Here is a 144179-nt window from a genome sequence, read left to right as displayed (position 1 = left end):
AGATTAAGGGTTGGGGTTCAGCCTTTATTTGTGATGATTGAGGTTAAATTAAGGATATAAAGTATGTGTTATGTCGATTAGAGTGTGGATGAAGGTCATAATTTAATGACCTTTATGAAAATGTATTTAATATACTCCATCACCTAGTCAGCAGTCATCATTAATAATATCATGAGTAGAAGACAATTTGATAGCTCTACTACTAAAGATTTTCTAAAGCTGCATGTGACTGATATTTTAAGGCGAGGCACAGCTTTGATATTTTCTTAACATGTCTCATCCACAGGAAAGGGATTCCTTGTCTCATTCTTTGCAGCTCCTTATGTCCTATAATATGGCTCAACTATGCTGTTTCCTTCACCAAACATTCTTGTGTAAATGTTTTATTTTCAGCAAGAGTATTATTGTTTTCTGACAACAAGTATTACTGGAATAAATGTGTGAATCATCCAGCACAGTATGTTAGCTGTCTCAAAGTAAAATGTGTTGCAACTGTGAATGTAAGAAAAAGAAAATACAGGGAAAGAGGAACAAAAAGAATAAATAGTACTCAGGTTGCTGTCTTGACATTGTACAGATCAATATTATCTCTTGGAGGACGTGCATATTTGCACATTGCCTATTAAATAAGCGTACCACACAAATGCACTTAGCAGATTTACATCTTTGTCTTCACAAACTGATAAATTCCCAATTATGAAGGCAACTACTGAGAAATCTAGCTCAACATCTCACCTCATCATTCCACACCTCCACCTACCAGAGTTGTGAAACACCACTTGTCTTCAGCCTGTTGATATTTCTGATGACAGCAGCCATCTCTACAAATAGCCTCGAATGCGGCGAGAACATTCACAGCCCTGTCCTACACGGCTTCGCTCTCAGCATCAAGCACGCCTGGTGTGAGAGTCCAGGACGCGGCTGCATTGATACTGATATGTTACAGTTTAATATTTGACAACAGATAAAGAAGAATACAAGAATACAAAAACGTCTATGCTAAACCATAATGTTGGAGCACCTTGTCTGTAACATAATAGGAACTATTATCAGCACGTTAAAATGCACGTAGAAGAATGTTTGGTTATTCAAATATGTTAATTGTCTGTGCCGTGCGCTGTCTAAATTGAAATGTGCCACACCGGCACAGCGTGGTGTGAGTTAGTTCATAAGGCACATAATGATGGCTGCTTTGACAGATGACATCACAGAGCCCAGAGGTGCCTGGACATATTACTGCTCTGCCTAATATCACCGAGGTTGGTGGAGGGGGAGTGACACGAATGAGAGGAGACACAACGAGAGGCGAGCGAAAGGGAGGAACGAGAGAGGCAGAGAGAGGATGAGTGATGTGCTCATTAAATTTCTGCTTTCCCACAGCTGATCACAAGCAAATCTGAGATCATCGTTATTAGCCATGACTTCACCAGCTCTCGAATTATTAACTACTGTTGCCCTCTAACACCTTTCTGCAGGGGACAACCAGCTTAGTTGAAATGAAGAGGTTAAGCTGCTCTCATTAACTTCAAGGGTTTTACTAAATTGAATAAGTTCCTCTTGTTTTTTTAGATATTTGGGTTTCAGTTACACTTAAATCTTTGTACATCTGCATGAGTCAGCAGAACCTCGTAAGCAGCTTTTTGCAATCAAATGCTGATGTTTTAACTTATCTGAGATCATCATGTGAGATTGTCAGTTTGCAGACAAGTCTGTATATACAAATACTGTATTAGGCCATCCAGGCTTCTCCCAGGAAGCAACTTAAATCACACTGACTCAAAGGGCTCCAGAGTAGCCAACTCCTCAACTCAATATTACCCTTAAATCTATAAACTACTCTGCTATTTATCAACAGGTGCTAACTAATGATTATATAAAGGTTTATGTATGCAGTAAGAGAGAAGTTCAGAATTGAAGGGAGAGCAGAGGAGATATGAAAGGAGGGGGAGGATAGGTGGAGAGGAGGTGTGGGGAGGTGAAAGCAGAGCAGGAAAGGAAGGACGACAGGTGAGGAGACAAAGGTTTCTATGGGATTATCAACGCTGACCAAAATTAAAGTCAGCATGAGTTTAAGTAAAGAGGTTAACGTTGCACTTGTGGGCAGTTAAACCTCAACTGTTGAACTATTTTCAACAATCACACATCACTATTGGATACTAACCTTTGCTATTTTAATTTCATTTTGCACCCTCAGCACTCCCTGATTCCCTATCATGAGCAGTTGTCGATACACACAGGCACACACACGGTGTTAATTTGACTTGCCAAGAAGGAAATAGTGTGATTCGCTTGAGTAGGTCCCTGGACATGAATCTCAAGACAGTAGGGAGCATGCAGAGCAATCAAGTGATAAAGCTTATTATCTGAGAGGAGCTATATTCTAAGACTTATTATCTACCAGGAGTTAAATGACTTTCTGGTCCTCAAAGGCCTGATGGCCTGGTTTGACTTGGCAGGAGAGAGAAAGAAGAGGTGGTTGGAGGGAAAGGGGTGGAGGAGAGCATGCAGAGAAAAGGAACAGAGATGGGAGGAAGATTCAAGGAGGTGATCAAGACAGAATGAAGGAGAACAGAGAGAGAACAGGGATCAAAAGGAGCGTGAAAGAAGATGTGAAGAAAATGTAAAAGAAAAAAGAGGAGAAGAAAAGTTGGAAGGGAGGAGGGAGAGCAAGGTGATTCACGGGTGTGGGCAGTCAGTTTTCTGTCTTTTTGCTACTGCGTTGAAACCAATTTTCTGGAAAAGGGTTGAGAGATATACCGTACTTCATAAAGCTGCAGACTGCTGCATTGTGTCTTTGTTGAGGCAGTTCAGATTGTTTACTACTATAGATACTGTAGATAGTTTATTACCTTGGATACCGCAAGTGTTGGCATAGCAACAATAGATTTGGACTCTCTGTGCTTTCTGGGACCCAACATCAAGCGTGGACTGTAACTTCACAAGACAATAGGCTGCACACCACATAATAACAGACTACCACACACACTCTTAAATTCTAATACTCTTAACAGGAATGACCTTAGTTAATTTTATCCTGATCATAAATAAAGAAAAAATATTTCAGAAACATTAGTTAACAGTTGAATACTTACACAGAAACCTATATAACCCTGTGGCCCATAAAGCTTCTGCAGTGAGGCTCAACAAATGGGCGTTCGCACGAGCGGTTGTGACATCCAGCTGAAATGAAGCCTAATCGGGTCACCTTTAATTCAAAGTCACTGCAAAATAAAGGTTAGTTGGTCAGTTTTCCCTGTTTTTCCACACGATGCCCACAGGACCACAGCCCAGCAGAGCACCTGTAGCACAGCAATGTGACCCTCATCATCAGAACATCATCAGGCTCGGGCTTGTTGTCATTGAGGTAGAAAAATAAATAATGAATTTCCTCCACAAGTCCAGTAATGAATAAATGACTATTCACTGTTCTTTTCTTTTTCTGTTAGCCAGTTATTGGTCACTTTGTTTACTGTGGTTATTATATACCACAGTATATATATATATACAGTGTATATATATATATGTATTTTTTATTAGCTTCTACCTGTTGTGGAAGAACTGACTGTTATTTTTTATAAAGGTCCCTAAAGACCAAAAAAGACCAAACAGTTTTCTGTTGAATTTGAATCAAAATCCAATTACAGTGACTTTCCATATGTTACTTAAGTTTTGATTAAATTAATAAATAATGCCTAAAATATTTTTTTTTTCGTATCTGACCTTTGGTTGTTTCTTGATTATGACAATACTTGAGATTTAAAACAAAGTTTTGGGGGGCATTAAGGCACTTAAGCACTGCTAAATTTCCAAAAGTGGAAAAAATAAATAGCTGTATTTAGTCATTCATGTTGGCCATTACTGAGAGCTTCCTGCCTGAAGAGTTCTAATGAGCACACTGTGCATCCGTGTTAACCTCGCCCCTCTTTAAACATGCAATATTGACAAAGCTAATACAAAGTATGTGCTGTCGAGCCCATAGTGAGTGTAATTCTATGTAAATGAAACCTTTTAACTTAAATATGAACTTACTTTATTAGCATGAATTGTGTTAAAAGCCACTTAGGCAGAACAGAAATGATATGGACAAAGGCTTTAACAGGAGTCAAACACATTATTCACCAGTCAAGTGCAGCTTAACAGTCGCTGCAGTCTGTGTGTGTTCAGCGTGATCGACAGAAGACGAGACACAAAATTACAACAAAATGCCTTGATTAAGATTATTCTTTATTATTAAGTGCCACAAAATGCTTTGTGTTCATTGTGCTTACATTGTCTGAATACTGGCTCAAAAAAAACCCAGGAGACCGTCTCTCTGCAATAGAGATCCAAATCTCCTGAGATAAGGTGTGTCAGATATACAGCATTAAAAATGTCTCAATCCAAAGGATTCTTTACAAACCCTCTTGCAATAAATGATTATTTAGGTATTCGTCATTCTTTAACTTGGAAATACAAAAAAAGAAGAGAGGTCAAGCTAGTACAAGGTTTTTAATTCTTCTCTACCTGAATTCTAGTTAGTTTCATTGTGCTACTTTCTTTAAGGTGGAGATGACTATAATGGAAGTGCTTAGAGAAAACAGACCGGCTGGAGCTGACCCCGAGACAGACGCACAGACACGCAAACTGTTGCACATTAAAATGCAAATAAATACACGTGTTTAGATGTTTATCTTGCTGTGCAAAGAACAATAATACAGACTACATGTTTTGATACCTACTGAACTGGAGAAGTCACCACCAGAAGCTCTCAGTGGTTTGTTTGTCACATTGTGATCAGGACAGTAGTTTTTTACTTTTTTTTCATAATTCAAATAATATAGTTTCAGGTTTGAGTTGGTGGTTAAAGTTGTAGTTTACAATATGTCTCTACCAGAGACAGATGCGTTACAAATATGAAGGCAATGCTCTCTATGGTATCTCTGTCGTACTTGTGCTTATAATATTCAGTTGTTTTGGAGTAGCACTTGTGTCTTGGGACATAATTCAATGTTTTGTCTTCTTTCTATGTATAGTTGTTGTCACCATTATGGCCAAGGCTTAAAAAGACAGATACAAGGCCAAAACAAAAAATGTAAGCGCTAACATGCTGATGCTCTAAGACCAATTGTGTGATATGATTAAATTAATTGCAGCTCAAATGCAGTGCACGCATCAGGGGGAGCGACAAGACCTGCAATTTGTTGCCTCCCTACTGATTGTTGTAGTCACAACAAGGTCTGCTTCAGCGCTACATTTCCCAAAAAAGTTTCCACTTCTCCATAAAGGAGCATCTTGTGACACACAATGAGGAGTTTTTTGACTTCTGAAAAATGCCTTTGGTGTCATGCAAAGGCCTGTAACTTTATCTCTGAGATGTAAATTACATTAGGTAATGGGTCAGTGTAACAGAGCAGACTCTCCTTTTGTCCATGTAACTCTAAATGATGTTAGATATGAGGCAACCCCGTTTCTAATTGAGTAATCTCATGCCCGAAAAATCGCTGAGATGATTCAACGTCTTTGTCTGAGATTCACATCTGAAAATTAAAGCCATTAATTTTCAGCTGTTGAGAGCTCGGCTACAGATACAGATTGTGTCACTACCAACAGCTCATTAGCAGGCACTCATGTTCTCACACGTTCCCACACCCATGTACTTGTGCACATACGTTAATGTGTATCAAAGCGAGGTTATAATGTGGGTATACTGAATGTCAAATGAACATAAACAAGTGCGTTCTTTGTCCAGATCAGAGTGTCCGCGGTCTGTCTCATGAGAAGCTCCAGAAATCTGTAGAAAAGGTTCTGAGCTGCAGAGAACTGGGTTCAGCGACACTGGTTCTGGCCAGCTAGATCAAAGGTTAAAACATCTACAGGGTCTGGGTTGGATAGATTAGAGTTAGCCTGTCTGTAGTTAAATCACTCATAGAGTTAGCCAATCGTTGGCCCAGTAGGGATGAATGCGGCCTACTGCAGAATAATCAGGACTCAGACTTGTGTATCTACAGCTTGAGACTCTACGATCGTCAAACCATTTTGCTAAAGTGCATGCTTTTGTATGCACACTTTATGGTTTGGAAGTGCAGTGTAAGGGTAGATGAATAATGCATTACATTTAAAGTTGACCTTGGCCCAACTTCAGCAATGCACAAACTTTGACATGGACTCATTCAGCAAGAGCGTTGCTAAACACTGTGTATGCTGCTTACGATTTGGTTTAGTGCCCATCTCGTTTTAGAATTCTCCAATCTAATGGCTTCATTAACCTAATTTTAGTGTCTGTATCGAGAGAACGATAAGATACTGTATGTGTCTTGCCATCATCAGAAGGGTGTTAAAGACCTGTTGTGACACACAAAAGATGTTTGAACACTTTTAAATGCTGCTTTAACATCCTGAAACTTTAAAGAAAAAACACTGAACTCTCATGAATGGTTAATGATCCAATCGGAGTAAAATGTTGATCGGCCTAATTCAAATTTAGGCATCCCTTGGTTATTGTTAGCAGGCTTATTTCATGCTAGAGTTCGCCTTGTGCAGGTCTGTCAGGGTTATAGTTATCCTACAATAGGCCTCACACCCAGCAGGCAGCTGATTCCAGCCTCTCTAGCCTACATCCTACATTTGTTCTACTCACTAAGAGGCAGGCAGTGCATAACAAGAGAGGAAAGACAGGACTTTTCTTTTTGTTACTCTAACACTACATTGGCATGTTCCCTGATGTCTGTAATATTAGTATTTTTCTGTTTATGACTATAGGTGAAGTAAAACATACCTGATTTTAAACTGCTATACAGTAGTAGGTAATACTTCATAACTTCATCATAAAATACCATGCATTAGGAGATTATTGCTTTTTAAAGAGTCCTACGGAGGCTCCAAGAGAAAAATATTGCCCTCAGGTTCTATCTATAGGATTTTGGCAAAAATCATAAGCTTTTTATGATGTTGGCATAGATTTCATTATTTTTTTGCATGCAATAATGTTAATAAGAAAAAGATCAACATAATATAAAAAGAAAGTACTCAAAAAGTGACATATGCTTTGGCCTGTAGTGATAAAAAGAGGTTGGCAAATATTCTACACACATATACATAAATTAAAGTGCAACAAATAAATAACATGTTCACTTCATTGTTATCAAATCAAGAGGACTTACAACAAATAAAAAAAGGAAAATGGTAAAATAAATAAATATGTAAATAAATAAATAGTATTTTACCTCAGTAGTGGAGAGAATATGGTCACTTGGTGCAGCAGAACATTATTATCATTATTATTACTATTATTATTACTATTATTCCCCCAAAAAACAAACTCAGAAGGAAAAAATCTTTCACTGCGTTTCAGTGCAGGGAGGAACCCAGTAGCTATTGGCTTACACTTGTCTCTGTCGTCATCTTCATCATCATCAGTGTCCCAAAATATATGGTGTCGTAGTGTATTTAAATGCCAGAAGGAAGCCAAGTTAGTATTATTGTCTCTATCCAGAACAGACAGAGGAAGAGGAGGTGAAAAGTTTTTAGGAAGTGCATGCGTCAATCAGTTAAATCCTTAAGTGGGCAAATCTCAAGGAGAAAAAATTGTGCTATCTTCATCATATTCATCGTCATGAATAGGCTCCAAGGGAAAACGCGGGGCAGGAGAGCAAGGTCAAATTCTGACCAAAAATAGATTAGTTTATGTCTGCAGTTCAGTCTGTAAGGTTAATGATAATTTATGTCTGCAGTTTTGTGTGTTGTCTTATCTACGCAGGGGGTCATGCATCTAGAGGGCTGAGAGGAGAAAAGGGACCTTTGAAGCAGGCGGACTCATAGTGCTTGTTCAGGTAACTCTTGAGTGCGAAGGTCTTGTTGCAGCGTTTACACTTGAAGTGCTTGAAGGCCGAGTGGGTCTGCATGTGAGCTCGCAGGTTGGAGCGGTCTGCGAAGGCCTTCCCGCAGTGGGCACACCCAAACGGCTTCTCGCCTGTGTGCGAGCGCATGTGGCCCTGTAAAAGCCAAGGTCGACTGAACGCCTTCCCACACACATCACACTTGTGCTTGAGGTCGTGCGTGAGCAGGTGCATGGCCATGGCTGGCATGGACACGTACACCTTCCCACAGGTCGGACATTTCTTTGCCAGCTTGCTGTCCAGCGAGCGGTGTGTCTGTTTGTGCCGGCTCAGGTTGGAAGACGTGGCGTAGGTTTTGCCGCACTCATTGCAGGTGTGCCTCTGAATGCTTCGGGGACTGCCGAGGGTTTTTCTCCTCGAACGGCCATCAGTGATGAAGAAGGCGTCGACTGTGTAACCCTCACTCACTGCAGTATCTCCATTGATGTAGCCGTCAGTGATTTCTGAGCTGGGACTGTCGGGAGACTCAGAGTCAGGGGCCCCGTAGTCACTGTGGATGCCATCATAGAGAGGGTCAGGGGAGGGCACCTTGATCCCGCTGTCACTCTCACCGTCATACACGACAGGGCTGATGTAGTCACTGATGTAACCAGCTGATATAGAAAAAAGAAGAAAGTGTTGGGTTATAGAAAACTGACTTTGACGTCAGAATGGCAATTGAGCTGAATCCTAGCATCAAAAGTACAAGTACAATATTCCAAATCAAACTCCGACATGCAGCTTCATAATATTATTAAGACTCACGGAGGTGCAGACCACTGGTTCATGAACTGATGACAAATGTAACAGACAACAGAAGAACGTCATATCTACCAACAGCACTATTTTGCTGTAAACATCCCTCTCGCTCTCTTTATCAAGTGAATCTCACCTCACAGAGACAGTAATAGAAGAGATTATGTGCACTAACCAATGTTTCTCAGTCTGACTCTGTGGAATTAAATGCATGCTTACTCATAACCATATTAGTGATATGCAGCTGGTCTATTGTAGCTGTGTGCTTGAGTGCTTTTCTTACAACAGAACAGAGATGATGGGTTGACGTACATTTTCCACACAGATGCTTGTTGGACCATTAACTGGTCTCTGAACATGTTCCTGCATGTCGTATGTAGCAACACCATTAAGCTGTTCACTTATTGCTATGGATGGATACCGGTAATGACATGACAAGCAGTGCTGGACTGTATATGCATTTCTTTTTTATTATTTATACTGAACGTGCAGAACATCAAATATGTCAACACAGGAGGGGAAACAGAAGGATCCAGCAAGATCTGATCCTAGGTCAGCAATTACATCTTTAGTTATGTGCACTGTTTATAGTTTTATTAAAGGCAATTTAAGAGAGTGACATGGTCCTCCTCTCACCTGTCACATGTCAAGTGTAAGAGTACACAGGACAGTTGCAGACCTCCAGATTGCATCGACCCTATTGTAATACTGCAGAAGCTGTGGGCAAAGCCAAGTCACATTTCCTTACTCTGCATAAATAGTAAGGAACGATTCTCAACTCACAAACAGTATTAAAACAGCAACAACTTTTACCAAATGTGAAATAGTCAATTATCATGTTGTAGGACAGAACGTCTGTGTCTCCCCTGCGCACCTGTGGTCAGTAAAAAAAAAAAAAAAGCCTGCAGTATCCAGTGATAATTCAGCAATATAATTCCTCTCAGCCCTCAAAGGTTGCAGTTAAAACAGTTCCTCGGTGGAAGATAAATGTGCACAGGCTGACCCTGAACTTGAGAAAGCTGATTTAGCGTGTGAAAAGGAGCATCAGCACCACGGACAGATCCAGTGCAGTGCAGGTTGATGGCACAGTGACAGCAGAGCTGCTGTACGGGCTCAGGTTTTTTACAGCTCAGGGGGTTGGAGACTTGCACTCATGGGCAAAACACAGAACTCATTCTATATGTAAAACAGTGTAGAGACACAGATATACAGGCAGCAGTTGGATTATGCTGCCATTATCTGCGTTCATCCAAGAAAACATGCTATTTCTTAAAAGTATTTTTCATAGGAATCGTCTATATGTAAACAACTAGTTAAATACTATTCATTGAGTGCATAAATAAATACTATATGTACAAATAGACACATTAGGTTCACTGACAATGCGTCTTTTTGTTTCTTTTTTTACTGTAGATTTCTTCATTTCTACTGTTTTATTTGTTTCCACAGGGACAGAGAGACATTTGGTGTCTTACTGTGATTTAATATATTTATATTTTATACCTATTCATATATTCACAGTGTGACAGTATAGGTTTGGTTTTGTGCGTAATAATCAGAGATAAAATACCAAAGTTACCTTTTTCTGAAAATCCTCACAGCCACCTCGCTATGCTGTAGACATCTGCATATAAAAACCCCAACTGTGCCAGATGCCTCCCCATCACACAACACATCTACATTGAGTCAACCAAAAACCGACATCCTGACCACAGACAGGTAAAATAAGATAACCTGTCTGAAAAGGCTACAGATACAGATCAATCTGACCCATTCTTTCGACTATTTACTGTCACATTGACACGTTAAGATGGAAACTTGTTGCGATCCACTGGTTGAAGTTTGATGTGGTTCATTCAATCATATAACTGGAAGCTTGACGCAGTATTTTATAAATTCTTATTATTATTCATCCAGTTTCGCTGAGGAATTTTTTGATTCAGATGCAGAAGCAACAAGCTGCATGTGACACCACAAACCTGTCTACATATGATAACAGCTACTTCATCATCTGCTCCAGCGTCCCGAGTGAACGCGCGGTCCCGTCACGCACAGCGCACGGAGCCCGGATGGGACATGAATTATTCCAAAAGCTCGTTCGTTCAGGCAGAAAGTTGTTTCCAACGTGTAGTGTCTGCACTTTAATGTATGTAGCAGCCGCAATCATGTTGTTGTTAGTATAAAATGTCTTGGATGGAGACAGAGGTGGTCGGACAGACAGTGTTGCGCGGGGCGGCAGACGGAGCCTCAGGCCGAGCAGCGCTTCTTACACTGGACATTAGAAAATAGCTTTTTGCGCAGATGTGCAACAAAGTGTCTGTGACATCGGGGTTGAAGCCATAAAGTGGATTGATTTAGAGTTTTGTTTTGTTTTGGTGTAAAATGTGACGCACACAGTTGCAGGGTGTGAGGACGTTCACAGCACAGAACAATGAATCCCAAAGTTGAGAACTGCAGCGGGGTCTGACAACTGAACAGGAAATCTAAAACTATCATCCATGTCCAACAGCTACACTTAGACAGTCCAAAACAATCAAGCCCCTTAGAAATATCAGTGAGGATCATCCATCTATTCTCCACTGAAGGGAGCCTGTCCCAGCTGTCATCGGGCAGGAGGTCGCCAGTCTATCACGGGGCTGATATAATAGAGACAAACAGCCATACACGTTCACATTCACACCTATGGGCAATTTAGAGTGGCCAATTAACCCGAACACGCACGTCTCTGGACGGGGGGAGAAGGTCCCTCTTGCTGTGAGGAGACAGTGCCAACCACTGCACCACCGCGCCGCCCTAGTGAGAATCCGAATCTGTTCATTTACTGTACATTCAACAGTTCATCTCTTACAAACCCGAGGTAACAATCACCAGAGAGATGTCAGTCCTGATCTTTGTTTGTCTTAATTCAGTGATGTGACAAGTCAGGGTTGATGGCTGCTATTGTAGTTTCACACAGAACTCAGCATTTATTAAAACATCTCCAGTCTGGGCGAAACATCATCGTGCAGAAATCTGCCAGCACTGCAAAAAAAAAAACGGCACACCTGGAGTTGGAGCACAGAGGAGAAGACAGCATGCAAAAGGGCGAATATACGCCTGAGCTATAATTTAACATGTCTTCAAGGACAACAAATCAGAAAGAAAAGACTTTTATGATCATATTTTAAGCACATAAGAGTTCAACCAAACGCTGCTCAGTGTGCAGCAGCAAGCACGGGGCTTATTGCGCACCTCTGTCAGATCCACACTGATTCCACCATCACAGTTTTAATAAGTGTTGCTGTGTTTTGTCACAGGCAAGTAGTTTGTTGACACTGGCGAACATCTAGTCTGAGCCTCGTCTCCTGTGAGCCCTCTAAACCACAGTGAAAGTGGACCAGATATTAATAACCAGTCCAGTCTTTATCTCTTTTGACCTTACTTAGCCCGCGTGGGGGGGGGGGGAGTCCCCGCTGAGTAGGAGCCAGAATCAATGAAACATGGGACGAGCTGGATTTAGCTGATTTCTCAAGTGACCTTTCCGCTTTAATGGCAACTCCACTCCTACAAGCGAGCAAAGCGTGTCAAACCCCAGCCTGGTGCGGCTTCATGTCCTCCCACTGACTCAGTGTTCGGTTGTGTTGTGTGGAAACACTCACTGGTTGATCCTGGCAGCTCCTCAGTCTTCTATCGTGTCCCACTCGTGCGCACACGGCGCTTGTTCTCTGCACTAATAAACCCTTTGGAGTCATCTGGATGGGCTCATTTTTGCGATGCGCCGCGGCGCTTTGAAGCTTTGATTGGCCATGAGAAAGGTTAGAAGCGCGGGGAGGACTCCACGCTGTCTGCTCCTGCTCTGTAATCAATGATCGTACAGGCTGCTTATCTCCCACACCGCCCCACAGGTAGTCAACAACCCTGTTGCAGAAAAGCTACAGATGCACCAGATCCAATAGAAAAAACACTGAGCACTGAAAGCAGCAGTAAAACGGGCTAAGTTGATCATAAATAGTGGGTACGAGTTACTCAGCTTCAGTCCCTGTGTTCATTTTACACTTCTGTCCTGTTATGACTCGCAGGTCTGCACCGATGGGATCAATTTTAAAGTGACACAACAGGTAAATCTAGTCGTGCACACGCGTTACAGCCGCTCTATTTTTGGAAACGAGGCTCCCTGCCTGTCCTCGTCCTCCGGCTCTTGGAGACTTGTTCTGGAGACACCTGTTAGTGCTTCTCTTGCAGGCAGCCTGACCTACCTTTGTCATGGAGCCGCAGGCTGAGGTCTGTCCTGTGCCGGTAGGCGTTCTCCAAATCCGCCCCAGAGGAGAAATCATCCAGTTTCACCTTTTTCACCAGGAAGGACCTTGGCATGGTGGTGCGACGCCGACACACGCTCTCACAAACACAGCGACACACACTCACAAACACAGCCGATCGCCGACGGCCTGGCCAGCGTGGTGGTTGGCGCGTTACCCCCCCCCCCTCCCGGAGGAAGATAGTCTGCAGATTTTTAGGAGCTGTGAAAGGATCCGGTAAAGACTTTCCCTCCAAACACCGCGGATCTGCTCTGACTGCGTCTCAGTGTCTGTTTCAGTGTCCGCTCCGGTCCCTGTGCGGAGAAGGAGAGAAACGCAACTTCAGCACCGGACAGCTCCCTCCGGAGGGGGGGAGGAGGGGGCACCTCGAGCTCCCTGTGCTCGCGGGCAGGCGACAGACTGGGATACAGGGGCTCGAGAGCAGTCAAAAATAAGAAATAAATAAATAAATGACTCCAATCAAACAGCCGGTGGTGGTGGTGCTGTTTGAAGAAGAGGAGATGGAGGAGGAAGAGGAGGAGGAGGAGGAGGGATGCGAAGAAAATAAGAGGGGGGGGGGGGGGGGGGATGGAAGGATGGTTTTGGAAGCTTTTCAAAGAAAAAATGTCGGACACCTTGTCCTCCCCTCTCTGCCGCAGAAATAGTCCTTGATTCCCGTTAAGCTCGGTACAAAAAACACAAGCAGAGTCGCAGCGGCCGGAAGGATCAACAGCATCCCCTCTTCCTCTGTGTGGATCCCTCTCTCTCTCTCTCTCTCTCTCTCTCTCTCTCTCGGTTTCTCTCTTTCTGCAGCTTCTGCGAGGTGTTCCCGTGAGTGTGCCGTCTCGCGATCAGCTGTTGGCATTTATACAGCGCAGAGAGAGAGAGAGAGAGAGAGAGAGAGAGAGAGAGAGAGAGAGAGATGGGGGGGGGGTGGAGGGATGGATAGACACACGGCTAGAGAGAGTGCTTAATTTAATCCATCCCACATCCCCGGGGAGCGGCGACTGGCCCGGATGATTTATTGAAGCTGTTATCACCCCCCCCTCTCTCTTTCTCTTTCTTTCTCTGTCTTTCATTCTTCTTCTTCCTCATTCCTCTCTTTCTCTCCATTTGTGTGTGTGCGTGCGTGCGTGCGTCAGGCGCGGCGCCATGTTTTGGGGAGATAAGCATGGGAATTATTGTTATATTTTGAAGCACTCATCGATTTGATTCAGCTATCGCAGAGTGGAACATGAATTTTAAATATTGGCCCATTGTGCTTGATTTTTTTGAGAGTGTGTAGCCTTTTCTTTCTTGGTTGTTCCTCTTTTCTTTGCAGCTTGTCACCAGACGCATGTTCTATCTTTACTTTTTCTCGCGGTGAAATGGATTTTATTGGGGAATATCAACCAGCACGCTGAGAGCGTCCTAATTATCATTAAGGTGGCCCCGAAGGCAAATGATGGGAGACCAAATGGAGTGTTTTACAGGGACTGTCGGATTAGCATAGGAGTAGAGTAATATGTGCTCCGGGGTCACCCTGGGTTCACTGACAGCTTTTACTGCAAGATCGAGGATTGTCTCTGCTCCGTGTCAATATTATGTAACAGTGAAGATAATTGGAGATATTAATGAATCATCTGAGTCTCACTTTGTAAATGTTTTGTCTCCCTCAGTCTCCATCCCCAACTAGGTTTAATAAAATCATTTTAATATCATTTGTAAAGGAAAACATGAGCTTTTTTGGTGATTTAATTTGTCCTGGACCATCTTCATACCCACAGACTGGGACCTGAAATGCACACTGGCAGCTTTTAAGCTGTTCCCAATCTGAGGGATCACACTTTATAGGTTTCAAACCCAAACTGTGTGCGTAGAAATATGTTTTAATTAGTCCCAGGGTGTGGACATACACATTTCACATACAGTGCTTGTGTTTGTACCAAATGTAAAACAGTGTGGCTGTGTTTTAATGAGACAGGTGCAGCGGAGAACACACTGACTCAGGTTTGTGAGGTGTTGGAAAGCAGCTGAACATCTGTTAAAGGTTAGAGGAAGCGTGGTGGATGACTCAGATCCACAAAAGAAACCACTTAAAGATCAAATATTCGCAGTAACGGGAGAGTTTGTCTTCTCGGCTCTGACAGTGGCGTTTATTGGAGTGAGCAGGCGGCTCTGTTGAACGTTGAACTGCCGTGAATGTTGAAAACTTAAGCTCGGCAATGAAATTAAACGAAATGGGAAAATCAGACTTTTACTGATGCTCATTGGGAGGGAAGGGTAGCCCGTCTGGTCTGATCCCACAGAGGAGCCGTGACGTCGACAGGTGTCAGAGCGCACAGTGCAGCACAGTTTGCTTTTCAAGTTGTGCCTCATCAGTTTAAATGTACATGTACATGCAGCATGTCCATATCATACATTAAGCTGAGAACAGGGGAACATTTATTCAGTTCAGTCTTTCTTTCTTCTACTTTTCTATAAAAACGTGTGCATTCACAGCATTAAATAAAGGTTACCTGCTTCAAAGACGTTTTACTCAAAGCTTAAAGAGCTCAGTGTGTATTTGTGTGTACCTGTGCGTAACTGTCGCTCAGGGAAATTACCCTCAAATGAAATATTAAGTTCTGAGAATATTTATAAACCTACTGTCATTGTCAAATATGAGTCATTTTGCAAGAGGAAGAACAATTTCTATGCTAGTCACATTGTTAGTTTCCCGTCTCGTCTTTTTTTACTGCGATTTTTTTTTTTTTTCTGTAGCCTCACTGCTTAAACGAACTCATAATCTCTGTCAGTCAAACAGATGGAGAAGGACAGTTGAGAAGTTAAAGAGGCAGCGTGAGGATGATTTGTAGAAGGAGGAGGGCGATACTGGCTTCTCTTGCATAGCTGACGGTGATGATGAGAAAGGTGATAATGATGAAGACTGGACTAACTAAGGCATCTGGGTCATTTGAGCTCGATGCATGGATATATACAGCAGGGGCCAGAAGAGTCATGTGTACAAGAATGAGCGTGTCGAAGTTCAAGGTTTAATATGAGTCCCGCTGCAGTATATGTCCCCACTCTGTGTGTAATTTAGTATTGATTACAGGCCACATTACTTGTACAGCATGTGTGTCAATGTGTTTGATGATGAATCATGATTGTGGAAGGTGTGTGTGTGTGTGTGTGTGTGTGTGTGTGTGTGTGTGTGTGTGTGTGTGTTGTGGTACCAGTCCATCTGTTGTCCTTAATCAGGGGAAGAGCAGATGAGTTCCGTCACCTGGAGACTGGCTCAGGGAGGTCCAATTAAACACACACACACACACACACACACACACACACATACATGCACTCACGCACAACTGGCTTAACACATGCACACAATACACAACCACCTCTACAGCAACTGTCAGTCGACTGAAATAACCTACAACATTAACAACATATTTCATCATTATTAGAGGCCATGTAGACACACACACACACACTTGGCCAAGCAGCTAGACACCGACAGGAATAAACATGCACACAACAAACAGATCTGACATGCACAAACAAGCAGTGCAGACCACACATGTCCTTTATTGCCCGTGTTCACTCACAATATTTAACAAACTGATCTACAGCGACGTTAAATCTCTTCTTGTCAGTAACATCTGGCATTTTTTAAAAACCAGATCTCATCAGCAAAAAAAAAAACCGAGTGCCGAAGTGAGAGCGAGTCACTCATTGTGTCTGTGTCGGATTGAGGATGTGAGAATAGCTTCTAAAGATGGGCCAGTATTTCACTGCACCGCACAGGAGTGTGAACTGCAGCCAAACGTGGAAAGCTCTGGGTGTTCTCTGGCTGGCGTCATCCTCGCACTTCACTAACAGCGCCTCACTTTATTTCTGGGAGAAACAGGAGATATTTTATTTTGACAGTAGGCCTTGTGAGCAAACGGAAAATGATTTGAATTAGTAGGGTTGCAACACTCATTTAAGGTTTTTAAATGTAATGGGCAAAATATAACATTTCTTTTTTATGTCAGCAGTAGATTTTTAACAATTAATAACTAATCATATATTTTTAATTTGGATTTTCAGTATTAATGATTGTAGATTTGAAGCACAAGCCAATCATCATCAAAATGGCCTCTTAAAGCTTCACTTTGTGATGTTAATGAAAAGCACTTTCAGCATTTGGGATACAGCTTATATATAAAGAGACCCATTGTTGTTGCTCTTTATGTTTCTTCCATTTTTTTCTTTCAGTATTTCTTTAGAGAATTGCTGCACAGACAAATTTGTAAATGTGAAAGTGTCTTTATGCGCTCATTGTGTGCATGCACGTGTGTGTGTGTGTGTCAGATGCTGCTCTGAGGTTAGCTGTGATAGATGTCCTGTTTGGTTTAATTGATGCAGTGCCACGTTGAAGGCCAGCACCAAACATGGAGCCGGTGCCCAGCTGCTCTGTTCGTGTGTCTGTAGGTGGATGTGGGTTTGTATATGTTGCATGTGACAGCCAGGCAGCTGCTGCAGGACATTGTGTCTTACACCCTAATATGAAGACATGCACATGGTAAAGTCTAATGATTACATATATTGACTGAAAGTGCTCATTAACTCATGTGTGCAGTGTTACAGCATTATCAGTGTGACATAAGAGTAAAATGTCCGTGATGCAAAAAGGGAGACTTATGAAATTATAAGTGTTACCATTTGTTTTAGATTTGTTATTTCTGTGCAATTCAAGGTCACATTAATGTTTAGTTAGGTTTTTGTCAGAAATGCAGGTGCTTACAGTGTTTAAGTGATGACTTTTTTGCTCTTACCTCAAACTGTGTCATCAAGGAGCACCAAAAGTTGAAATAGATTTCTGTCTCTCTCCCTCTCTCTTTGCCTCGCGTTTCGTCTTTTCTGAAGGTGAGCCTTGTTCTGTTCTGTCCTAAAGCTGTTCTGTCGCAGTAACGCTAAATATTGCTGAGCAGCTCTTCTCATCATGCTCACACACACACACACACACACACACACACACAGACTACACATACACACATTTACACACACACTTGCAGACACACGCAGAAGTGCTGGGCTAGGGGAGAAATGTGGCCTGTTTCTTTGCAGTTTTTGATGACTCCCGCTGTACTGGTGAAACAGAATGCAGTGTACATTAGCACAAGATAGAGTGTCCCAAAACAGGGGAGAGGAGAGGAGAGGAGAGGAGAGGAGAGGAGAGGAGAGGAGAGGAGAGGAGAGGAGAATATTGCTCGTGTAACAAGTTTTTGTGTTTCAAAATAATTCAAAATCATAAACTCAGTTAGAAATTACACTTGTACCATATGTAAAGTGCTGCTGTAGCTGTTAAACGTGTGATATATTACAACAACTCAACCTTGTGTATTTATTCAAAGCACATCAGTTAAATTTGCTCTCTACAGTTAGGAGACGATCAGTTTTCATACAAATGACCATTTTCTACATGTTACATATCGTAATTACTGACACCGGTTGACCGAGAGAACACGCTGCATTACTCACAGCGAGACACGGCGTTTGTCTTCTACGGGCTGATCCGGGAAAAACCAGCAGAATGCTTCATTCATTAAATGAAATACAGGATTAATGAGCTCTTTAGGAAGTCATGAGCTCCTGTTTAAAATGTATAATGCCATTATATAATGCTCATAATGAATACATAACAGAAGATTTTACAGTCTGCAAAGTAGAGGGCAGATTAATGCCTCTGACATTTGCTTCTGTTGTAGGAGGTTAACACCACACATATTTACACCGTTCAAACAAACAACACACAGAAGCATACAGTACTGTGTATTTCCCTAAACTCTGTCTGACCCACAATGCTACTGCAAGAGATATTTCTGTTCCTCTCTCTATCTTGGGGTAATTGTGTGAATCAGGAAAGATTGCATTTACCCAGACAGCTGAGTGGCGAGCTGGCAGGGTAATAAATGGCCTGATAACCAGCACTTCTCCGATCCCTCTCAACACAGAAATAAGAACAAAAAAATCATTACCTGCCTCAGACAGGCCCATCCTGCGATGTCACATGCGATAAAGAGAGACATATTTCGGAGGGGAAGGAGTGGGAAGCGAGGGAGGGAAAAAAAAGAAAAGAAAGAAGCGACGAGAGATGGAGCGATGAGTTAAGACAAAGAGTTATGAAAATGGTCCAGGTAACATTTTGATTTGTTTTATAGTTTGAGACGTTTATTCTGTGATTTGGGAGAATAGACCAGAGCAATAAATAATAAATTGAAATACTCTCAGTGGGGTGGTGAGGTGTTATGTCTTTATCCTCAACGTTCAACAACCATGATTAAGCAGGACAAATGGGAGTTTCAGCAGGGCATTAAAGGATTTAAACTTCAATTGATACTCTTTTTGTTTGTTTGTTTGTTTGTTTTGTGTCCATTCTGACTGTGTATACCTCTTCAATGGCAAGATCAAGCGTATCAAGCAAATAATTCAATACACAGTCTCAGCAGTGTTATCACATGCAAGCTTTGGCTTTGGAACTGACATTACTTATTTAGCTGGCGTTCATGCAGAAGTACAAAGGCACTCGCTGCATCATCAGGTTGATGTTTTTAGGTTTCGTTTGTTCTAGGATTGGATCACACCATCGCAAAGCACAAGTGGGTCTGTGCTACAGCCAGAAATCCATGTCAATTCAGAGCAGATCTGTGGGTCAAGATTAATCAGGAGTATAAATATGCTTCAGGTGACGTGTGTTCTGAACTTGATGCTACTGCAATTACTGTGTTTTACATTATAATGGGTCACTGTGCTACTGGTATGTGGAAAAGACACCCTTTCAGCTCATTGTTATGTTATCTCTACTGCTCAGCTCCTGCAGTTTGGTAAAATAGTATTCAACTATGATTTTAGTTCACTTAAATGTTTCTCTAAAGAAAAAATTATGAAGATGAAGCCACTGAGAACTCTTCACTGGACGCATGGACTCAGTGGTCTTCCTCCTCTCCCTCCTCCTCTTCATCTCTGAGTGTTTCCAGTGATACCAGACATTTCATTCTTTTATTCCATCCAGACAACTATTGCTTCTTAGATTTCGTTCAGCTCACACACAAGCTATTTGTCTTTCAGACACACACTGTCACACACATAAACTTGCTCACATGATTACGTATACACACATAACCTCCCTGCAGGACATGCATGCAACACAGACACACACACACACACACACACACAGGGTGTTTATGTCCCCAAGGCTGTGCTGAAACATTAGTAGATGCCCGATGTTCCATCAGCAGGACAACACATTATTATTCGAACACACTACTGTTCAAATGTTCTAATGTTTTGTCAATACTGCTAAATCAACTTTATTTGCCCCCAGAGGCCAAACAGTTTACAATCACACTTCTGTCATGAAGAAATGAAATGAACTTTGAATGAACCCATTACTTGGTTATGTTTTTATTCCCATATAATGTGTTTTTTTAAGGGCTTTGCCCATTTTCTGAGATTTCCTTATGTTGTCTTTGCTTTCCAAACAGACTGGATCGTTTGTGTATGTGTCCTGTGAGGCGCCTTCATGCGCTGTGTTGTCATATTTGTCAACTGTGGATTAGATTTCAAAGTTTCAGAACACAAATATGTGACATATAGTCATGTAAAGCTTTCTGTGGACAACCTCGGGAATGAGAGAACTGACAGAGATGAAATAGGAGCACGCATTTACATGAGTGAGGCGGGGAAAAGCTACGGAGAAGGTGAAGTGTAGAGGTGAGTTGAGTGAGGACGTGGCTGTTTCTAAGTTTGGGACACAGGCAGCGAGCTTTTTCTCCAGGGTTTCCCTCCAGCGTTTGGAGAGTGTTATGTGAAAATGTCGCTGCTGTAGAAAGCTTTGTGTGGCAGTGACCTTTTATGGATCACAAAGAGGCAGAAGCTCCACTGTGCCAAAGGAACAAAACGCTGTTGGAAGCAAATTATGTTTAGGTTTATGCAATGAAAATACAAAATGATCCTGTATAGGTTGTTTCCCTGGGAAAGTCAAGGTGTGCTGTCTTTCAGATACTGGGCTAGTAAACTAACTTCTTCAGTACTGGTTCACCAGTCGCACCATCCTACCTGTTGTTAGTTTGTTGTTTGAAGATGATTACTATCATTTCCTACAACCGCATCAAAGATCAACCCTGTTTTTTCTGCATCCTTCCTCTCGTTTATGAAACACTTGTTCACACTGGCAAATGTTTGTTCACAAAACGCCTGGATTTGTAATAAAAAGATAAACTATATTCCAAACAGTAGGAATCATCATTTGATCCAATTGCAAAATGTGTACCTCTTAATGATATAAAATGTCTTAATTACATTTTATTGCTGCCTACACACAAAAACAGCTCTTAGTCGCAGTGGTGTCTAGATTGTTTTTTCACTTTACACATTAACTTCACAGTAGTTGGTAATAGCATATGCACAATGAATTTGCTATATGGGCAAGAATCCGCTTGTATACTACAGGAAATTAAATCTCTGAAGTGATTTAGTGGAAACAGTCCGTGATCTACGAGATCAGTCACACAGAAAGTTAACTGGAGGGTTGAACTACTCCTAATATGACAAATGAACCCATTAAGAAGATGTGTGAAGACTTTCTGAATGAGAATGACTGAATATCACCATCAGATCCAGGACAGAAGGGAGTTTTTTTCCCTCAACTCTCTCTTTGAATTGTTTGTTAATTTAATCAAATCTGTCCCTTTTTAAAAGTTATTTATGAATCAACCACCACTTTCCCTTCTCCTGTTTTATGCAAGTCTGTGTTCTATTTTAAAATAGTGCTAATTATGAAATGACCATATGATCATCCATATGGCTACTTCTAATTGCATCTCCTCTCGTCTGTCATTACACACTGATAATAAGCCACAGCTTTCTCTGTGTTTATACCTGTTCTCTTTTAGTCCACTCTCTCTGTTTCTGTTTAAACCTCGCAGTAATGGAAGAATGTGAGAAACAAATAAAAATACCGCCTGGACTTGCTCCATCGTCCTCTCCCTATCTCATTCCTTATCATCTATTTGCCAGCTTCTCTTCTATTACCTTTCTTTTTATGCTCATTTGTTTGTTTACTTCTTTCTTTTTTTCAGATCCTTCTCTCTGAAGATGCAGCAGGTCGATTGCCAAGACATCCGTGTCCTCCATAACATGCCAGAAACCTGCAGAGATTAAATAAGGTTTATTATTTGCTCGTTACTGTGAGTATGGAGGCAAATATTACACTGAAACTACTCTACTGAACATATACACCTGTTCACTGTCGGTTCAATCCTCATTAGAATATCTGAGCTAGTGCCTTGAGATGATTATGCAGAATACCAACAGGAAGGAAAGAGAAATAACTAGACTATTTGAAACAAATGTGTCCAAATTTCACTAAGCAAGCGTTGCGTCTTGTTTCTTTAATCTGAACACAAACAGAAATAAAAAAAAGATCCTAAGGCCAACCAGGCAAGAGATGCTACACACGAGTGGGGGTTTAATAAATGTCGTTCAACAGGAAATTGTTGCATCATTTAACTCCTTCGTAAGTTAACAGAATTTATTTCCAGCTAAGTTTAATGTCCATTTAGTTTTCATCATCTTAAACGTAAAAGTCTTGCATGGTCTAATTATCCTATAATAATATGATGTACTCACAATGTGCTAATAACACTTCATGGGCGCCACTTCAAGTGCAGCTGTTGTAACAACAGCAGCAATGAATTCCAGATTTTTATACTGTAAAATATTAGTATTAGTGGTAAAATAACAGCTTGGCGATAAAGCCACTGCGTCTACCTAGCTGCATCAACCAGTGGAAAAGCTCTTTTGTATGTGTGTGTGTGCAGACAGTGTGTATTATTGTAAATAACCACAATAGACAGAAGGACAGCCAATGCAAAGCAGAGCAATAATAATTCCCCGCCACATACAGTACTCTCCCTCTCTGCACACGCTAACTCTGTCCCCCGCTCTCCGTGTGTGTCTCTTTTGTTGTCCTTCCCCTCTCACTCTCTCTGTACCTCTCTCACTCCCCATCTGTCGCTCCCTCTCTTCTCCCTCCTCTCTCGACGCTCAGTCGGTGAAGATGGATCACTCTGTGTCTGTCAGCAGTAGTATCACAGAATGAGAATGTATTGTCTGCTGTCTCAGATAATAAATGCTGCTATCTACGCTACTGTTCCCGGTCATAATAGATGGCCCATATCTACACAGCTTCTGTTTATGAGATTATCACAGCCCTCTGCCGTCCCCCAAACCCCCCGACAGGAGAGATGGAGAAATTACTTTATCGCCAGGGAGCCCGAAAGTTATCATTCGTGAGGAATTCGTCGAGTGGGAGCTTTGTGAATTGGCAGTTACTGCCACTTCTACTGTGGCGTCACACAAACTCCGAGTGTGAGCACAGAAGCACAAGGTTAAATTGTTTTGTGATTGCTCTTTTATGCTACTTGAATCTGTGATGTGTTATTGAGAGAGGCCACCTGAAGGAGGGAGAAGAAGATTAGGATCAAACCAAACTCTCTGCTCTCGTCTTTACTTACATCCCCATTAATCTTTTTCTCTTTTTTTTGTCTTGTTTTGATTTGCTAGCATGCAAGTAATCACATATAGATCTCCTTCTGTGGGGTTTATAAGCTTACAGACCCTCTTGTTGTGCACATTATAAAGATGTTTGGAGCTGTTTCCACATTTTCTAGCTGCTCATTCAAATCAGTGCCACTCATGTGATAAATGAAGGTCTGGGCAGCAGAGGGAATCAGTCACAGTCACTGGTCGCTGTTGGAGAGAGATGCCAGTCAGAGTCTGTGTGTGTGTGAGACATTTATTACTGCTGGTCACTGAGGGAGTCTGTTGACATTTGACCCCAGTCTTGACCACCTGACCCCAGACTGACCTCTCTGTCTGGCTCCAACTGCAGAGCAGAGGGTCTCATTGGCTCAAGCTGCTGACTGATGGTCCTGCCCTCTTCTCTTGGCTAAATGCCTCAACCTAAGACTGTTCACAACAGGACTAGACAGAATGAGCCAACAGGGGCAGAACAACATGGCCATCATGTGCAGATACTATGAGGAGGCCTGTGAGATGCAGATCAGTTCCAATCATTTTTCCTGTCTATGAGTGTTCAAATTAAATGTCCATATTCAGTTACTGGTGTGTAAAATGTCTTAGGATGTGATTATCACATTCACTGACATGAATACTAAGCAGACTAACCACACTAAGTGCTCTAATCAATACTGAAGTTTTGGCTAAAAAGGCTAAGCTGACGATATTTCATTCTTGCCCATTGCCCCGACCAGTGGCTGTAATTGGCCCAAGACCTGAGCAAGGGCGTTAATTGGCTGTTGGCCTTGTTCGTATGAGCAGAAGGGACAGCTGGCTTTAAGCCGTGCCGCCTGCTCTGCTGCACATGGCTATTAATCTGAACTACTGTTGAGTTTTGCTTGAAATTTGTCTCCACACTAAGGACATGTCCAATTTACTACTTGAAAAAGTGTTCGTATTACTTGTACAATCTTGGTGCAATACATAATAATGTGATCAAATTTTCTCCAAAACCAATAAACAGTGGAGCAGAGGTTCTGGCTAATCATGTAATGATGGGAAAAATGTTTTCAGATGTGCCAGTACAATCTGTGCCAGTCGATGTATACGAGAGGTGATTCTTTGTGGACACGTTTATATTGTTGCCTTCATGCACATCCGTTTAAAATTATATGAAAGTGTAACTTTAAAAGACATCTGTGCTTCATTTGGACTCCTAACATGCAAATGAGCAAAGAAAAGCATCTTATCTACAGAAGATAACACAAACAGCAAGGTTATGTTTTACTGTTTATTTTATGAATCTCACAAATTAATAAAAATATCGAAATTAAAAAAACTCTTTGTGTAGAATATTTATCTTTATCTCTGTGACAAAAATCAACAAGCAATTTGACAAATCTGAGAAAAGTTTCAAGCACATTAATGTATCACAAATCATTTGGCAGCTATTTTGTGATGTTTAAGGTTGCACCTGTTTAATTTATTCCTGTCACAATGTTACACTGTCGAGGCAGCAAAAGGAACAAAAATAATGATGAGAAAATATCCATTCTTTGCATTATGTCTTTAGAAATTATACTGTATGTAATGATAGAAAAACAGCATATACTAATATGGACAGAGCTCAGAAATAACTTCAGAAAAACCCAAGAAACAAAATATTAATAATAAATAAATAAAATAAATAATTAGATTTTTTGATTCAGCAGAAAATGGATGGTACATTTAACCTATATTTTGTTGCACAACCTTTAGAAGTCATCACTGCAAACAAGCAGTTTCTGTAGCGCTCAGTGAGATTCTGCAGCTGCCAACAGATAGTTTGGGCCTTCCTTTGTTAACAAACCGCTCCAGTCTGCATGCTACAGCACTTACCGGAGATGTTTGATAGGATTCAGGGTGGCCCAGAAAGCCACCTCAGATGTGTACCCTCCGCTAATGCATAGCATCCAGTGCCAGCCTTGGTAAAGCAGCCCCAAAGTTTGTTGTCCATGACATGTTCATTTGTTGTATTATTTTAAATATTCAGTTGAATTACAAATCAAACACAAAGTCTGATTGCACTTTTATTTTTTATCAGTTTCAAGTTATTTCATAGAAAACTGTGGTTTCATGGAAGGGTGCCGATAGATGTATTTAAGGCTGTTACATTACCATATTCACTATGTAAGATAATTCTTCAGTGTGACGATATGCACCAGTGTAGTAGAGGTTACACATGCTTCGAAACACTCAAAGTGATTTTTTTAAATCCTGTTGTATAAACCCTGTCAAGTTGCAGATGCAGTTAGCAACCACAGAATGACTGGAGAGCTACAGTACATAACTAGCTGTCTCCTGTATCACAGTCTCCAGATGGAGACACCATATGCACAGGAAGAAATACATCTTTGCCTGGAGAAGCTCCTTTTGTAATTATGATCTGTTGTCCAGGCAAAATTTAGTTTCAAGGAGCAGTTCATCATGTGCTCACTTACAAACCAACTCAGAAAAGGTTGTCGACTTTAGACAAAGTGCTTGTTTTCACTTACTGTCAACATCTAAGTTCAGCCATAGATTTTTGTAGCTAATTGGCCAACTGTTCCCATCAATCGGAGGACAGATTGAAAATCCCAAATAACTTTTAAAAAGTCCAAAGCACATACTTCGGCCAAAACAAGAGTTTGAAAGATTGAGCAGTGCCTGTGAAGCAAAATATTATTTCTAAAAATATTTTTCTCTTAAACTGATCTTTGTTTTTCATTGCCCTAACAGTCCAGAAAGGTCTAAGTCTTGCATTCTGAGGTTGATTTGGGATTTTCCTAAAGCTTTTAAGCTCATGGCCTGGTGAGAGGAACGGTGTGTGCTGATATGGACCAAACAATATAGTTCCCTAGTGGCTTCCTCCTGCTTTCTATATGTGCCTCTCCCCTAGAGCTTAATGATTAGTAGACCTTGACAAATGTCGGACAAGACTACTTTCAAAGCAGACAGCACTACACTGTCAACAGTACAACAATGAATCTGCACCACGTCTTGACACATGGTCATCCAGCTCTGCTCTGTCGTCATATGTTTTGACTGAATGTGTAGTAATCAGCTGGTGTTTGAGGGGAGCATCCATCTAACTGTCACACTAGAGTCCACTGGGAGAGACAACCTAATGTGGGGACTACACACACACCTTATCTCTGTCTGGCAGACCATTGGTTACTCATTAGATTCAGAGGGTAAAGAGACAGACTGCAGACAAAGCGCAGCTATGCTAATGTTCTTTGATTTTTGTCTCTTCTTTCTCAGCAGTTGTAAAATCTATTCTTCTCCTTTATCTGTATCGCTTTCATTTTTACACTCCCCTCGAGTCCCTCTTCATCTTTCAGTAAAACCCCGAAGATTGAATAATATGGATTATTTGACATTTGACAATCCGAGTGTGAGTACCTTCATAATGTTCTTTTTACTTTGAGTTTTTCATGCAAGTTAAAACATAGAAAATATTAGTAAAGAAAAGAGAATTTAGAAAATGTCTTTCAGAAATGGTCTACATCTTGATCATTCTAATTTGGCAATTGGAGTAGGCAACACAGTGCATATGCATCTAGAATATGATGGTAGTGCTGTCTAATATACAGTAATTGGATGACCTTTTCTGTTCTCCTGTCTCCAATAAATCTCTAATTAATATCCCAGTTAGTATCAGGCAGCCTACAATTAATAGGCCTATGAAACCCAAAGATTTAGCTCATTGTATTTGTTAGATTGAGCTATTTATTTATTTTTACTACCTTCCAACAGAAAACTACACTCACTAGTATTTCTATAAAATCAACAATTGGCTTATAGTGACATTAAGTATCTGTAAGCACTGAACAAACTTAAATTTAATGATGTTTTTACACCTATTATCAAAGTTTTAAAAGAAAATTCACTCTATCTGCTTTATCTGTGCACATCAGTGGTACGTTCAAGAAAAACAGGTGATATAGCAAATAAATTACAGTTAAAGGGCCACTAAACTGTAATCCAGGGTATAAATACCTTTGTGGTTTGACTGATCTTTTTTCAGTTTGGATTTCAAAGTTTGGTTTAGTCAAATCCTCTGGGTACACCCTTATTGTGACAACTTACACTTGACTCTGGGGTCAAGTTTATGTTGTGACGATTACATATGTGGGGACGCCCGTGGGATAAATAGCATATTATTGGTAGTAAATTGTTTTTAGAATGACCATTTGTAATCAATTTCTCTATATTTAATTTATCTACATTATGTTTTTATATCTGTAAGAACCAATAACATTCCTGGCATCTCCTATCCTGTCAATATGTCCCTTACCCCCGCCCCAGGTATGCACCCCTGGTGCCCATCTGATCATGAGATTTCGTTAGCAGCTGGCACAGACTGTGATTTGTCATCTAATCTGAAACAGGTGAAAAAGCATGTGACGCTTCCTTTATGTTATCTTTACATATCAGTGTTGTAAGACTCACCGTCCAAACTGAAAACATTACCGTTCTTCAGATGTGCTGCACTCACAAATGAAGCTAAACAACTTTCTGCATTGATAAATCCTATCACACTCTGCTACTATGCTTTCCATCTAAGTATAGTTTTGTTTTTCTTGGGCCCAGATGTCTACTCCTTGTCACTTGCTGCAGTGCACCCGTCTGCCTGCCTCATAAATCCTGCAACATGTCACCACATTCTGTCTCCAGGTTACAGCCTCAGCTAGCCTTGGAACAGATGGGCTAACGTGACGTAGCGGACAGCCGGGCTGCCCTATTAAATGTTTTGTTCAGAAACAAGATTTCAACTCAAACTCAGCAGCTTTGTTATAAAATATGCTTGAAAAGGAAACAACGGGCATAACCAGAGAGAGTTGGTCAAAGTTAGTTCACTGAATTGATTTTATAAATGCTGATCAGCTGACTGGCTGCAGAAGAAGCAAACAACATTGAATAGAAGTCATAATATGACCATGATGATTAAAAAATACATACATAAAAAAATTAGAATAAGCTTTATTCATTTTGCTGTGTACTACTTCTGAAAGATGAATGACTGCATGATTTATTCTTTCTTTAATTTCACTTCCATTGTATTTAAATCAGTTGATTCCCCTCAGTAGAGTTACTGATATAATTGACACACCACAGGGGGTCAAACACAAAGGCAGGACATGCATAGACCGTCTGCTCTGAATCACACATACACGCTCACCCCATGTGGAGCTATATGGAGGTTTAGTGAATGGAATTGGTGGTACTACTGTGTCAACAATAGCGTGGAAAATTACACATGAACATATGTACACGTACACACACACACACACACATTCAGTGGCAGAGGCAGACCAGTGTGTGTGTATGTGTGTGTGTGGGTGTGTGTATGAATGGCCATGTGTTTGAATAAATGGGCATTTGTAGAGGGGACAAAGTGATGCCCTTCTCATTTTCATGTAGATGATGAAAGATCAGCCCCCGACTCCCCCAACACACACGCACTTGCAGCCCATTAATGCAAAGCTGAGACTGTGTGGCAAATGCAAGTCAAGTTCAGCGTGTATAAGAACTGATTACTATTAATATTTGTTCATTATTACTTCAAACTAGTAAAACTCGATCCAGAGTGATTTAAAATCTGTGACTTTATTTAATAACACTATTAATTTTTCATGTCTATACCCAGTGTGATAATATTCAAAGTGGATCTCTAATTGCCTTCTGCATGTGTCAGGCTCTCACCACATCTCACCAGTCATCATTTTGAAGCACATGTGTAGTAGAGGCATATGTTTCACTTCCCAGTATAACTCAGCTGTGCAGTCTTGTGAGGTTATTTTCTGCACTGCATTGGTTTGATGAGGAAATGCCACAGCTGCAGCTCTTTCATTTAAAGCAGCTCCTGAAACAAGTCTCTGGATTATGTGTGTATTCTTAGAGAAAACTGTATGAGGGAACCCCTGCCTCCAGGCTGCGACTTGGTGCATCCCCCCGTGTTTCTCTGTGCATCCTGAAAAATGTTCTTTCAAACATAAATCACACTTTGAACCGGTGATGAATTCTGAAGAGCTCTCATGATCAAGGTTATTGTCCTCGAGTGTGTATGCTGCCTCACACTGCATCCATCTACAAGCTAAGCCCTCTCTTGCCTTGGGACTTCACTAAATTAAAGGCATGCTGGCATCTCTTTCAAGACCTCAGATCTCTGTGAGGACTGCTGAGCAAACTTTCAGTGTCTGTACAGCTCCTGTGAATTTTAATTGTTTTCATGCGCCTGCACACACCGGCAGACACTCCCTAACTTTTTGTTTGACAATACTGTTGTGAACAGTGTGAGCAAAACAATAAAGTGTCTGATTTAATAGATCTGACGAGGGTGGAAGGACATTGTGTGTTGAACAGAAAATAACCCTCTGATCCAAAATAAGGATTTACATCAGAGATAGATGAATCAAGTAGACTTGACTTTACTGAGGCTGATTCTGTTGCTTTATCTCTCCGTGTTTAAATGGATATTGCTGTGCACAACATGTATGACTTTGACATCTGGTATTGATCCCATCTCCTATCAGCAGGCATCAGTGGTTTCTTTCAGCCATATGCAGAGGGTTTTGCAGTTGCTGTTAAGGTCTACAGCAGAATCAGCCCACTGGCAGCACCTCTAAGTTTCTGGCAAGGGAGGTCAAGGCCTCACACCACACCTCCCATATTCACCATCAACAGTGCAAAACTCGCAATTGTACCATCCTTCAAATGAAAGTCACCATAACATCTACAAAGACTATAGAATATGGTATCAAATGAGCATCACTGTTTGTTTATCCACCATTTTCAATGGCTGTAAAAAACTAGTTAACATATAGATGACTCATCAAGACCCTGGAGAACTTTTGCAATTTGGGCTCATTTGGACTTGTTGAGGTAACAGATAAAAAGTCGCAAATAGAGAAACAATGATCTCCTGAATACAGAAAAAGGCTGTTAACAGCTATATAAAGTAAAAAGAATGCTATTTACATTTTAGTTGGACTTTGGCAAAAAAGTCACAAATATCTGTAAACAAAAAACTGTAAAACTGTTGGGTTTTTTTTTCTCCAGTACAATCCAGGTCTTACAACTATCTAATAGAGATAGGAGCAAAAATGTAGGAAGATAATCCTCTTTGTCACCTTGAGTGTTGCAGAAACAACAGAATGAAAGCATTCGTGGTACTGCATTTTTCTCTCTCCTTACATGTGAGCACAGACACTTGCACATGGACACGCTGGTCTAAGGATGTAACAGAGACGGGAAGACAGGTGTGAGATGTGGACTGTGATTAAGGTTAGTAATGAACACCTAAATGCGTGTGTGTGTGTGTGTGTGTGATACGCAGCCTGAGGGGGAAGGTGTCTGTGTGTCTTCAGAAGATCCCCTCTGTGCTGCAACATGCTTGTGCACACTCTCCTATACTCCAGGTGGTGTTGGTGACTCACACAGACAGACAGATACACACACTGACATGTACACATTCAAACTGCCAGACTGACGTAGAGTAGGCAGCGGAGATGTAAATGATTACAGATTGGTGACAGGATTTGATTAATTACTCCTAATCGAGAGTGTATCTGCATTGATGTTGAGCAAAATGCATAATGAACCACATTAGAAGCAGAGTCACACATACTTCTGCTCATATGCAAATCTTAAGCACACTAACCTACTCTCTAAAAGCCACAGTGAGGATTTAGTCTTGAGAGAGTGAAATGGAAAGATGGTGATATGGGAGGAAGATGAGAAATAAGATTGAGGGAATACAATATTTTTTATTCATAAACATCTACTTGATTGGCAGGAATTGGATGTTTCACCTTGTATTGATGAATGCATGGGCATATTTCTCTGTTTATTAGTACCAGCAAACATTTGGTGATAAACTAGCAGTTTAAAGTGAAAACCTTTAAACCTAAATGTGTCTTGTGAGTTAAAACAGCCAACTTAGATTGAAAATGTCAAGACTTGCCTTTAATAAGGCAGATGTGATCAAATTGTACACTTCCTGTTCAACAGACCACACAACTGGGATTTCTGAGGATTACATGAAAGGTCTGCTGTGCAAAACAGGACCTTCAATCATGTCACTCCAAAAACTTCTACTCTGCTACAACGCTCCGCAATGCATTTCCCAGAAAGTCCAACACATGTCACACAAAGAAAGAATTTCTGTGCCCTCTATTTGTTGGAGTGAGTGAATAAATGGGTCCCATAAGGCAGAGCTATGTGGCCACTGAGACAATAGGGTATTCCCTCCAGCCATTGAGGCGGCTATTTCTAAAGCAGTGGCAGCCACTTTAGCCAGGGTCCCACATGGTGCTGTGGGCGGATATGGATAGACAGGGCAATTACAGTGGATTTTTCATCTACACACACACACTTAAACACACATATATATACACACATATGTGCTTCTAATAGCGCTCAATCTGAGTACACACACGGCTGCCCTTTGTCTCAGCTGTAAACCTTCTCATGTCATCTAGCATCGTAATCTATGGCATCATTAACAGAAGTAATTAACATATGTTCCCCATGAACATCTGATACCAAAAATTACCCAATCAGTCAGTCTCTGGTGCTTTGTCTTTTCTCCTCTCGCTGCCTGTTTGTCATTTAATCGTTTAAGAATATAAGACGGCAGCATCAAACCCACCACTTAAGCAGTTCAACACCTCCGCAAAATATTCATTTTAATCTGCGAGTTCACAAATCCTGATTCTACCTCCCTGGGTCATAGGAAGAAAATCTGAGATTGAATGATACGCCACTTAAAAAATTGTGGCTAAAGATAGCATTGTAGCTGGCAGGACCTTTCTCAGTTTGTATCTGTGGGTGGTTTAGAAGCTCCTCTGAACCCCTGCTGTTATTCTGTAAAGAACCGAACAGCCTGCAGCCCGATAATGACTCCGCTGAATAGCTCCATGATTATACCTCTTTCTGTGAGATGTTTGTCTTTTACCCCCTTCTGCATTTTTGTCTGCATTTCACCTCTTTGTCTGTTTCCTTTTCCAGCTTTTATACTTAATATTTTCTCATTTTCTCTGTTGCTTCTCCCTCTTTTTTATTGTCTGCACTCTAGCCCTTCCTCTTCCCTATTGACAGAGTTCATTACCCACATGATGATTTGAAAGGGTTCTTGAAGGCACTGACAAATGATGTCATTGTGTCAATAATTGTTTCAGATCAAAAAATACTTCCATGCTCAATTCACTTAAGAGTAACTGGTAATCTGCTAATGAAATATTCTCAGTTTCGTAGATCTATTTTGTTTTATTTTGACCTTCTTGTGACATGAGAAAATGACACATCCTTTGTGAAATGACCTTGTGTTTGTGCACGTGTGATTGCTGCATCACTGCCTGCTGTAACTAATGCATGCCGCTCCACACTTCTTTAAACCCCTCACCGGGTGCAGCCTCCATCTTTCCTCTTTTCGTGTCTTGCAGGTACATTTTCTATCACCTGCCAAAGCATGCTCCTACACACACCACCGGCTCATGTATCAACACACAGGTACGCTCGCGCTGGCTGCACACATGCAGAACAGCCACAGGCCTTACACACACTTATGTACACTGCACTCACATATACACACCCAGTCCTCACACAATCACAATGCATTCAATGGCATTATTATAACTTAATGCTAATCTTACAGCATGGCATTATTAGCTGTTAATGTATTCTGGGACACTATTAGCTGCTAACACTAATGCTAGGCCACTATTAATGCTTAATGCTAATGCACTAACAGTGAGAGTCCTGAGCCAGCCCGCCCATCCAAGATTATGTGGAGCTTTATAATCCCTTGTTAGCTACCAGCGGAGGCATATATCACACCTCCACACTAATCTGAGCACTGTGTGACAGCTATACACCTCGCTTTGTCCTCATCTACTCCCATAATCTACCCTTCTGGGATAGTTGCTCTATCATCCACTGTGATGATCATATGTACACACCCCAGTTATTGTCAGGACCATCTCCCTTCAATCTAAAGCAAACAACAGAATTATAGTATAAACAGTGAAGTATATGTGTTGATGTAAGCCATTGTCTGTTTGCCAAAAGAGGTGAAATGTGGCACAACACCCACTTAGACTTATGTTATGCTGCCTTCAGAGTTTCTGTAGGGTTAAAATGCCACTTGAAAATAGAAGTTCAGACAAGTCTGTCGATGTGTAACTCACTCGATGGACAGCTATTGCCTCTGTTCACTCTCAGTGCTGTTTTTGTAAAAGTCTCATTTTATAGTTGAGTTGTGCTACATGATAATATAGAAAAGCAGATTTTTTTTCAGGCCAGGGCCTTTATTTCCTATGGAAAGATCACTTTTACTCTCTCAGGTTACACAAACACATGCTTTTAGCTGATTTTCCACCAGGTTTTGCAGCAAAGTTCAGTTAACGTAACCAAAGTTTAACTTAATTGAACCTCTAAACTACACAGGTTGGTGTCAGTGGAATTCTGACACTGACAACGTTTATATGCATTTAAGTAAGTACGTTACTTAGATAAATCACAGGTAATCAGGGGAATAAATTACATGCAAGTAAGTAAGCTGGCAGTAAATTCTGTAAGATCCACTTCATGTGCACTGTCACTGGTGGTGAAATACGACGCAATTACTACTTCCCAATTACATCAGTACAGCCAGTGCAGGGGCAGCCCACAGGCACGCCCATTGAGCTTTGAAACCCTTCATGAGTCAGTCCAACTGAGCCTGAACAGGAGGAAGGGTACACTCTGAACAGGCCACCAGTCTATAAGCAGTCTATTATGTGGACATATGTCTGGCAAATGGAGATTAAGACAAGACAGAAATGTCTTGCTCCAGTTAAATTAAGATTAATTTACTTCTCTGGATGCCTGCTTAGCTCTGTATTCAACAACACCGTGTTCACGCTGTTTTTCTGATGTCTTCCAATCTTACTCACTGAGTTGACCTTGCTGCATCGACTGCTGTATTAAAGTTGTTGTTTAACTCTTAAGAGTGGCAAACAAACAGTTAGACAAATGTATCTTGATAGGCAGACATTCGGGTAGGCAAAATACATACTTAGTCATGCCCTTTTCTCTTCTGGTTATCACACCGTGATAAGAAAACAGCGGGTGGAAAGCTCAGTAGCGTGATAGAAGCTAAGGAAGGATGGGAGGAGGGGGTAGAGGACAGCAGAGAGGAGGGAGAGGGGGACAAAGAGTGGCAGCAGAGGGGAGAAAAGGGAGTTCAGAGGGGGCGATAGGGATGAGCACAAGAACAGGAGGCAAAAAAGGGGAGAGGGGGACAGGAGAGGAGTGGGGAGATAATGTACTGTAGGCTGATTAATGTCAAAGGCGCTGAGTCCTGAATACTTATGAAGCAGATGTCAATGGAGCTTTACCCTGCAAGGTTACACAAAGGGAAGGGTGGGAAGGGGGGGGCAAGAATCAGAAGCAGTAGAATGGGATGAGAAAATGAAGGTGAGACTACAACAGGAGAAACAGGTGAATGGGAAGACGAAGACAAACAACCAGAGCAGGAAGGTGATGAAGCCATGTCCACTCCAGAGTTTTCCATCCCCGTAATGCTTCGTTCATTTTCTACGACACCAGCAGCAATCATGAGGCATGTGCAAGACGCTTGAACTGTGCCTCATTACAACTACATTAAAGCTTTGCTTGTGAAGAGCAGCCTGTAACAGAGAGCCAGTTTTGGATGTGTGGCTAGACCGTAGTCACATGACAGATCAGACATGTCAGATCAAACAACACTCTTCATCAGCATTTTTGAAAAACTCTCCATGAAAAGGCAGAAACTGGCTTCCTCAGATGTATTGACCCACAGCACAGACAACAACATTAGCATTCAATGGATGGGAAGCCAAAAAGGAAAAAAGGTGTATTCATTGAGGACATGAGATAGTGAAAGCAAGTGATCCAGACAGTGAAGATGTGTATTTACCCTGGTATGTATAGTGTATGTGTGTATTTCTGTGAGCTGGTAAAACACAAGAACACAAGAGACCATGTGGACTGAATCAGCGAAGCCTGTATGCAAGGCGACCACAACTGACTGAACTGCACAAGGTGAACATTCATCTTAAGCTGGCGCATTCAACACCAAAAGGGCAACACATAGAGCAGCTGTAGTACATAATCTATTCAGAGATTTTTTTTTGAATTGTCACACTCAAACAAACAAAAGCTGAGTTTCACTCCGGATCCTACTGATGTACCCCACGGGATCAGACCCCTTCATCGCTGTCTGTCACTTCTTGTATACAACAATAGATCTTACACCCTGTTTGTTATTGATGACAGAGCAGCCACCTTTCACCTCTGACTTCTAGGAGCAGCCTTGACCTCGGGTTTGACCTCTTGGGACTGTTGTAGTCATACCGGGATACATCTAATGACCTCTGGGCAGGAGAAAGGTCATTGATGAAAGGTCAAGAGCAGATGCCTCACAGCCATGGTGACCTCAGGAAAGAACTGGATCCACTGATTAACAGAGTGGACACTCAATTCAGGGGAAGAGAAATAACATTGGGAGGAAATGCTGAAGGTCTGTTATCAAAGATTACAGGTTAGAGCTGCTCTGAGATCTCCCCCGTTTAAAAAATGAGTCAGGAATTAGAGGACAGTAACCTTGGTAGGATCTCATCCATGGGACACACTGTATCAGCTTTATTTTTTATCACGTTTGCCTTTGACAGCGAAGGGTAAGATGGAGCAGGATCAAATGTAGTGATAACATCAATATTACAGTACAGTCAATACTATCTTTTACTGTGCATTCGTTGGCTACCTTACCTTGATTGGCTAAAATGTAGCTTACTGATGAGGAACTAGATATAACTATGAATAAGCTTTTCAGGAAGGATTTTAGGGAGAGTTTGCTGCAAAACATGGAGCAAACACAAAAATAAACTACTCTGAGATGATTGCCAGCTCTGTGCTTTGGACCTGCGTGCAGGGCTGTGAACAAGTGCTGTGACAGAAACATGGTCACACTTCTAAAAGTTCCAGTAAGTTTAACTTTGCTGCTGAAGGTGTAACATGGCAGGGAGGTTCCTCCTATCTCTGACCAAATGCAGAGGTAAAATGTGGCTCTGCTGACATTACTATTCCTCTCTCACCTCTTTCTTCCTGCTCTTCTCTTTCATATCTCTCCTCTACTGTCCTCTCCTCAAGTCCTCTAATCTCTCTCTCTATTAGTAGTCTATTTACAGCGTATTTGGTCTGGAGTCTGCCAACACTTACTGCTCTCCAGAGCTTTATCAAGCCAATGATTAAGTCCACACACACAAATTTACATACAGACACACATTCATGCACATGATTGTACACGAGTGATTTTACGCGTGAGTGTCTGCAGGCATGCATCAACTGGACAGTCATGTTTGTGTGTAAGCGTCTATGTAAGTGTATACACATATGACATGCATAGACGTAGTTTCTATGTTTTATGGTATAGATATGAGAACGTGTGTATACATGTGTTTTAATGCAACCATTTTTTACGTGTGTCCGTGCACATGTGTGTACTGTATGTTATCAGCAGAGTCCCAGTGTGCTCGCCGAGGGCCAGTCTATTTAGTGTTCATAACAAAGCCTTTTTCTGAGGCTCCAATCAGGTAGCAACAGTGGAGAGGAAAAACTCCCTTTAGAGGAAGAAACCTCCAGCAGAACCAGGCTCATAGTGGGCGGCCATCTGCCTCGACCGGTTGGGGTGAGTGTAAAGAGAAGAGAGAAAAGAACAGCAGGCAATAAAGACAACAACAAGCATCAAGAACATTGGGCAGATGAACTGGATTCTGGAGATGTACAGCTCCAGGCCGAGGATACCTGCAGAAAAGTACAGAGAGAGGGAGACAGAGAGGAGGAAACACAACTAAAAGAGAGAGAAGACACAAAGTTAATGACATGCAATGGTGGCATTTGCATTGATACAGGAGAAAGGAGAGAGGAGAGGAGCTCAGTTTATCAGTAGAGGTCCCCCAGCAGAATAACCTATATCAGCATAACTAAGAGATGGTTCAGAGTCACCTGATCCATCTCTAACTATAAGCTTTATAAAAAAGGAAAGTTTTAAGTCTAGTCTTAAATGTAGAGACGGTGTCTGCCTCCCGAACCTGAACTGGGAGCTGGTTCCACAGGAGAGGGGCTTGGTAGCTAAAGGCTCTGCCTCCCATTCTACATTTGGAAACTCTAGGAACCACAAGTAAACCTGCAGTCTGAGAACGGAGAGTTCTGCTTGGAAGATAAGGAACTATGAGGTCTTTAAGATAAGATGGAGCCTGATTATTAAGGGATTTATAAGTTAGGAGAAGAATTTTAAATTCAATTCTGGATTTAACAGGGAGCCAATGGAGAGAAGCTAACGTTGGAGAAATATGATCTCTCTTGCTAATTCCAGTCAGAACTCTGGCTGCAGCATTTGGATTAACTGGAGGCTCTTTAATGAGTTATTGGGACATCCTATTAATAATGAATTACAATAGTCCAGCCTGGAAGTAACAAATGCATGGACTAGTTTTTCAGCATCACTTTGGGACAGGATGCTCCTAATTTTAGCAATGTTTCTTAGGTGAAAAAAGGCAGTTCTAGAGATTTCTTTTATGTATGAAGTGAAGGAGATATCCTGATCAAAGATAACTCCGAGGTTTCTTACAGTATTACTTGAGGCCAGAACTAAGTCATCAATGGTGAGAATGTGTTTAGACATAGTGTCTCTGAGATTTTTAGGCCCAAACAGTATAACCTCTGTCTTGTCCGGATTTAGGAGAAGGAAATTGGAGGTCATCCAGGCCTTTATGTCTTTTAAGCATTCCTGAAGTTTGACTAATTGATTAGTTTCTCCTGGTTTCATAGATAAATATAGCTGGGTATCATCTGCATAACAATGGAAATTTATAGAGTGTTTCCTAATAATATTGCCTAAAGGGGACATATATAACGTGAAAAGAATCGGTCCAAGCACAGATCCCTGTGGAACTCCATAGCTGACTTTGCTGTGCATGGAAGACTCATCATTAACGTGTACAAACTGAAATCTATCCGATAGATACGATTTAAACCACTCTAGTGCTGTTCCTTTGATTCCAATGACATGTTCCAGTCTGTGTAATAAAATGTTGTGATCTATAGTGTCGAATGCAGCACTAAGATCTAACAAGACGAGTATAGAGAGTAGACCATTGTCTGATGCTAATAGAAGATCATTAGTGACCTTTACCAGTGCTGTTTCTGTACTATGATGTACTCTAAATCCTGACTGGAAATCTTCATACAAGTTATTGCTACGTAGGTGGTCGTACAATTGCTTAGAAACTATCTTTTCAAGGATTTTAGAGATAAAGGGCAGATTGGATATTGGTCTATAATTCGCTAAGACCCCTGAGTCCAGAGTAGGCTTTTTGAGTAGGGGCTTGACTACAGCAACCTTAAAAGCCTGTGGTACGTAGCCTATTTGTAAAGACAGATTGATCTGATCTAATATGGACGTGCTGATCAAAGGTAAGACATCCTTGAGGAGTCTAGTTGGGATGGGATCTAAGACACATGTTGATGGTTTAGAGGAATTAATTACTGAAATTAATTCAGAATGATCTACAGGGAGGAAGCAGTCTAAGTACGAGCGTGGATCTAGAGTTGTTGTACAATCCATGCTATATGTAGGGATGATCTGATCAATTTTTTCTCTAATAGTTATGATTTTATTTGTAAAGAAATTCATGAAGTCATTGCTGCTGAGAGTTGAGGGAATACTAGGGTCAACCGAGCTATGACTCTTTGTCAGCCTGGCTACAGTGCTGAAAAGAAACCTAGGGTTGTTCTTATTTGCCTCTATTAATGAGGAGTAATATGAAGTTCTAGCTTTACGCAGGGCTTTTTTATATATTATTAAACTATCTTTCCAGGCTAGGCAATATTCATCTAAATTGGTGGAACGCCACCTCCTTTCCAACTTACGTGATTTCTGCTTTAAGCTACGGATTTGTGAATTGATTAAACCCTTATCAGCACACACAGACCACAGGACACAGCCAGCAAGTACGCGTGTGTGAGTGTATGTGCGTGAGAGAGAGACAGAGGGGTGGGAGGCAAAGGGGATTATTTGCACGTGTATATATATTGTATATTGTGTGTGTGTGTGTGTGTGTGTGTGTGTGTGTGTGTTTATGTACATGCATGTGAATATAATCTGAGCATTCAAGCTCATGAGCGGCTACGTTTGTGTGTATCTGATTGTGATTTTGTGTAATTGTGTGTTGTAGTAAACCACGTAGATTCAAAGCTGGAAACACCCCCGTGGGTTTGATAATTATCATCACTGTGTGTGTGTGTGTGTGTGTGTGTGTGTGTGTGTAATTGAACCTATAACAACATGCAGTGGAGAGAGACAAAGACAGGGGGATGAAGAGAGGTGTCACAGACAGTGTGAGAGTGTTGGAAATGGTACAAAAGGAAAGAACGACGAGAATTTGAACAAAGTTGCAGACAGTCCTGCTGACGGGAGAGAAGGAAACGTAAGGACAGGAAGACGGGAGAAATCAGAAATGAAAGCAAATGTTATGAATTTCTGACCTTTAAACAAGTTTGACTCACGTTTTACTACACATAAAGCTGCCCATGTTGCACCATTGTTGCTGTAATACACTATAGTCACATTTATGCCCATAATGATGAGCTCAGCTCAAAGACCACTTCGTGTCCTGCGACCCAAACAAAGTTTTAAAGGTCTGCCTTTCGTCGCCTGCGGCTGCAGATCCAAAGTAGGATCTTGGCAATACAGTCATCTTTGTTCTTTTCTAGGTCAAAGCTCAAAGATCTGAGTTGAGGTCTAGGATTCTTCTAGAGATACAGTATACTGTAGGCCTTTATCATTATGATAACACTGCATCTAATTATGTAAATGTACCCCATTAATATTCATGAGTCACGATGCCGCCAGGGAGGAGCCTGCAACAGACACAACAATGAGCCGGCAAAATTAGAGTAAACTGAATCTATGAATAAAAATGGGAGGCATCAGAGGATTATTTACACTCTGCTGTCTGCTTACTGTGCCTACTGTACAATGAAGGTACGTGACCCACTATTAAAAAAACTGGAACGTGCTAAATTGCTATTACTCTTTCAGCAAATATTGTGGATATTGAATTTTCATTTAAAAGGAATTGAAAAACTAGTAAAGATGTTGGACCTATAGTTGCCTCCCTGATTTTTACTGTAAACGACATATATTTAATCTTATATTTAAAAATGTCTTCACTTTGCTTTTTATACATTTACAAAGGGGTCACAACAGGAACTGTTAAAAAAAATAATGTGTAAAAATTATAATTCCACTGAGTATAATTTAATACTGTCTGTCTCGTCAGAATCTCCTGCCAACAATGTGTTAACCTCTAGTTAATTAAAACAAAAAAAAAAAAAAAACTTTTGAGAGAATCCCTGAAGAAGACAATCACTCAATAAAAAAATGAGAAAAACATTCCCCAGGGCTTTAAATGAGAAATTGTTTTTGTGAACTTGCTTGATTAAATAAGCATTAAAATTCAGAAACAGCTAGAAAAGAAAAACACAGGAAAGTGTATATGTCTGTTTGTTCTCAGTTTTCAAAAACGAGGAGATTAGCGAGTTGCCTATAAGTCACCCCAATAATTATGCATAGATCCTTTTAGTTTTATAATGCTCTGATGTTGAATCAGTCCTAAAAACTTTAATGTACTGTATATAAAACAGAACACTAAAAAGTTGTGACACATTATTCTGGAGATCAGGAAATATATCAGTATCTCAGTGTCAAAATCACCACGCTTTCTGTGTTTTTCTGCACAAATGTTTAAATACAATAGAGGTGGATGCCTCCATTGTAAAGTGATGATGAAGATTTAATGTGGCACCTTCTGTCTGCGTACTGTGCCAGATATACAGTAAAGGTACATCAAAACAGAATAGAAAATTGGTTGGGCCATCACGGTGCATTTGGATATAGAAACAGAATTAGGCTGAAGTGAATCCATGAATAAATATCTAAGTCCTCAGAGGATCATTAACACCTGTCTGCCTGCTCATAACTACTGCTGTATGCTAATGTGTTGTACATTTATGACCTGCTGGTAGCTTTTAAATGCAGAATAATGAATGTCTGGTGTATTGTGACGATGCACAGACTGGATCAAAAGTCTGAAGAATATTTCTGTTACATTCAGTCAAAAGATGATGGCCAAAAATCACTATCACATTAAACATTGATGAAGTGAATCTATGAATAATTAGGGCGCCCGCGTCATAGTTTGTATTATTTTTGTGAAATGAAACAAAAAAAAAAACATCTGCCATATGTGCTTTTAGCATGTCTTCAATGAAGACGGGAGAAGTTGAACTTTTATTATTCATATGACATTTATAAAAAGAAAACCATAAATATTTCTCAGAACATATTTAAGCCACAATTAAATTGACTGTCTAAAGCAGCTGTTTCAATTCACAATCGGTGAAATGTGTTAATCAAAAATATGAAAGTCTGAATTAATGAGGCAGCAAACAAACAACGCATCAGATTATAGTCATTCTTCTGGGAGCCGTGGTTGTGAGGTAACTGCGCTGCCAGTCTGATTATTGGTGGTAAATTTACAGTAATGACAAACAAAAAACATCCTCAGAAGAAATATCAAACACATCAAAACAGCTGAGACATGTTCTTCACAGATTGTCCATGTCACTTTGGCATTTTATTATTTTCTGGCTCCAGCAGGAAGTAGAGATCCTTAATGAATCACAATTTTAAAATAAAATAGTTTAAAATGAGTGATTCTCTGAACAGTTTCTCAAAGAGAGAAATGAGTGCCGAACTATTCAAGTGAGGAGAAACTATGGAGTGGATGTGTATGTGTTTAGGAGTGTTGTGTGCGTGTGTGCATCTGTGTGTGCTTGTTTGCTTGTTTGTTATAATGAGCATCTGTCAGTACAGACCCGATAACCACCATAACACCCAGGGTGATTTTCTGCCCCTGCTCACAGCAGCTTTGAGGCTCCCCAGCGAGGTCAACATCTGGGCTTAAAGAACAACTCTCTCACCCTGCTACGCTTTTATCACTGCTGTCATTAAAATTTTTAAACTGAGCTGTAACACTAGTAACACTGACCAACTCTGCCTCATATGTGTTACCTTCATTTCCTGCTTCAAAAGAACAGTATTTGCTAGATGGATTATGTTCCCTGGTAATATTATCTCTGTTCAGGAAGTGTACAGTAGTAGGAAAGAAGGGAATGTAAAGGGAAAGGTGAACTATAGGGTATATACATGTTATTGTGGTTGTGCAGTAATAATATTACACTAATGCTTCAAAGTTTCAAAAGCACATTTTATTCTTTAGAGCAGCAGCATACAGTGGCATTAATTCTATTAATTTTAGTGTTAATTTTAACACACCCCCAAAGAACAATATTAAGTGTTCTATTCTAACAATAACATCTTGTTTAACTTGTTACAAATAAAGTTGATCTAAAAAGTCGCCCAACAAAGGGATGCTACACCTACTATCTGTTGATGTTGTTCTTTTTTTTTTTTTTTTTGGTTGCTGTACAAAAGAAATTCCAACTCGCAAGTTGTCTTCAGATTCTCAGAAAACAGACGACATGACCCGTGTCGTCAACAGTAACTGATCCTGTGACTCCAAATATAACTTGATCATTACTATCAGCTCTTGACAGGGCATTCAGTTAGTGCTCAAATGACGAACATGTAAGAGATTTCCACTGTCCCACAATAATTCAGCAGCTTGTTAGCTTTGCCTCATGGCACCTTAGTTTGTTAGGATGCATCAGTAAACGCGCAGACTTAATACATCTTACATACTAACTTACATAGACCCATGCATTTAAGTAGATTTGCATTAGACAGACCCATCTCCTAATCTTTCTTCATTAAGTATAGGTATCATCTAACGCCTTTCTTTTTCCGTGCAGAACCTTGTTTCATACTGCAAGTGTAGCTGTGCGTTGCCTGCAACCTTCTGCTCTCTCCTTCCTGCCATTGGTGGTTTAGCTGTTGTTTCTCATTATAAAAACCATCTTATTGTGTTTCTTATTATCCAAAGCTGCTCCAAGCAACCAGTGTACTCTATGCATCATCTGTGTGTGTGTGTGTGTGTGTGTGTGTGTGTGTGTGTGTGTGTGTGTGTGTGTGTGTGTGTGTGTGTGTGTGTGTGTGCGTGTGCGTGTGTGTGTGTGTGTGTGTGTGTGTGTGTGTGTGTGTGTGTACAGTAGCTGCCAAATAGAGTCTTTATTTGCCTCCAACCTTCTTTCCCTCATTCTCCTCTCAGGTGTTTGTCTCTTCTGTCCCCTCATTATAAAAGCTTCCTCACCCCCATCTCACCCCTCTCTGCTCCATCTCCTTTTTTCTCTCTCTTCCCCCCCCCCCACCCTCTTTTTCCCCTCATTCACACCCTCCTTTTCTTCTCTACCCCTGCCCACCCCTCTTTCTCTTTACCTTTCTCTCACTCATTATCCAACAGCTTGAAGCAACCAGTCAGCCATATGTGAGTGAAAACCGTCACCTTGTATTTTATCGAGTCTGCTCTTTGCCTTAAACTTTGCCCTAAACCTTTGGCTATTTCTGTTCTTTAACAGTCAGACTAATTAACTAAGCAGCTGGAATCCCACCATATGTGAATCCATCTCATAATTCTAACTGGTTTTGAACTTGTGTTTGCCTTAAAATGTTTTTGTGTTTTCCTCACTAATTAGTGAAGGAACTCACCACGAACCATGTGTGAAGCTTGTTTGGTTGCCTGGTTTGTACTGAAGCTGTGATCGTCACTCCACTGTCCTTTATTAAGGCATACCACTTTTAAATTATGCACCCTTAAATATAATCATTAAAGTTGTTAGAATCAATATTTATTTGTTAGAAATAGTTAAAAATTACTACTTCTTGTGAAAGAGTTCACCTAGTGACAAACCTACAAACCTTTTTAAACAGAACTCCCATCATATTGGTGAGAAGCTGTCCCACTATTTAAGGTGGTTTTGCCTGTTTACACTGCACTTTAAAATGTCGGCTTAAAGACACTTCAGTGTTGTTTTACACAGCTACTGGCACCCTGGCTCTAGCGGCATGATGTTTAACATAATGTACAACAACAAGCACATACATCATCTTCAAAACATTTCTAGAATATAAACAGATTCAGTTTCCAGCAGCAACATGTGGGTTGATGAAAAGTTAAATACACTCTTCTCAGATTATTGGATTTATTAATATTCCATCATAAATGTGGTTTCTCAGCATTGGCTCTCTGTTTCTCCAGTGTACATGGGAGATTCTTCCTGGAGAAACAAATCATAAAGTCACTGTAGACCAGCTGTCGAACACCAACCAGCAGACAGACAAAGCCAGCAGCCAGCAACTAACAAGTGACGGCAATTAAAGCACCAAATTAGAAATGGAGATAAATTTAGACACAGAATTCTTCAAACGATGTGTCTGCTTGATCTGTAAACGAGAGACTGCATGTTAACACGATCACTATAACACTATAACACAGTGTATTAATGTTGTGTTTACAGCCTGTGCTGCCACAGGTGCTTACAGATCAATGAATGTAAATTACACATCAAAAATGGCACATTTTGGTCCACTGCGTCGTTTCAGACATCGAGTGGCACAACATTTTATTTCCACCAATGTGACAAATCTCAATCAATTGTTTAGCCAGCGTGGATGATAACAGACTTCTTTTATTGATTATTCTTCTGTTCACATTTGACAGTTTGCCATGTGATTTATTTCACTTCAACATGGGTTAACAAGAGGATTCTATTTCTTAAACATGCAAGTCAGCAGTCTTTGGAAAAGTCCTCTCCACAATGATGACAAGGCTATTTTTCACTTCCTGTGTTCCACAGGGTCATGCGTGACTCGATCCAATCAGAAACCATGCCAATTAGACGCCTCAACTGGCACTTAATTACCACTCTGAAGAGGCTGATGGGCCATTAATTAGCAGGACATTAACGGGACTGATTGTTCATTAACAGCAGAGCATATTACAGCAGATAAGACCTGAATGTAATGGACTCGGGTGGAGGAGAGAAAGGCTGAGGCTGTCACCAATAGAATTAGGTGACCTGCTATGACAGTCAAGAGTGGGATAATAATGTTATTAATGGCCAATAAAGGGGTATACCACTTACTTTTAATGTTGGAAAATGTCACTCATATGGCTAAGGTCTGAATTAGGATACTTCTCATAAATACATATCATCTGAAAAAGAACTCACATGGTGCTGAAGGTAGCTAATTAGCTAAGCCAGCAAAGTGGTAAACACAACAGACTTTGAATGCAATATATACTGTATACTAAAATAATGGGCATGCCCTGGGAAGGTAGGGGGAATTGAGTATGGAGGTTGAAAGAAGGACAAGAGGGCTACTTTAATTATTGAAAAAAAAATACTTGTTGCACTTAAGACTCTTAATATATGGCTACAGCAGCAGTTTCAGTGTTGTATCTGCGTCTACACAGGAGGCGTTCAGTAGCCTTCAAAGTGTAGGACACCTGCATTTTGAAAGCACTCTGAGGCCAGTCAGTGTGGTTATGCATGTAAATGCAGCTGAATAACATCTTTTGGGTAGAAATGGTATTATGTGAATCACCCACTGAAAAAAATAAATCTTCTCAAGACATGTCTGATTAAAAACTTTCTTTTTTTCTTCAGGATCACTCCAGTATTGAAAACTTTGTAAAGCACATATCTGATTTGGCACAGGTTTTAAGGTTTTACAGTGCTCTTCCTCGCTCAACCCCCCATCCATTTATCTGGGCTTGGGAGCACTGGCTTGTGCAGCATCCATTGCTTGAGTTTAAAGCTTTCTTTACATAAAAGCAGTTCAATCAAAGCGAACATGTTTCAGTTGAAAATGCACTTGTCTCTGTATTTTTTTTTGGGGGGGGGGGTTAGTTTATTAGTTTCTTTACAAAACTGTGACTGTAGTTCAACAGTGGACATTTATTGTGTGTAACTGCCCTTTTGTTTTTCTCTCTTTACTCCTACAGTCATTATAATATAAGCATAACGTGCCCCCAAATAGCTATTACAGTAGCTGGTAGAATATATCTGAAAATGACTTGTTTGGTCAGCTTTCTGGAGCTCGGTTGCAGACCTCTGAATCACATCCTTTTTTTTTTTTTTTTTTTTTTTTTCAGTGATACAAATAGGTTGTGTTCATTGGATGTTTGCCCTATTGGAAAAAGAACTGAGACAATCAGATCCGTTCGTGACATTGAGAATGGGGATTTAATCTTCTGTGCCAGAACCAGATAAATGGCAACAGAAAAACTACCACAAAAAATAGAGATAAATGTGTAACGTGATCAGGTAGCTGCTGTAGCACATAGTATCTACATGTTCGAGTCAAAATAGGAAAAAAACTCTTAAACACAGTTAAATGAAGAATGTTACTGCAGCTTCATGTTGAAAAATGAGTTTGGTAAAAGACAAATGAGTAAAAAATAGTAATAAATAAAATGAACTCTTCATCTCAAACATGGCCAAGGTTAACTTGAACATGATGTTAGACTGAATAATTATCTTTGTGATTCACTCGTTTATTTATCAGTTATCAAGCCATTGCATGACTACATATGCAAAGTGTGTCTGCACAAAAACTACTTAATTAGGTCTGTGCACAGCATCTACTTGGTTGGGTGAGAAAGATCACGGTTTGGGTTAAACTATATGCTTTCCAAATTCAAACTGGTGATTTGAAACAGAAAATAAATATCTGGCTCCTGTCTAAAAGACCAACATTTTGCATGCTCTATCTCATGTCACCTGTAGGTTTAAAATAGAACCAAATCCAAAATACAAAGTATTGTGTACCCCTACCAAAAACTGTGTACCACAGGGCTGGTATTTGGAGACAACCGTTCACATTAGTGGACAATTTAGAGTCAACAATTAACCCTAAAGCTACGGACAGTGGGGAAAACCAATGCCTACCTGTCCTTCTTGCGCTGAGTGCTAACCACTACACCACCACACCACCCTGATGCTTTTTGCTCCTATCATAATTATTAGAACAATTATAAAACTTATAATATGCATTTTCTGGCCTACTGGTAGGTGCTGTTTGCCCATACTAATTATGGATGTCTTAAAAAACGATAACTGCAGTTTAATGAGCTGATAACATTGAAATGTCTCCTGTAATTTTACAAATTAAGCTAATAGTCCTACAGTACAGCTAAAGTACTTTATGCAACTTTCTTTCTGCTTGATTAGTAAGTTTTGTAGCATTTTTATTTACTTTAACTTGACATATAATAGCTGAAGGGCTGTGGAGATCGAAGATCACAGCAGATGGCAGAAGAGGATAATAGAGCAGGGAGAGGGAGGGCAGTGCAGAGCAGAGTGGATTGATTTTAAGTCTCACACTAACGTAAGTTATGTATTGTAGCTTTAAGTTAAGCAAAGAATAGAAAGAAGGCAGTAATTCATAAAGAGTGTGTCCATAAAGTAATCAGAAAGTGTTTGTGGTGATAAACATGACACATTTCCCACCAGGGGGCGTAATGATGCAGTGAGATTGAAGGTTTGGTTTTGGTCGACCTGATCTATCTTGGCCTAGTGTGTGTCAGTCCGCTGTAAAAGTTCCCTGGGGAAGGAATGTTCTAACATCTCTGACTCTTCATTTCACGCTTCATTTACCATCACGCTATCCCAAAACACTAACTGTGCATCTGAGTGTGTGTGTGTGTGCGTGTGTGTGTGTGTGTGTGTGGGTGGGTGGATGAGTGGGTTGGTGCATATGGGTGGGAGGGTATGGGTGTGTGTGTGTGTGTGTGTGTGTGTGTGTGTGTGTGCAACCTTCAGGTTGTTTTCTACATCATACATACTATTTGTTTCACTCTTTCTCCTACATATACCGGGACATATCCATACATTTAACAAAAAATGACCACAGAAAAACACAGATGCTTGAAGTAAACAGTGAACAAGAGACCTTCTCAAATCTGCTGGAGTCAATAGGTACTGTATTGTTCTCCAAGGGCAAGCAGAGAACATAAGGCAGAATGAACCAGAGCTCTTAGGCACAGTGATATGGATGGATGAAAGGTTTAAACACACACTGCGCACACACACACACTAAGCTTGTAAGTGTTGTTTTACTTCTAAAGTCAATGCAATTACCTCTTTTCTCTCTCTGCAGTGTATCCAATGTATGAATATAGCTAGGAGACATGCAGTAAGTGTGTGTGTGTGTGTGTGTGTGTGTGTGTGTGTGTGTGTGTGTGTGTGTGTGTGTGTGTGTGTGTGTGTGTGTGTTTGTGTGAGTGAGAGATAGAGAGAAAGAAGAAGGGAGAATAGTGGAGACACTCCAGCTCATAAAGCCTCTGTTCTATCAATATAAACTCTCTCCAGCTACATGGTGAAGGAATTTACAGCAAGGGTTTTCCTTTTATTTTCATTTTGCAAAACTAACTTTTATGTTTGCGGTATTTGAATAAAAATGTGAGTTAACATTTACGTCACAATGTATGATTTTACATAAAATATCATGGTCTCAAAATCTGCATTATACACTCTGGGGAAACAGAACATTTACAAGTTCATCCAAAGTCATCCAAGATTATTTGTCCACTCGCCTGTTGAAATTCACACAACAGCCATCAGACAGTAAATTGGCTTTTGGAGCTGAGCTGGTGATAAAATATCAGGTCTGAGGCACAGGTCTAAAGATACATACACACACACACATACACACCTGAAAATACACAAATCCAGCCCTGACATGTAATAGCTTTTAAGCAGAGTGGGACATTGAGTTGCATCACCAGCAGCAGTGTGAATGGATGGTGACTATTATTACAGACACACACACACACACACACACACATACACACCATGGTAGGTAGGTATGAATAAATGGTCTGTCTCGGATTGGTGAGATTGGTTCCATCTGTTGTGGAGAAGGTTGCAGGGTCACATCCCTCCTATTACCTCTCCCTCTGTCCAATGACACTTCATTCACTTGAATGTAGGTCTGCGGTGGATGGAGCTAGTAGGACATGTAAAGATAGATGGATACAAACATACAAGGACACAGAGATGGACAGTGAGCAATAGACAGACAGAGAACTTGTCAATCAAAGACAAAGTCATAATCGTCTATTCAACAGATATAGAAGCAGCATCAGGTGTTGAGAGAGAAGACAGGATAGGAGAGTAGGTTGAAATAGGAGCAGACAAGGCAGGAAAGCAAAGACGTAAGGAAGACAGTGGACATGGCCCGTTAGAGGACAATCATTGTCCATCAACGTGAAGAATTACCTTTCTCAATGTCCCTTGTGCCTTCGTGTGAGTGCACATACACACTCTGAGGAACACGCTGACCTGTGCAACAACACTGATTGAATCTTCAGTGGGATTAACAGGGATTTAGCCTAGTGTAATGATATCTGAATGAGTTGATTAGCTATCTGATGACATTTTGCTGTTTGACCTCTACAGACCAATAACAACTGGTAACTCATCACATTCTCTCAGTCTGCATTTAAACAAGGAGACAAAAAAAAGGGGGGGGCAGACATCAGTGCTTTTTCTCGGCTAAGTGAACCGTGAAAGTGTGTCACTGTGTGGGCAGCAACGCCATGATCAGTTACACTTAAAAACATCAGTTTTCATGTGGTTTGCCCCCGTTACGACAGTGACAAATCGCACAAGCAGTGACAAAGTGAAACAATGAAGGTGGTGAAGGGCAAAAATACAAGATCAAAATATAGCTGCAAGCTAAGATTAAAGATGTTCCGGACATGAACAACTTGAGCTAGTTTGACTTTGTTGACAGCTTCATGTACCAGTAACCTAAAAGCTCAGTAATTAGCATATACATTATTTTTAAATATGTATATTTAAATATGATAATATGATTCTTCCATCAGTTGTACTATGGAAGTCTCATTATGAGCTGATACAGTGAGTGAAGGCGAGTGAAGGTATTGTTTTTCTCTGAGTCCAGCATTTCGAGCTCTAAATCTTCATGCACAGGAGGAAACTGGCTTTGCATGCTGAAGTACAGAATCAATCTTACAATAATAAGGCAAATACAGTGTAAGTGAATTCTAAAGTTGAAGCAGTCTTCTCTATAAGAGATCTATAAACAGACTGAGGATTTAATTCAAATAATTTATAGGTTTAATCCACTGGGAGCCATGTTTTCTGTTGTGAATGCCAGCTGAATGAGTGTGATTTAAAAACATGGGGTGGTGGTGCGGGGACAGTCCCTCTGTCATCTCTAGGCAAACTTGATTTAGATTTCAGCTGCACTCCTTCATCTCTAATACCGAGGTTATGTGAGGATTGTAGAGGCTAGAATATGAGAGCTCTCGTCTTTCTTCACATGTACAGCAATTGCTGCAAAAAGTGAAGGTAACAAGTGTGACGGTTGGCATCAGGAAATTTTAAACATGTTCTAAAGATAATTTTTCCACTATAACACAATTGTACAAATAGCACTTCAGCATAAGTATCCTGTGTTTAGCAGCCATCATTGTCACTGTCCTTGAATAGGTGTACAGTGTTATGGTCAAGAAGTTCACCGTAAAGATACATTTACCATTGTAGCAAACTAATTTATATCCTGTAGTAGCATCTAACAGTTTCAGACTGTTATATAGTTGTTAACAGGAAGTAAGGAAATTGACTATCAGACTTCTGCCATTCCAATAGGTCAAAAACATAAATAAAAAAGTTCCTCTGCTGGCTCAGCATTTACTGGAGTTGGTCGTGCTATTGATCAACTCACCAGAGCCTGTGGTGAAGTCCATTTCTCTGACCTGACATTTGAGGGTTTTTTATATGTGTATTTTAAGAAGACATGTCAGATGAGTAATGCAAAATGATTTCTATCAACAGCCTTTTATCAACTTGTTGTAAAAGGTCTTTATGTCTGTATGGGCTGGGCTTCTTATGTGACAGTTTTTTCACAAATGAGACATCACACTCAATAATAACATCAAATATGACCAGCTTGTCTATGTAAAACCTCTAAGCTAAATTTGCCAAATGACAATTCCTTCGTTGTTGGTAAAATTACAGGCAATAGGTCCAACAGCGTGGAAAGAACGTGGTAAGAACGGCGTGTACTGGGTAGTGAGAGAAACAATGTAATTACTGTCTGTAGTCAATATGCAGCACAGATGCCATGGTCATTAAAATATGGCAATGACACTAACCTGAGTGCAGACAGGACTTAAAGAGCACCAAGATGACATTAGTTCACAGAGTTTATCTCTGCAGTGTCTGAGAAACTTGCTGCAGAAGTTTAGCAAAATCAACAGAAAAGCCACTCATTGATTTCAGCTATCGGTGTGTGTGCTGCCTGAAAACACACATCTTGTGCAGTGCAGTATTTGCCAACGGAAGAGGAGCCATATTACGCACATCACTATCAATTTCTTAATTATGGTTATTATATGATTGAGCTGTAGTTCTAAACTGCATACATTAATTCACAGCCTGTTTCAATCAGCGAGTTCATGTTCCTACAACAGTTTATCATGATGCTATGTGCACTACCATCAATATGCACTGTCACTTTTATGAAGCTGTATAACGCTAATGTTTGTCATTTATTATGTAGGTTTTATTTTAGCATGTTGGCTTGATATATTAGAGCCTATCACTGATTGGTGAAGTTCATCAACCACCGATGATATGTGGGAGGCAATCTGAACGGTGGTTGAATAGAGACAAATTCTCCTGCATCAGTGTGAGTTAATAAATCCTAGGCAACGATTAGCTCACACTTGAGTGTGAATTTACCGACTCGCTGTGCAACTTCATAAACCAAACACACTGAGTATTGTGTATAGTGTATTTTGTGTGTCAATGATAAGCAAAGCAATGGCACATCCTTGTGGTGACAAAGTGTGGTTGCAAGGCTGGTGTACCAGCAAGATTTGTTGGTTGAAAGGGAGAGAAATAGCTAATTTACTTAATAGTACTCTCGGACTGACCCTAAAAACCCAAACCCTTACTTGATGATGACTTTAAACATATCCCTAAACACAAACTAAAACTACTGCTGTACATCTTCTTGGGTAGACTCACCATAGAGAGAGCCAAAGTCAACAAAGACTTACTCACTCACACACACACACACACTGACATCACACATGCTTGGGTAGCAGAAAGCTGTGGCGCTGGTCATTAATCACTATGTTGAGATTTTGATGCCACAACAGTAAAGGAAATGCCGATCTGACTCTCTCACAGATGTGCTATACAGCTTTAATCAGCTTCATCAGAGTACAGAGCTGAGAGAACTTTACACTCACTCATTTGCTCAAAGGCTAATGCTTGTATTTTGTAACATGACATGCAGAACAACAGGCTGTTTTATGTGTTTTAATAGCTTCTGAAACTTTGTATAAGTAGAATTCATGACAGAGCTGCTGTATTTAGATTGCATTAGACTGTATTAGACTGTACAAGTAGCAAGTAAGTGTATATTTATACAAGAAGTACAGGAAAGAGACATATTGAAATCAAAATTGAGCATGAAATTCAAGTCGTATTTCAAAAAGACTAACAAACGATCTGATCCTTGCAGCAACATTTCTTTACACATTTCATATTTGTCACACAGTAACAAGAATGACTCCTCAGTACATCAGTGCAAATATCAGCAAAGGTCAGCCAGAGAACATCACTGATGTTCACAGATGGGTTGCCTCTCTGTGCGCAGCCTGTGCTCTCAGTCTCGTTTCTGTCTCCTACACAGTCTCCTACACTGACATGAGCTCAGTTTTGATTTGAACCCGTTTCAGGTTTCAAGTCTCGCTCAGCTGTCAGGGTACAATGCAAGTTGCCTTTCGAAGGGCTAGGTAGCCTGTAACAACATCAGTTGGGAGGAGGCGGATGTAGGAGAACTCCTCAGAGGATGTGAAGCGCAGCTTTGTCTGAGGGTCTGTGTAGTTTGCCTGAGGAAAGACAGGAGAGATTATTCAGTTTGTGGTTTAAACAAGACTTAAAATTAATGTTATTCATGGTATAATTAGGATTTTAACAACTTAATTACTCACAGGGAGTCCAGAAATATCAGAGTATTTCTTGGCTGGCTTTAACGAAGGAGGTGCATCAATGTTGAAGTCTGTGAACACAGAAGAGTTATGAATTGAACTAGTAAATAGTATCAAACTATTATAATTTTTTTTTCTACAACTGAAATATTATTTCTACAACTGAAATATTATATCTTATATTTCATGTAATAATACTATGAAACTGTATCATTTCCTCTTAAAAATGCCCAAACTGCCTTTAAATTTGTCAAGTTGTAGGCATAAATCTGTACTCATATCAGCATAAATGAATAGTCTGAAAAATCTGAAAATTGAAATTTGGCTTAAATAAATGTACACAAACACAACCTAGAAAAAAAAAATTTAAAAACTCACAGTTGGGGTCATTCAGCTTCCAGGGTAAAGTCCGCTCTAAAGCCAGGATCTGTTTGAGATTCTTCCACGTCCTGTTTTTTTTACCAGCTGCTGCTCCACCAATCCCAGAATGCTGCAGTAAATAGTAACAGGACAATTGAGGTCAAAGCAACAGAAGAGCTAAAGCTTAAATTCAAGTGGGCACAGCCCCTCACCATAAATGTAGGGTCTTTGAATGGTGGAGGCTTTGCTGTGGACTCTGCAGGAGCAGGTGGAGCACTGTCGACTGATCCCACTGCCTTCACCTCTGCCACCGTCTCCACTACTGTGATCTGATGAAACACAAAAGACAACTGTTCAGACAAGCAGTAGCCACCTACGCTGTTGCATTTTTGTGTTTATAATGTAAACACAATTGGCTATACATACAAAACACTCAAAAACACGTAAAATACTAATACGTCAATTCATTACACTCATTAGAGGATAAGAAGGGGCCTCAGAAACACCCTGCACTGCTCATCACCTGGTTATACCAAGCATGGTGGTGGCAGCGATGACAGGAAGAATGGTCAGAGTTGATGACAGGATGAACAAACAGATTATGACAATGACCCACAGCATACTGTTCAGCTAAGAGGACCCTGATGGTTAACTAAAGCCATTAACCAATGCTGTAAGTGCCCAGTCTTAACATAACAGGTTACACTAACATAATGACGTTAAGACAGTGTCACTAAAACACTATAAAGATCCTCAAGGCCACGGTTCTTTTTCCTGTTACCTGTGTCTGTGCTGTGGGTGTCACTGTCGGTTGCTTCTTCTTCTTGTTGCTGCTCCCCGGGTTCTGCTGAGCGGCAGACACCGCCGGACTCCCGGGGCGTTTCTTCCCCCGGAGAGCGGCGGAGCTGGCGGCAGACGACTGAGCTCTCACAGTTATAGATATCTGAGAGGCCATCTGTCCTTAGCCCGCATCCAAGAAGCCGTAAAATGTCAAATATACGGTGTAAACGCTGCTTTCTCACATTTAGCACTTAGCATTAGCTGCCCACCATCCGGAGTGTAAACACCGCTTCACCCGGAAATGAAAAAGATTCACTTCCGCTAACGTTTTAAATTTTATCACAATTGTAAAAACAGGAAACCACAAGAACTGTTATTGTATCTACCTGAATATAAATGCAGAAAAAAAATAATCATCACAACAGGAGATGAAGTGCCTGCTGTATTGCTGAAATAATTAAATTAAAATTAAAATAATTATCAAGTCTTTTTACACTGTATTCTACATTTATTCTATTATGGTGTTTTAATTAGATTTGTGATGATGTGATGTCTCTAATCTACTCCTGTTACCTTTCCTTACTGTACCTTACCATGCAAACATATAACCACCTTCATATTCTAGAGGTTGACACCGTGCTCAGCAAAGCCATCACATTTTATGTGTGCTTGATTGCTTCATGCTTGTATTATTTACTCCATAAAATCCTGCAGTTTTTTTTATGTAACCCAAATTGTCTGGAAGGTAACAATTGGGTGCTAAATGTCGCCTAAATGAGAACATTCCTAATAAAACATTAAGTAAAAAATATTGTTATTATTTTTTGTTTGTGTTATTTTGTACAGGTGGAAAATGCACAAATAGGCAAACTCGTACTCATGGTTCGATTTATTCTTCTTTTTTAATATTAGTTCTAATATTATGTCAGTGATTAATCAGTTCAATACTCCAAAGTATTGAGTTTGGGGGCGTCTGCGCCCTCTGCTTCTTTCAGTGGAGTGTTGCTGGCACCATGTGGCTAACTGGGGTTTCTGCAACCAGACTCCGACTCAAAAATTCATATTTATGTAAAATGGATGTAGCAAAATAGAGCAATTATAGCACCTAATGTCTTGTTTGATTAATGGTATTTTTCTAGTGATATTATACATTTTTCTTCTTAGAGAACCTGTATTGATTTAACTCTTTTTTAAAAATGTTATTGATGTCACTGAAGAAATCCCCTTCAAAGTAAATAAACGTTCAGGAAGCACACATACTGGTCTAAACAAACAGGACATATTGCCGCCTTAGACAAATGACGTGCTCTTTGGCCTGAAGTTAAGCCTCAAACTAATCACTCGCCTTTTAAAAAATAGGAACTTTATGAGATGAGTTACATTGTGAGCCATCAGGTCAGTTATGCAATCCTCAATTCAGTATGAATAATATGAATGAATGAAAATGACTTCCCATTTGGTGTCTCACAACCTGTTATTAAGTAACAGTCTGTCCTGTGCCTCTATTTGCTGTCACAAACTGTGCACACAGAATACCAAAAAAGGTAATATGTGTGTTTCCAATGTTGTTACATTCTTAGTGGTGGGCCTGATGAATTGATTCGTTTCTTATTAGTTTCTTACCAATTATCGTTTAGCAGTGTGTGCCAACAATTTGTTCCTAACATTCCCTGCAATTAAGCTGCATGTACAGAGTTGAAAGCAGGTTTAACCTAGGAAGAGTGATTGTCCCCTCTTAATGTGTGAGATTTCTCATATGAATATATATTAGAAGCCTGAGGAGGAAAAGCTACACTATATTTTATCTAGACTGGAAATGTCAGGAAGAAAACCAAATCTAAAATTCAGTGGAGCTTTATTTTTCTATAACTGTGTCATGAATCATCCCAGTGCAACCTCTTCATGTCTATCTTGTTGCACCATACAAGGTTGCAGTTCACAGGTTGGGAGGCACTGCAGTCAAACTCTATTAGACCTGTACAGCATTTGAGTAAGCCTATTAAAATCTATATGAATATAGGTATAACAATATAGGTATAGTGAAAGTCTTCATTTAATCTGACCTGTGAAAGGGTGGGAGTGTGATTACTTTGAAGGATCTATAATGTAGTTCTTAAACTAGCTTGCCTGTCAAGCATTACTCTGCAGGTGGAAGTGGCCTCCAGCAATCTGCTGGTTGATTAGAGCAGGACGCCGTGCTGTAGGAGGTACATGGTTATTCTCTAGTTGCTTATTCACAGTGTTTTGCACAAACACCTGTGAGGGGAAAGTGCCTCTAGCATATCCATCAGTCTGCACTGGCCCACCAGGGAGTGCCCTGTCAGCATCCACAAATCTCCACAGCAGAGATGTACCACATCCAAATTCTACACAGCTACTGCAGAGACCCTGATGAACTCAGGGATGCTGGTGTAATGCTTGTATGTGTGCAGGTGGATTTGGAACACAAACAGAGAAGCTTTACTTCTACTTTGCTGTCCTTGTCCTGCTTTATAGTGACTAGAGGCCCACACTCGCAGGGGAAATGCTGATTTAGAGGAAGGTCTTTCCAAATGTCTCATTCATTTTTCAGTGCAGGCACACTGCTGCTGCCAGCTACATGAATAAAGTATATGTAGAGACTCTGTGTGAGCTCAATTGCAAACAGAAATGAATGTTTTATGGGTGAAGTTAAACTATCAAGTCAACTGTAACTGTGGGTTATTGGATCCACACACTCCATTCTTTATGAACACATCCTGTATTCAGACAGACAGAAGGTTGGAGCAGCATGATGGAACCAGTGACATAGAAGTAAAAGATTTTCCAACATCTGTATTTTGTCAGTCCTCACACATCTGGGTGTCACACAGACCTACTCTGTCAAACAAAGGAAGCTGTTCTGTGTTGCCCTCAGCTGTTTGTTCTGTTCTTGAAGCTGTCATTTTACTGTAAAAGGCCATTGAAAAAGCATTTTCACTGTGAAGTTCATTTTCAAGCTAACATAATTTAAAAGTAGATTAAACGGCAGAGTTGTTTGCTCTACACTCTAGGTTTGGCAAGCCAAACATTTACAGTAAACTGTTAGCCACAGCCTGAAGCACAACGTATTGATCTGTGACAGCAGCTCATTGACTGGTGCTGGATATGTGTCAGTGTTTATAATGGGAATGGATAGCCTCTTACACGTGTGAATGCATCAATGCATGGGTGTAAGCAGACTCCATCTACTCTGGGGACATTTGTATATATGGAAAGATGACTGTGTGGTGAATGAGAGATCATTTTCATGTGAAATATGTGCTTTTAACTTATCAGCTTATCAGCTGCAGTATCTGCGACATTTGCAATATTTAAAGCATATACAAAAGCTATATTTCAAGGTTATTAACAGAAAATTAATCTCACAGCCTCACATCACAGTTAACTTCTATGTCTGATAAATTATCATTTGTTTAGTGCATTGCTTAAGGATGTGTCAGTGGTGTTTTGGCCAAGAAGATGCTCCCCTTCTTTCCTATTTTGTTAGCTATAACTAAATTCTGCTTCTTTAACCCCAAAACATGCTGTACAGAAGATGTGGACAACGTTTGCATCTAAAGGATAACAGAAATACAGTTAACATGTCAACATTAGAACGATTGCAGATTTAAAATGGGTTTGGTGCAACTGAAAGTAGGTTTTGTCCTGCAAATGAAAAATAGAATTAGAGGCAACAACGTAAAGAACAAGGTTATGAAAGCCTTTTGCAGATGTTTTATGACTAATACAAGCTTGTCAGGGGAGAATGCAAATAGGCTGTGTGTATCACATATTGAATCATTCACCGCACTGAATTTCTCTTCCTGAATACATTCTGCATGACCTGACCTAGAAGTGTAGCTGTATTGCTATTCACATCTCATCAAGTCGAGGCAGAGAGTTTTCTGTCTGTGCAGGTAGAACGTTGAGTCATAAAAATGAGACACGGCTCCTCGCTGACTTCATTATGTGCAACAGGAGTTTGGCAGTGATGCCAACACAGACCAATTTGCATGTGTAACTCTGAGAAATTGGACTGCCACCATATCTTGTGCATCATATATTGGCCACAGAGAATCTTTCACAGAATTACAACTGGGACTGCATTGCCAATCATAAACAGAATTTACCATCCCTGTGAATGAGCAGTCAATAAATTGGTATCAACTGAAGAAAATGAACTCACTGAGTTGGGCAGCGAGCTCTGCCTGGCACTGGCAGCGGACTGAGCTCTCCCAAGAGCTTCTCTTATTCTGGTGATAAATTGTGATGAAAAAAAGGTTATGCCTGCAGTCAAGACATTTAAACACTCCCCTGATGGAACAGGTAATAGTGAGCAATACTGTTGACATCTTATTTATAGCTTCTTGTAACTGAAAGTATCCCATTTGCCACAAACTGATGTCCTTTTTCTAGTGGTAAAAAAGAGGAGACTGTTTTATTCTCCATTCTCTTTTCTCAGTTTTTTCCTATTTTACAGTTGAGTTTTTATCCTCAGTATATAACAAGCCCCTAACTGCATCTAAGGCCTTATTGGTTTGATGGTATGTTTGCAAACAGTGGCCAATAAAAAGAGGTGAAAGTTATGACCCTGTGTCATACAGACCGGTTAGATCTCCCCACAGATCTATTCAATAGAATTTGAAACAAAAGTGTGTCTGCACTGTCAATACTACATCATCATCATGACCTGATACAGCAGCTTTGATTAATATAGACTGACAGGTTCAGGGGACAGTAGTTGGAATCTATCATGATTTCTAATATATCTTGTTTTTGCAGGTAGTTAAATATGCCCCACATTCTACAAACCTTTGCCATGAACAAAAGATTTGTAAGACATTTTATTGTGATGTTCATTGTGTATTTATAAAGCAAACATAGTTTTAAGTTTTTATTCCTGTTTTCTGCAGGACAAATACTTTTCACACTCTCTGTACTGTATTCTTCTCTGGTTCTTTCAAAAAGATGGATGACATAGAACTTTTTGGATATAGTTATGATTTAGTGAGTGCTCTGTTTTAAATTATTACATTAATTAGCTATAGCCATGATAAGATACTAGGTTTACCCTTTAGTGGCTTGTAATGTATGAGTTCTAATTATTGGCCTAATGACTGTTTGCCTTGATTATCAATAGGTCAACTACATTTTAAAGACTAAAATCATGCATAAATGACCAGATGTGTATTGTTTTCTGTGGATGGTGTATGATCCCTGAACCTCTGACCCCCAATTCTGGCCAAACTTTTAGATCTTTGCAGACTATGTAACAGAGGATGGGATCAGTTTGAGTATTTCTTCCGGGTTGAGTTAGTTAAGGGAGGGATGAGCAGTGATGCTGCCTGTGTTTGCTCTGCACATCAGCAGCCAACCTCTCTCACTCAGACAGACCGAGGTAGAGGCAGCACGTCCGCCCGGAGAGAGAGTGATCTGACCGCATAGCGCTACTGGCGACCGAACCGACAGTCATGTTCAAGGTCTTATCACATGGATGTCTCCTCTGAGAACGCCCTCTGACAAGTGGCAGAGCTTCTGGAGCTGTGTTCGCCGCGGAAAACACCCCACTGCCGGTTTGATTTTTGAGGGAACTGGTTTGTCTCGACGCCTGGGAGAGGACCACACTCCCCCCCCCATCGTTAGCTCGCTAAGCTAGCTAGCCCGCTAACTTAGCCGCGATAACGTTCACTGGATCGGCGTCAGCTTTCTGCCTCGTAGCTAGCCTGCGGTCTCTTGCGGCATAGCGGCGGATTGAGGTGGCCCGTCACTGTAGGTAAGCAAACAATGCATATGAAAATCCTGTGTTAATGTTGTGTGTGCAGCCACATTGACAACCACGGGCTTGTTTTTGGCCGGTGGAGCACTAAGGTAGCGGCAGACTGGCGCTACCGCACAGAGGTTCTTGTTGACAGAGGCAGCCAAGCAACGGTGATGCGACTCACCGTTAAACACACCGATTGTTGTTGTCGTTTTCCAGCTAAAGAGCTCACTGTTGCTGTTCAACAACCAGTCTGAGACACGGGTAATGAATGAGACGCATGTTTTGAGAGTAATATGTTTCCTAAACACTTTTTTTTAGTCGTTAACGTGACTCTTGACTGGCTCTGTGGTGAATGGGCCACTGCCAGGTTAACGTTATCTCTCATTGCCGCATTTGACCGCAGAGAGACTTTTCCTAAGTCTAACGTTATTCAAATGAAGGCTTTTATGACAACTACCAGATAGCCCGTATTGATTTAAGCACAAGGATAACACGCGCAAACAATATATAAAGCTGTTCATCTTTTAAGTGGACCACAGTGGATCCAGCAGTGTGAACATTTCAGATTTTATTCTTGCATCACAACCTGGAGAGATGATTTAACCACTAGCTGTTCTGTCCTGTGTCCTGACGGTGTCAAAGTGCTGCGATGCCTCATAGCTGCATGCACATAAGGAGATAAAAATAGTGGCAAGAATCAACCTCTTTCCTTCCTTGTTGGGCTGTAGAGTTGGAGGACCACCCTCCTCCTCCTCCTCTGTTTCACAGAGGTTAATCACATTTCATGTAATTCAATCACTTTGTAACCTTTCCAGCATTTGGTTGAAGCCCTTGTGGAGGAGAGCGTCTCATTGAGTGAGTGAAAGAAGAGAGAATGAACTTGCATGAGTGAGCGTGCATTAACAATGCTGTAATTATCTCCAGAGATAAGAAAATGGATTCACTATTAACCGTGCAAGAGTCGGCAGATTAAGATGTAGGATTGACAGGGAACCAATTAAATTAATCTGTCATGTTCAATAAAGGTAGAGAAAAGAGAAGCATGTATTATTTATCCCCAGAGTGTATGTGGCATTGCCTGTGCGGTAGGGCAATAAGCTACATTGCTGGAGGGAAGCTGTGTACTTTTGTGCTACCTGTAGCATCTGTCCTTTGGTGACTGAACATGAGCTGATGGCTTTAATGCTGTTTCGAGAAAGCGCATCTGTGTGGTACAGCTAAACTGCGTAAAATGAGAACTAACTTGACCATGTAGGTCAAAATACCTGTAAATGTAAACAGGACATGTGACTTTCAAGCTTTTTTCTGACCTGGATTTTTTGTCTCACATTTGTGTCACATGAACTTGCCTCACAGCTGTATATATATATGAAGTCAGCTCTGTGCTAGGGCATGACTGTCCCGCATTGAAGGGAAATGAATCATATTCCTCATTTCAAGGCCGTGAAGTCTGCATCATGCGTTTCCTGTCCTGTGTGTGTTGACTGTGTGGCCTTAGCAGATGTGCCTGTGTTCGTGTGCGTGTCCGTCGGCTTCCACATACGTGAGACCTAAATCAAGATTTTTGCAAATTACGGACATTTTGGACAAAGTTTGTGGCACAAATTTTATTTGAACCAAATTAGGTGTATCATTTAAGAAGTAAATGGCATGCATGAGGGCACTCAACATGTATAAAAAGAAATGTCTTAGTATAGGCATGTCACTGTGGTTTTAGTTCACATTATATGTGGTGGTTATAATAATAATAATAATAATAGTGATATGCTTTAAAATGTATTTAGTTTAATCTTTGCAAAATTCCTAATTATAAAGCATATGCATAATTCCAGCCAAGATGTTTCCTTCTGTGCTTTTATTATGGTTTATGGTAAATTAGTAGACTGTTTCCCCCTTGGTTTTGCTGTTTACCCTATGAAATTATGTTAAGTGTTAATCTGTGTCCATCTCTGTGATGTCCACTTTGTTTGTGTGTGCATATTTATGAGTATATGTGTGTGTGTCATGAGGGTGGCTGTGGTACATTTATTGCCCTGAGCTGGCCTGGAACAATAGCTCTATTCTGACCCATGTCTCCGGAGGGAGGCAGCAGCATTCGGCGTTCCCGGCACTCTGTGTGCCAGCAAGGCTTGGTTTAGGATTGGGTTTCCACAGCCACCTGGACCTCAGAGCACAGGAATGCCATTGTTCCTCCTTCCAGACTATGGCCGGATCAGACGCACATTTAAACACATGCACATAAATAGACGCATGCATGTACACATGCTTAGTACACACTATGTAATAGCTCAATGTCTGCTTGTCCCCCCAAAACCTTACATAAATAGACAGTGAAACGTCAGGCCTCTGCCTACACTCCTGCTGAGACTTGACATTAACAGCAGAGCAAAAGACTTGTCTGAGTGGCTGGTTAATATTTTAGCTGCAAAACACAGTATGTATATGTGAACATACTGTAGTTTCAGTCTTTGTTCTGTTGTTTAACTATGGCAAAATCTGCAAGTTAAGTGGAGAATTGGTTAATTTGTTTATGCCATTAATCCTGCAAAAATGACTAACTCTGAGTTTTTGGTTGTTGGTCAGACAAAATAAGATGTTCACAGACCTTATTTTTCACTGTTTTCAGTCAAAGTTTTGGCTAAACAATGCATTGATTATTCAAAAAAAGTTATAGTTTGATGGATTATGAAGAAAATACTCGCAGACCAAAATGCAACCAGACATGACATCTGTGACCGTGAAATTTAAATTCAGAGAGGAATCACAGTGATACCTCATCTTTTACATTTGTTTTCACTGGTGAAATGTAGGTTTGGATTTATTTACTTAAAAGTCATCTTTTCAGTCGGATCTCACAGACATCAGGCATCTGATAACTACTCTGCCGCTGGTTTCTTATCTATGGATTTGGTTTTTACTAATGTCGTCTGATCACCCACGCATCAGGCAGACTTAATGTCGCACTTTTGTTGATATTGGTCTTGCCTCTTCACAGCTCCACCTATTACAGCAGTCTTAGCAGTGAAGAGCCACATTAACATAAATAGCTATATTTGTTTGTTTGTTTAGCAGAGTGGAACAACCATGTAATGTGACTTGTCTCATTTTTGGACTCAAATCATGCATTCATGTGGTTATTGTTACTATACATGGATTTTTTGTTTATTGTACCTTTTAGTATACACATTGGAGAACACACTCTGGATGTTGATAGGTAGTTTAGCTAGATCAGATAGCAGCAACCTTAAGTGGTTGATCTTCAGACAAATTGAGAGAAACAGAAAACAGAGATGGAGGAGAGGAAGATAGCCATCAGCAGCATTTAGCAGTTTTCCTTCTGCCTCTCGGGCCTCTAGGGTTTATAGTCAGGCAGTTGCAGTAGTGTTTGCTTATGCGTGTGTGTCCTCTGGCTTTCTAACGGGTCACATTAGGGATAGAGTTGCATAGAAGTGGGTCAGCCAGTGCCACTAGGGAATCTTGCCAGCTCCCTGCTCAAACTCGGGCTGGAACCACCTAAGGGCCAACACAAACATACAAGTCTTCCCTCTGTGCATGTATGTTCAGTATATGGGTTGTTGCAGAGTATAGATTTTTTTATTATGCATGTGTATATGCAATGAGAGTGTGAGAAGTGTGATGAATGCTGTTTGTTATTCATTGGCATTACATATCCTTGTCTTCTTCGTTGTACTTTGAATCCCCATAAGTCTTGTAAATCGGAGAAGGCAAAGAGCAGCAGGCCTAAGCTATGTCGCAGTATGTTTAGACTGCATATAGGGCCTCTACAGATGATTCAGAGCCTGTCACACTCAGTGTGTCTCAGCTGGATGGACACAGTGTTTCTGCTGGCTTAATGATAAGGAAATAGGATTTAGCCCAGTATTCAGCAGAGGTTTATTTCATCTCCTGGTCGCAGTCTCTTGTTTTCTGCACTGGTTTTCCTCTGACAAGGAATTAATAGTCTATTTCTGTTCAGTTTTCTTGCCTATGTCTCTATATTGTTGAATTGAGATGACATCATGAGCTAATAATTGGGCACTAATATTCATAATTAACTTCCATCCAATACAAATAAAGCTCGATGCTTCAAATGATGTGCTACCAAAAGTGATTTGAATGCTCTTTTCTGAGATTGAGGAGATTGACAACTTTTTAAACCAATGGCCACCTGGTCAGGGTTTAAAGTGTTCAGCAGCAGTTACTAATATTATAATAATAAATATAATAAATAGCTCTGTGCTTGTACTGTTAAAGAAGAAAAGAAGGCTCAATGCATGAGCATTGACTGGAATAGATAAATATTTTGAAGAAGCGGGTCTCAACTTGCAAGTGAACCGCATTCCAGAAAAGTAATGATACGTTTGTCATAAGAAGTGAAAGGACTGGGTTGTTGTCAGAATGAGTTTTTATAATGTGCTGTCCGACCACCCTGGTAATCCAAAGCATTTATAGTTGTGCACAGAGGCCACACTTGAAAGCAAGTTGCAAAGCAAGCCATCATAAAGAGAGGGAAGTTATGATATTGTTATTGTTAAATACTGTATGGGGCGAATAACATCAGATTTTCTGTCATTCTCTCTTGAATGTTAATCTACTTAACATACTAAATCCATACTAAATATAGATGGTGAGAGAAGTTTAAAGGGTGGTTCCCTTCTCACCTTTGTACAGCCAACCAATCATGGTGTGAACTGGATGTTGCATTGGTTTAAGAAAAAAAGTAGCCTGACTATGTGGCAGGGAAATTTGTTAGCTTGAATGAAATCCAATTTTGTCTGCAATTGTAGTTCAGTTGCAAGACTAGTTGACCTTGAGTGCTTATTATTCCATGACATGGATGACTTCACACTTACTGTGATCTGATAATATGAAGCCTTGAGAGTAACTTTGAACACATGATTAGAGAGAGCCTAGGTCAAGTTACTTTTTTTGTGGAAGCGTGCTGTTCATGCTTCCAATTGTTGCTTACAGCATCTGTTTCAGTCTGAGATATGACCTGGCAGGCAAAGACAGAGTCCCAACCACTATCTGTTTACTCATTCATTGCATGCTGTAGTTCACCCAATAGTGAGCAGTAAATTGAGCTTTCAGAACCTTACTAATTATTGCAATTTTGCATCGTCACCAACAGCTGTATTGCTGCACGACGATAATTTTCTCATCTGTAAAATTGGAAGTGTTGGATTGTGGGATTGTTACACTGCTTTTTTGTTCCATGGTGAAATATTCGAGTGCACTCACTATATAATAAACACACTCAACATTCGGACACTCAATTAAAATGGTGGACAGTAAATGTAGTGCATTATATAGCAAATAGGGAGTAATTTTGGACACAGTCATAGTTTCCATGGCGACAGCCGTGCTTTTTGCCCATCCCCCCACAAAACCCAACATAAGAGGAAGTGGAATTTGTCCAATTTCTGCTGAGTCATGGAGAAACTATTGTGTGACACATTGTCAAACAGATGTCTCTCTTTACACTGGCCTGGAGAGCCTTTTCTCACAGTTTGTTTGGGAGTAGATGTTTGCTTCTCCATCCGTTTGTTTTTTAAGATTTTAATAAAAAATAAAAAATAAAAAAATATATATATAGCATTTGCTGTTTTTCTAAAAATGCATTGTAGGCCATACCTACTACTACTGTTTGTGCATACTGGACAGACTGGGTTACACTTTATTGATCTCTGTGGGGATATTTGTCCTCTGTATGTGACTCAACCTCAGGGTTCAGGAGCAGCAGGCAGCCACACACAAATTAACTCCAGTTAACTCTGTTGCGTTTGTCAAGGGCAATGGCAGGACTGATCCTACTGTACCATGTCTGTGACCAGTGGTGGGTTGTAGTAGTAGTAGTAGTAAACCCTGAGAACCTTCTGGATTTGAGCCAGTCTTGTTAAACCACTAAGCCAGAGAGTTTTTACCAGCCGCTGTGAAATGAGTCAGGTGTCTTGCACTATGCTGATTATAAGCGTAACCACACACACATATACGCACACTGTCTCACTGTAACTGTGAGGACACTCATTGACATAATGGTTTTCCTAGACCCTCACCCCAATACTAACAATCACAAATAAATGCCTAAACCTAAAACCTAAGCTTAACCCCCAAAAGACTTTTTGAAGTTGGAAGAACTTGCTATAATGTCTTCACAAGACCTAAAAGAATGGTATTGAAACCAAAACTGGCCCACACAAGGAAGTAAAGACGTGCTCACCCACACTCACACATTGGTTTTATCACTTGAGCTCAACGAGGTAATGCATTTGCCTCATCAACTTCCTGACACAACTTACTTGTTACTTTTGTTTTCAGCTATCTCTAGTTGAATGCATGACTGCATTGTTAAGGTTGTTTAGGTCATTAAATGCAATAAACAAGATGCTAGGTAAAATTTACTTCCTGAATAGACCATGTGGCTATAACATTTTTATAGAGGAAATTAGAGAATTTGAGGAGAGCAGGAAAGACAGGGCACCATGCTGGAGCTCTGTACTTTGTCTTAGTTGTGTGACAGCGTGAGCTATCTGCCCCAGGCTCACCCCGACCAATGTATAGCTTTCCCCTGTGGGCCTGTATACACACAACCATCCATCTCTTACTTTTATCTGCTACCAAGCTGCTACTCTGTGTCTGCATACATGTGTTCAGGTCTGTGTGTTTGTGTGTCTGAGGACTCTTGGAGAGGAGTTGTTCTAGCCTGGTCAAATTGAGAACCATATGGTTACTTCTGGCTGATGGACTGCAGGATAGTGAGCCTGTTGGTTATCTGAGTGTATATGTGTGTACTAAGCCATCAGAAATTGTATTTGTATGAACCAAAATTGCCAGATGTGCTGTGCTGTATCTCGGGAATGCGTGTCTGTGTGTCTGTCGTTTATGCTGCAGTGTAATCTGCCAGCGGCTGGGATATGGGTCAGTGTGGCTGCAGCTCTGCAGGGAGACAGATACAGCAGCAAGATACTGCCCCTGTACTTGCTATCAGGGGACTAGCCTGGCTAAAAATGCATCACAACAGTGTTGTGTAATTTGTGCACTTTCTGTGCTTTTTCATAAATAAAAATGCTTTGGCTGTTTTAGTCTTTCTGTTTTGTGTGTTTGGATGGACATGTTCAAAATATTCAAACATATTGATCAATAAAGTGTGTGTAGCAAGCTTTATTAGAACACTGTCTATAAAGGAATAGTGACAAAATGACAGATTGAAGATCTGTGTGGTAATTGAATAGTCCTATATTTAATAGTGGATGGCCAGATTAGTCATGCCTGCTGCTCAAGTGGTGTGGACCTCACCTGCAGTCGATAAGCCAAAGTTATTGCTAAACATTTGGAACTTCTAATAAAAGCTATTTGTAGGTTATGCAGTGTGATTAGGGGTGTGTGCATGTGTCTGTGTGTGTGCATGTGTGTAGAGGCTATTGACCTGATGACGGAGCTGCTTAAATGAAATATTGATAGCGTTAGCTCAGTTAGGAAATGTGTGTATGTGGCGTTGTGTGTGTATATTCAGGTCTTTCCCAGGTGATTGATTGTGTATTGTGCAGCAGCCAATAGGCTATTGAGTGTCTGTTTTTTGAAATATAGTCTCATAGATCAAACCACTTGAACTGACCCAGTAATATCAGGATTAATGAGGACTGATCGTGCAACTAGACAGTTGGGATACATGATGCTGTTCACTATCAATGATGGAGAGTGGCTAAAAGAGGATGTCTTTATTTGTTCATAAGTGGCTTGTAATGGCACAGTGAGATGAAAAATGTCTGTGTGTTGTTGGCTCGAACTAAAGCACAGTTTTCATTTAGTTATAAGATAAAGCAGTAGATATTAAATACTTGGAGTGACTCAGCACACTTAGCTTTCCAGTTATATTATATGACATCCCAAAATGTTGGGGACACATAAATCATGTCATCCTAACTCATCCTAACTATGTGACTCTTGTTTTCCATTAGTTCTCTGAGGAGGTTCAGTATTTCAGTTCCAACAACTTAATGATGACTTTGCTGCCAGTACTTACAAACAGACCGGGATCAAAAAACAGTCTGTATTTTTTATGATTTTCATCATGAGTTTAAAAGTTCAATTGTAGTTGCTTACCTCAAGATCAGTTACAGTAAAAAGTTTATATTGTAATTTAATTTAACACATCAGCTAAGCTCCACTGCGGCATTCACAGTGTTCCAGCTGGAGTTTAGCATGTACTCAAACTATCAGCTCAAGTGTCGACTTGTAGTTGGGCTTGCAGTAATGTCACTGAATGGTACTAGTCACAGCACCAGTTACACATAACATTACAACGACGGTAACTAAACGAGGGGAAAGCTGTAGTCTCCTACTGCACTGGTTAAAAACTCAGTCACACATTACTTTAGAGTTACACCAGAACAGGAACTGAACCAGCCTTTTTGTTGACCTTAAAAGACTAATGTCAAGCAACTTCCGTTATCGACAGTTTATTGAAGTTTCTCATTTTGTAATAATTTTAATGTTATATTGTGAGTAATGTTTATACCATCCAACACTAGTTGACAGTTGCAATAATATCAGTTCTTCGCAGTACCGGCCAAAGATATACAAAGTGGAAGAACTTTTGTTGATTTATCAAGCACAATTAGTCCAACCCCCTAGCTTTATTATTTCTAAGACTTTATAAGTCCATAGAAAATGTTTCAGGCAGAGCTTATCAGGCTCTTTGCAGACCCAAACTGTGAATTTCTAACAGAGCTATGCAGTTTAAAAAAACCAAAACATTTTGTTTCTTTCAAGATAAAACAAAATTTCCACTAGCTTCACAGCCAGAAATGCTGCTTTATATATTATAGCCACAGGGATCTCAGAAATACAATGCAAAACCCAGTCTGAATTGGTTAAGGACCAGCTAAGGTTCAACAGGTGGTTAACAGATGATGTTATTTTGAATGAATAGCAGTGATATACATGTATATTTTGTTATCCATTACTCTTGCATATTTTATGTAAATGTTTTATACTTTGCTTCTGCTATATAGCAAATTAACTTCAGGATAATTTGCTAATGCTGTGCATGCAGCTAAAATGGTTTCTGTTGTAAGGAAAATATGTTAAATCCACACTTTTCCATCACTCTACAGGAAGACATTGCATGCTGTGTAGAATTACTAGGAAGTCTGTCCTGGACTGGGAATGTTGCCGGGAGCATTTGAGTGCACAGCTGGGGGCATGTACGTACTTAAGCTTGATCCTTTTAACACAGAGCCTGACCAGAGTTGGAACACCAGGGATATGTGGAACCTAGGACAAAGTCTCCAGATGTTACACTAGTCACACAGAGATAGTGGTGAGCTAAATCTGTTCTGTGTAATCACTCGGGACACAGAGGAGGGAAGGTAGCGAGCATGTGTGTGTATTGTCACCACTGTCATTCCCGTTAACAGTGGCCCAGCAGCCTGCTCTTCTGTTTCCTGTGCTCTCTACTCTTCGTAAACAGGAAGCAGATCTCTCTCTTTCTATGTGACTCTTTCCTTTCATCTGTCCTGTCTGTTCCTTAGTCCCCCTTTCTTCCTCTTCCTACCATATCTCTCCCTGTGAGGATCTAGGGTATGTCTAGAAAGTGTCAGGCCCCCAGCTCCCAGAGCATGTCTTTATTATGGGAAGCAAGGCAGGCTGGTTTGTGAGCCGTTTCATCCAGGATAAATGTGACATAGTGCTGTGTCGAGGGACCTTGGACTAGTTGCGTCTTACCTATTTTCTCCTTGCTCTATTCCTGGCATTCCTGTTTTTCCTCCCTGGGCTTCCCCTGGAAAGCTGTCAGAAATGCTGAGCTACGGCTACTGTTGCCAGCAACACTGTTGTCATCTTTTGTTGTCTTTCCTCTAGTCCCTGTCTAGCGTGGATTTAGTGTTTGTGTATCCATGAGGTGCTGCAGAGCCCTTCCTTTCCCACACCACTGAAGAAATTAGGTGTCTGACAGTGCTGGAAGGAGGTGGCGTTGGCAAGCACTTGGCACGTTACTGTTTGTTGTTGCTAAGATCAAAGATGTCATCTTTGGACTCCCTCTGTTACAACATACGCTACAAACAGAGTGACATAACACTTACAGTTATCCTGGCTGAGAACCAAACACACACACACACACGCACACGCTGATAGCAAGTGATCACACGGTCTTAAGAAAAGAGACCTTTCTCCCTATCTTACCCAGTTTTGACTCTGTCCTCTGTCTTTCTGTGGTCAGCTTTAGGGAAAGAGTGGAACAATTAGGTTTAATACTTGGCCGTGGCTGGCAGTTTTCATACTGCGTTTAAAGAATTGTGAAAGACTAATTTGATTTACTGTCAGTTTTAACTAGTCCCTCACTAACTTCTTAAGTGTCCAAACAAAGGTTGTTTTAAAGCTGTTCAACCTTGTTTGGCTCCAGTCCTGTTTTGAAGCCTCAAGCTTTAGCATGCATGGTGTTTTGTGGATGCAGATCTGCATGAACCACACAATGTGTTTATTAAGTGATTTCTGCTTGCTTAAAAAATATGTGCTCTTGCAAGTAGAGATTTATTAATTTATCCACTTATGAGCTCATCCTCACCTGTGCATTTTTCTGACTGGCTCAGTCAGTCACTGGTCTTTTGGATTTGCAATGGGAATTACTTCAACCTAGACTGAACAGAAAGAAGCTTTGGTGGGAGAGAAGACAATTAGACTTCACGCTTTAATCACATAGAGTGTTAAGGAACTTTTGGCCGCCATGCTGTATTGTCTGTGTAGGTTCACAGCTGTTCAATGCTGGAAAAGAGTGAAGTAAGTAGGAAAGACGAAGAATGTAAGCTGAAAACTAGAGTTGCATTGATCCAACTTTTTTTTTTCTCCCAATAACAATTCTAAGGCCTAAACTTTTGGTATATGCCAATGACCCCAATAATCTCTTTTTTTAAAGTCCGTGTCCAGGGTGTACCCTTCTTCAATGACAGATGAGATTGGTTCTAACTCCAATAATGCCATTTATCATTAACCCGTAATGAAATCATCCTGAAGTAATTTTGCCATAATTTGATATGATGGCAAGAGCACATCACATTTCAGCTTAATGCTGTAAATGAAGCAGAAGAGAGCATTCACTAACATCTTGCAGTCTATTTATTGGCATTGATTGTATTGGTGAATTTCTACAGAAGGTGTGTGTGTGTGTGTGTGTGTGTGTGTGGATCAAAAAAATGTGATAAAGACAGCTTAAAGCAACAGTAGAGTCAAGACAAGTATTTTGTGTTTTTTAAGCTAAAAGCTCATGATTTACATGTATAAGAAGACAATTAGTGTGCAAGTTCAGGAAAAGCTAAGGAAGATACACATGCTGGAAGGCCTCCCACCTATGCGGCACAATTAGGTATGATACAAGTTAAACAAACGGTTAAGGAGTCCCCCTCTCACTCAGGTGTACATTACTAGATTGTATAATGTTTAATCTTTGTCTACATTTGAATATCTAGCTCTCTTCCACTTGGTTTCTCTCTTGGTCTTCTTCTTCCTCAACATAGAGCACCTATGCAAAGACTAAAGCACAAGATGGGCAGAAAGCAGAATAAGGAGGCAAAGAGGCTTCCTCTGCAGACAGAGATTGGTTCCCGTTTGCACTGCAGTGAAATATGTGGTTCTGTCAGTTTATTTTGTGATTGTCAGGAGAATCTGAGTATTTATAGAAGCTCTCACTTGTCCTGCTTCCAGTTTGGGATTACAGTCCACTCAAACTTTGTGAAGGTGTGTGTAAGATAAGGGGAGAAAAAAGGCATGCAAAGAGAGACAGTTTGAGGCATCTGTGCGTAAGACATAGGAAGGTATGAAGAGAAGTAACGAGCAGATCAGTAATGATGACTCACCTAGGAGGAGACAGATAAGACAACTTTGGTGGCCATGACCGTTCAAATATTGAGGCATACCTACACTGCAGTACAGTCTTCTCACACTCAGTAATGCAGGAGTGCGTGGGCTAGCAGGAGGAGATTTATGGTATGGCTCCACTTGTAATACAAACTATTAATATATACACACACACAGGCTGGCAATATGAAGTCCTAGCGGACCACAATGATGACTTGGCTTTTAAGTAGGCCAAGGACCAGATTGAAGGACACACATACACACACACATACACATATGCCCGCAGTGAGTCATATTCACTCTCATCTTCATTCTCTCTGGATGTTTCAAAAATAGCAGATTAATCCAGTGAAATGAGCAGTTCTGAGTATCCGTCAGTTGTCCATCCCTATATCCCTTTACCCCTTCATCCCTCTGTCTTCTCCCTCCCTCTGCTTTTATCCTGCTCCAGTGCTGGCAGATTGTCTTTGGTTATGTTTGACCTTTGGTCGGGTGTGGAAGGAGGGAGACTAGTGCATTTATAACACAATAAAGAAAGATACAGAGCTATGCAGACAGTTTAGTAAATGAATGACAACTTTCCAAGTCTGCCATTAAAACATGTGATGTTGTGTGTTGATTGAATGATGATGCATTTCCACTGGGAAGTGTTGGGGCAACTGGAAACATGCGTGGTGACACTGTGACTCTGTGTGGTTATGTGAGAAATAGGAGTGTTTTTATTCTGCAGGCACAGCCAGGAAGTGTGTTTGACTGACAGCTTCTCTCTCGTCTTCCTGTGCGCTTGTTGCAGTTCTGTGTCTTTGTGGTAAAATCGGAATGCACTTGGTCTCTTTTCCAGGCTGTTTGGAAAAAACACAGTCCTCAGTCCATGTACTGTAACTGGAATGTTAAAGAGAATAATTAACAGTGAGACACAGTTCATTTACAGTGTTTGTTAACTTCAGTTTCAGTATTGCACATTGCAGTGTATTTGCTTATTATGCATACTGTTTGCAGTAAAGCATTGTTTATATTCTCTTTTTTGTCTTTATAAGGAGCATGTTCGAGTGACGTGTGAAGGACAAAGTGGGATCTCCGACGCTCCATCCCCCTGCTGGTGGCGCACCGTGCACATCTGAGCAGAGACCCCTGTAGTCATTTTGACAGGTATGTGTACAGAAATCATGGAGCTATATGAAATAAAAAAAGATGTTACTTCAGATAAAACCCTGAATGTGTCGTTGCATCAGCTCTGCAGCCCCTGGCTGGCTGTGTAACATCCATTCATTTTCATACTAGTAGATGGCATCCTCTGCGAATTGAGCTGAGTTAAACGTTATGTTTTTCATGTCTATCTTAAAACAATGCCCCTATGCACATTGAGAGTTTTTGGTCATTGTAATTTTTTCCCCCTTGGTCATTCTTGTCACAAAGAAATACCTTTTTGCAAAAATGCTTTGTGAAATTCAGCTGAAGATATTGAGGTTTTCCCCTTTAGAGTCAAAAAAGTATGTTCCAAGTCATTGTGTTGTACCACACAATTCCCTCTGCTTATTCCCAGGGACAGCGTTTCCTTTCTGAACTATGTTGAAGGAATAATATCCCAAAGAGAATTTTATTATAAAAGCGCAGAATAAGGACTGTAGGTTTTTTCACTTACATGGAAATAGCTTTCCATAGGGATGTCTTAGTAGCCAGTGTGGACAGAAGAATAACAATTACAGCAACCAAAAACTCTTTAAAGGGGGCATGTGGAAATCCTAACGCTTCTAAGAAAAGTTGTTAAGATTTAACACAGCATAGACATAAATCCATGACAAAAATATACTGAACTAAAACGGTACTTAGCTACATAAATAAGTACATACAGAGAAAACATAAAACAAAATTGAGTCTGGCAGTCTACTATCATTCTGCTGGGATGATCTACACCTCTCCCCTATCTCAAACTTCTGTTTGTGTCGATGTGGTTGGTATTGTTAAAATAGTTGAGATCTGTTGTTGTAATTGCTGCATACAGAGGTATTATAACGAAGCTGGGTTACCCAACAACTTGTGAAAACAGCACAATAAAACAGCAGTATGTTTTTCTGTCATTAATTTAAATCATGTAGTTAACATTAGTTAGCAACAGTTGTCAGTGCATCATTATCTTAGACAGATTAAAATAAAAGGTGGACAGATATACTTGGGCAGTTGTTGACATACTTGAACATCCTGCCCAAGTAAGTGTTTGTGGGGGGGAAACACTGGACTGTTAAAACTGTAGCTTAGTTTTAGGATAATAAGTTGCCATTTACAAACAATAGAAGATTAACTAGTTGACCTAAGCACTTTTAGTTTTCTTTTATTTATTAGGCTAGGGTGTGATCTTTGGATATTGTTTATACAGATCAGACAAGGAGGTGACCTTCAAACCAGAAGTAGTTTGTGTTTAGTTTACCAGTGAGAGTAAATTTACTTAGGAGTTGAATTTCCAAATAACCTGTTATTCTAAACCTGTTTCTTTGTTATTTACTTTTCCATGTGTGTATCAAAACATATCTAGATATAAAGGCTGTTTAGGGTGATCACAGGTGGCATATTGATAAATAAACACAATTACAATGTATTATTATTATTATTATTATTATTATGAAATAGTGTAATGCTGCAGATTCTCTGCAGTATAACAATACTTGGCTGTGGTTTCACTTTCGTCTAGAAATTGAAAGCACAATGTAATGACCTCTACATTTTTATGTTGAGAAGGAACATCAAAGTAGACTGTTAAAGTGGTTAGTAGGCAGGGAAGCCCTGCTGTGATGCCAGATCCTCATAAATCCTGCCTGGCTGGCATGAGCAGCAAAACTGAGAGCAACTTACACAGAGGCCTACAGGGTCAAACAGCTAAATTGTGATTTGAGTTATGTGTGTGAGAACTTGTTCGGCCTGTGTGGATTGTGTAAATTTTTGTACTATGCTTTTTCTCTGAAAGATTCATGAATCACAAATGAATATGAATTGAAATAAAATGTGCACTGAGTCATGTGAAAAGTGAGGTATTAAAAAAGCATTTACACTGGCCTCACAGGAACAAAGAGGCATATTGCTATGGTGTCTGTGTTCTCATGTTTTGTGATATATTTATATTTATCCATGTTCTCTATATGTGTGTCTGTGTGTGTGTGTGTGTGTGTGTGTGTGCGCGCGCTCCTGGTATGGCCAGCCAGCTGTACTCTCTCCAGCTATCAAGGGGAACACCCTCTGTGACAGTAATGTGTATTGATTCTGGCCGAAAATGCCCAAGTGATTGGAGATTGATGTGTTTAATTCTACTTTGTGCCTGTGCCAAGCTTTGCATTGGAAATCAATTTCAGCTGGTACTTTAACGCTGCCATGGGCAGTTTTCTGTTTTACTCTCTGCTGCTTTTTTTTTTTTTTTTAGGTTGTACCAAAACAAGTTCTTAAGCATTAAAAATATAATAGTGATATTTATTGCTCAACTGTTTTGATAAACTTTTAACGACCAGTTGAAATATCAGGATTACATTAGAGGAGATTGCATTTGTGTTTAGTTCAGAAGTACTTTAGCTGACTTTGCTGATATTCAGTTCTTGAGCAGAGGACATATGAGTAGCAAACAGAATAAAATCGCAAACCTCTTAATTGGGGTGTCCTCCTCTTATACTGTGTTGCTCTGTCCACAAGCTCTAATGATTTCAGTCACATTTAAATATAAAACAAATGAGCTTTTTCCTATGACAGTCTATTAACCTTTACACTGTTAACATAAATGATCTTTGATTAAAACAGATTGACAAACCACCAATAAAGCCCTGCTGAAAAGCCTGTAATATAGAAACATGAACATCCACAGGCACATGAAGTATACTTTCTATCATTGACATGCTTTCAGCTCTTTTTCCCTCCCAGTCCTTGTCTTGCTCTCTTTTCTTTATGTGACCAGTCTGTGTTCTGTAGTCAAGGTTGTGACCTGGAAATTAAGTGACCCCAGCCTTTTTGCCAGGAGCAGCTTTGTATCACGGTTACTCCATGGAGAGCAATGGAGATGGTGCTTCAGGCCACCTTGTTCTGTATTACTTCCCTAATATTAGCCCATGCCTTGTTCTGCTCCAGTTGAGCGAGGCATTGCCACTGTTCAGAAAATCACCCCTTTTATCAGCGTTGTCTTGGAAACTGTTGAGCTTATCAAGCTTACATGACCCAAGGACAGCTCGCACACTTGAATAGCATCATCTCTGGTTTTCTCATTGAGAATGTTCCAAATGGCAAGATGAATTTTACACACTTGTTTATAGTGGAGATAGTGGTTAGAATAAAAGGCATCTGGTTTCATACAGTATAAACAGGGCTAAAGAAAGGGTAAGAAATAAATGTTATCAGTTCATTACATGAATTACTGTCCCGGCCTTTGTGTAGATTAGTAACACACAGTTCCTCCTCTCTCATTGGCACTCACTCATATAAATACTATCTCCCTCTTCTCCTTCCTCTTTATTTTCTTTCACATATATATAAACATTTCCCCAAAAGGGAGGCTCCTCTCTCTTTGGGTCATAAATTGTGAAGTAAAGCTCTGACTCCTCTTGCTCCTTAGTTTCCCTAAGTGTTTGTGAGAAACGCTGGTTGTGAAATCTCTAAAGGGGGATTAGTCCTGTGGTGAAGAGGAGAGGAGGGGATATGAAGAGAGACACAGAGCAGGATGTGAAGGGGGAAATTGTGTTCTCGTAGGGAAGTAGTGATGGCAACCACTCTTGAAAGGAGACGACATCACTAAGAGGTGAATGGGGGAGTGGGGGTGGGGTGGCTGAAACAGAATGAGAGCGATGCCCAGGATGGAGATATAAAAGGAAGATGGAGAGAACGTGATATGTTAATGGATTAGCGAGAGAGTGCGAAGATGGAGAATTGTGTGTCTGTTTAATGTCATAGAGAGCCGGGCTGTTTAAGAGAGACTTCAAAGAGACCCAACATAAACTGAACTGACACACTCGCATACATGCAACACACAGAAAGAAGCAGGGCCTGAGGCTGCAGTGACTACAGAGGAGACCTGAGGTGTCCTCTGCCATGCCTGATTAGAAATACAGTGAGTGGAGAGGCATGGTTGAGAGATGGCGATGAAGTGTGTGTGGAGTAAATGTACATGCATATAAATCTTCTGTGCTGCTGCTTGGAGCGCTCCTGTCTGCTTCTTTTACATTTGCTGTGATCAAATAATATTCGGGGGAAACCAGTTGACATCCCTCTGACAGCATTTTGACACGACTTTGTGAATAGTAATATATGTGTTGGTGTCTCTCTCCGTCTGTGTATGCTCTATGGCCTATGTGCTAGCTCTTTCTATGTGAAAGGAAAGGGAAAAGAGAGACATATCCAAGATTCTGCTGTTTTATCAGGCTGTGGCGTGTTACTGTATGGAGGTCAAGCAAGGTCAGTACACTCCAGCAGCGGTCAGAGAAACAGAGAGAGACTAAAGAGCAAGAACTGAATTCAGGCTTCCCACCACTGCTGGAATTTCAAGAATTTTTAGAGACAACCAATAACAGTGAGACAAGCAATATGATTAATTCTTTGAGGATGTCTGGGAGGATCTGTGGATTTTCCAAAAGGTTTTTGCTACCACCTTTTGTAACTTGTTACATTATTTTTTTATTTGCTTATTCGTTTAGTCATTTACATTTAGTTTCATCTTGGTTATCAGCTGTTTATGTGGTTGTTTTTGAGTTTTAACTGTACCAATGATATAGTGATACTCCTGAAAAAACTGAGAAAACCTTCATGCGGCTTACAGTAAAAAACACAGGATATTTGGGAACTCTGATACATGATTGGGAGCTATGAAGAGATTGTATTGCATGGCAGTTTATTATGCATTAGTACAACATAATCAGGATCTGAACATAAGACATGCTTGTGTATTTGTATGAAGCTGTGTAGTACACAGTCTAATGTGTATTATTACAACAGAAATCTTAACTTAAAGTCCATTTGTCAGTATTTGTTCTGATTCTTTTTTCTTTCATTCACAATGTTTTCCTAAACTGCATTCCTCATACTTTTGTATTAAAATCAGTATTTAAAATGTATAAAGACAGGTGTAATTTACTTTTTATAACATCTCATGGCTCAGAGCATCTGCAGCTGTGTTTAAAATTGTCGACAAGGCAGTATCAGTTGCAATTAGAAAGTTAATTAAAAACGCAAGTGTCAAATGACAGTCTACACAGTGTGTTTCTCCATGCAGATGCCAGTTCACCAAGAGGCTTGTAAACCAAGGGTCGGCAGATTTTATAATTGGTTCTATCTATAGCCAACTCAGTACCAATGTGGGAATTTCTAAACTGATATGACATGATAGTTTTTTTTCTTCTCGTGGGACTAGTAATGAAATTATGTACTGGTGGTTTCTCTGCACCAGTTTCTCTGTCAACATGAGTGGCAGACTTACAAGGTTACAACACTTGTGTGAACTCCATTGACAAGAGCTATTAGATTTAAGTCTCTAAATGTTCTCAGCTTTTGTCAGAGAGCTTTTTTTTTTTTTTTAAATCAGACTCTAGTAGTTAGTCTGACCTTGTCACATAATAGTGGTCTTTGTTAGTGGTAGCTCTCACCTTTCATTACAAGTAGCAGGATTGCAGGGGCTTTTTGTTGTGGGGCCCCATTCAAAATGCTTTGCTGAAGAGTACAGTACTTACATGCACATAGTACTTTCAACCTGATAGAACTGGTCAGCGTTCTGCATTGTCAGGACACTGAAACTATTTGGCTTTATAGACACAAAAGTCTGAGAAAAGAGAAACTTTCAGGGAGCAGACAGATCTTCACTGTTGTTTTCTGCTGTTCATGGCACTTTGTGCAACCAGAATCCTATCAGGTAGAATTTAGAAATGCTGCTCTGCAGTTCTCCTTGCTCTGTGGCTGCTAAGCAAAGCTAAACTAAGCTAAGCTAGCTATGCACAAACACCTTTTTTTCTTCCCAGGGGCACAAGAGAAATCACTGTGGCCAAATTAATTTTCTCCCTTCTGCTTGTGCTGCTGCAACCTGAGGGATCATTGAGGCAGAGAATCAGCCTAAGAGAGGAGAGATGGTGCTGGGGGAGAGAAGGAAAGGGGAGCAGAGGAATTTTAATGTGGCTCTGTCTCTCAGTGCCTGCCAAAGAAAAGCAATTACTATCACAGTTCTCCTCTCTCTGCTCTTTGTGTGTGTGTGCGTGTGTGTTTACCTGTGGGTTAGTGTGGGACTGCATTTTAGCACACAGGGATTTGGTATGTTAAATGTACAAAGGCAAGATTGTACACTGCTAGGTATTTGGTGACTCTAATACAGTGGATGTCTGTTTCCGATTTGTAACTTTGCTTGACACTCGAAAGCAGGTAAAGAGTTAATTAGATGCCATTAAACATCCCACTGTCCAGTGTGTCTAAAATGGTGCCACAAACGTAACTGAGAGTCTTAGATTTAATGTTTTTCTCCTGATGAGATGTAAGACAAAAATCCATCAATCTAGAGCTCCCATGTTAAGGCTATTTTTGAGTGTGGAACTGACTATTTGGAGAGGTGCAGATAAGCAGTCAATAGATAAGAGCAAAGAGTGGCAGACATACAGGCTAGACGTGGTGTTGATACTCTGTTGAGAAAGCATTCATTGGCAGAGATGTAGAAGGGTGGAACGTTGAGGTTGAACAGAGTGAGGGGGGGAGAGATAAAGAGATTTAACAAGTGATCTCCTCTACAGAGCTTTGAAAAAGGGGAAAAATGAAGAGAGATTTAAGAAGTGATTGCCTCTCCAGAGATTTGGAAAAGTTTATGATGTTGTGTAGAGCATTCATCGCCTCAACTAGAGTTTTAATATTTCTCTCTTTTCTTTCATTTCACGACACTTATAGGATGCGGAGGTTTGCCTACTGTAAGGTGGTGTTGGCCACCTCTCTGGTGTGGGTGATGCTGGATATGTTCATTCTGCTCTACTTCAGTGAGTGCAACAAGTGTGATGACAAGAAGGAGAGGGGATTGCCCGGGAGAGACGGTGGGTGAACATGCGACACACATGATCGCATAAAGTCACTATGCATCCTCCAGCATCCTTTAATCAATTTTATGTAAATACTGCAGATCCCCTGGCCAGGCCGCGGGACGGGCCTGGGGAAGGGGGCAAGCCTGTGGTGATACCTAAGGAGAACCAGGAGAAGATGAAGGAGATGTTTAAGATCAACCAATTCAACCTCATGGCCTCGGAGATGATTGCTCTCAATCGTTCACTGCCTGACGTCCGCCTTGAAGGGTGAGCAAACTTCCTGCAGCTAGTCATCTGTTCTGTTCGCCCCACTTTACTCATACAGTTTTACTCAAAATACACTGATGTCATGGTGCTTTGCTAGTGATTTCATATAAACCTTAAACCAGCTGTCTGGCTGTTTACTGATCCACTGCTGTGCATTAAAAGTTTGTTATGGATTGAGCCAGATATTTGAGTCAGCAGTTAATAACCTCAACAATCGATGTTCTTCAAACTCTGTTAACGGTTTTCTTTTACACAACTAAATGAAAATATATACAGAGAAAAAGATTTATGAAGCATTCAGTGAGAGATAAAAGATTGACAATGAAAGAAACAATATGGGAAAATCTACAAGGCTAAGTGTAAAGCACATAGGTTTGCTAGGTTTGCTTTAAGAAGTGATTCAGCTGTAATACTCTGAGAGGCAGTAAATTAGACAGGGTGTGGAGGCCTCGAAGATCCCATGAGCACTTCAACTCGGAAAAATAACGTCACTTTGTCCCAGTTCCATACTATATACTGACTGTAGAGTGTGTAGTAGATAAATAAACCACACAATTGTATGTTTGTAGATGTGAAAGACTGAAAGACGAACAACTACTTAATCCATCTGTTTTTATGTTTTGTTATGTTGCAGCCTGAGCTTACAATCATTCAAATAATTTATTTTCCCATTAATCTTTACTCACTACTCCATAATGACAAATTGAAAACAGAACAGACAGAAAGGTCCATTAAAGTGCAGCATGTGGTTGATGCAGATCTTATGATGCAGAATGACTGTTCAATTACAGAGTGACCTGTCAGTCAGTATAACTTTATAACAGTGTACACATGACTCAGACAACAGTGTGATTGTTGATTGTCTATTATTTTTTTCCAGTGTGTTTCCAGTGTCAGCACACTCAAAACCTATAACCAGCCAATAAAATAGACAGATTTTTCAGTTCTGCTTTACTGCTTGTCCAATCAGCTCCAACCACCTCTCCCCATAAATAACAGCCCATTGGTCTAATGTGAAGATTGATTCCTAACTGTCCTGTTTCAACAGGAAATACATCATATTAAGGAAATAATGATACCATTTCATGAGACCTTGAAGATAACAGCACATTGACCTCTGGTGTACCACGCCTTGCAGTAACTTCACAGACTTTCACTTTTACTAACAAATGAAGAAATTCAAAGCCAAACAAAATTACAGCCAGTTTTAAAGACAATTTTTAGGAAAGCAGATACTTTGTTGCTGCTTTTTTTGAACGTTGCTGCAGTGATACTAGATGTTATTCTTCTCTATTATGAGAAGTTTAGTGTCTGTCCGTGCCATTTGGTGCAATTATCTTCAGGCAGACAGAGAGATGCACACAGGCATGCATTAGGTAAAGGTTAGTTCAAGCATGTGCAAACCAGCTCAGCCTCTCATCCCTCTTTGTTCCTTTTTTTCACATTAGGAGATAGGACCGTGCATAGATCAGCAATGAAGGTTTCAGAGAGACAGGCTGACTGACAGACCCAAGGCTGACAGGCAGGGGCACATGCACACTAGACAGGCAAGAAAGAAAGAGGACATTGATCCGTGAAATAGGTTTTAGTCTTTGAGCGAGAGTTGATTACTAGGTGTGTTTTCACTCAGCCTTCTCTCCGTCTATCTGCTTTTCCAATTAGGAGATAAGACAGAGTCAATATCAAGCAAAGGAATGTGTGCCTGTGTGTGTAGCCACGTGTATATTTAATGTTGGTTTGTGTGTCCGTGTTTGTGTGTGTGAGAATCAGCAGGTTTAAGGAATTAATTCATCATAGTAAAGTGGGTCACCATTAGCTGAAACTGGGAATTCACTGATGATTTATTTTCATTATGATCAGCAGTGCATTTGTTGGGTAATAAAAAAAAAAAACTGATGATGACATTACCACGCCTCTCAGAAAACGTCATGTTTTCTCTTTTTTTAGATCCTAACTGCAACATTTTTATGTTTCTGCAGAGGTGTGTGCGGGCCTGTGTTAACGCCTGTGACTTTGCTTTGCATACTTTCCATGACCACATCTTTCAGAAAACTTGACATTTGCACCATTTTTTCTAAGAACATATATAGAGTTTGTGAGCGTGAGTAATGGTGCAAGACCGAAACTGCTTAATCAAAACCATCCTAACTATCCGCACAATTCACTGGCTAGAGAAACAGACTGTAACTCATTACTGTGCCTTGCTGTTGCCAAGTGTTGCTCCAACACCCTGACTGTTAGGAGACACAAGGCTCACAACCAGTCCTCAGTTTTGAAAGTCATGTGATACACTGACATGTATGTGTGTGGGTGTGTCAGCACATGTTGGTTTGGTGGAAACATGAAGGTCTTTTTTCCATCGAGCTACACAGCAAAGATCATGTTTGGAGAATGGAAAGTCTTGGGTGTTTTGTTTTTGTTTGTGAAGCAGAGGAGAAAGAAATAATGATGTGTATGAAAGTTGAAAGACTTCAAGGGTGTCTCTGTTTTTACAATGAATCATCTCGTGTGCTCATCGGCCTCCCTACTTTGGAGAGAATAGAAGCACGAACACCACAGCCGAAGAATCACTGCATGAGTTATTTAACATGTTCCAGAGGCAGCTGCAGTATGGAGTATGTCTTGACTTCCTCTCCTTCGTTGCTGTTACATTCTGTCTGTCAGAATTAGCAGCAGAGAGAGGAAGCATTCAAGTTTTTTGGATGATCATAGGGTGGGAGGAAATTCAGATCATATTCATTAGGTTACTGTAAGTTGAATCCGCCAAAATGAGGAAGTGATGGGTGGGTTTCAGTTTTGTTATGAAGAGATGAACAGCATGAGCTTTGAGAGGACAGTTTTTATGCAGATATCATGGTAGGATGCAGTGATTGTCACCTGCTTCTATCTTACATTCTTCAATAAAACCGATACTGAAACATTTAACATTCATTTTGAATTAGATGAGTCCATATTTTGTGCCATCTGCTGTGCAAATCATTCCATTTGGAATATGTGTTATTCCCAAGGATTAGAACATGTTTTCAGAGCTGTTTCCTAGAAAATAAATTGTACATTTTTTTGTGATTATGAAAGACTGAAATGCTCTTATAAACAGTGGATATGATGTGACAAACTTCTGTAAAGCCATGGCAAGATGGAGGTGTGTTAGTTGTTTTTTTAGAGATGGCTGCTGTACATGAATATTGTGCACTGTGCTAACATACACACAGCATCTACTGCAGTCTGCATATGTAAATTTTTGTAGAAACCAACCAAAATAGAAAATTAATCATGATGTTAGGGATGGTTGATCTGGATACAGTATTGTGTTACAGAATAATATGCATGTAAAAATATTAAATATAGAACATTTAAATATATTAAAAATCTTTTGACAAAACAACCTTTAACACACACAAACACACAGTTTGCTGTGGTCATATGTCATGTAAACTGTACTATACAGTATGTAATGACCTACAACACTGCAAACCTACCGTTGTGATCATTTTATCAGAAGAGTTCTAGAGTGTGAAGAGTTTATCAGAGAATTAGGTCTGTGTCCCAGTCTTTACTTCTCTAACATCCATTTTGTCTTGTCTGTCCACTCGTGCCTGGCCTCCTTGGTTAAACACTCATTGTATCTCTCAACAAGAGTTTGATTTGTGTGCTCTTCACTGCTGTGATGAGGACTCACTCTAATTAGTATCACTAATGAACTGTCATCATGATGACCCACTATTTCTGTGTGTCTGTCTAAATTTGGGGATACACGCTTGGTTTCTCATTCATTATTCGCCCTCAGTATTCTTTGCTGAAAGTCGATAAAAATATGATTTTTCACCAGGCCATAAATGATGATCTGACTGGCGCAGTGCTTCCGTGACTCACTAATGTGGTTTAATTGATGTTTAAGTCCCAGCTATTTCCCTCTTGTTCACCTCTCTCTCTTGTGTGGACTCACTTCAGCTGCAGCTCTCTCTATAGCAGTCTCTTAAAATCAGACAGAGGCTGGACTGTGATGTCTCTACTAGAGTGTTTCTCTGTGTTCTCCCTCTTCCCTGTCAGTCCAGCTTTGTCTGTGTTCAAAGCTACAACTTTGTTTGTTGCACATGTCGTCTTTGTCTAACTGTGTGTGTGTTGGCGTTTGAACAAGTTAATCTATTTCTGCATTGAGTATTTTCGTTTCATTCCACATTTATATCCTGTTTGTGCCATTAAATATTTAATTCTAAATGTTTTATATTCTCTTTGTAGGTGCAAAAACAAGTTATACCCCGATAATCTTCCTCGTACCAGCGTGGTGATTGTATTTCACAATGAGGCCTGGACCACACTGCTGCGAACCGTCCACTCCGTCATCGACCGCTCTCCACACACACTGCTGGAGGAGATTGTCCTGGTGGATGATGCCAGTGAGAGAGGTATATAGACACATACACTCTAACACACACACACACACACACACTGCAGATAATTCCTTCAGGGGCTCTTGTTTGAGGCTTAGCCTATTTTTTAGAGCTACTGTATGATTTGACTGATTTGTGTGTGTTAAGCTGTGTTTGCGTGCATGCGTATGTGCTCGTGCCTAACAGCCAGTCAGCATATATGGGCTGTGTGTGCCACTCCACCCTGTGCAATACTGTTAATCCCTGTTTGAGAGAGATTAGGTCTTTAATTCGCCAGCCGCAGGGATTACACTCTGTTATTACCCTCAGCACCCCCCCATCCACAACCACGCAGCACCATTTCACCCTATGGGACTTCAGGTTGGAGTCAGAGTGTGTGTGTGGGGGGGGGGTTAGTATGGGGGGAAAAGGCATGTCAGCAGACAAGCTAAGCACACGCACGCAAGCACACACCTACCTTTGATCTTTGCTTCTGTGGAATGAGTAAACTTGAGGAGTAGCTAGTAATCCAGCTTCCAGCTGTGTGTGTGTTTGTGCGCGCAGATGTGTGTATTCGTCTTGGGTCTGAACTTCTACCTTATGTGTATTGTTTTCTTTTTATTCGTATGTGTTTCAGATTTCCTCAAGCGGCCGTTGGAGCAGTATGTCAGAAGGCTTGAAGTTCCTGTCAGAGTGGTGAGGATGGAGCAGCGATCGGGGCTAATCCGTGCTCGCCTCAAGGGAGCGTCCATCTCCACTGGCCAGGTGTGTGATTGTGCGCATATGTGTATATTTGTGACATCTCGTGTCCAGTGACCTGCTTTCCCTATGGTGTGTTCACGGCTGAGTTTGTCTCTCCTTGTTTCTAGGTCATAACCTTTCTGGATGCTCATTGTGAATGCACAACAGGTTGGCTAGAGCCTCTGCTCGCTCGCATCAAGCATGACAAGTAAGACGCGCGCACACACAAAAGACACACACTCACCATTGCCAAGCATTAAAAAAATCAATAAACTGTTGTTGGGCCTCCAGGGGGCTTGCCCTTTTGTTTATTTGATGCTTAATTACTCATTTTCTGTTTAATGCTTCCCATAAGCAGGCGCTCTCTCCCCCTCTCTCTCTCTCTCTTGCTAAGGTAGTGTGTCTGTGTCTACTGTACTCGTGCCTGATGTGTTTGCGTTCCTGTTTACTGTAGGAGAACAGTGGTATGCCCCATTATCGACGTAATCAGCGATGATACATTTGAGTACATGGCGGGATCTGACATGACATATGGCGGCTTCAACTGGAAGCTCAACTTCCGCTGGTACCCTGTACCCCAGAGAGAGATGGACCGCCGCAAAGGAGACCGCACACTTCCTGTCAGGTTGGTTAAACAGTACAATAAACCTTCAGCACAAAGATCTGGGCTTGACTTGCATTATTTAAATGTCTTCCAGCAAGGTGTTCAGTCTCTGCTAGCTACAGGGCTACTGTTGTGCAGCTGACCTCTGACTTCCCTCTTTGGACAAGTGGAAAGAGCATTTTCCTACAGGGACAACAATGAGTCATTAGGGTTATAGTAAATGATCATACTATGGGATTTGCTGACAGACATTTGCAGTTGATGTGCGCAGAGAAATCACACTTTACCATTTCATTTTCAGTAATTAACAACAGTGAAATGTTCTCAAGGCAGAAATACTCAAAGGAGGCATGAATTTTCCCCTGTAGTTAAGGTCACGATGTTTATGTAAGTTAAGTCGGTTCTTTGCATCATTTCTCATTGCCTGCAGTAGACCCTGGAAGTAAAATCAAGAGCTTATTTCAGCCTGTCTATCAGCTCTTTTTCCTGCTCTTGTTTCTAAGCGTGCTTGACGCCATTCAAGGTCACACACATAATATATCTTATGTAACTTTCTGTGCCCCTGTTTTCAGTTGTTTTTGACATTATTGCGTGAAAAATGTCCTAAGGGGGTCTTGTAAGTGGCCTAAAAAACAAAAAGTGGGTTGTAGTGTCAGGGCAGAAAATTAAGAAGTACTTTGCATTAATGACATGATTTGCATAAACCTTGTCCTGTCACAGGCGTTTACCCATTATTAGGAAGACTTAAAAGCTATTGCACATGAATGACAAAGCTTTTCTTTGCTTTGCAGTCAAGCAGAGTCCACTGATATAATTTTAAATGTTGTTGTTAGGTGGTTGTTAACATGATCATGTAGGCAACAAGCTACAGGCTTGTTCCCGTCTCATAGAGCGATGGTACAGGAGCAAACTTCAACAACTACAGTAAAGTGGTTGTTATGGACTCATCTACCTTGTAATTTAAAGTAATGTGCAAAATTCTGAGGTCACTTAGAAAATTTCAGTTTATAGCTGTTGGACAGAAAAAACAAGTGTCTAAGGTTTTATCCATGTCAACATGTTAAATATCTCTTCAGTTTTTATTGCTTTACTTTAGTAGTGTTATCGCGATGTCTTTTAAGTAATAGACGGTTTTTTTATGTGGCAGATACTCTGTTAAGATAAATAAACTTTAGTTAGAAATTCTTTTTTGCTGCACTGCACATGTCAAATTAAATTAGGGGGGTTTGCTTGTTTTACTTCGATATGTTTGAGTCTTGTAAAAATAATTCTTTAATTGTCAGTCAAAGAGAGAAAAGCCCACAAACATCTATTGAAAAGACAGACAACTACTGCCAAAATTCACAACTTTGTTTTAGTTCATTTTCTGTGATAATTAAATAACGCGCAGATGTTGCTTAACAAGCCAGTATTTGTTTGTCTCCACTTCTGCATTACTTATTATTTCCCACTCTCAGCCACATTCTGCAAACAAACCATAACCCTGTGTGCTCTCAGGATATGTTTATATCTGTGGTGGTTTATTTGTATGCAAGTTATTGTGTGCTGTTATTGTGAACTTAGATGTTACATGAAAGCAAAAACAGGCTGTGAACAAGAGAAAAAGCTTGATCTATGACAGAGGGAACCATTCAGTGAAGGGGAGAAGTAGAGGGGAGAGCCTAGAGGCCAATAAAAGCTGACATAACCATCACAACAACAGAACTGAGCAGAGAAACGAAAATGAATTTTAAAAAAAAACGTAACGCATCAAAGAACGGGGCAAAGGTGATGAAACATAAAACTGGTGGGATCTGTTGATACTATGTGACCTTTAGAAAGCAGACCTTTAGTGAATTAAGTGGCACCGACTCACCTCAGTTTTAATTTACGCTGCTCCCTCCAGGACTCCCACCATGGCAGGCGGCTTGTTCTCCATAGACAGAGACTATTTCCAGGAGATCGGTACGTATGACGCAGGCATGGACATCTGGGGTGGAGAAAACCTGGAAATCTCTTTCAGAGTAAGTGAACACACCTGCAGCCAATTGACATAACTGAATTTTTCTTTTCACTGGCAAGAATTCATTCAGGAGTGTCCACTCGAGCTCCGAAACACACATTTCACTTGTTAGTGTGACTAACCTGCCTAATATTAGACATCATCTTTATTGGCTCTCAATCAGATGTGTCACAACACACACTGGACCTGATCTGATCCCAGTAGATTTCAGTGGTCAGCCTTTGATCCTTCAGCACAGCTTAGCACAGTATGTCTGCTCTACACAGTACACGTGTGTGTTGGTCTTCACAGATCTGGCAGTGCGGTGGGACTCTGGAAATCGTCACGTGCTCTCACGTGGGCCATGTGTTCAGAAAGGCGACGCCCTACACGTTTCCCGGAGGAACAGGACAGATCATCAACAAAAACAACCGACGCCTGGCAGAAGTGTGGATGGATGAATTTAAAAACTTCTTTTATATCATCTCTCCTGGTGAGTTGGGCTGCGTGTGTCTGTGCATGCATGTGCGTTTGTGCTCATTCTGGTATGCTAGTATGTGCTCATGTGTTAATCTTTGTAGCAGGTGTGTTCTGTCGTTTAAACCGGTGACAGTGTGATATTGAATTGGTGATTCTGCAGTGCAGGACGAGGGGGCGGCGAGTAATTTCATGCTACGAAGCATCTGCTAACAAACAGATACACACACACACACACACACACACACACAGAAGCTGGCAAAGAAGAGACAACCAAAAGGAAATCAAAACTCCCTAAATAAAGATTTTCACCTTCATTTTCTACACAAGCTGAGATGTTCTGTTATTGTTGAATTAATTTGAGACAGCAGAAATATTTTACATCTGCAGATGCAGACACATTGACATTTCCAACTACAGGCAAATAAAGCAGTTGCTGCTGAAATTTTAAAGTGTAACCATTTGTGTGTAGTGCCTTTTACAGTTAGAGAATACAGCTGGCATCATCTCTGCAGAGTTGACAATGCACATCCTACTGACAGAACGCACCTAATTCATATGTAAATGACATATAATTGTCATTATTAAATCTTAGACTTCTCTCTCTTTGTTATTTTTTAATGTGCCTATTTTTTCTTTTGTGAAGCACAATGCATCTTTTTGTATGAAATTTGCTGTATAAATAGTTTTATTTTTTTATTTTCACTTTCATGTGAGGAGTTACATCAAATGTAAAACTGATTTGATGCTGAACAAATAGATTAGTGTTGGAGTAGCCCTTCAGCATCAGGCTCTTTGAAGCACTACCATTAGACAATTGTGTCGCACAGTTCAATGATACTGGCTGCTTAGCTGTGTTCTTCACATCAGTGTGTGGCCTTGTTCTACTTTTTCAAAGAAGCTCTTTAAATAAAGCTTATATGAAAAGAATATGCACATTACTGTGTGATTTCAGTTTGGTGCCGTAGTTACAGACCTTCAAATCATTTTAATATTTCTTTGTGTGTGTTTATCCAGGTGTGACCAAAGTTGACTATGGTGACATCACGTCTCGCGTAGCTCTGAGACAAAAGCTTCAATGTAAACCTTTCAGTTGGTACTTGGAAAACGTTTACCCGGACTCCCAGATCCCCAGGCACTATTACTCCCTGGGAGAGGTACAGCATCTAAACATGTCACTGTTATTATTTGTTTGTATGTTGGTTTTGCTTACTGTGTTTCTTACTGTGATTTCTGTGTGTATTTGGCTCAGATCCGTAATGTGGAGACCAATCAGTGTCTGGACAACATGGCTCGCAAGGAGAATGAGAAGGTCGGCATTTTCAACTGCCACGGCATGGGAGGCAACCAGGTAACAGAGGACAGACGTCTGTGCGTCTACATGGAATCAAGTAACCAGGTTACTGAGAGGAACCAGGTTTCTCTGGTAATCGGGGGATGCGTTTACATGCACTTAATGTACCTCGGAAAATCTGGTTTCTCCAATCCCCTACCCTGATTACGGTAACCAGGTTTCACGTTTACATGACACTTCATAAAAGCCGACTGTAACCTGGTTACTTGAGTGCATGTAAAGGCAGTGAGAGACAGAGCTAAAAATAAACCCAAAGAAACAAGCAAAAAAACAAGAGAGAGATTTTACAGTCATTCCTGACAGAATTCATAAAAGAGAGAAGTACTGTGGGAAAGATGGGAGAGATTTATTTTAAAATATGTTTGTGTGACGTGCAGGTTTTCTCTTACACGGCCAATAAAGAAATCAGGACGGACGACTTGTGTCTAGATGTGTCCAAGCTAAACGGACCTGTCATGATGCTAAAGTGCCACCACCTTAAAGGCAACCAGCTCTGGGAGTACGATGCTGTGGTGAGTGGAAGAAATGCTGAAAATGTTTCTTCTTATTCTGAAGGCTTTTGAATCATTTCTTTCTATGTAAAATAAATATGCTGTAAATCAGAAAACAACACTTCTGAAATGAAATCAGGAAAGCACACAACAACTTGAAAAGGAATGTTTTTTGCCAATTTGCCAAAAGCATTTCCTGATGTATAAACATCCACGAAATGCATCCAGTAATAGATAAATGAGGTGGGTGCTGATTATCTACAGTGATTCCATTTATGTGTAAACTTCAGTGATTGCACTTCATTTGAAGTCATAGTTTCACATAAATATTTAACCATTTATATAAGTTTCAGTAGTTTTTTTAAATAAATAAAAAGCAACATAGATGAATTACCGTATAACAGAAAATAATAAGCTCAGTGTTTTTCCAATAACAACGGATACTTAAAAACCAACTCATCATTTCTGTCAGTGGGATATTTATTGTCACTTATAGAGCAATATATTCAATTGACATGTTACCCAACCCAACCACTGTTTATGTGGTTAGGTTGCATAATTGGCTCTCACACTGACAGCAAAACTATGTAACCTTTAAATTTGTTAAAGATTGAAATTCAAAATATGAGGAACCCTTGTTTACTGCCCACATTAATTCAAATGATCAGGTCCAAGTCCAGGTTTGCAACTCCTCACTCACACGCGCATTGTCTGTGTATCTGTGCTGTGCAGAAGCTGACTCTGGTCCACGTCAACAGTAACCAGTGTCTGGACAAAGCCAGTGAGGAGGACAGCCAGGTGCCCAGCGTCAGAGACTGCACACATACGCGCTCTCAACAGTGGCTGCTCCGCAATGTCACACTACCAGAGGTCTTCTGACCGCACTCTGCAAACTCACAAACACACACACTGACACACACACAACGGCCCAGAGTAAGCAACCAGGGGAACGGACTTGTTTATTGAAATTGGGCACAAGGACAGAAAAGACTTCCCATGAGGGGATTCGGGAAGAGGGGAGGTCGGATTGGACGGTACTACCTCTGCCAGAGATCAGAGGGAGGAGCGTGTTTAAGCCTCCTTGCTGCAGGAAGAGAGCAAAGACTCCCTCTAGGAGACAATGGCTGTTGTTTTGCATTTGTTTCATTTTCTTTTAAGACATTTTAACTGTGGAGAGTGACACTCCTGCGCGTGAATATAAGACTGGCTGGTGAAGTTGAGGTTCTGCACTCACAGCTTCCCTGGACAAAGCAGTCCACCCCTCAACTCATCACTTAACGTTTACTGACTGCCTCTTATGAGAGAGTGTGTGCACTTATTTGTGTGTGTGTGTGTGTGTGTGTGTGTGTGTGAGAGAGAGAGAGAATGTCTGTGTCAACTCTGAGGTGAATGTATGCTTTGAGAAAGGGGATTGAATTCCTTGTTGATTTCTTTTTCTTTTTTCTTTTTTTATTTAATTTTGTAATGGATTTTGAAAATGAACTCTGGTGAACTCCTATGAAGAAGAGTGCATGAGTGTATGTGTGTGACTACCATGTGTGCTTGTGTGAGAGCCCCTCCTATAATCTTGCAGCAGCGTGTGTCTCCCTCTGGTGTTACTCTTCGGCATTTCATCCCACGGACTGAACCCTCGTCGCTGAGGAACTTCCAAGGGACTGCAACATTTAAAAACAAACGAACAAACAAAAAAAAAAAAACACAAGAGGACCGAACATGAGAACTCGACGTCTGCCATCAGCAGAGATCTAGAGATAGAGGAAAAATGATGTTTGTGATATCTTGAGATTTCTATGTCCAGTTTTTATGTGGCTTTGTCTGTTTCTACAGTCCTGTGCGGGTGCCACAGAACAGTAACCCTAGTCTGTCCCATAGTCTGTGCATCTCTGGTGTCTTTAAAGATTTTTAACATAGAGCTAACACACACCGAGGAATCTGCATATGTAACTGATGTTCACTGCCTAATGTAGTGTTAAACCATAGGGAACTCTCCCACAAGACACTACATAGTCACACACACGCACATCCTGTATACATATAGGAATAAGGCGGCACTAGCCTGAACCTTCAATCCGTTTTGTCATATCTTCTTCTCAGTGACCTCTTAAAAAATACACTCCAAGGGCTTCTTTCCTCTAGTGGAGTGTGTGGACGGTTGTGTCGCTGTGCGTATGAGCGTGTCTTCAGTACTAATCCCAATCCATCAGCTCCCTGTTTACCAGAACAAACAGTTCTCAGATTCCTCGCTGTTGGACAACCGAGAGCCCGTAGCGTAGACTGACGGCAGATCAGCGTGCTCCTGCTTCCATTGTACTGAAAGAGGGGAAAAAATAAATGCTGCTTTTATTTTCTGAACACAGCCAGTCACCACACTCTTAAAAGGACATATCCACAGTAGGAAAGGATGCGTGAAAACGGTTGTTAGAATATCAGAGCTGTTGCTGAGGTGTCCTAAGAGAATTAATCAGAGACAGAGTAGCAGTCGGAGGAAGTGAAAGGGTTGAACTGTCGATTACAAAGAGCACAGCAGATGACATATTTTAAACCTTTACTACATATCTCTCTTTTTACAATGTCACCCTTAGTATTTTGCTATTCATATCACAGTGAACCAGACAGCTGAACTGTTCCATCAACGTGTCACTTCAACCATCATGCTTTTATTCTTTTATTAGTTTTTTTTTTTTTACTCTATTCTATCACTGCTGCAGCTGCAAGTCAGGGCAGAAGAGGTGATTTCATAAAGATTAGAATCATTTCATCTTCCTCCAGTGGAGGAAGAGTTTACACATACTGTAGGGCACTTGGCAGTGAGAGGAGGTCACCGACTGGTTTTCATGTCTGAACGAGTGATTGTGTGATGAGGATGCAAACATTTTGTGATTGTGAGACGGAGGGAGCGTATTGATTGTTCTGATATTTGGGGGGAGGGGAGGGGTTGAAGTTAACTGACATGTCCAGGCTTCCACACTGAGCTGATCCAAATGTAGAAAATAAAAGTGAAATCGTTTACAGAACAGTACAAGGACAATGTGGATTTCTGCCTCTTTTGTCTTCACACACACACACAAACTGTTATGGTATTTGCTATGTAAACCTTTTACAAGTGGCTGCATATAGGACTTTTTATTTTGTTTCTTTTTAAGGCCAACGTCAGTATTTCAGTTGAAAAATATTAAATCGGTAAGTTCTTTTTTATTTTGTCAAACCTTTTTTAAGAAGGTCGACATTTCACTGCTTTACTCAGCACATTGCTTTTTGGTGACTTATTGTGAAACCACCTGCAAGATAAGATTGCATTGCACACATTTGTGGCTCATGCAAGTATGCGATGTACAAACCAAACGGAGACCTCTCATAAAAACACTGGTCCATAAACTATGTTTGTTTACGGTGATCCAGTTGAGTATGTGGATTTTTTTTTTTTTTCCTCACCTGCTCAGTCTTTATTGCGGATTTAGACAACTGAGCAATCCACTGGGGTGACACAGTCAAAGGATCCAGAACAAACAAGTAAGTGAATGAAGATTTTTTTTTTCTCCGATATTAAATGTCTTTATTTGTACCGTAGTATCGTGATGAGCAGGATATTTTTTAATTGATGGATTGGTGCTCTCTGGTGGACAAACTACACAACAACACCCCTGTTTCTACATAATAGTCCCATGCATGCTTCACTTTTTGGCAGCCAGTTGCTTACGGATGTGAACTGTGACCCATGAATGTTTCAAAGATTAATCTCTTCCCTCCCCGCAGTGAGAAGCATGTTGCTGTAAAGGAGTTGCATTTGGACAGAAACAAGATAAGCCTTGTGGGGAAAATGACTTTTCTGCTGTCCTCATAAAAGACGGAGAAAGTGTCTGCAGAGCAGCGTGAAGGTAATACACTCAGGCAGCTGACTCAGTATATGTTTTGTGGAGTATAGATTATTCAAAGTCTCTGACTTGATCTGTTGAATTATTCATTTGTCAAAATCGGGCCAGATGAAAACCATCAGGAAGACACTGGTTTGCATAAAAATCTGTAATATTATATATTGATGTGTCGTTTGTTTTCAGACAACATCCTCTGTATAGTACAGATTATCCTTCATTCCAGATGAAATGAGACCATAATACCCTATGAATAGACCCCTTCACTTTTTGAGCACTTACATTCCAGCGTTTGTTGTTTTCCTTCAGATGTGTCCAGTACTTGACTGGAGTCCAGCCGTGGTCAGTTAAACTAATCGGACATAGATCTGTTTATAGAAGCTCCAAGTCATGACCCTAGCTGTAGACCACAACAACAATTTAAATCATAAAACGCTGGAGTGGCTTCAGGACACGGCTCTGACTGTCCTCGAGTGGCCCAGTCAAAAGACAGATGGGAGTTCAGCCACATTGAAAATGAAATCACCAAAAATGAAGGAGTCTACATACATCAGGTTAAGGTGCATTGCGTTGACATATTATTTATTCAGTGGTAAGAAAGGCGGAGACCTCTGGTGTCAAAGTGTAAATCAGCATGAACCTCATCCTGTTCCTCAGTTTAAAAAAAAAACAAAACAACAACTGCTGTGTAGATCTTATCAAAGTCCTCTACACAGAGAGGCCTCGCTCTGTTGCTCTGTGCGAGTGAAATGAATGATTCTGCCGTTAAGGAAATTTAGAGTTGTGCAACTTCAGAAAGACTTTGCTCTGGTTTCTGGTTTCTGTGGACTTCAGAGGAGCTGTGTGGAGTCTTTGATCTGAAGAAGTGGATGAAAGCCAAATCAGACTGTGGCCTTGAGGGGAAACTCCAGAAAAAGAAAAAGAATTCTGAAGCACATTCAGAGGAACACAGTGAACGTATGAACTTTGATGTGTGCGTCCATCTCATTAATTGATCTTCATTTATGAAATCAGCTTCATGTTTTATGTAGAATCTGCACTTACCCGGTTAAATGTGGAATTGTTTAAATGTTTTCTTATCATTATACTTATCATACCACTGAGTAAACAACCAGATTTCCAGACCATCCCCTTTTATAGTTTGACTGATTCCGTTTTAACTTCTTAAAGGTGAGGACTTTTTAACATGAATGCAGTGTTTGAGTTCAATGTTCTCAAAATTATAATACCATGTTGTATTAGCAGTTTTATTTAAGAAACATAAATTCATACGTTACATCACTGTTCTGTAATGAATTGATTATCTCTGAGTTTTAAATTAGTTGGACAAAACATCAGTTCTGAGAAACAGTAATAAGCATTTTTCATTACTTCCATTTTCTAAACCAAAAACGTGATAAAGAAAATAATCTTTGGATGTCACAGGTGACCCAACAAAACCACTGCAGATGAAATAATGTTTATTGTGTCAGTGCATATTCAGTATTTAAATAAACACAGCAACAGTAGCAAATGAAAACTCTAGTATCTTAGTGAAACCTCTGCTAAACATCACTACCGTCAGAGTTCACTGTGTCGCATTGCACACCCGATTCATCTGCACTCCTGGTTAATTAAAGCTTCGTATTCTCATTTCAGAAAAGTGCTCTGGCTGCAGAGGAAAGACGGAGTGGACAAGTGCAGGTAGGTGAGGTGAGCAGGAATTCTATGTTTCTAAAGGGATGTGATGGGGATGTTAAGTCACAGTCGTAGGAAATGTTAAAAGTGCTCACAGAAATACTCAGTTAACTTGTCAATAACAAGGCCTGAGTGCAAACGTGCTTCAATACTGACACAAAGCGTGTTAGAGAATTAAAACGTGAACAGTTCAGACACAGTTTCTCATTCAGTAGTCGTTTCTACATTGTAGAATAAACAACATCAGAACTATGAAATAACACAATGTTGCATATTTAACATTTTTCAAAGTGGTCACTGTTGCAGTACCCTCATCAGCTTCATGAAGGAGTGACCTGGAAGTTTTTAATTAACATGTCAAGGTTAATTTGAGAGCACTGTTAAGATTAGTGTTACATGCACTAACCTTGAGGAAGTGTATGTCAGCAGCCCTATTCCTAATGAAACTGCTGTCTCAAAAACTATTAATGAACTGGCTCTCATGAGGACCAGGAAACTCAGGAGGCCTCAGGAATTCATTAGTTTCCAGCCTCAGAAATCTCACTAATTAATGGCTCCTTGGAGTCCGTGCTAGTCGGTGCTCGTACTAGATGCATCTCAACATCAGCCGGCTACTTTTAACAATAAGAAATGTAAAGTTTTGCACTTTTGTCCACATTATGTCATAGTTTTGATGTCTTCGGTTTTTAATCTACAATCTAAACAATAACAAACAATTGTTGAATAAGGTGCATCCAAACATTTGACTGGTACTGTGTATATGTGCACTTGATGTTTTAAAAAACATATTTAAAATAAATTAAAAAAAGAAATAGAAGAAGCAGCATCCTCAGTATTAAGCTGCTTTCACACTGAGTAAACTCCTTGAAAGCAGGTTCAGGTCTAGTCTAGTCTAGTCTAGGTCTAGTCATTAGTCTAAATCAATTACAATAAAAAAATAATTACGAGGAGACATCTGTCATGAACAATGTGGTAACAAAAGCTGATATGTACATTATGTATTTGTTAAAGCAGAGATCTAGTGTTGCAAACTCACAGCTACTGTAATATCACTGAAACGTGAATCACACATAAAGTTAAAGTAAAAACAGTTACTTCTTTCTCTTGAGCCAGTGTGACGCCTTCTGTGGCAAGAATTTGGTTCATCTTTACACAAACCAGCCATTACTACAAACTAGAGGCTCCATGAGGAGAGAGGTAGGGAGTACAAATACGGCACATGCACATGTACTGTACTACAGCCATAGTGTGCACAGGGGGAATTAGGGGCTTTGTAAATAAAATGTGTCATATTAGAATTCACAAATCATATGATAATTGGATCAGTTACATCAGAAAGTTAATTTAGGCACTGATTTCTGATAGATGATGCAATTAGCATCAACATCTGCACCGTTCGTATTCATAAATGTGATGTCATTGGTCCGTGTTTGAGATCAGGATGTGTTCTCGTATTTGTAATTTAAAGGCCTTAATGAGAGCAGCTGGTGTCATATTGCTCAGAGAATTTGCTCTGGAAAGCAGACGACATCATGTGATCAGCCATTACGCTGACACCTTCCCTCTTGGTTGGCGCTGACCCAGTAGAGCCAGTCGGCATAGGGAGGACCTTCAGGGAGGGGAGTGCTTCCCCTGCAGAATCAGCCAATAGGAAGCCAGACGACGTTCTACAGGGACACACCCTCTAGCTCTCACCAGTCTTCTTCAGAACAGAGGGAGTTGAGTCTGTGAAGGTCCTGAGGGCAACAGACAAAGGGACAAATGTTGGTATTGTAGCAGCTCAACACTCTAAAGTGGAGCACCAGTCAGTTGGGATCACACAAGTTAGATTAAGCCAAAATAAAATCACACAAGGATATGTGAGGCAAAAGACTAAGCAGGACAGACAACACTTCCTCCCTGTTGTGAGGCTCCACTGACTACCTGAGTAACGCCATATTTCTGTTTTCCAGCATGGCTGGCTGACCTGCATCAGCATGGAAGAGTGGCTGTAACTCACTGGAAGACAGCAAAGGTAAGAACAGGGTGTGCCCTGAACCTTCCGCAAAAATAATAATGACTGACATTAAAGCACCGTATGTTTGCAGTTGTCTGCCTGTATTTCAGGTGTTGGCTTTACCTGATCTGGTGGAGAGGCCAGGTCGACTGCACGGGTGTTGGCACTGCAGAGCTGGGGCTCATCAGCATGGCACTGTAGATGTTGGCTGCCACCACCAGGATGCAGAGGAGGATGGGCCCGATGATGGCCCCCTCCAGACCCAGATAATAAGCTCCGCCTGCCACTGCCAGGCCTGTCAGATATGGATGCCCACCCCTGACACACAGACAAAAAATTATTAAAACCCAAAGGCCCAGATACAGAGAGTTATTCTGGAGCAGATTGAAAGTTTTTATGTAGTACAAATTATCACACGTTCTGGGTCAGTGAACACAGTTATGAATATCCCATCATCCCTCTTGTCCATACTAGTCACAGATCTCTGTAGCATGTCTGTGCTGTAAGAAACAGAGAATCCACAATCCTTGTTTTTGGGTTGTGGAAGTCCTTGGATGTGATGTATTGCTGAATAGACCATCACACTCTTTCACTGTTAGTAAAACTTGGATTAGGAACAAACCACAACAAATTGTTGTTTGTGATGACTATCCAAGTTTCACTGCATGCTGAAATGATGAACTATATGATAAATGCCTTTTTAATCTTTGATGTAATTATGCATTTAATAGGCTTAAACAATAAATTGCAGTTAGCAAAATCACAAAATGTTTATATTGGTGGTTACACGAAGCTGGTGTTGTTTAAGAGTATACTTCCTCTAGATTAACTTCCTCCAAGCCTATGGTAAACAGCGTGGAGCATGAGGCCTGGTTTCATCAACAGCTGAAGTAGAGCATTATCTGGCCTGCTATCTAGTGTGGTTTTCACTTCATCTATAACAGCTGACTCTTTATGAAACTGACAGAAACAAATGGGCACACTGTTTATAGACTTCACCAACTACATGGTTTGCTACCAGAGCCATTTTAGGGCTTGTAAACGTTACACTAACAGTCACAGGCAGTATGTTGAAATTTGTTAGTCAAATGTCACAACACTACAAGAGGAAGCTCAAATATCACACATACAGAAGCTGGCAACAACGGGGTCACACATACATACCCAGAAATATCAGAGTAGATGGCTGTGTCTACAAAATACGTAGGAAGCAGATGGCAGACCAGCAGCAGCACAGCCTTGACACCCTCACCCTGCGCCAACCACAGGTCGCACACCGCCGGCACAGCTGCCCAGTAGGTGCCCAAGAATGGCACCGCACCCAGGATGGCAGCCAGAGCTTCAGGCCGGGAGAAAAGGAATCAAAGAGTGAGAAAATCCTAAATGCTGTTTGGCAGCTGCAGGTATAGTGACAACACGATCCGCTGTGAACATGCTGACTCACCAGAAGGTATGAAGACTATGTTGATGCCAAAGATGGTGTGAGTGAGCCACGTGTAGAGCCCATAGAAACCAGCCATCTTCAGAGAGGCATCAAACACTCCCCTTCAAAACACACACACAAGGTCAAAATAATTTGAACATACAGTTTTAGATTTAGTAGCTTTTGCCAACACACACACATAATGATTTTGTGCATATGATTACCTGATGGCCTCTTCTACAGACTGGCCTATGATATTAGAGGAAGGTCCAGGCTGAGAGAGGGGAGTCAGACTGATCACCCATTTGACGGGTTTGTAGTATTCACCACTGGAGCTCAGCAAGTAGAAGAGAGTGGTCAGGAAAATCACCTGCATACACACCCAAATATGAGGAGTAATTCACATTTCATAGGTCTTCTGCCAAACATAAAAGACCAATGGAAATATGTCCTGGAAAATAAATTCTCCATGTCTGAATAAAATCTGAGCGAGGTCATTCTTCATAATGTCACCAGTAAACTCACACCTGATTTACACAGGTCAGTGTTTCGTACCAGACTCAGAGCAAAGTTAAGCAGAGCCGTTCCACTGTGGAACAAAACGGTGAAGAGAGTGGTCATGGTGGAGATGAGGAGGCCAACGTTTCTACTCATTACCACCCACAGAGACTCCAGGATCTGAAAACGACAAGGCAACAGCAAACGCATCACGCACAGGAAAACTCTCCAGCACAGTTGTAATTTAACACCCACCATCAAGTCAGTGCCAACATACTAAATCTAACCACTGACACTGTTCATAAAAGTAAAACTAGAGGACTTTGGACTTGAGCCAAAAGGTTTTTCAAATATTAAAGCTCCTGTAACATTACACAGGATGATGGACAAACAGCTCTATAAAAGGAAAACATATGCAAATTCTCTTCCTCATGCAGCTCCCAGTGTAAACACGTCTATACTCACAGACAGCAGAGTCTCAATATTTTCCTGTAGAAATGAGGCAATGTCCTTCCAGTCCAGGATGTCCACTAGCCAGCTGTTCTGTCTCTGAACCATCATTTTCTGACCACGCTGGCGTCCAGAATAGGTCACGTTCTGAAAAATGCACAAAACATTACTGACTTTAGACATTTTAAATAACTCTAAGTATCTGTCCCCAGCGTCAACTAGTTAAAATGGTTGACTGGACTTCCAACATCCCTGTATTACCTTAACAAACCAGGAGTGGTACAGTCGGTCCCAAAGCTCCAGAACCTGTTTCTCAATCACAGCAGTTTGGTTTGCCTTGTCTCCTAACATCTTATGAAGCTGCACACAAAGAAAAACAAAGATCTGTTGCATGACTGACTGTCACAGTATTCAGTGTTTGTATCTCTTTTGTTCGCATAAGAGAAATCAAACCCACCTTCTGCGTTATCCATTCTCTGCCATGCTGATACACATTAGTAGCAGCTGAATTCAGGGCTTTCTGGACCACACGAGCCTCTGGAAGCCAACTAAAGGAGGACAAAAAAATGACAAACAGGTCTTCAGCAGGTGCTACATTATATGTTCAAATGTAAAAAGACAAAGAGAGAGTAAACCTTCATACTTGGCCCATTCTGGATGGTTAGACACAGTCTCATTGATAAGATTACTGGTCACCTCGATGATGTGAACACTTTCATTATGAACCTACAAATATAAGAAGTAGCTTTGTATCCAGGAGCATCAACAAAACGGAGTGAAATAAGTCAAAAGGAAACCAAAACCGTACCATAGCAGTGAGCAGCAGAGCCATGAGCAGTGTCCCTGTGACCAGGAGGAAGATGATGAAGATGCTGATGATTTTATCCAGTGACCGCTCCAACCACACAATCATCTACAGTGCAAACATGGAGAGGACAACAGAGACAGGAAGTAGAAGAGAAGAAGGAGGGAAAATGGAGGTGGCAGAGCAGATACAAAGTCAGTGCTGTTCTGAAGGGTTTAACATACAGTGATTAAAAAGAAAAACATGGAGAAACCTGTGTCCTTTTGAATGTAAAGGCTGCCTCTTTGGGCCTGAGGACATTAAGGTAGTTGGCTTAGTGAGCCAACAGTGAGGATGTCTGTACACATGCAGTACACACCCATCTTTGCCCATTAGGACTGAAGCATGCAAGTGAAAAGCTCAAGCTGTGTGCTACTGCATGCATGACCTTTCTGTATATCAGCATATTTTATTTTGGAAGTACTGTGTGAGAGGTCCCTTACATTTTCCATACAGTAAGTACACAAGCTCATTTTGTTAATAACTCAGGTTTCTCAATGCTCCAAAACATCTGTGGTTATTTATACAGGGTTATGCCTGTGTGCCATATGAGAAAAAAAAACAGACAAGTTACTGGAGTCAATGACACATTACTGCGAGGCGCTCTGTTAGGAGTTACTGTTGGTTTGTCATTAAATTGCTGATGATGTGATATGGTCATTAAGTCCAAAATAAAAAATTGAGACTATCAATAAAAAGGTAACCTGACCTAAAGAGGAGAATTAAACTTTGTACATTGGCAGCTGGTCAGACAAATACAAAAAATGGAAACACCAATCAAAAGCCCACCTTTCTATGTTTTACTTTGGAAGGACAAATTTAGTTTAGTTAAATAGTAGGTAATGGATGCCAAGACCATTCATAGTTTTAAAATGTATAATATAATAATAATAATAACAATAATAACAATAGTATCATCAGCCATCAACATCTTTTGTTTGTGTGTCAAGTAGAAGATGCTGAAATTATAGAATTATGGGGACATACGTACAATAGCAGTCTTAGACTTAGTCAAAGTCTTGGTAACATCCCAACACAACTGGGTACTGTAGCTTTTAGCAAACATTACTCACACAGCAGTAAACACTGCACATTAATACACGTTGTGCCTGAGTATGTGTTTATAGCAGCAAGAAAAGTTTCTGGGGTCTCTATGGTACCTGACATCCTTCATGCTCTCAAGTACAGCTCTGTTAAACAAAGCTTTGTAATCTGACTGTTCATTTTGGTGTCCTACGGGAGTCTTCTGTTACAGACAGAATTAAAATTGGTTCAAGTTTTTATTTAGATCAACAAGCTGTTTGGTGTTTCCATTATTCTGTCCATGCCCAGCTCATTTCCCACCCATAAGATCTCCTGAAGCATAATCACATATTTCTTAGGGTTCTTTCTACAAGACTATGGGCAACATCTCCATCAGATTTTTGAAACCGGGGCTTGTTCATCAACAATTTTCCTCCACTCTCCTCTGCCTACATCATTCATTTTTCCATGCAGCTCAGACACTCTCAAGCCAAGTCTGCTAATCACAGCAGTGAAGTTGTGGATGGGGCTGAAGGACCAAAGAGTCCCACCTCCCCGACCAAAGCTTCTAGTGAAGAATAAAAGCACGAAGCGAATAAGCAACAAACAGAGACATACAGTCAAGATGAGAGGGTGATGACAGTGGATGGGTAAAGTGCCAGTCCAAGCTACTAAAAGGTGGTCTCACACCTTCACACACAGACACACACGTATTTCCAGGTGATTTCTTCAACTTTCTTCTCTCACTTCCTTTCATACACAAACTCTGTCAGTCTCTCCCTTTTTCTTTCAACACTCCGCTCTTCTAAGTCATTACCTGCTTGTTAAGCCAATGCCAGAGCTTGGGAAAGAGACAAAGAGACATTGGGAGGATTATTATTGGAAAGATCTGTGCAGTCATCATATGTAGCCGTGCAACAAGAACCGCTCTTCGGGTACAGGCATTGAGGGATCAGAAAGTGGCAGGCAGGATGTAACAACAGGCCGTACAGGGAGCGTGGACTGGCCACACAGTGGGATGCAAATCAGTGTGATTACAAACACACAACATAAGTTCATCCCAAAACCTTAAGGACACAGACAACCTTTTTGAGTGAAAGATGTCAGCTGTGAGATCATCAGCATCATTAAATACTTGAAAATGTAAAGAATAGGCCTCCTACAAAAAGATGCACCCAGTTTTCTTTAATGTCACCCGGAGATGCTGGGAGGATTATTAGTATTCTTTAAAAACATTAATAATTGATTTTGGACACTAGGGGCAGCAGAATATTAGCTTCATAAATAAGGTAATATTTTGTGTTTTCTAACTCTTGCAGAAACTCTCTCTCTCTCTCTCTCTCTAACTACTAAGTGCTCCACTGGGTCTGTTTGCAGTTTGGCAGTGGGCAGTGTGTGTTCATCAGAGCTGCTCATATGGAAACAGCAGCCTGGAAACGACACTAATGAAAGCAGCGAAACTGATCGAATACAAAGTTGGTGAACTGAAAACTTAAACAACCTGAAAGGTGCAAACACTGCAGAGTCCAGAGATCATTTTTGCAGGTTTGTCAAAAGGATGAGGAGTGACGTTATGGCTGTACTCCTAAATTCAGACAAGACAGAGATTATTTGGTTTGGTCCTAAAAACCTCAAAGACATGAGTCTTATCCTATTCTAACCCTAGATGACATAACATTGCCCTGAGGTAACACTGTGGTGGCCTCTTTGACTTATCTTTGACCAGGATATCTCCTTTACTCTCATTAGTAATCTCTAGAACTGCCTTCTTCCACCTGTAGAATCTTGCTAAAATTAGGAGCATCCCGTCCCAAAGTGATGATAAAAACCTAGTCCATACAATCTGACTGGATGTTTGTAATTCATTATTAATAGGATGTCCCAATAACTGCCTAAAAAGCCTCCAGTTAATCCAAAATGCTGCAGCCAGAGTCCTGACTAGAATTAGCAAGAGAGATCATATTTCTCCTACATTAGCTTCTCTCCATTGGCTCCCTGTAAAATCCAGCATAGAGTTTAAAACACTAATCAAGTGTCATCTTATGTGAATAGTTCCATATTTTCCCAGCAGAACTCTCCGTTCTCAGAGTGCAGGTTTACTTGTGATTCCTAGAGTTTCCAGATGTAGAATGGGAGGCAGAGCCTTTAGCTATCAAGCTCCTCTCCTGTGGAACCAGCTCCCAGTTCAGGTTCTGAAAGCAGACAACCTCTCTACATTTAAGACTAGACTCTGAACCATCTCTTAGTCAGTGAGCTCCCCTCCTCTCATCTATCCATTCAAATGCTTCCACTGCATGTCATTAACTTTGTGTCTTCTCTCTCCCATAGTTGTGCTTCCCCCTCTCTGTCTCCCTTTCTGTATACAAATAAAATGTAATTGAATTGATTTGAATGAGGATGTGTGGAGTCAAAGACAGGAAAACATTTCTAGTCACTGTACCAGCAGTACCTACAGAGCGGTCAGAGGCGTTACCTTGGTGTCAATACGCAGCAGGAACTGAGCCAAGCCTTTGATTGGTCCGGGCAACAGAGCCTCTTCTCGCTCACGTCCAAACTTCTCAAGCACCGTCCACCACGAGCTGAGAGTCCGCTCTGCGAAGCTCTTCACACCAAAGTGGACCACGAGCTTCTTCAGCACCCACACTGAAGTGTCAACACAACACAAAGCTTATGAAACTGCTGTCAGAACAATCATGTCAAAGGGTGTGTGCATTCACAGGTGTGTGCATGTGTGTTACCAGCCACAGGAATCGGCAGCAGTTGTAGGATCCAGAGGTTGAACCAAACCTGAACCAGGACTATGGCCCAGACCAGTAGAATAAAGTAAATATCACTTGCTCTGTGGGAGCTTCTCTCTTTCTGGAAGAGGCCTGCGGGTAACGTTCGAGAGCCCCGGGGAAACCCAGGGGTAGCAGGAAGTGGACCCACAGACTGCACGCCATCTTGGAGAGATGAAAGGGAGGAGAGAGAGAGAAAGAATATAAAACAAAATAATGTATGTAGGATGTACTAGTAAAGGATCTTCTTGTTCTGTAGCTTATCTAATATAATGACTTAAAGGGGCTTTAATGTACGATTTTGTACCTTTGGTTGTGTTTTCACTGGGCTCAGTTTTCAGCTGAAGGTTGCTACAGGATATCGCCATGTAAATAGTATTAGCAGCGAACGACAACACCTGTCCTGAGAGCTCTCCTGAGGAGATGAAGAGAAAAAGAAAGTAACAGTGGCAGCAGCAGAGGGTGTAAAGAGCAAAGTGCACCAATCTTTGTGTGTGTTCCTCATTTGGGCTGATTGTTTCAGGGAGAACTGTACACCTAAGGACAATTACAGTGAGGGAAAAAATTATTTGAACCCCAGCTGATTTTGTAAGTTTGCCCACTAACAAAGAAATGATCAGGCTATAATTTCAATGGTAGGTTTATTTGAACAGTGAGACACAACAATGACAAAAAAAATCCAGAAAAATGCGTTTCAAAAAGAGTTATAAATTAATTTGCATTTCCATGAAGGAAAGAAGTATTTGATCCCCTATCCGTCAGCAAGATCTCTAGCTCCCAGGTGGATCTTACACAGGTAACGAGCTGACATTGGCAGCCCTCTCAGCTCGTTACCTGTATAAAAGAGACCTGTCCACAGAAGCAATCAATCAATCCAGATTCCAAACTCTTCACCATGGCCAAGACCAAAGAGCTTTCCAAGGATGTCAGGGACAAGATTGTGGACCTACACAAGGCTGGAATGGGCTACAAGACCATCGCCAAGCAGCTGGGTGAGAAGGTGACAACAGTTGGTGCAATTATTCGCAAATGGAAGAAACATAAATTAACTGCCAATCTCCCTTGGTCTGGAGCTCCATGCAAGATCTCACCTCGTGGAGTTTCAATGATAATGAGAACGGTGAGGAATCAGCCAAGAACCACTCGGGAGGAACTTGTCAATGATCTCAAGGCAGCTGGGACCATAGTCACCAAAAAAACAGTTGGTAACACACTACGCCGTGAAGGACTGAAATCCTGCTGTGCCCGCAAGGTCCCCCTGCTCAAGAAAGCCCATCTACAGGCCCGTTTGAAGTTTGCCACTGAACATCTGACTGATTCAGAGGAAGACTGGGTGAAAGTGTTGTGGTCAGATAAGACCAAAATCGAGCTCTTTGGCATCAACTCAACTCGCTGTGTTTGGAGGAGGAGGAAGGCTGCCTATGACTCCAAAAACACCATCCCCACTGTCAAATATGGAGGTGGAAACATTATGCTTTGGGGGTGTTTTTCTGCCAAGGGGACAGGACAATTGCACCGCATCAAAGGGAGGATGGATGGGGCCATGTACCGTCAAATGTTGGGTGAGAACCTCCTTCCCTCAGTCAGGGCATTGAAAAGGGTCGTGGTTGGGTACTCCAGCACGACAATGATCCAAAACACACGGCTAAGGCAACAAATCACTGGCTCAAGAAGAAGCATATTAAGGTCATGGAGTGGCCTAGTCAGTCTCCAGACCTTAATCCCATAGAAAATCTGTGGAGGGAGCTGAAGGTTCGAGTTGCCAAACATTGGAGAGGATCTGCAAAGAGGAGTGGGCCAAAATCCCCCCTGAGATGTGTGCAAACCTTGTGGCCAACTACAAGAAACAGCTGACTTCTGTGATTGCCAACAAAGGTTTTGCCACCAAGTACTAAAGCACGTTTTTCGAAGGGATCAAATACTTCTTTCCTTCGTGGAAATGCAAATTAATTTATAACTCTTTTTGAAACGCATTTTTCTGGATTTTTTTTGTCATTGTTGTGTCTCACTGTTCAAATAAACCTACCATTGAAATTATAGACTGATCATTTCTTTGTTAGTGGGCAAACTTACAAAATCAGCTGGGGTTCAAATAATTTTTTCCCTCACTGTATGTGGTAAATGAATCTGGCAAAGAAAAAAACTGAAATTAAAACTTCACCTCTGCCAGGAACAGGTGGTTTCTCTTGAGATCCCACGATGAGAAGAATAACAACAACCACACATATAGGCACTCTCCACGAGCCAGTCAGAGACACTACAAACAGATACAGAAGTAAGAGTTGGCACTTTGTAGTGTATTTAATGTCTATTGTTTAAAAAAATGTTTTTAATAATTTAATAGACATTATTATTATCATTATTATAAGTGCTGGTGCACTGCATGGTTGGATCAGCTAAAGCATTTTGTCATGATAATTGAGTTTACTCAATTTACTGCAACACTCATCCTCCCTCTTCTCTAGAGCTGAATGTCTTAATAGCTCTTAGTCTCTTTTACCATTTCACACTTGAAGGTCAACACCTCTGTGTGTGCTAAAAATACATAAGACTTCATCATCTCACTGTGTAGCTCTGCACGTGCTCTGTCTTATGCACTCCTAGACTTGTGGAGGCAGCACATATTGCTTAAGAAACATCATGGCCCCGCCTTTGCGTCGAGCCACATGTTGCATTCAAGCAGGCAAAAAGTGAAGAAACCTTCCCAGAGGCACAGAGGGAGTTAATAAAATTATGAAACAACAATAAACATGTCGGAGCAGGCTCTACAGTCCTCTCTGCACTCACCTATATAAAAGAGCAGGGTGGCCCAGACGGGAAGAGCCAGAGCCCTCAGGTAGCGCTCAGTTTGAGGACTCCACTTGAAACACACTGCCAACACGTAGCCAAACACCACAGTGCAAACCTGAGAAGGAACAAAAGGGGAAGAATGGTACCATAAGAAAATCAGAGCGGATTATATACACGATCTCTGCTCCCTCAATGCTTCTAGTTGAGCTGAGACATAAAGCTGCGTTATTGTTTCTGAACTTTCAGCCATCAGTCACTTTGTGTTAACATTGTACAGATCTGTGAGTTGGGGTTTAAAACAGTGAAGCTACTATTCCATAATGTCGTTATTGTGTCACACAACACAACAATATTTTCCATTTTCCTGAACTGCTGCACATTTTGATGTGATCACACTGGACTTTCCAGACCTCTGTTGACCAACAGACTTCAGCATCTGCTGCTGTTTGGCAGTTAAAGCATGAAATATGATGCTCCGGGCTGTAATGAGTTGGTCACAAAAGGTCTTTGGCTGATCCTACTGCACACAAAGACAACTTTCCATGTAATTTAATATAGTGTCCTCCTTCCTATTTATAGACAAGGGCCCTGTGTCAGTCTACCTCTGCATTTAGAGAAAGAACAGACTGTCTGAGGAGGAACATTTAATGCGATTTGTATCTAGTTGAAGCAAGGCCGACTCAGCACCCTGGAGCTGTTTAGAAATAATAAGTTATTGACCGACCAGACACTGGAGCTGCAGGAAAACAGATCAGCTGACAAACAAATTTAGACAGGAGGTTATCATTTTGTGATGGTGCCGTTGCATCCTTCAGGTTTTAACATGGAAGCAACAATATTTTTCTTTCCTTTGAACAGTAGAGGATATTTAATTTATATAATAATAAATAATAATTTATAACCAGCAGATCTGGAAAAGGCTGAAAGCAACAGCACAAAACAAGACGACCCTACATCAGACTTGTCTTTGCCATATGGATACAACAGGGTATAAGGATTCTTGATTCTGGGGTGCACCCTGTCTAGGGTCACCCACCCAGGCTGACCTCATCCACACCTGTTAACACCACAGGGGGATAATCATAGTGGGGGTGAAGGGGTGTAACCAGTTGCTGCTGTCCATTGACTCACCCAAGCCGCGTGGAAGCAGTCCAGGACGGCCCCAATGATCTCACAGACGTGCCCGAGGATCACCTGCATGCCAATGACCCTCCAGAACAGGTAGAGGAAGTAAACCAGCGGCGCCCCGGCCCCGATCACCAGCAGCATGGTGAGCCTCTGCAGCACCACCCTGCCCATCGCCTCCACCCCGTAGTTCACGCACCACACGGGAACAAGCAGGGTCCCCATCACGATGGGCGTCCCGGTTTCCTGCAGACCGCTGAGCCACGAGCGGCCGAGCCGGGCCAGGGAGTACTTGAAGGGGTGGAGGAAGGTGCCGCAGAGCACTGCCCAGAGCAGCGGGCGGAGGAAAGCCTCCAGGATGAAGTAGACCAGCACCGACGCCCCGCAGCAGATAGCCACGAAGATCATGGCCCCCGTGTTGTAGAAGGCCTGTTTGATGTTTTTGTCAAACTTTAGGGAGGAAGGGTGTGTCAGCAGCTGGCTCACCATCTCCACGGCCGGCTGGACACTCTCGGAGAAGGACACGCAGTGAGGCCGCCCGGTGTGAGGGCTCTCCGGCGGAGAGACAGCGGCCGGCTCCGGCGCCGAGTCCTCCTCGTTTGCCATGTTCCCAGAATCCGCGTCGGGCTGGGAGAGGGATGGACCGCGTGAAGGAGGAAAACACATGACGTGGCACCGACGACGTGCCCACGGGCCTCATGGGTAATGAAGTTTAAATGGCAAGACCAACCACGTACTGTTTTATTTTTTTACTTCACATCATTGTCAGTTATATTGTGATGTTATTGATTATGTAATGTTTATTTGCTTTGATTTGTTTGATAAATATTTCTATTGTAAATAAGCTCTTCTTTTTTTTATTTTGTTTATCTTATATCTAGACATTTTTATTCCACACTCTGGTACCCCACAGTGGTGGCATTAATAAAGACACTGTGGAAATCGCCTGTGCCACCAGAACATATAATAACCATAACACATTTTTACTCATACTGACTATATTTTTTTAACTACTAGGGTCATGAGTCTTACATATGCTTATGGAAATAAGTATTTTTGTATAGTGCAGCTTGAGGTTTGACTGTACTTTGTGGCAGCTACAGCTCTAGAATATATTCCTAGTTATTTTAAATTTTAATACAAATTTGTCTATTAGCTTTATACTGTTTGACTAACAGATTTGCATTTCTTGTAGATTTCTTAAAAGCTTTATTAATAATAAACTCAACTAGGGAAGATTATTACAGCAGGAGGCATTTTAACACATTCAGTCATTCATACAGATCAAAAGGCTACAATAGCAACCAGGAGAAGTCCAAACAGAAATGTCCTTCAATCCAGAGTTAGTTCCTGTTCTGTGTTATTGCTAGTATATGCAATAGTGAGTTATACACTCTCTGTCTGTCCATTAAACACAGTCTCAGACTAATGCGCTATGTCTATTAAACACAGTCTTGGTGCATCAGTACAGGTAAACAAACCCAGAAGCCATGGCCGTGGTTAAGAAAAGGTGGAAAAAAACCTTTAGAATTAAAGTATAGAAAAGTTAAATGAGCCAAACAAAGTTAATGAAAATCACTTACATGCTGAGCTCATCCTATAGGCAGTTCTTAAAATCTTGGAAATTATAATTCGACAATACAAACCATCAAACAAACTGTCCGTTTTTCTTTTGCTCTTGCAAAGGATGATATCCATATAAACATGAGTAAAGGCAAAGGAAAAGTGTGGGCAAACATCTGTGAGCTGTTTACTCTCTGTGTCAACACCGTCTTCTCACCAGTGAACAGTGGGATTTATAAACCATTTCCAGTGCATGCAGTGTTTTTGAAGACTTGAGAGATTTATTTATTGGCATGTGAACTCTTCATACTAAATAAATACTGAAAATAACTGTCCTATTGTACTATAACTATTCTTTTATCAGACCTCTTGTCTACTCAAGGTCTCTGACACTCTAGTAATATGTCATCCTCTGTCTGAGTTCAGACAATATATCTATTATAGTATCTCTTTGTGCGAATGACACAATTTAATGTGGCATCTGACAAAAATGGCAACTTTTTTCTTATTGCTGCTTCTTTTTCTCTTCCCTGTTTTTCTCTACTGTGTGCTCTGCTGTGCTTCATTATGGCGTTCCCATTAGTAAGTAGAAGGTGAGGGCTACTATGAGCAGTAAGCAGAGTGGAGAGTTGAAGGTCTGATAGGCTGTGGAGGGCATGAAGATGTCCTCATACTTATAGATGCTGATCATGTGGTCACTGACTGGTGGGCTGTCCATGTCGTGCCTCGTGATAGAACCTGTTGCAAAAGGAAAGACAATGTACATCATTGTGGCAATAAAAGCAGAATGAAAGAGTTGACTTTATGCTGATGCTTGATCTCTCACCTTGTATGGCAGGCCCCCATGCAAACAGGTAATACCATGACAGGTGTAGGTCCACAAGTGTTTCCTCTCTAGGGACATACAGTGGCCGTTTGAAACGGCAGGTCACCCGGTTGTTTTCAAAAATGCCCTCCTCATCTCTGGCTGGGTTCCTCTTGATTTCCTTGGCCCACTGGCCGACGTTGTAGAAGTGATGAATCCGGACACGACCGTTATCATCGTGGACACAGCCCATGACATCATCTCCTCCCTGAAGAAAAAGACATACAGAAACACAAGTGTTACTGTGAAACAGTATTTTCTCCCTACAACTGATTCTCTAAACCTTTAATAGCCCAGCTCACCATAATGCACAAGTGAGGTTTCTATGTTTTTTCTCTAGGAGGAACTAATACTCTAACTAACTAATCATCTTGAGGATTAGTTAATAGTTTTGTACTCTCAGCTTAACGTTGAGAAACAAAACAGAAACCTGAACCAGCCTCTGACGAGTGGATCAAATCCACCAAAGTGAATGTTTGTATCAGTGGATGCCAAAAATTAGCTTACAGTTGATTTCTGATCTAAAAACAGTACATACAAACAGATTTTTCTTCTTCATATTTAATGTCATAACTTTTTGTGTTTTTTAAATCCTTGAATTTTTATCTTTTGGATTTCACTGCATGAAACAGCTGCTCACCATCTTCTTGTCTGAGGAGAAACCTACAGCCACCCAGCCGTCTGTGTCCGCACTCATCTCATACTCCACGTCGGTTCCGATGCGACGGTAGCTCAGAAAGTAGTCACAAGTCTCAGCATCACACCCTGGTTTCCCGTATCTGGACAAAAACAAAGAATTACGCACTCATTCGAAAAGAAAACACCATCAAGCAAAGGGTCAATGAAGAATGTTTGGTTCCCAATGTTCAGAATATTAGAGCAAAGAAAGACTCAAGGTAAAGCACCAGCATAAATAGTTTCATCAGGGTTTCAGACAACAAAGACTACACAGTGGAGCTTCCAAAATTAGCTCCAGCTCCGAGAAGGATCTGGGATAAAGGAGCCCCAGGGACCACAGTGACAGTTGAGCTCTGTTTTCAGAAGGAGAGAACTGGCAACTTGTCTTACCTTATGCAGCCTTTGGTTACTCCACAGTCGCTGACTTTGATCTTGGCAAAAGGATCCACTGGCGGGGCGGTGGGAAACGGATAGCCTGAAAATGCAATATCAGCAACTCTGATGCTTGCAATGGATTTCTGTTGTCAAGACAGTCAAAGGACCAACTAAGGGGAGGCCATCTGCACAGTGTGTGTGTGTGTGTGTGTGTGTGTGTGTGTGTGTGTGTGTGTGTGTGTGTGAGAGAGAGAGAGAGGGGAAGAGGGGAAGAGGGGTGAGCTGCTACCACCAGGGAACTAGCCTGGGTGCTGAAAGGCCTTGTGCAGAGGAGACAGGTTAGATGCAAGACAAAATAAACAACACATTTGTTTACAGTCTCTCTTTGTTGTATTTGTCTCTAGTCTGTGTAGACAGCATGCAAACAACATGAATCCTTAAACTAGATCCTTACCATCATCAGACAGATATCTGGACTCCAGGAACTCGGAGGCGAACGTGCTGTAGGAGTCCTTGTGTGGCTCCTGATGTCCCGGCTCTCCGTGCTCCCCGTGGCCTGCCCGGAGTGTCCCCTCGTCGGTGGGGCTCGGCGCGACCCTCCACCATCCGCTCTGGATGAGCAGCACCGACAGCTGCAGGAGTCTCCGCAGCAGAACCATGTCTGATAATACGAGAGGATCCGATGTGAAACCACTAAATCAACCTGTAATAAAATGGGATGCTCGCTCTGGGTTTCATTTCAGTTTCCTCGCAGGTTTCCATCGCAGCGTCACAAATGTCATCTCCGTGCGCATCCCCAGTCCCCGTTCGGCTGTTTGTTTCCAGGGATGTGGGGGTGGGGGGTGGATTCACGGTGATCTACAGTGTGATCAAACGGCTAATCCAACTCTAAATTACCCAAATTTGTAATCTTATCATCTAATTCTGCTACACGCCCATAATCCTCTTTGGAAAGCGAATCCAGAGGCCTCGCAGCGCTCAATAAGCTTTGGATATTCATTGGCCGGATGAATGGTCTCTTCCGACCTCCCTCTCCTCTCCTCTCTTCAGTCAATCACCGGGATAACCAATGAGCAGCCGCAACGTGCTGTTATTAGGCTCAATCAGCTGGGGATTATGATTTTAACACAGTTGACAGACAGCCTTTCAGAGGTTTGAAGTCTTCTGATTGAATTTGTAAATTTGACTTGAGAAAAAAAGCACATCCGACCACTCAGCTGCTCGTACCTACAGTATGTGGGAGGGTGTGATTGGGATCGATCGTGTGAATGAGTGAATATGCTTTATTGAGTTAAAGTTGGCTCAGAAACCTCATCTGGCGATTTTCACTGGCATCCATCAGCTGTTACTACATCCTGTCTTTATCAGGCTGTTCACCAACCTACCACTAGATGGTGATATCACTCCACAGCTTTATCTTCATATGCTGTACAGGTTGGATCATTGAAGAATGACACCTGGGAAACAGTGTAAATAAGTAATAGGCTTTTATACTTTGTCACCTCCATAGTTATGGAATACAGAAGAAATCTAGAGCATTTGTTATTGAATTAATACTGTGACCCTAGTTAAAATACATTTTACAGAATTGTAAATACCTCTAATTCATAAAGACAAAAATGTTAAAAAGTAAAATAATAATTTTTTCATCATCATCATTGTTCTCTGCTTTCCTGCCTACACCGATATCTCATACTGTTATGTTACCAATATGCTCTTACAACTGTCAAGAGAACTAAAAAAGTAACATAGCATAACACTGAAAGAGTACGAGACGATCTCAGAGGACTTCAAATCCGAAAGAGAATCATATTATCTATAAAAATCATATTGACAGCTGTGAACATCTAGGACAAAAAGTGACAAAGGTCTAAAAAAAATCAAGGTCTTCTCATGAAGCTGTTCTTGTCTGTGTCCTGTAGGTGATGCTGGTGTTACACAGGGTGGAAGAGGCTAAAACAGAAAACAGACAGCAATTACTCTCAGAGGGATTAAAGGCTGACTGACATCCATAATCACACAGACAGAATATACGCACAAACACACAGTTTAACTTTGTAAATAGTTAGTAAAAAGCAATATCTGCAGTTAGTTAGTAAATTATCTAATAATAAAGGCCGTACCATTAATAATAATAACCACTTCTGCATTGCAGCAGCAGTCTGTATCCTGTGTCCAGGTTGAGGCAACATCCACTCATGCACGTAAAACATACTTTTGTGTATCATACGTGTGTGTGTATACACGAGTGTGTGACCTTTAACCCCTCTTCTCTTCATCCCTGCGAACACACAAATCAAGCTGATCAATCCTTGTCCATCGTCCTCCCAATTATCCTGTGTTTATCATTCTATTATTTCCACTTCTACCCCATCTCTCTCCGTCCCTCTCTCTCCTTCCCAATTACCATTCTGAGCAGGGGGCAATGCTTTCTGGGTAATGAGGGACTCAGGGTGTAGCAATCTTATCTTAATAGCCTTAAAGGACCACTCATTAACACAAACACTCACTCTGGTTCACACACACACACACATATTCACACACCCATCTGTCCCTGCGCATCATGCCATAGAAAGCGATGGAATGACAGAAAGAAAGAATGAGCAAAGGGCTCGATGGAAGCAGTAGGAGAGAGAGAAAGAAAAAATGAGGCAGGAGAGAGGAAGGTGATGGTGGGAGAGGAGCAATGAGGAGAGGGTGTGAGGCAAGCGGGGGGGTGGAGGGGTAAATGTCAGCGGTGTGTCTCCTGGGCCTGAGAGATGAGTTAGTGACAGGAGAACAATGGCCATTGGATCCATTCAGAAACACAGCTGCTATGGGTGCATGCCTGGATCTGTCTCCTGCTTAGCCGTCAGCCCGCACTTGTAAAGGCAGCGCTAAACACATACACACATACACACACTAATAGAAATAAATGTATGCCTGGTGCACATGCAGACACACACAGCGGTGTATCCGGTCACGCAAGGTAAGCCCTGGATGTTATGTGGGATCAGCAGCGATGTGAACGGCTTAGTCTGGGCTGTCAGTCAATAACAGCCCCGGTAGACTCATGAAAACTGGCCCACTGAACATAAGCAATGCATACTCATACCTCCTCTGTCATATAGTCTTCTCCTCCTTCTGTCAGTAAGTCTGGTGAAAATCTAAATTTTTGTTATCATCAATAAAATAAGGGGACCAATAGCAACACTGTCTGTCTGTGTCACCTTAAATAAAACTGTGTTTAACAGTTTTGGGACACGTTCAAAACAATAGAACTGTTTTCAACCTCTTTTTAAAGACTGTGTCTTAAGTAGAATCGACAGTAAGTGATGGAACAAGTAGGAAAGAAATAAAAATACTACATATATAATATAATAATATAATATTTCTACATAGAAGTAGAAATACTGCCGTATGCTGTGCTGTGTGTGTCCAATTTTACTTAAGTAAAAAAAGAGCTCAAAATGTACTTGAAATACATGAAAGTAGTCTTTATACAGAATGGTTCATTTGATATCAGTAAAACTTATGGTTTGTTACTTATACATGAACAGTAGATCTTCTTTTTTGTTTTGTTTCATGACTCTTGGAGCTTTACCTACATATTATGTATGTATGTATAGTAGAATTGCAGAGGTATCATTTTATTCACCTGTTGGTTATGTCTCTTATTTTGGTATCTACACTCTGTGTTGGATACCTTCCACTTCATTCTCCATAGGACCGTGGCTAGATCACTTATCGACTCAGCACCGTTTATACCGCCAAGCTATTACTTCTGTCTCTAACTCGTTCACACACACAAACAGTCATAAAGCAGCTCTTTGATCTAGACCCAGGCCCCTTCACCCCGAGGGCTTCATTTAGGAGTTGTCAGAAATCACTTTACTCACAGAGAACAGTAAGCACTATTGGCATGTTCTTCTGTCTGCAAAGCAATGCACCCCCACCCAACCCATCCCATCTTCACACCCACAAACACACACATCTCTTCTAGCCCATGTTTATTACACTTAGTAGGTATTTTTCTGTGACAATGGGATATGAACAAAAGCTTGTCTGTCTTTGTCTTATTTGCATACCTTGTTAGGTTTGTGTTGTTGGTCTGTTAGGGTCTCTGTGTGTACCAAAGGCTCAAAGGTTCCATTGTGCTGAATTTGTGCCAAATGTTTGCTTTAGAGATAAGGAGGCACGGATGAGACATCGATCAGCACTCATTAAACACCTCCGACTGTAGTGACATACACACAAACACTGAAGCACACACTCACTTGAGCACAAACTCACTTGCACGGTGCAGCTGACAAGCGCTGAAAATTATTTAAGCTTTGAATGTATTTGATCTCATCCCAGCATCTCAGACATTGGCCCCCTGCCGTGTGAGTGACTCTCAAAGCTCGTATTGACAGCTGATTTAAAATGCTTGTTGTCGGTAGACTTATCCATTAAGCTGTGACACTGCTCTCTCTCTCTCCATATAGATGCACTGGCCAGGGCCTTCAGCAGTGATTATGGTGTTGGGCTTTGGGAGCTGGGGGCTGCACCATCATTAGTCTGGTTAATCAGAGCATTGCTCCAGGTTAAGCTCCGCAGCCTCAAGAGATAGGCTGATGAGCTGAGAGCCGTGCCCAGCCTACAGTTCTCGGGTCTGGGCTCCAGCGGCTCCCCTGGCCCCTGCCCGCTCCAGACAGTAATCTATAACTCTCCCCTGGAGCACTGCACGGAGGCTCAGCCTCCTGGACAACACCGACACACGATGCATGGCAATGAGACACACACAGAATGACACACTGTCACACACACCTGTTCGCACACACCCACACTTCCCACTGATGCAGTGCTAGTAATCATCACTGTTTCTATGAGATTGCTCTGTTCAGCATCCAAGAGCAGTGGATTAAACTCAATAACACTCCAAAAAACAAGTGAGTCCCTCTGAGTCCTAGTCCTAGTTAGCAGTGACCTTGACTTAAAGACCGATGTGATTCAACATCTAAATGCTTAACTACCCCTGTCCAAGGAGAAAAATAATAACCAGCTCAGCAGACTGAGTGTGTAATGACCACAGGGACTGTTAGGCTTTCAAACAGGAACTAACCAAACCCACACACGCATACACAAACAAATTCCCACGAGGACACAAGGGGCCTCAGCTCAGCAGGGACCTTCCAGAGAGGTGTACGTGAGCCAAGCCTGCCATTGGCCAGCCTGCTCTACCCGAACGTCCCATGTGAGCTCATTAGCCCCAATCATAACCACTTCTTTATGTCTATTTTACACACTCCATCCATTGCTACCCTGCTACACACAAATTACACTCTCCATCAGTATTGGTTGGTGTGTGTGTGTCTGTCTGTGACTGGGGGGGGTGCTTGTGTGTCTAAAGGACAGGGAAGGTTGGAGAGCCCCGTGAGCCCTCAACATTTCCCAGAAGACCTTGCAGACCCTAGTGGAGCAGAGAGGAGTGGGTGGGATGTGAGAGAGGAGACGACCTGAGATGAAAAGTAGGTTGGAGGAGGTTAAGAATGTGGTTTCAGGTGATGAAGTGGACGACCGGGTTTTAGTTCAGGGCCTCCGTACTACTCTTTTGTGCCGCGTGACCCAGATGGGTGGCACGGGAGAATACGAGGAAAGAAGGGGAGGTAGAAAGAGATAAAGAAGGAGGCTTTTCATTAAAAAAATGAGTTCGTCTGCAGACACAGGAAGGACCCCAGAGAACCACAGAATGGCTGAGACAACAAAGGGCCCCATCATCAGTTTAGTGAATAGATCTGTCTATCTATCCCTTTTATCTTCCTCTGCTCTCTTTTTGCACCATCTCCTCCTCTCTTAATCAGCCTCTCATTGTGCCATTAGCTGAACCTGTACTCTTAATCAGAGGCTTGGCACAGACATCATCACTATCCACTGCCCTTCTCACATGCCCACACAACAGCACAAACACTAAATAAACACATTTTAATGTGACACCAATCATGTCATCTACTCAATGAGCCTCAGTTCCCCTCCCTCTCGTAGCCCACAGCCCAAACATTACACACGGGACCGTCCATCAGTCAGCCAACACGCTGCCACACTAAAAATATGTGTGTGTGTGTGTGTGTGTGTGTGTGTGCGCGTGTGGCTTTTCGGTGTGTATCCCGATGGGAGAGAGAGAATGATTTTAACTCAGTAACCTGAATCACCTGCCACCCCAAATCTTTGCATGAATACTGTACACACACACACACACACATACACATGTGCATGTCAGTGAGTGTGTATTGATAATGGCCATTAGCATATTTATGATCATTGCCAGCCTCTTATTGTTTGCACGCTCCATTAATCTTCATCTGCTGCCTGTCGAATGACAGCTCAATCTAGCAGGGCCATCAGCGGGAACTGGGCACACACATACATGCACGCACACACACACACACATTAGGAATGTTTAGTTGTACATAAAGCATACTTGCATCAACAATCTCAGGGCATTGTCTCACACATGCAGACACACACACACATTCAGGCAGACAGCATGATTGACATTTACCCCTGTGAGTCTAATCTCCGGTGGTTATCCTCCCCAGCTGTGTAGGGTTCTGCTTGGCTTCTCCTGTGCATTGCTATGGTGTCATACCAGGCGTGTGTGTTCCTTCTGGGCCACCGATGGGTGATGGTTCCCCTTGATCAAGGTGTACCAAACCAACCTCATTATGTATGGTTGCCTGTACAAGCAGCCCACTACTGTGTACTCCAGCGCTCCATGCTCATACCCATCCAACACACCCCTCAGTCAGTAAAGAACCAAACACACACCTTTATGGGCAAAAAGCAAAAAAATCAAAAAAATGCCAAAGACACAGTGAAGTAGCTAAACCGGTTGCGTGTGTGTCTGTGTTCACCGTGATGACTGCGTGTTTGTGCATGCACAAGAGAGCATCCGTTTAATGTGCTCTCAAATGTTAATGTGTTTGTTTAAAGCCAGTACGACTGACTCCCAGCTGATTAGTGGCTGAATGAGGGCTGGAAACGAGCCAAGTTCAATGGGAGGTCTGTTCTCCTGTTGCCTCTTCGCTCTCCTCTGCATCACGCTGCTGCGCTAGGAAGAGCAACCCGGGGGCCAGGATATCTGTGTGTGTGCTCAGATGCAGGCTTATCTGGGACATAAATTTAACATAGCGGATATAAAAGCACAGTTCATGATATCATTTATAATATCACGGCTGCTCCTGATAGTTCACTTCCACCAGTACTGATTACATTGAAGGTATTTAGTATGTTGAACTGTCTTAAAGGTGTAGCTCAACAAAACAAGGAAATAACATTTGCTTTCATTGTTGATCAGAAAATCAATACAATGTTCATGTTTGTGATCTTTGATGCTCACTTATAGATTTGTCCTCTGTATCTGACTTAGGAGAACTAAGAGGCTGATGGGAACCATGTCACTGGATGGTAGTTATGGTGTAAGGAATATGATATTAATGCAATATTGGTATATGAAAGATGAGTGGGATTATCTACTTATTAAACAACAGGTACTGACTGTGAGGGAATGCAAGCAGAGTTTCTAACTGTCCATTAACACTGTAACTGTGATGTACCCTCAAATAATATCAACAGACCAGAAACGAATGTGTGCAGTCTCAGTTTAAAACACTAACAATAACCTGAAGCTATTGCTTTGTGGAAACTTTGACAGTTATTAATCTTATCAATAAGTTACATATTCATGTATCAAACAGGGACGTTCAACCCACTTCTTCAGTTTTTTCCTAGTGTTATCTTCTGATTCTTATCTGCCTACATCATTCTGGTGGACTCTGCAGACTCCAAACATTTTTACAAGTAATACTGTGAATTAAGTGACATCTGATGTGTGAAATCTATGGACTCATTTATCTTGAAGCTATAAGATGGTATAAACCACAATGCATAGGGTAGAACAAGTCATAACGCTCCTGCACCATAAAGCTGTTTTTTATAGAGGCTATCTATAATATTCTACTATCAGAGATTATATAAGTTTTATTGTGATTCTACACAGAGAAAAGAGTTTTATGTAGCTTTCCACTCTGATATCAGCTCCAAAGACTATTTGTCAGCATAAGAGTTGTGCATTGTTAACATTTATGAGACATGAGCTAATATATTCGAACAGTTTATGGAAGCAGTAAAGAGTGAAATACATAATTTGCTAACATGTACCATGTAAAACAGCTCTTAAATAAGAGCTGTGAATAGTAATGCAGATGTGCTATTGTTTAAGTATATTTAATTCATTCATAACCAGGAAGGATTTTTCTCGTCTTTGTAGCTTCCCTAACAGTAAAACTCCTGTCATGTGTAGTGAAATAATAATAATAAATAATAAGTCATAATCAGGTCACATGATGGAAAACTGAGGAAAACCATCTTAAAGCATAGATAGACACATATTTTAGATGCTTCTTTCATTGGCGACAGGTTAAAACTAGTTTTCAGCCAATCACCATTTTGTGTCTTTTAAATAAGCTGTGTGACAAAAGATATTAGTCCTTTCATATAGAGGCGCTGGACCAGACTCAACCGACCTCTTAGCTCTCAGGACCCGTAATCAATTCAATAATAAATCCAGACACAAACATGATTTTTAAAATGAGATGAGCAGTGCAAAAATGTACACTCATAATTTCAAATCCACTGTACAGGATTTTAAATCCATTATACATCATATAACTCTAGAACTTTCAACAATTTCATTTATTCACTGACTATAAAAGCTTAAATCTCCATTGTCCTGTTTAGAAATGCTGTGAACAGTGGTTTAAATGTGTAACTTTATCTTAATTTTGTTTTGTATTTTTCACAGTAGTTGAGGAATTTCTGTCATTTCTGAATACTCTTGTTATCATGAGGAGTCCTCAGACGTTGGGCTGATAAATGCAGGGTCACCTAAAAACATGGTATAAAACCAAAACACTTTGTATAATTTATTTTCATTACACTTAAACACCATTCAGTTTTTGTTTTATGTTTACAGTTCATACACATTTCTCTGTTTTCAGGGCAATGAGTCCATGACCTGGTTAATGCAGTGGTGGGCGAGTTCACATTGATGTATTAACACTAACTGTGCTGCTCTCCTCATCTGCTTCATTTAGCCTATGATTAACTCCCAATCATGAGGTGGGATTAAAAGTCAGAGTGAAAATATTCCATACATATTTAATACTCCGCTAACAAGGAAACCAGCTCCCAAACTGCCAACAAAATAGATATACACACACTCCCATATACATCTCCCCTTTCCTTGCCTGAAAACACACACCTAAACATTATGGCTATCTCCCCCCACACCTCGGTGCTGGCTAGGTGGAATTAGAAAACCAACCCCGCAGTCTCATTAATTAATTAAACACCTTGTGCCAGTGGCACCTGGGTACCGGTTATCACTGCCACTCAGACACACCGTGATCTCAATAACTACCCCACCGCAGGCCACTGAGAGATGGGAGGTAGGGGTGCAGGGGAAGGAAGGGCCATTGATTCTTCCTCCACAACACTGAGGTAAAGACAGTTTCTTTAAAGAGCAAGAGAAACAGGAAGAGACAGAAAGTTACATTTCAAGCACCGTCTTTCTGTGTATGCAGCAAACTGGGGCACTGAACTAATGCAGAACAGTCTGATGAGTGTTTATGTTTGTGTGCCTTTCCCTCCCTTACAGGCTCCAAGGGGCTTTTATATCATCTGGCCTAGCAGGGCCCCTAAATCACTGCAGCTACGCCCCCTCATCATCTACTTTTATTACATTTGTATGTGGAAACGCTGCAGAAACAAACGCACAGCATGTTTTGTGTGGTTCATTTGTATTCGTCCCTCTTCTTAATTTGTAACTACGCTGTATATTTTGTTCACAAGAATCATCTTCTTTTTGATTATGTATTTATTTTTAATTGAATCAATGTAAACGAGTATTAAATGGGAAAACAGTGTTGAATCTTTATTATTATTTATTATTATTTTTTTAATTACCTAAGGGAGTTTCTTTCTGTCATCACATGTGGTCCCTTTTTTTTAGATTTCATGCACCACAGAGGTGATTCAGAGCAGAGTCACTGATGATACATACATATGTTTTAATATACTGTATGTGTGTGTAACTTTTTCACTGTTTCAGCGTGTTTTATCTTTTACCAGGTGTCTAAAATGGCAATAACTTGTGTGTATTGTTATAATGCAAGTCAAACAAGCCACATCAACCAAATGCCACAGTTAAAAAGATGAGATTCCCTAGCCCAAACTGATCCCAATTAATAAATTTAAATATATTGATTTTATTGTATTTGAAGAGATGAAAAATACCAGGATCATATACATAAATTGACTGAAGCATATCACTGTGATATTCAAAATGCTAGACCATAGTATTTATTTTAGATGAAACCAAGGCCACCAGCACTAATTGGACCTACAGGGACAAATAATTTGCAGATCTGAAAAACAAGTGGTATCACTCTTGATTTTGATGCGTTTCAGCTTTAGAAACTGACTGAAGAACTGTCTGAATCAATACAAGAATTGGGAATTGAAAACTCAATGCAGGTGAAACACAACTAAAACAAATGAGGACATATGACAGAAAACATATTTCTAAATACGGTTGACAACGTCTGAATGGACAATAATTAAACACCGGATTAATGAGTAACAGATTGGATTCAAGGCTGTAAATCTGGCTTTAATGAAGGTGTTTCCACTGTTACACAATCTGGTTGCTGCATCCTCATAACTTGGAAACATACTCTAGTTGATCAGTTGAGTTTGGGACAGAGCAACAATGGACACTTGGGGAAACTGGAACAACCTTCTCTCTCAAATGACATGTCGACAGGCGAGTATTTATCAACATATTTAGAAAGATTTGTCTTGATCGAGCAGTAACTGGAGTCTTTACATGTTATTTATATGTTTATATTTGTAGACCATGAATTCCAGTATAAAGTTAAACTTAATTAAATGTGTATTTAATGTAAAATACCAATACAATAAGAATATTTTTATTACAGACATATAGTTATTTTAAGATCTTCATTAATGCTGCAGTTCAGCTTTGTCGTAATCGTTGTCTTCTCTCATAATGACCCTTATAGATACCGGTTGCTCCCAAAAAAACAGTCAAAATATACGATTTTATGTCCTAACTGCTTTTATTTCCCAGGTTTCATAAGTTTCAATGTCTTGACATTTGTATTGAAGAAATGAATCAAGGGAAAACCAGATAGGGCATGCCGACACTATGAACTGTTCTAATTGAGCTCTTTTCTCTGTAGCTTGATCACAGTGTGTCAACAGCAGAGTTTGGAGACTTGATTGAGTTTGTGAACCCATGGTTGGGATTGTCTCTTTGGGGTGTTTATGTTGGAGACGGTCAGGTTATCCATTTTGGAGTGGGAGGTAAGAATTGAAATATACTGATATTTTCATTAAAAGTGCATCTCATTTGAATATTATCTAAACATGTTACTGAAACAGTTTGAATATACCTGATTTATTTTAGCTAATATCATCTTGATGTTTCCCTCCAGATGATACCATGACACAGAAGGCCTGCCGCAGTTTCCTTCAATACATGGTTCCAAAATCAAAAAGCAGTCGTGTTCTGAAGAAAACCAAAATCTGCAGGCAGAGCTTTACAGAGATCAAACTGCTTCCAGGAACTCAAATCAGGGTCAACAACAACAAACACCACCTGGTTCCATCCCTGCAGGAGACGTTGCGGCATCGCTGCGACACGTTCCTGCATCAGGAATTCAAATACGACCTGATAAACTTCAACAGTGAGCATTTCGCCACGTTTGTCCGATACGGCCGTGCTGTGTGCAACCAGGTGGGTTCATCTATACTTGTGTGGCAGTGATTATGTGGTAAATTTAACATGAGCACCCAACTAACCTGTAATTGATTGTATATATTTGAATATTGAATTAAATAACAGAATTTTATCATTAAACAATTTTTCAAGCAATCATTTAATCATTCCAGGGTGTGAAATGTGCTTTCTTGGTTTCACGTTATGGTAAAATATCTCGATTTAATGTTCCAATTATCGTCTTATTATTTTTAGATTCCCTTCAAAAAAATGAATGAAGAACATATGGATACAACTCAAACTCTGCAAATGATAATTCAGCAACGGATGGAGACGCAAAGTTGAGATTTTCTGTGGTGCCTCTTCTGTCGCACAAACTTTGGTAATGAGCAAAATAATAATAATAAAAAAAAAAAAACACCTCTGCTGCTACTTTGTCTGAGAATGTTTCATTTTAACAGCTCCAGACACAATCAAATCTGTTCACAGTATTAACAATGTTTCTGTGACTCCACGCTCACCCACAAAATCCTTAGCAAACTCTATTAAAGGCCAAAAAAAACTTATCAACAAAGCAAAGCCCAAAAGAGTCGGGAAACTATGTGTCCCCTTGTTTATTAAGACTTCAGGAATGTCAATAAGAGCATTTCTATACAGTAGGACTGAGGAGGCCAGCGCGCAGACACAATGACCTTCTGCTATTCTCCTCGTTGATAATGACCCAGACACAGGCACACTGCCCATCAGCCAGACCTCTAATAAAACCAAACACTCTCTATCATCTGCTAATAACCTCCACGCAGAGGCAAGAGTCATGGACAGGCCAGCGTCTTGTGAATGCGAGGAGGGGAACAAAGCTCTTGGTGGACAGGAAGTAGTCGGAAGCATCCTGTTTATCGATCAGGGACTGTGCGCTGCCTGCTGGCATATGGCGGTGGCCACATTCTTCTTCTTCAGCCCGCAAACACAAAGCAAGAAAAAAAACACACACACACACACACACACACACACACACACACACACACAGAGCAAAACATTTCACACAATCAATCCTTTTTGTACATTCATTTCCTAGGCTCTTGGTCGCCGCACTGCTACACACGCACAATTACACACATGTGTACATACACAATTGCAGGGGTGTTATTTTTTCAGTGATTTTTTTTTTAGGTAAACTCGTTACTCTTTTCTTAATTGGTATAGAGATTCCGTCCCTTTTCCCCTCACAGCAACCCCTCGGGGGGAATGCTGATTAATTGTCCTCTAAGTCCTCATAATACCCCCATCCACCAACACCACCTCCTCGCACAAATACACATTTATTTTCTCTGTTAGAAAACTTCAACCCTCTGCAGACCCTGGCTGTCCACAGACTGTTTCACAATTCAGTAGAGGACATTTTTCCAAAGTTCCACTTTTTTTCTATTGCCCCTCCTCCAGCCTCTACGTCACTGGCTCAGCCTCATGATGTACCCATACAGCTGGTCTGAGAAGGCCTGAAGAGAGAACCTATCTTGTACCCTCTTCCTTCCAGCTTGTCCCATGTCCCTGCGGAGCTGTGGCTCCCTAATGAGCTTCTCCATGGCTTTAGAGAAGGCCTCAGCTGTGGGTTCACACAGGAAGCCCGTCTCACCATCTGCCACACTCTCCAGGGGACCCCCAGAGTTCACAGCAATAACAGGACAGCAACAGTACATTGCCTCTACAGGAACTATCCCAAAATGCTCTCTGCTCGGGGTGTAGAGCACGGCAGCACTTCCCCGCAGCAATGCCACTTTCTGTGAATCAGAAGGGGAGCGCAAGAATGTGACACAGTCCTCCAAGTGTAGCTGTGCTGCTAGCTCTTTCAGTTCAGTGTAATGTTGAACATTCTCAGGAACTCGGTCATCATAGCCCCCAGCCACCACCAGGTGAATACCTGCTCTCTGGCCTTGAGGAAGGCTGCTCCTCAGAGCTGCCAGAGCCTCCAGAGCCAGGCCTAGATTCTTTTTCCTCTCATATCGGTTCAGAGAGAGGAACAGACAGGAGGTTCCCTCAGGAAGCAGCCCTTCCAGGCTTTGTGCTTCAGTGGACGGCTGGTCAAAGGTACATGTGTTGAGGGAGGGATAGAGGACATCTGCCTGGACACTGCTTAGACTATGAAAGGTCTCTCTGAAGATGCCGGCGGTGAACTGGCTGTTTACCAGAATCTAAGAGGAAGGACAGACAGATTAGTTTAAAAGATCTAACATATATCACAGGTGTTTTAATAAGTTGGACTGCAGCCTAATCTTTGATTACCCTAAAGCCTAGAATAAAATCAAAATGTGTGCCTGTGGAGAGCAGGCTGTGTGAAGATATTTAAGTTAAGTTATTTTAATTTAATCTATTACACTGTATAACCACATTTTAGTTTAGTTGTAGTTTTCCCAAGATCCCAAGTCAGGTCTGTCATAAAAGAGAGAGGAAAAAACATAAAAAAAAAAAACATACAAACCAAAATATGTCTTGATTATAGATAGATAGATAGATAGATAGATAGATAGATAGATAGATAGATACCCATAGGAAATAATAAGAAATCAATAAATAAAACCCATCTAAACCCATCTAAACAGAAACAAAGTTGTCAAATCTGCAGAACAAAACAGGAAAGCTATTTTCACATATGCTGAGATGAATCTGCAATACCGTACGCATATAATACAATAAAAGTCAATTACAGGTTTGTAGGAACCCAAGCAACATAGTGCTACTAACATATTATTTATTAGTTAGAAAAACAGTTTCCCTTCAAGAAATACAGGTCATGTCATTGGCTGTCCTGGACTCAACAACAAAAAATCATCAGGTATTGTCTTCTTCATACAACATTTACAAAAAAACAAATCTAAAGTATATTTTACATATTAATATTATATTGTTGTAATTATTATTTTATTCTTATATTTTTTATTGACATATTAATTAATTAACTAACTAACATCATGGCATTTTGTACTGTTCATGTGTTTTTACTTTAATGCTTGCTTAGCCTTCATACCACCTTTTTAAAATGTAATGTTTTTTCCCCCCCCCTTCGGTATGAAATAAAACAAGACAATCTGACATAACAACCTGTTAGATGGTTCAGCCTCCACTTTCAGTCATTATTTACCATATCAGCCATGCCTGTGGTGCGTTCCTCCAGCCAATCGATGGGAGTGCGGTAAAGCTTTTTCAGAAATGACTTCCTCTGGGTCAGCAGCTGGTCTGGAAAGTGACAGTAGAAGAGAACCTTCTTCCTGTGCCGGGACAGTCTCAGCACCGGGATACACACCGACACCTGCAGTCGAACACAACGTTTTAGTTTAGTTTATTTCATCCATCTCACAATAGGTATGTACATTGTAAACGATATAAACTAATTCAACTATTTAATTATTTAATAGTGACTAAAAAAGGCAAGGACAGCCTACACTCCTCTCTTTTAGGCTACACTGCATGAATCAAAATCAAAATAGAAAAGGTAAGAAATACAAATGCACATCTTCCATGAAAAATGTTCTTCCTTCCTTTGCTAAATATAATCACAGTCTAATCATTCATTAACCATAGTATTTCTCTTAAGGCAATTAAATTAAATTAAAATAATTATAAAACACAGAAGTAAACACTCATCCTAAACAAATAGTGTAAAAACTCTGTGGGACCTTTGTTGTTGTGGTTAATAATAATCTTATTCATGTATTCATATAGTCACTAAAGCTTTAACTGGTGTCACACTTGAGATAAACAATTGGTTTTCTCTGTTATTATGTAAAAGAGAGAAGGGTAGTGCCTGTTTGTATGTGTGCAAAAGGGTGTAACACCAAAAGGGAGGCAAAAAGAGACAAACACAGCTGACAACAGAAGGTCTCTGTTCTTTGATCAACAGAGACAGTTACAAGAAACAGAAAGCTCAGAGGTTGTTAGCATCAAGACAGCTCACCTGATCACAGAAGATGACATCATACTCCACCCCACTTAGAAAGACCAGATAGAGGGCCACATAGACCATCCTCAGGTATGCACACAGGGCATGGAGGTAGCCAAAAACGCTGGTGGGAAGCCAGTCACCCACACATTTCTATTAGAAGAGAGAATACTAAATGTAAAATGACAGCTATTACAGGATGCATTTTCATCTTTGAGGGACAACAATATGTAGTCATATGTTAGCATACCACATGCAGGTTTGGATCCTGGGTCTCCGAGAAACAGTGTGTTGGATCATAGTGGGCTGTCCAGATCTGAACGCTACAACCCCGAGACTTCAGAGCAACAGCGGCATCGACCACCAGTCGCTCTGCTCCACCAATACCAAGATCGGGATGGAGGAACACCACCCGTGTCATCCTGCACACAGAAATCCAAAAAGTTATGATTGAATTTGGAGTATTGCTCCCCAAAAAGACAATGCTGGTTTGCAAACAAGTTTTAAAATCCAGTAAACACTTTATAATTTAGAGTGACACGCAAGCATCAAGTAGGCACTACAAAAAAAAATACAAAATTTGGTGGTCAAAGTTGAAACAGCCTCATGAGTGCCTTAACCTCAAACATAGCATTAAAGAGAAAAATCATTTTCAGAGGCATTCAAACTATCTTAAACTTGATGTTGCTGACAACAAACAATTTCCAACAGAAGAGATTCATAAATCTGCACTCAAAAGCCAAAAAAATATTTCAGAACTGCATTGTTGACGAACATAAAGAATCTGCCCTTGTGACTGTGTAATTTAATTTATAACTTTTACCTCTAAAACGCTTTATGTCATGTTTAACAGCAAATTTAGCCACATCTACTTTCTGCAGACCAACCTTGTTTGGCACAATGTCCTCAAATACTCTGAATGATCTCTGTATTAGCCTAGTCATAAGTAAGATAATAAAATTAAAAAATGAAAAGTCTGATTTGGGAAACAGTTTGTAAACAAAACGACTTTAGCTAATGTGCCAACGCTAAAGGTTCTAACTAGCTTATGTAGCTAACGAATCATTACGTTTTAGATAGGAAACGTAGTGGCCATTTATCTTTACAATTGGACCTAAACCATTTTTAACTCAGTATCACATTCTAATGCAGTATTGTTTACCTTTGTATCTCTTCACCACCTTCTCCAACTTTGAAAGCCTGTGATCATACTCGTCTAGCTACCCGTAGCTATGAAAACGGTGGGTGAAACTCTACCACGTGGACGACATGTTGGCTCAGATTAACCGTTGTGATCAGGCTACTAGCGCTTCGAGTTTGAGCCACAATGGTGCCTGTTTCCTCAATGTACCGGAGTCTCTTCCTGCGAGACACGTCTCATTCAGAGACAAGGCGCGCTACGAATTTGCCTTTGAATTGAAGTAAAAAACATGTATAGTTTCAATAGAGCGCAAAGTGTAAAAAAATTCTAAAATATATTTTATGAACATGTATCAAAAATAAGCTCCTAAAACAGTGTCTGTTTCATTCTTTTTTACGGTGGATGCGACAAACCATTCAGGCTTCTGCTCGGTCGCCTGCGGTGGTCTTGTGTTTTGCAGTCGTGTCCTTTTTAGACAAGCGTCAGCTTTGAGAGACCTCTTCTTAAGTTTTGTCCAATTCACGCTGACTGCCTGCTGTTCATTTAACGTGAACATCAACTAGAAGAGGGGCTCAGGGTGTCAGCTAGCACCGGAACAAATCAAATAAAATGGTAAGAATCTCAACTTCATCTGAAACTGCTATTGCTACTGAAGCTAACAAGCTTTAATGCCTTCATTTAGACCTGAGCTAACGTTTTCTGTCTGTCAGCTAGCCTGCTAATGTTAGCTTAATCGTTTGTAGACGTGGCTTATTTTCAGCAACTCAAACCTTACCCTGAAACGCATTTAAGGTGATGGCTCAGCTAAATAACTCATTTATATGTATGTGTAACAGGTTTAGTGAAGACTGCATGTTGCCATTATATAAAAGCAGTGAGCAGTGTGAACTTATAGAATAACCCTTGGCCTTATGTATATGTCAGTTAGCTGTGTGTGTTTGCGTGTGCAGAATGAATGTATAGGTTAATGGAGCTGAATCCTGTCTTATTAATCTTGTCTTCCTTTCAGCCTGGACCAGCAGCAAGTGCCACCAACGTTGGGGCGTCTAGCCGTTCCCCCAGTAAGACAGTTGCTCCCCGGCAAGCAGGCTCCACAGTCAGACAGAGGTACACACTTTCAATATGTGACTGCCAAACATAAACTATTACAAACTGCTCCCATCCAAGTAAACGGATCACATGGGTATATTTACACAGGCTGGTGACAAATAAAAAGAAAAAATACCAAAGAAATAAAACAAAATAGTCTGAAAATTTGTATGAATCATATGGGAAGGACTTCACAGGTACTTCATTGCAATGCCAGCATATGTTCATCCATTCAGTATAGCTCAGAAACACTGAGAGCAACCAGCCACCCTTCGTTGCCCAATTGACTTGAACAGCTTGTTTTGCTTTAAGTTGTCATACATCTGTATGTTTGGTATCACTGACTACTAATTAGCTGTTAGCGCCTTCCTTGTATTAAACATGAGTGTTGTTGACTCTGCCTGCATACAGTCTCATAATTATTTTGAAAAGAAAAAAACAGCAATGTCTTGCCTGCTCGTTCACCAACCAGTAAAACGTGATTGATGATTTTCCGATGACCCTTCTTTGTATATTTGTGTGCCCTCTGTAGAGTAGAGGAGCAGATAGATGTTGCAGTGTGGACTTAATCAGTGTGTAATCAGAGGCTTGTTGTTACCTCTTTCATTATTACCCATAACTATCACCCTCTTCATTACCTCATTAACCTCAGTTTAATCTCATCACACGAGTGAAGCAGCCATGAATCACTCTTTCATCACCAGCTACTGTAGTTTGCGCTGCATTCAACATAGTGTGTAACAGCACAAGTTGTTTTTCACTGGGATTGTTTCCAAGTAGAGAGTGGAATTTGTAAAGTTTGGTAGACCTTGACCATAAATTTTTGTTTGAGAAATATAACATTGCAAAAATTAGTTTTGTTTTCTGTAACCTAGACATCATGTAAAAATTCTAGTAATTCTCAGCGCAAACTGACATTGTTATAGTTCAGTTTAGTTAATAAGTTGCGTTTGTGTGTCACACAGGAAAGCAACCAGCAGCGGTACACGCAGTGGTGGCAGGACCACGGGATCTGCAGGCACTGGTGGCATTTGGCGCTTCTACACAGAAGACTCACCAGGCCTCAAAGTGTAAGTTTCAACTTCTAAAAGCAGCTAGTGTAAAGCTCTTACCCATACACACACTCGCCAATAAATTCAGCCATTTAGATTTAATTTGAATGCACCTGGAAAACCCACTAATTTCCAGCACTTCATTAATAATTATGTTGATCAGGTAGAAAGGGAGTGATGTTTAATGGCAGGAAATTGGGCAGATGGGATAAAACAATATCTGAACTGTGGATTGGCTTGATTTTAAGTGTCTACGTACACACTGAAGCAAACATTTCGAAAACTCTCCACCTCAAACTTCTTTTCTGCCGCATCCTAATATTAGAGAAGGCGTCCTGTCTCATGGCCGTAGCTGGCCATGGCTGATCGATGATGCTGAGGTGGTTATTGAGTGTGTCTCTTGAGCAGTCGAAGGAGGGCAGACTTGCCATACAGCCCTGTATATCGAGTGCGTGTTTGTTCCTGCGTTAGACACCGGCCTCAAAGCTTCATTAAAGGATCCACTCTGAAAGGTCAACTCAATTACAGCCTTCTGACAGAGGGAGGGGAGGGGGATGTGGAGGAGATGGTTGGCATGGCAATGCTGCTACTTAGCGATACACCCCTCCACCCCATCCCCCACTCAGACCCTCCTTCAGAGATGAGAGTCCTTCCTTGTTTCCGAGACTCATCAATAAAATCAGCCACTCCACTAAGACTCTTACTTTAGGGTTATAGCAAATGATGGCATTTTGTGTTTGTGTGTTAATCAGTGTCTCTTTGTTGTTACAGCGGTCCGGTGCCAGTGCTGGTGATGAGTCTGCTTTTCATTGCTTCGGTTTTCATGTTGCACATCTGGGGGAAGTACACCCGCTCTTAAACAGCACCTGATGACCTTTGACCCTGCACCTCGACTTCCTTGGATCATTTGGACCAAACAAGTGAAAAAAAACTAAATATCCTTAGTTCTCCTCCCCACTGTCAATGCAACACACTAACCGGATATACAGCTGTTTCAGTACATGATCTACAGGTGCAAATAACATCACTTAAACCCATCCTGTGTTTTGAACATCTGATCGGATAATTGGGAGGAAGCAGCTCTAGCACTCGTCAGATGAGATATCTGTATGTGTCCCTTTCTTCAAGCAGCAGCATGTGTCTCGTCCACTGCAAGGTTCAGTGCAGTGCTCAAAGACGTTTTCAGGCCCCTGGCAAACATTTGTCCTTGTAGCCTCACTTGCATTTTTTTTAACGCATTTGTACAAAATGTGATTGTAATATTGTACAATAAAAAGTAAAATGGATGTGATTGAAATGAACTCTTTTATTTAGTGAAACCTTTCATAAACGTCACAAAAAGTGACTGTTGACATGGTGTTTTCACTTTGAACCTTCTGTAAGCACTACCACACTACTGAAAACGGTGAATTTGGCAAATGCTATTGCAAATGCACTTGCAGTGTACAACAAAAAATACACTTTGGCTGATTCTGTGTTGAGACAAAAATGGGAATCTTAGAAAAGACAACGCCAATGTTAAGTGTTACATGTCAGTATGATTGACAGCGCACCTAATATGTAATATAATTATATCCAGCAAATTTCAGCTACTTGCTGCTTTTTATTTACCCTCTTTGGCTACAACTCACTCAGTAATCGTATCAATTTTATTTTTAAATAGTGTACTGTAAGTGGCGCCTAATGTTGCATGTATATTCCTTGAATTATCAACTTTAATGGCTTTGCATTGAAGCAAAAGCATGTTCACTTTAATCAGATTACACAGCACACACATGCTGCACGATTATCAGCACGAGCAGAACAACCCGGACTTGTCTGTACATGTGTACGCATGTGTGCCGTTTTAAATTAAAGTGACTGGATGAAAGTGTGAACTTCTCAGTTCACATATTTCTATAGAGGTTCAGAGGTAACAGTCTCAAGCTAGACCTGCCCCAGGCTTATCTGTCATTTGTCAATAATTGCAGACAGGCAAAATGAGATTTGGAGAAGTAAGAAGTGAAATCTGAAACATTAAAGCAATGCCAGAAGGTGCACAATATGCAGGACATCAGAAATTATGTTGATTACCTCTGATGAACTAAATGCTAACTACATATAAATGAACTTTTCTTCTGTCTGCTTCATGCACATAAATGGTGACATATTATTATGTGGTTATATTACAAACCACCTGTCAGTGGTTACAGTCAGCTGCTGTACATTAATGTTGATAACAGCATCAGCAGCATGCGACAGCATTAGAACGTTTCTGTTTCTGTCAAAGTGTCCTTGAGAAAGACCCTGAACCCCCTGATGCATCAGACAGCTCCACCACCTCTGTGTATGTGTAAGTGTGTGTGTGTGTGCGTGTGTATGTGTAAGTGTGTGTGTGTGTGTGTGTGTGTGTGTGTGTGAATGAAAAGCAATGTAAAGTGCTTTGAGTACCGCTTCTGAATTTTACTCAAATGATTGCGCTTCGTATCCTGAAGGGGGCGCTGCAGACTATTTTCTGAAGATCACTGGCTTGGAGGATATTAACATACTGTATATACTGTAGCTATCCTCGGAGGGATGGGCATGAACACTTGCTCATGTGTATTTATTTTTCCTCATTAAATCATTATAATAGTATGTGTAACATGTTTGTATCACTAGACTCCACCACAGCGTAGTTATGTCATAAAGTGTGTTTGATGATCCTTTGTAACCAGACTTTTTGAATTAAATTGTACAAACTGAGCTGAGATTAACAAAAATAAATGGTATTAAAAAGCTTAAATCTTATTTGTTTACAACGTTAAACAGTATGGACGCTGAGGTAAAACTGAGATGATGTTCGGTGTAAGGACTGATGCTGTGAGCAGCTGGCTGGAGGTTTTGGAGTTGTAGAAGTGGCTCTGACCAAACCTGCATCAACAGGTTATCTGTGTTGAATATGAAACCACCAGCTGGCATGGCATGTGTATGTGTGAGTGAGTGTGTGTATGCGTGTGTGTATGTGGGACAGGGACAAGAGGGAGAGTGATGTGGCAGCAGTGCCTGAGTTTGCCACGAACACTGGAAGCTTATGGGAAAGCAGAGCCATAGCAACAGAATGAATTAATGAACAGGATCTGAATGCTAGGTTTAACCCAAGGCCCAAGTGCAAGCACACACACACACACACACACACACACACACACACAAACGCTGAGATACACTCATGAACTCCACAGCCCAATTCACTGTGGCACAACACGGCAGTGAGCCAGAATAATTCAACATAACAATTAAATATGAAGGAGTCGTGGTGAAGCTTCAGTGTTCAGGCAGCATGTGGAGCGCTGTGACCCTCCAACTGCTGCAACCTGTAGTTTTAAACTCCTTCTGACACCGTCAAGTCAAATCAGCGCTTCATCAGGGAATCAAAATGCTGAAGAAATGAGCTACTGCTGGGACAGAGACCTAAACAATGCTGTTTAATATCAAGGTAAGAGGTAAGAGACATTATGTTCTGCATCTTGATCTGATTATGACTCTGTTTCTATGTCCTTCAAATTATGCCTTGAGAGCACTGCCTGGAAACACCTATTGGATACTTAGTATGAACATTGTACAGTGGCAGAAGGAAAACATTTTGAGGTTGTGGACTACTTAGAGCTACATCCACTGACAAAAAACACTCAAACCTTTTGAGTTTGCTCAGCACAAAAAGAATACCCTTATGTGAGCCATGCCTGGCCAAAAGGAGCTTTTAGAGGATCTACGATCAAGAATTGTTGATTTACATAAAGCTAGAAAGGGTAAAAAGTGATGTCAAATACTTCAGAAATTCACCAGTCTACAGTTAGAGAAACAATTTATAAATGGAGAAACTTCGGGACTGTGGATACTCTACCAAGAAGTGGGCGTCCAGTCAAAATGACCCCAAGAGCACAACAAACACTCGTCAATGAGGTAAAGAAACAACCCAGAGTGACAGACAAAGATTTGAAGGCATCATTAGAACTGGATAACATCTGTGTTCATGAGTCTACAGTAGGTAAAACATTGAACCAGCATGGTGTCTATGACAGGACACCATGAAGGAAGCTGCTGCTTAATAAAAAGAGCATTGCATCCAAAGAATATGACAGAGCTAAAGCAGTTCTGCAGGAAGAATAGGCCTGAACAAAGTGCAGGTCTGATCCACAGCTACAGGAAGCGCATGGTTAAACAGTTGTCAGTTTTTAAGTTTAACTTTATTAAGTTGACTATGACGCTTTCATTGATGCGGATCAGATCATGTTTTATGACAAATTAATGCAGAAAACCATAAAATTCTCTTGCCACTGTATTTTATCCTGAAAAAAACATTGAGGGAAAAAAAGATCTTTAGAAACTGTAATTACGGACGGCATCTGAGTTATTAATGTGAAGCTTTTCTATTATTTCTTTGATGTCAACTCTTAAATAGGGCTGCATGTCTTTCATTCTTTAGAAATTAAGTGTTCTATACTCATACAAAGTGACATAAAGAGGAAGGTTTCATCTATAGCTGTGTGCACAACATAACAATCAAATGACTTACATTAAATAACGATTATGAGATACAAAAAAAAAAAGACATTTCAAAGAAGTACATGAGGGTGATTCAATGGATCCACCTGCAGTTTGACCTTTGACTAGTTGGTCTGTGAACAGTTCTTGAGAACAGACAAAATTATTGGAGAAAAGGATAAATACATTTTCCACTACATCAAAACCTGCAAAAGAGATGTCATCACATTCATGTATGTTACCATATCTCTCTATTCTATGTAAATCCTCCTGAACATGTTCGTCTGAGATAACGGTTCTTGTCTCGTGGAAAGAAAGCGACGAGTGAGAGATAGAAGGAGAGAAAAAGACAAGAGAAGCTCTCTAAAGGGTGCCTCTGAAACCCATATCCTGTAAAAAACCACACACTGACAAGGGATGGTCCCTTACACTGAGCGAGGTGAGCATGCACACACACACACACACACACACACACACACACAGAGAAGACATGTAAATAGGTCACATTTATTTTCTGTTCAACTTGATACATGCTGTTCTGAGGTTTAGCATGAAAAAGAAACTGTTTAAGTCACTCTCTCTCTCTCCTTTCTCATGTCACTCTCTCACTCGTCCATTATGCCCACAGATGTCCATCCCTGCAGATAAACACGGCTTCCAGGATATCAATCGGAACAGAGGGCTTGTGATTTGAAATTCGTCGCTCCCAGTCGGGAACATTTCTTCCTTCGATCACTCAGTCTCGCGTGTCAAGTGCGCATGTGCATTTTTGAATAGATCACATGGTTGGTAAAGCATGGAATGAATGGAGAGGCGAGTGGAATCGATCCACACTCACTGACCAAGCGAATCCTGAGGGATGTCCCAAAACATTAGGGCAGGTGGAGGGGATATGACAGGCGCTGCACTCTGAAATGGCACGAACACTCACTCCACAGTGAACTCGTGTCACTTACAGAGATCCATTTAGCAGAATGTTGTGCTCCTTTAATAAACATAAATGTAAAAAATGAAAATCTTACTTTAGCCTTAAAACAGTTACCAGCGAACAACTTTATTTGATATGTTTTCTATCTTTTACAGTCAAATGACTTTTACATAATAACTTCTACATCTGCACTTTGTAAATAAATTATATATGGATATGTGTTCACGTGGGTCCAGTTACTGAGTGCATAAGACCAGCGATCAAGCTGTGATTAGTCAGTAGTATTGCAGTCCACTGGCACACTTTGTTACTGGCCAGTGATCTGCAGCACATCCTGATCTGCTGAGAGGTGAGAGCTTGTTCGCTGTAAAATAATCTGACTCCATTTTCTGCCATCCAAACCACATGGTCGCTGTCATATGTACTTTAGGTGGGTCAGGAGGGTCGGAGGGAGCTGGGACACAGAGAGAATTTGTGAATGTGTGTGTGCCAGCTGAAGGTTCACCGATCTCTTTGGGTCCTCCTGCAGACAGAAATAAGATAGTCAGAGTTGCTGCCAAGGCTGAGTCTGCATCTATCCATAGCTCTTCTCTTGCTCTCTACTCCTCTACATGACACACACTCACCTCATGTTATGTGCATGAATGATGTGATAACGGTGTGGAGCCCACACACTGAAGATGTGTAACTGTTATAGGAAGCAGAATCACTGTTTACATTTCTTTTAAGGTTACTGCATTTTGACATTAGCCTTGCAAAACTGCAAATCACTTTTGAAATACAATGATATCTATGTTGATAATTACATGTAGAGTGACAGGACTGTTCATTGTGTGTTTAGAAATATAACGTGTGAGTATGTAAAACTATATTCTAGTATTTCCATCTATAGTAAAGATTAAATTCTCAGTTCTCTGATAAAGTATTTATAGGTGACATGTCTGCAACTGCACCATAAACAACCAAATCCACTACTTATACCCTTTATAAACATATCACTTACTGGTCAATAATAAGCAGTGCAGTGTCTCTTCACGTCTTCTTTTTGCAAACAAACAAAAACAATACATTTTCTGACAACCTTGACTTCCCCATGAAGTTAATTTAAAATTCCTTTAACTGTTTGGCAAACTAAGGTCGTATCCGATGTCTGAGCAGCTGCAACATCTGTATTTTCCCTCAGTCACACATATTATGCTTTCTCAGAGGTGATTTCCACAGTGGTAACACACACATGTCTCTTCTTGCTATTTCATGTTCACAACAAACTGCTCAGACGGAGTAGAGCAGAGTGCAAAACAATAATTACATTAGAGTGGATATAATTCATGCTACGTCTCCCAATACAGCACTTTAAAGATCTATGGATTTGTCGTCAAAAGAAGAAACATTATTCGAAAGCCTACATTTAATTACTGTGTATACTAATCAATGAGAAAGACATATTAGAGAATAGGTAAAATGTTGGCATCAGGTTTAGTGACAGAAGACATGCATAAAAAAACATATCAGAACAGAGACGACAAAAAGGAAAGAGACAAAATGTAAACAAAATAAACTGACAAAAAGCCAGGACGCTGTTTTAAAAATAGCAAAACAAGTGAAATAGAAATGGAAATTGAAAGTCTGAAGAAGGATAACGCTCCAACGGTTGAGGTTAAAAGCACAAAGGAAAGAAACAAATATACAGAGAGTTGAAAAAAGAGGTGAAACAAAGAGTGAAGAAGAAACACAATGCGCTGGAGCAAGAAAGCTATGAATAACTACAGGAAGATGGAAACAAATGGAGACAGTCGATGGTGGGAGAAAAACCCAAAAGAAATCTAACAGGTCTATAGTGATATGTGCAAAGAATTTGACAGAATGGAACAATGTGGAGGCTAAAGACAACGATGAGCGCTGAATAAAACTTTAAAGAAGTGGGAGAAATAACGCAAGTGAGACGACAGCAGGCGAGGAATCAACAAGTGGCTCAAAACAGACAAACTGTTTCTCAAATACATGACACATTTAGAGAACTATACCGTGAGTCTTCTGTGTGTGTACGTTCGGGAAACGGGTTTACGATAGGACGGGAGAATCCTGGGACGGAGGCCACGTTGGTCTGTTTGACCTTTTCACACATATCAGCCCCCACGCCCCGTCAGCGGAGAGAGGGCACGTCAGCCCTGGTGATGCCCCGTGTGACTGCCACAAGCATGCTTGGCCAACTGGGCTGTGATGTCATAAACATGTGTCCCCCGCCGCCACCCTACCCCCCCCCCTCACTCGCTGGCAGCCTGCAGCAGAACAGATCAGAACAAACCCTCTGGGACATGCTGGCCATGTCTGGACTAATTTAGGGAGGAGGGAAGGGTGAGGAGGGTGACACTGAGCGTCTCAGGTGTCAGCCTTGTGCTTTCTAATATTAAAGACTCTTGGCCCGTGGGTGCAAGGGTGTGTGTGTAGTGTACCCATGTGTTTGTAAGTGTGCTGTTTATGTGCTGAGTATTTTTAGGTCACTGTATTTTCCACTCCTTGTGCAGCGCTCCAGGGTAGCGATAGAGGGGAGAGGTGAGGCGGAGGAGGAGGAGGAGGAGGAGGAGGAGTAGGGAGGACGTTGGGGCGGGGTGGGTGTTCTGGGGATCACCTGGCTGTGATATAATAATTGTTCCCATTAAAAATATATAATGATGTAGTCCGAAAGATGTTCCGAACAGCCTTTCTGTTTATGTTATCACATAATTCTGCAAATATTTGACATTGTTGCTACATTCCTTTGGCATTAGAGCCTAAAACTAATCTGAGCTTTCTTGCTTTCATTTAGTCAAAAATGACTGGCCATGTAAGCCCACATCAGTAGCACAAGTAGTCCAAAGAATGACGTTCACATTCTTTCTTTTCAGGTTTTTACTATTAAATAAAGCCAAGTGTTTCTGAATGTCCGAGTCGTGTTTATCATTTCCTTGGATCATTCATCCACTCCTGAATCCTACAGAAACCTACTTCCTACATAACATTAAAAATAAAACAGTATTCTGAGACAATCTACTGCTGCTTCCATCAAACAGTGCATCACTCCCCCCTTTCTGTCCTCCTTTCTGACTGAAAACAACACTCTCCTCCTCTCAGGATTTCCTACCACCTGTCCTCTGGACACCAACCCCTCCACGCTCCTACAAGCAAATGCAGCCACACTGACTTCAGCGATTGTACAAATCATAAACACATCTCTGACAACTGGCACATTCCCCACTACATGTAACTGGCACTGATTCCCCCTGTGCCTAAGAAGTGAACCCTCAACACTTCCCTTGTGCAGAGGGTTAATTAAAGACTTAATTTTTGGTCAAGGTTGGAAGTAGGGTTAAAGGTCAATACGTTGTTTTAACCTGATTTCACCTAGTTATCTGTGCCATCAGTGAATCACGTGAGACACCGTGCATGCATGTGATCTTTTTGTTGACTCCGTCTGCTTCTTGGGAAACAGTTTTGTGCAGCGTGCTGAAATGTTCTCAGTGTTGGAAGCTCCTTTTAAAAATGCATACCTACACCGTTTACATTACACATTACACACATTCACTTGACCTGGTCTTATCTAAATTAAATCAGTCTAAATTAACAGCCTGAGTCAAAGATGAATGAGTCAAAGGCCAAATCAGTTCATCCGCCTCCACCAGTTAATTGCACCTACTAACCTCATATCTGTCATATTACAAATATTTTAAACACTTTCGATAGCCTCCTTTACAAAAGAGTCTCAATTTGCCGAAGGCATGTGATCCGCCTCTCATTACAGGTTTGCATGGACATGTTGTTGCGTGTGTTGTGTGTGTGTGATTGTGGCAGGTGAAGGAGAATTACGCAATGCGGTGAGGGAGAGGAAGCATTTTGCACAATACATATCACAAGTTTCAAACCCTGGCCAACAGAGCTCTGTCTGTGAATGAATCTCATGATTCTGCAGCTACTATGCTTGTGTAATTTTAAATATTAGGTCTTTCTACAAGTATTTATTGCTATTTGCTCTGGGGCTGGACTCAGCCACAGACAGACTACCCTGACTTACACATCTTGCAAAACAGTTACATAAACCTTCCTCTCTGCCTATGTGATACAAAAATTTGCATTTTGGGGCAGTTTGCTCTTCGATTTCTTGCCTCATCATGCTGAATACGCACATACCATGAGCCTGGAATTCTCTCATGATGCTCAAATTTAAAACGTCTGGGGTGCATACTTCTGTTCATACACATGTCAAAGCCGCAGGCAATAGAAATGATGATAACACAACGATGGGCTAGACCTCGAGCCATAATTCTCAATACTCCTGGTCAAATCAGGGTGAGGTGCGCGTTTTGGGTGAATGTTGTGCCACCACATAAACTCACAAGACATTCTGCTTCTAACCTTGTTTAACCTCTTTGCCCTCCCTTCCTTTCTTCCAGCGAAAAATGACACGCCTGTATCAATACAACACAGTAAAATACTCCACTTCACTCCTAATGGAAGTCCTGCTACCCACATTTGTATTTATTTTATTTTCCTCACCTGGGAATTTAGAGAGGAAGTGTCTTTTTGGGGGAACTGCTCACAACTCATACAATTCAAAATATGACCAGGGGCCCCAGGTAAACAATGCAATTGTAAGGGATCCACATATAGCGAGTCACTGCTTTAATATTTATCAATGCATGATATTTTAAAAACTTACCATAAGTTCTTTAAGGTCAGATCTTACACTAAAAAGTAACTAAAAGTAAAATGCAAAAACTACAAGAAGAAGTAGAACATAACATAAAGTAGTGATACTTAAATAAAGAACACGTACTAGACACTGAACTTAAATACAGTACATGTACTCCTGGTTTCTTCCTCCTCATCCTTTCACCTCACTCGCTCTGGGCTCCTGCTTCCCCCCGACGTTTACCAGTTGCTTGCATAAATAAATAAAGGAAAGCACATACAGGTAAAATTATTTCCAAGATACAATCTGCAGGGGGAGAAAAATGCAAACTTGCAGATTCTCCTCACAGAGATTTGTCACAGTGAATGACTGATGAGCGGGGACAGACAGTAAACAGGAGTAAACATGACAGTGGAAGCGAGTGTGTGTGTGTTTAGCTATGAGCACTGGACTTTAGCTGTTTCTCTTGATGTATTATTAACAAGCGGAGATATACAAGGAAACACTTGTCTTGTTTAGCATGCAACTAGTTATTCTTTTATGAAGGCGTGTCTTATTGATGACTCTGTTGTGAGCCCGTGATTTGTGGCCAAACAGAAGTAACTTTGATTCCATTTCATACTTCGGGAACAAAACTATGACCTTTTAAATACTTTAATTTTACGTGTTGTCACAGTTGGACCATTTAAACTGGACTAGTCAGATTATAAAGTTAGATATGAACGTGCATATGTGTAAGAACAAGTTTGGCTGTGGGAGGTGGTAAATCCAGGTTGTCACTGGATGTCACGTCTAATATCATCACATGGCCACTGGACTTCTATTATTCATAAGATCAATGTTGAGATTCAACCAAGCCTGATACAGGACAACCTGTCCTCCTCGGGCTCCCGCCCACAAGCCTCTCTCTCCCATCATTCCTCCTCGGTATTTAGGAGAAGATTATTTTCCCTCCACCTCACTATTTTCTGCTGAGATTGAGTTGTGAAAATGAAAACTGGGAGTGTTCACCTCAAGGGACGATAGTCTGTGAGAGACAGCAAGACAGACACTGGTGCCTCTGACACCTCCACCGACAGGACTGTAAAGCCAGAGGCAAAATGGGTGAAAAGAGAGGGGAAGAGGTGCAAGAAAAGAGAGGGAAGCAACGTGCTAGAATGTAGTGGCTCGGGGCCAGGTGAGTGTCAGACGCCCAACAATAACAAGGGAAGTGTGAACTCGTGCTACATGTCCCACACTTCCTAAGCTGTGTCTGAAATTCTCTAGTACCCTCCCTCAACATTTCCTACATGGTACACTTAGTTTACTCTGCAGTGAGCAGTAATCCAGACTTCAGACGCATAATTGCAAACTAATGCTTTATATACAACCATCAGCCACAGCATTAATACCACCTGATGGTTTTAGTGTTGTGGTGGACAGAGGTCAACATGTGACCACTTCCACACTATTGGACCATTGTCCTCTTTTAAAAGCTTTGCATACAGTTAAAAACTCATCAGTTCCATCCTTTCTTCATAAGTTCTCCAGTATAATCTTGAATTTTGATCATACGTTTATTATAATATACCTGTTTTTAAAGTCACACACACTTCTCCAGCCTGCAGATAATTTTTAAACCTACCAACGTCCTCAGCTGTTCTCAACCGCACAATTAAAGATCCTCTTAACTTTTTGATAAATGTGAATTAAATTAAATAACCGTATATTTTTGTAGCATAAAGGAATGAATTCCATTGTGAGAACACTGATGACACTTGATAATCCATACATCTACCACCACAGTGAAATAAATAACCAAAGTAAGGCTGTTCAGTTGTAGTTGCTGGTAAACATGAGCTACCCGTGTCTCACTAAACATGCCAGTCTTTCAAAGCCACTACTTTCAAGTGCCCACAATGCCTCATCCATGAGAACTACAACTCAGAGGCCCTGGGAACTACAACTTCCACAGTGGTGTGACATCAATGTGTCTGCACCTCAGTCATCCTGTCTGTGACGTCTCTGCAGGACTGCGTATGTGATGGTTCGTCTGTGCGTGGACGCCAGAACACTGATGTCAGCACACACGCTGTGGCCGTGGTCAGCGGAGCTGGGTTGAGGTTTGGGCCTGAGCTGAGCTGCAGCAGCTGGAACAGACTCCCGAGGGAGAGCTGGGAAAGTGGCCACAAACCTCTCCCCAAAGGACTCAGATCTAGGGGACGACCCTGAGTGCAGCATGTTATTAGTGGATGTATTGTGATGCAGTTCTCCCTTTCTGTGTGCCACATTGTTCTACGTAGTCACTAAATCATCTTGAGTCTGTATCACCGCGTGTGTGTAAGTGTGTGTGCAGCATTGCGCACAGGAAGCAGTGGTGACGCTCTCACACCGCCCACCATAGATATTACAATGGAAAGCCCAAGCTACTGAGCAACTGTACCCAATCCCCCCCTCTGCCCTCCAACAAACACATGGAAAACTACCATACTGCTGTCCTATGTTTGTACTGGGCAGCTGGTGGGTATATTCACTAATGCTGGCTCAATAATGGCTGAGT

General features: G+C 40.9%; 8 protein-coding genes across 10 annotated transcripts; 3 read left to right on the top strand and 5 right to left on the bottom strand.

Moving 5' to 3' along the window:
• Window positions 1–7723: 7723 nt before the first annotated feature.
• On the bottom strand, window positions 7724–12965 carry LOC113170464 (transcriptional repressor scratch 1). Its single transcript, XM_026372569.1, has 2 exons — window positions 12845–12965; window positions 7724–8467 (listed from the first exon to the last, which is right to left on the bottom strand). The coding sequence occupies exons 1-2, from the start codon at window positions 12957–12959 to the stop codon at window positions 7740–7742; spliced, it is 843 nt and encodes a 280-aa protein (XP_026228354.1). The 5' UTR covers window positions 12960–12965; the 3' UTR covers window positions 7724–7739.
• Window positions 12966–52823: 39858 nt separating this feature from the next.
• Window positions 52824–54936, bottom strand: ino80c (INO80 complex subunit C). Its single transcript, XM_026370273.1, has 5 exons — window positions 54653–54936; window positions 54084–54200; window positions 53890–54001; window positions 53515–53582; window positions 52824–53412 (listed from the first exon to the last, which is right to left on the bottom strand). Exons 1-5 carry the CDS (start codon window positions 54824–54826, stop codon window positions 53281–53283), a joined length of 603 nt encoding a protein of 200 aa, XP_026226058.1. The 5' UTR covers window positions 54827–54936; the 3' UTR covers window positions 52824–53280.
• A 5082-nt stretch (window positions 54937–60018) lies between these two features.
• On the top strand, window positions 60019–92267 carry galnt1 (UDP-N-acetyl-alpha-D-galactosamine:polypeptide N-acetylgalactosaminyltransferase 1). Of its 2 annotated transcripts, XM_026372587.1 has the most exons (15): window positions 60019–60424; window positions 69529–69618; window positions 73300–73411; window positions 80141–80280; window positions 80367–80535; window positions 84775–84941; window positions 85543–85670; window positions 85775–85854; window positions 86101–86271; window positions 88136–88253; window positions 88544–88724; window positions 89726–89865; window positions 89961–90059; window positions 90440–90574; window positions 91286–92267. In XM_026372587.1, exons 4-15 carry the CDS (start codon window positions 80142–80144, stop codon window positions 91430–91432), a joined length of 1674 nt encoding a protein of 557 aa, XP_026228372.1. In that variant the 5' UTR covers window positions 60019–60424; window positions 69529–69618; window positions 73300–73411; window position 80141; the 3' UTR covers window positions 91433–92267. The 2 variants fall into 2 exon arrangements, with proteins under 2 accessions (XP_026228372.1, XP_026228371.1); XM_026372586.1 differs by lacking the exon at window positions 69529–69618.
• Window positions 92268–95660: 3393 nt separating this feature from the next.
• Window positions 95661–109698, bottom strand: tmem245 (transmembrane protein 245). Of its 2 annotated transcripts, XM_026371311.1 has the most exons (18): window positions 109032–109698; window positions 107898–108015; window positions 107272–107367; window positions 105418–105525; window positions 105072–105275; window positions 104807–104976; window positions 101275–101379; window positions 101110–101192; window positions 100924–101014; window positions 100728–100826; window positions 100482–100613; window positions 100074–100196; window positions 99743–99888; window positions 99540–99640; window positions 99260–99434; window positions 98219–98413; window positions 98023–98097; window positions 95661–97835 (listed from the first exon to the last, which is right to left on the bottom strand). In XM_026371311.1, the coding sequence occupies exons 1-18, from the start codon at window positions 109689–109691 to the stop codon at window positions 97784–97786; spliced, it is 2733 nt and encodes a 910-aa protein (XP_026227096.1). In that variant the 5' UTR covers window positions 109692–109698; the 3' UTR covers window positions 95661–97783. The 2 variants fall into 2 exon arrangements, with proteins under 2 accessions (XP_026227096.1, XP_026227097.1); XM_026371312.1 differs by lacking the exon at window positions 98023–98097 and having other exon boundaries at window positions 109032–109696.
• A 1167-nt stretch (window positions 109699–110865) lies between these two features.
• Window positions 110866–113460, bottom strand: LOC113170329 (DOMON domain-containing protein FRRS1L). The gene is made up of 5 exons (XM_026372390.1): window positions 112961–113460; window positions 112522–112606; window positions 112094–112232; window positions 111415–111661; window positions 110866–111326 (listed from the first exon to the last, which is right to left on the bottom strand). Exons 1-5 carry the CDS (start codon window positions 113163–113165, stop codon window positions 111154–111156), a joined length of 849 nt encoding a protein of 282 aa, XP_026228175.1. The 5' UTR covers window positions 113166–113460; the 3' UTR covers window positions 110866–111153.
• A 10181-nt stretch (window positions 113461–123641) lies between these two features.
• LOC113169872 (alpha-1,3/1,6-mannosyltransferase ALG2-like) lies at window positions 123642–129540 on the bottom strand. Its single transcript, XM_026371623.1, has 5 exons — window positions 129424–129540; window positions 128512–128683; window positions 128277–128414; window positions 127464–127631; window positions 123642–126516 (listed from the first exon to the last, which is right to left on the bottom strand). Exons 2-5 carry the CDS (start codon window positions 128680–128682, stop codon window positions 125776–125778), a joined length of 1218 nt encoding a protein of 405 aa, XP_026227408.1. The 5' UTR covers window position 128683; window positions 129424–129540; the 3' UTR covers window positions 123642–125775.
• On the top strand, window positions 124040–124710 carry LOC113169873 (phospholipase A and acyltransferase 4-like). The gene is made up of 2 exons (XM_026371624.1): window positions 124040–124345; window positions 124583–124710. Exons 1-2 carry the CDS (start codon window positions 124052–124054, stop codon window positions 124670–124672), a joined length of 384 nt encoding a protein of 127 aa, XP_026227409.1. The 5' UTR covers window positions 124040–124051; the 3' UTR covers window positions 124673–124710.
• Window positions 129541–129860: 320 nt separating the features above from the next.
• Window positions 129861–132829, top strand: LOC113169875 (SEC61 translocon subunit beta). Its single transcript, XM_026371625.2, has 4 exons — window positions 129861–130014; window positions 130412–130509; window positions 131457–131561; window positions 132315–132829. The coding sequence occupies exons 1-4, from the start codon at window positions 130012–130014 to the stop codon at window positions 132400–132402; spliced, it is 294 nt and encodes a 97-aa protein (XP_026227410.1). The 5' UTR covers window positions 129861–130011; the 3' UTR covers window positions 132403–132829.
• Window positions 132830–144179: the final 11350 nt, after the last annotated feature.

This window comes from Anabas testudineus, chromosome 16 (assembly GCF_900324465.2).
Source record: "Anabas testudineus chromosome 16, fAnaTes1.2, whole genome shotgun sequence".
Taxonomy (NCBI): domain Eukaryota; kingdom Metazoa; phylum Chordata; class Actinopteri; order Anabantiformes; family Anabantidae; genus Anabas; species Anabas testudineus.
Note: the sequence above shows the minus strand (reverse complement) of the source record. Positions and strands in the feature narration are given on the sequence as shown.

Excerpts from the sequence above, each read along its gene's own strand:
- LOC113170464 (XM_026372569.1), bottom strand. The coding sequence starts at position 12,959 with ATGCCAAGGTCCTTCCTGGTGAAAAAGGTGAAACTGGATGATTTCTCC. Across the intron at positions 8,468-12,844 it reads CCTGCGGCTCCATGACAAAG|CTGGTTACATCAGTGACTAC; the intron begins GTAGGTCAGGCT and ends TTTCTATATCAG.
- ino80c (XM_026370273.1), bottom strand. The coding sequence starts at position 54,826 with ATGGCCTCTCAGATATCTATAACTGTGAGAGCTCAGTCGTCTGCCGCC. Across the intron at positions 54,002-54,083 it reads TCAAAGACCCTACATTTATG|CATTCTGGGATTGGTGGAGC; the intron begins GTGAGGGGCTGT and ends TATTTACTGCAG. Across the intron at positions 53,413-53,514 it reads CTGATATTTCTGGACTCCCT|GCAAACTACACAGACCCTCA; the intron begins GTGAGTAATTAA and ends GTCTTTCCTCAG.
- galnt1 (XM_026372586.1), top strand. The coding sequence starts at position 80,142 with ATGCGGAGGTTTGCCTACTGTAAGGTGGTGTTGGCCACCTCTCTGGTG. Across the intron at positions 80,281-80,366 it reads GGGATTGCCCGGGAGAGACG|ATCCCCTGGCCAGGCCGCGG; the intron begins GTGGGTGAACAT and ends TAAATACTGCAG. Across the intron at positions 85,855-86,100 it reads GCTCGCATCAAGCATGACAA|GAGAACAGTGGTATGCCCCA; the intron begins GTAAGACGCGCG and ends TGTTTACTGTAG.
- tmem245 (XM_026371311.1), bottom strand. The coding sequence starts at position 109,691 with ATGTGTTTTCCTCCTTCACGCGGTCCATCCCTCTCCCAGCCCGACGCG. Across the intron at positions 99,435-99,539 it reads CATAGTCTTCATACCTTCTG|CTCTGGCTGCCATCCTGGGT; the intron begins GTGAGTCAGCAT and ends CCCGGCCTGAAG. Across the intron at positions 98,098-98,218 it reads TGGCCTCTCCACCAGATCAG|TGAGTTACAGCCACTCTTCC; the intron begins GTAAAGCCAACA and ends GCTGTCTTCCAG.
- LOC113170329 (XM_026372390.1), bottom strand. The coding sequence starts at position 113,165 with ATGGTTCTGCTGCGGAGACTCCTGCAGCTGTCGGTGCTGCTCATCCAG. Across the intron at positions 111,662-112,093 it reads TCTCCTCAGACAAGAAGATG|GGAGGAGATGATGTCATGGG; the intron begins GTGAGCAGCTGT and ends CTTTTTCTTCAG. Across the intron at positions 111,327-111,414 it reads ATGGGGGCCTGCCATACAAG|GTTCTATCACGAGGCACGAC; the intron begins GTGAGAGATCAA and ends CTTTTGCAACAG.
- LOC113169873 (XM_026371624.1), top strand. The coding sequence starts at position 124,052 with ATGACACAGAAGGCCTGCCGCAGTTTCCTTCAATACATGGTTCCAAAA. Across the intron at positions 124,346-124,582 it reads GCCGTGCTGTGTGCAACCAG|ATTCCCTTCAAAAAAATGAA; the intron begins GTGGGTTCATCT and ends TATTATTTTTAG.
- LOC113169872 (XM_026371623.1), bottom strand. The coding sequence starts at position 128,682 with ATGACACGGGTGGTGTTCCTCCATCCCGATCTTGGTATTGGTGGAGCA. Across the intron at positions 128,415-128,511 it reads AGGATCCAAACCTGCATGTG|AAATGTGTGGGTGACTGGCT; the intron begins GTATGCTAACAT and ends CTCTTCTAATAG. Across the intron at positions 126,517-127,463 it reads CCACAGGCATGGCTGATATG|ATTCTGGTAAACAGCCAGTT; the intron begins GTAAATAATGAC and ends CCTTCCTCTTAG.
- LOC113169875 (XM_026371625.2), top strand. Across the intron at positions 130,510-131,456 it reads GGCTCCACAGTCAGACAGAG|GAAAGCAACCAGCAGCGGTA; the intron begins GTACACACTTTC and ends TGTGTCACACAG. Across the intron at positions 131,562-132,314 it reads GACTCACCAGGCCTCAAAGT|CGGTCCGGTGCCAGTGCTGG; the intron begins GTAAGTTTCAAC and ends TTGTTGTTACAG.